Source organism: Pseudophryne corroboree, chromosome 6 (genome assembly GCF_028390025.1).
Source record: "Pseudophryne corroboree isolate aPseCor3 chromosome 6, aPseCor3.hap2, whole genome shotgun sequence".
Taxonomy (NCBI): Eukaryota; Metazoa; Chordata; class Amphibia; order Anura; family Myobatrachidae; genus Pseudophryne; species Pseudophryne corroboree.
In genome coordinates, this window is record NC_086449.1 from 44,833,203 (window position 1) to 44,968,322 (window position 135,120).

The 135,120-nt window shown below is 47.0% G+C and overlaps 1 long non-coding RNA gene across 3 annotated transcripts; it reads left to right on the top strand.

Annotated features, from left to right (window-relative positions):
- Positions 1-44,018: 44,018 nt before the first annotated feature.
- On the top strand, positions 44,019-100,997 carry LOC134934808 (uncharacterized). Of its 3 annotated transcripts, none has more exons than XR_010179812.1 (4): positions 44,019-44,130; positions 95,917-96,055; positions 96,328-96,364; positions 100,763-100,997. It is a non-coding gene; the product is annotated as an uncharacterized LOC134934808 (long non-coding RNA). The 3 variants fall into 3 exon arrangements; XR_010179813.1 differs by lacking the exon at positions 44,019-44,130 and adding an exon at positions 51,259-51,374; XR_010179814.1 differs by lacking the exon at positions 44,019-44,130 and adding an exon at positions 91,992-92,091.
- Positions 100,998-135,120: the final 34,123 nt, after the last annotated feature.

Consider the following 135,120-nt stretch of genomic DNA (forward strand, 5'->3'; position numbering starts at 1 on the left):
GCAGCAATTGCCTCCACAAAGTACACAGGGAGCTGAGATGGTGGATTCCAGTGGGGACGAATTGATAATCTGTGAGGAGGGGGATGTACACGGTGATATATCGGAGGGTGAAGATGAGGTGGACATCTTGCCTCTGTAGAGCCAGTTTGTGCAAGGAGAGATTAATTGCTTCTTTTTTTGGGGGGGTCCAAACCAACCCGTCATATCAGTCACAGTCGTGTGGCAGACCCTGTCACTGAAATGATGGGTTGGTTAAAGTGTGCATGTCCTGTTTTGTTTATACAACATAAGGGTGGGTGGGAGGGCCCAAGGACAATTCCATCTTGCACCTCTTTTTTCTTTTCTTTTTCTTTGCATCATGTGCTGATTGGGGAGGGTTTTTTGGAAGGGACATCCTGCGTGACACTGCAGTGCCACTCCTAGATGGGCCCGGTGTTTGTGTCGGCCACTAGGGTCGCTAATCTTACTCACACAGTCAGCTACCTCATTGCGCCTCTTTTTTTCTTTGCGTCATGTGCTGTTTGGGGAGGGTTTTTTGGAAGGGACATCCTGCGTGACACTGCAGTGCCACTCCTAGATGGGCCCGGTGTTTGTGTCGGCCACTAGGGTCGCTAATCTTACTCACACAGCTACCTCATTGCGCCTCTTTTTTTCTTTGCGTCATGTGCTGTTTGGGGAGGGTTTTTTGGAAGGGACATCCTGCGTGACACTGCAGTGCCACTCCTAGATGGGCCCGGTGTTTGTGTCGGCCACTAGGGTCGCTTATCTTACTCACACAGCGACCTCGGTGCAAATTTTAGGACTAAAAATAATATTGTGAGGTGTGAGGTATTCAGAATAGACTGAAAATGAGTGTAAATTATGGTTTTTGAGGTTAATAATACTTTGGGATCAAAATGACCCCCAAATTCTATGATTTAAGCTGTTTTTTAGTGTTTTTTGAAAAAAACACCCGAATCCAAAACACACCCGAATCCGACAAAAAAAATTCGGTGAGGTTTTGCCAAAACGCGTTCGAACCCAAAACACGGCCGCGGAACCGAACCCAAAACCAAAACACAAAACCCGAAAAATTTCAGGCGCTCATCTCTAGTGTTTTTATGAATCCGTTAACCCGGGGCCAACCACAGGTGTAGGTGCTGGTGGGAAATGGAAGCAGGGAGGACGAAGAAAGTTCAGTTTCATATATTTATTAAAAATAACAATTCAGTAAAGTGTTAAACGACAAGTTGTTAATCATCATATTATACTGAAGTATTGCAGGAATGGCAGAAATAATATGCAGGAAAAAACTCAAAGACAAATAAAAGAAATGTTCATGGAACTGTATGCAAAACAAGCTGATGAATAAATGTTGAATTGTCCAAATATAAACAAGCTTTGATGCTGAACTGTAGAATGTGTTTAACTGGTTAATGCAGACATGAAGAAATAACTGTAAGGATTTGCAATGAAGTTTTGAGAGTTAACTGAGAGGCTGTGAAGAATTATCCTTGTTATGGCAACATAGAAAAATAAAAGTACTGAATTGGGTTACTTGCGGGTTCCGGAGATCACTGTGAAACTGTAGCAGATGACAAGGTGATGAACGGGTTAAATGCAGAGTAGAACAAATGAACAGCTGAGGGTAGTGGAATCCTCCAAACTTTGTATGGTTGAAAACAGGCAGACAAGGTAACCTCATGCAAGACTCTGGGAATCCATCTGTTTCCAGTAGGTGTGCAATTAACTGACAGCACAGCGGAGAGCCGGTGGATCTTTTAGCAGTGAAGGCTGCAGACGGACCTCTTGGAACGAAGGCGATATCTGGACCACGGGAATCGCACAGGAATGCACGGAGGGAGCTCAGAGCTAGGGCATAGCGTTGATACAACAAAGCACTGGCCCAGAGTAACGTAATCGCAGCCTACTTAAAGGCAGCACAAGCACGGGATTGGCTTACACCTGCCCACAGGTGTTTTCACAAGTGCTCTGTATTACCTATTTGGTCGCCAACATGGCCACCTCCTATACAGCAGACACGCCGCAGTGCCTTAGGCCATTTGGTCCCCGCACTCCCAGTTCCCAGACTCAGCATTACCTGTGCCACTGATCACGCCGCGTCCCCACACGGGCGCACAGCACCGCGAGCAACCACACTGGCAACGGATGAACCCCAGAGGTGAGAGACCGGTTCGTGACAATGCTGCAATATCCGGACTGCTGGCAATGCGGGCCACCCGCATCATTTGGGACTTGGGTAGGCCCCTTTTTAATGGTTTCGGGTGGTGGCTAGATGCCAACAGTAATGTGTTGCGGTCCGTGGGTTTAGAAAATACTTCAGTCCTTAATTTTGGTACTTCCTTTGACACTAAAACATCCAGATAATGTATAGATGTTTTTCTATGTTGAAATGTGACTCTGATGGTCAACACTCGACACTCGAGTATTAATATACTCAATCATTTGTAAAAATGATGCCTCATCACCCGTCCACAGCAGGAATAGGTCATCTATATAGCGCATATAGATTTTGATGCATGGTGTATATATAGGATGTTGAAAGAACATGAGGTCTCCTTCCATGACCATGAAAATGTTCGCATAGCTGGGCGCAACGTTGCTACCCATAGCGCAACCCGCTAGCTGTTTGTAGAATTCGCCATTGTACATGAAGTAGTTCCGGGTTACAGTCAGTTCCAACAACTTCATAAATAGCTCTATATTGAGGTCTGTAATCCCTTGTTGGATATAAAACATACGTACGGCAAATAGACCTTGTTGATGTGGTATCGAAGTATAGAGACTGTTTATGTCTAATGTACACAGAAATGTATCTTCAGAAATGTCCTTTATGGTTGTAAGGCGAGTTAGAAAACTTGTAGTGTCCTTAATATACCTTGGGTGCATAGTGATGTATGGTTGTAGGATGCTATCCAGATACATGGCAATTGGCTGGTAAAGTGAGTCACGTGCTGATATGATGGGGCGTCCGTGGGGGGCAGGTCGAGTTCTTGTGAATCTTCGGACCGTGTATAATATAGGGCTCATGGGATATGGTTGTTGAAGGGCCACCCATAGTTTTTCATCCAGGGTGCCCTCAAATTTTGCTTGTTGTAAGATGTCTGTTAATTCCTGCTGATGTTGTATAGTCGGATCATGTCCCAATTTCTGATAAACACTGGCATCCGCAAGTTGACGATCAATCTCCGCCATGTAGTCCGTGAGGTTCTGGACTGCAATGGCACCCCCTTTGTCCGCTGGATGGATTACAATGTCTTTGTATCCTGATACATTTTTTAGCGCTATAGATTCCTGTCGACTAAGATTGTGATGCTGGATACATCTTTTGAACACAGTCTGGCCATCAGGACTAAACGAACGTCACAATTGGAATGCTTTCCTGTAAAAGTCAAGAGGACTTTTCCATAGATATCATTTCTTTGTTATTTATCTTAGTTTGTCTCCTCATGCTTCCCCAACCATGCTGACTTGTCTCCACTTATTTGTTTTTTTCCATGCTTTTTTCTTACACTGTCTATTATTTTCTTCGGGTCACTGCACAGTCACATCATTTCTACTGCCCTCCATTCTATTCTCCTCTTGTTTCTGCCCTTTTCCCTTGTTTTCCTTCTTTTCCCATTCACACCACATTCAAGTTCACCTTCATTTTCATCTTTATATCCACGTTCACACTTATCATTTACTTCATTTTCATCCTTCATCTTTATTTCTTTATCATATTTTTTTTTTTTACTTTTCAATATTTTTTTCATTTTTACTTTTCAATTTTTTATTCTTTATTTTTTATTCTTTATATTTTTTTATTTTTTATTTTTTGGTTTTCATTTTTTCACTTTTTTTTTCATTTATTTTCTCATTTTCTTCCATTAATTTTTTCTTCTTTATTTTTCATTTTTTAGTTTTTATTTCCCATTTTATTTCGCTTTCATGTTTCATTCTTTTCTCAACACTTACATTTATTCCTTATTTTGATTTATTATTATTCATTTTCTTTTCTTTTTCACTATTTTACATCATTCACTATTTTTCGTTTATTCTTCACCCACTTTCCACTTTTATCTTTTCTCATTTTACTACGTTTTCACATGTTCTCCCCAGCGTATAGCATTCATGCCTATGAATTATTATTCTACATGTTTATAGTATATATTTAACATAGTGCATCCCCAGAGAGGTTGTGTCTGTACCAGGGCTCCTATGTTGGGTACCACTTGCATTGGATACCATATGTGGCAGGTTATTGTTCTATATGATTGTGTGCACAGTTATTGTAATTTATGATTGTCACTAGCATCCACTGCCAATGTTTGTGTTTTCCAGGCCTGCGGAGGGAGCCGGTAAGGCGAATCAGCGCCTGGCTTTTGGTTTCCGGGCAACCAGTACATGTTACCATGGATGATGCGTGAGGGAGCGCCGAGAGCGACAGGCAACTGGGGGATCGGTGTCACAGCTCTCCGCCTGCAAGGTAACATAGGACGCGTTGCCAGGGGTGTGTCCGGATCCAGGTGGCTGACGTCACCGGAAGTGGATGCCGCGCACGAAGGATGCGCGGGTGCTGACCGGAACCGGCTCTCTCCGTGGGTGGGCGTTCTCTCCTATTTAGGTGAGTGCTTTTCATTTACTGCATTTTGTTCTGCTAACTACCAGGTTCTGAGGACGGTGCCCGTGTAGCACCAAAACGTCAACATCTTATGTAGTTTTGTCGCAGCTTTTCAACCGCATGTTTTATCACTAAATTATTTTTCAACACTTGGAGTGCCGCAGTCTCTGCTTTCTAATACCATGACTATTTACTGAAGGCACCCTTTCTATAAGAAATATCCAGCGACAAGTGCGGATTCTACACCAGGCCTATATATATATATATATATATATATATATATATAGACAAACAATGGCAGTTGCTCGGTCATTCCTGGAGATAATTATATATCAGGTCCCCTTTTGGCATATCCCCAGCACACTAAAAATTACCTGTAACCATACCTGAACCTATCTGGTAATAGAAATACGGAGAATTGGTCACACATGTTTGCAAATGCATGTTTAGCTGCTGAGCCACTTCACGGCTTCTCCGATATCAGCAGTCCTAACACTACATAATAGCAGTGCCCACATAGGGCCATGTAATTTGTCTACAGTAGGCCTCATGATAAAGGCTATCACTAAAACACATTCAGACAGAGAGCTAACTTACCCGGGAGCCACCCCCAGGATCTCCCATTGGCACTACAAGGAACAGCAGCCCTAACACTACATAATAGCATATATATATATATATATACTAGGTGCTTCATCGTGCCCTACGGGCGCTCTTCACACCGTCGCAAGGGGCTACGCCCCCCTTAACCCTTGCATGCCTTTCTGGGGTTCAATATTTGTATTATATGGAGTATTACCTGCATTCCTTTGTTAGTGGTTAAATATTGCACAATGAAAGGGCGTGCGATGGTGAAGGAGGCGCAGCCCCTTGCGACGGTATAAACAGCACCTGCAGGGTACAATGTACAGAATGTAGCAGGTGCGGGGGGGACTGTGGATGGGGGAGGGTGTCTGTAGATGCTGCGGGTAGAGGGGGGGTGGAAGCGGGGGGCCCGGATGGGGAAGGGTCAGGAGATGCTGTGGGTGGGGGAGGGGCAGAGGAGTGGGGGCTGCAGATGGGGGATGGGGTCCGGAGGCACTACCGGTGGGGGAAGGGCAGGAGTGCCAAGGGTGGGAGAGGGGCAGGTGCGGGGATGTTGCGGATGGTTGAAGGGTTCCGGAGGTGCTGTGGGATGGGAAGGGGCGGGGGTGGGGTAGGGGGTCCGGAGGTGCCGTGAGTAGGGGAGGGGCAGGTACAGGTGGTGCGGCGGATGGGGAAGGGGGTCCGGAGGTGCTGCAGGTGGTGGAGGGGCAGGTGGGGGAGGGGTGGATGAGGGGGGCACCGCGGATGGAGGAGGGTGTCTGCAGATGCTGCGGGTGGAGGGGGGGCAGGTGTGGGGGGGAGACACATATGGGGGGTGGATGGTGGAGGGGGTCTGGAGGTGCTGTGGATGGTGGAGGGGCGGAGGAGTGGAAGCCGCGGGTGGTGTAGGGGGTCTGGAGGCACAGCGTGTGGGGGAGGGGTGGGGTGCCGCATGTGGTAGAGGGGAAGGTGCGAAGGTGTGGTGCATTGGGGAGGGGTCTGGAGGCGCTACGGGTACTGTACCTGCCAAAAAGGTAGTATGCAGTAACAGGGCCAGGACAGGGGTGACAGGGCCAGGACAGGGGTGACGGGGCCAGAACAGGGGCGACGGGGCCAGGACAGGGGTGACAGGGCCAGGACAGGGGTGACAGGGCCAGGACAGGGGCGACGGGGCCAGGACAGAAATTACAGGGACAGGATAGGGGTGACATGGCCATGGTAGGGGCGGCAGGACCAGGACAGGGATGACAGGGCCAGTATAGGGTTGACAGGGTACGCACAGGGGTGACAGAGCCAGGATAACGGTGACAGGGCCAGGATAATGGTGACAGGGAAATGACAGAACACAGGGCACGGGAGAGATTGGTATTAGGGACAGAACAGTGGTAACAGACAGTTGTGTCTTACCGAAGTCACTGCTGCTGGCTGCTGCTGTTACACTCCAACCTGTTGGGATCTGCTGCTGGTGGAGACTTGGCATGGCTGACTCTCTCAGGCTGGAGTCCTGCTTCCTCTGCCCGTCCGCATCCCTCCCCCCCTCCTCAGTCACACACCGCAGACCTCGCACAGCTGCCGGGCACTGTGGTAAGGGAAGACTGGGAGTGACTGGTTAGCCCCCAGGAGACACTGTGGCTGGAGGGAGGAGGGGGTCGGAGCCTGCAAGCAGCACGGACTTCTGCAGCGCTACCCGCCAGCTAAAGTGTGTGAAGGAGCTGGGCGCACCTCACTGCGGGTGGCAGCGCTGCAGCTAGCGGTGGGGTTGCCGGTGCTGGAGATAATTGAGGCAGTATGAAACCTGTACAGCGGCAGGTGCCCCACAAAACTGCAGCTAAGAAGCGTGGAGTGTGCCAGAAAGTGACGCTCCTCCGCGCCAGTGAGACCCTGCTGAGTATGCTGATGTGGGGGGTCAAGTACACAGTGAGCCGGTGCCCACCTGTCTGTACGGCATACCCCCTCACACACCCCCATACCTCCCAACTGTCCCGATTTTCGCGGGACAGTCCTATTTTTTAGGGTCTGTCCCGCTGTCCCACCTGCGGGCCGCAGTGTCCCCCGGTGGTGGTGGTGTTGGGGGGGGGCATTTGGGAAGCTCCTGTACTCGCTGTTTTGCTTAGTAGAGCAGCGGTGAATTTAGTGGAGACAGAGGGAGAGGGGGCATCAGGGGGTACGGATTAAGGCGGGGTTCCAGCAGCAGAGCCGGATTAAGGGGGGGCAGGGGGTACGTACCATGGGCACCACAGTTTTAGGGGGCCCCCCAGCTGGAGTAGCTCTGTCCCAGCTCTGAAGCTCCCCCGTCCTGCCAGCAACAGCGGCAGCATTGTCCTACAGTCAGCAGACGCTGCTGCGTGTTGGCATGTCTGTGGTGGTGCAGGGAGGCAGCAGTCTCCCTGCTTTCTTCTGCCTGTGCGGGTGTGTAGGGGGGAGCAACCACCCCCTCTGGATTTACCTCTAGCTGAGGGGCCAAAATTCCATTAAAAAAATATTCCTGGAATTTGCATAAGGGGGCGTGGCTTCGCGGGCGCGATTAGGCCACGCCCCCAATCCCACAGCAGGCACAGCAATGAGATAGGGCCCCTTGTCTTAAGTGCCCTGGGCCCCCCGGACTCATAATCAGCCCCTGGGGGCATGCCAGCAGCTTACAGAGCGCTGGGCATGCCCCGTTGCTGACGAAAACGGGTGCCCTCCCGTGAAGCCACGCCCCCTTTCGTTGGCCACACCCCTTTTCGCTGTGTGGTTCTTTTGTGTGTGTGTGTGTGTCCCTCCTCCTGCCTGAAGAAAGCTGGGAGGTATGCACCCCTGCCTATGCCATGCCCATACCATCTGCTTCTGCTGCTGTTCTCCTATAGATTTGCCCAGTTCTGTGACTCATTTGAATAACTCCACCCACCACTGTAACTCCGCCCAGCGTTACGGCCAGCACAGAGTCACAGACTTGGGCTAATATATAGGATATATATATATATATATATATATATATATATATATATATATATATTAGATCTTAGCGAGCGCTAGCTGACCACATCCAATAATTGTATATCTATCAGTGGATTGTTAGGATATATAAATTCCTATACTTGAATTACATATAGTAACCAATAAAAACGTTAAAACCTTTTCATTAAAACCTATTATGTATTGCTTCTTTTGCTTGAATTATTAATCTCTTAATGATATTTAGTTGTTCCAATAGGTTTACCCACTCACCAATTTCCGCGACACAAAGTGGGCTCGCATTAATAGGAATCCAGTTTAATTTTTTTCCAATTTTTAATGAGTTATAAAAATGATCAATACATAAAATATACATAAAAATTATTTTGTGGCTTCCGTCTATAATATGATGTCTATGAAACCGCCAGTAACAGGGATGTCACTTTCTACTAAGAGCAGAGGATGCTTCATTCTTCCAGGCAGCAGAAGATGCTGGTTCCCCGCACAGTGCGAGAAGTTGGGTAATTGTGTTGTCCCTGTACCCGATGATCCTGTCCCACACTGCGCTGCATTTATCCATCTCATTCAGTCCTCAGTTTAGATAGTTGGGTGGTGGAAGCCATTAATGATTAATGACCTCTGGGTGTTCATTTCTTACCTGGACAAGAGAAGGGAGCAGATATATAAATGGTTAATTGCAATGTACAGATGTGTGATTTGGACTCCCTGAAATATGAACACAACTGAAATGAGGGGTTCTGAGGCCAAATTGAGTCCCTGTTAGGAATCACTTTGAAGTCCTGGCTCTCCAGGGTGACGCAGCGACACAGACAGAAGGGAGCTATGAGCCTGTCCCTCCTCCTGCAGGGTGACGCAGCGACACAGACAGAAGGGAGCTATGAGCCTGTCCCTCCTCCTGCAGGGTGACGCAATGACACAGACAGAAGGGAGCTATGAGCCTGTCCCTCCTCCTGCAGGGTGACGCAATGACACAGACAGAAGGGAGCTATGAGCCTGTCCCTCCCCCTGCAGGGTGACACAATGACACAGACAGAAGGGAGCTATGAGCCTGTCCCTCCCCCTGCAAGGTGACACAGTGACAGACAGAAGGGAGCTATGAGCCTGTCCCTCCCCCTGCAGGGTGACACAGACAGAAGGGAGCTATGAGCCTGTCCCTCATCCTGCAGGGTGACACAGCGACACAGACAGAAGGGAGCTATGAGCCTGTCCCTCCTCCTACAGGGTGACACAGTGACACAGACAGAAGGGAGCTATGAGCCTGTCCCTCCCTCTGCAGGGTGACACTGTGACAGAGACAGAAGGGAGCTGTGAGCCTGTCCCTCCCCCTGCAGGGTAACACAGTGACACAGACAGAAGGGAGCTGTGAGCCTGCCCCTCCTCTTGCAGGGTGACACAGTGACACAGACAGAAGGGAGCTATGAGCCTGACCCTCCCCCTGCAGGGTGACACAGACAGGAGGTAGATATGAGCCTGTCCCTCCCCCTGCAGGGTGACACAGTGACACAGACAGAAGGGAGCTATGAGCCTGTCCCTCCTCCTGCAGGGTGACACAGTGACACAGACAGAAGGGAGCTATGAGCCTGTACCTCCCCCTGCAGGGTGAGACAGTGACACAGATAGAAGGGAGCTATGAGCCTGTCCCTCCCCCTGCAGGGTGAGGCAGTGACACAGATATAAGGGAGCTATGAGCCTGTCCCTCCCCCTGCAGGGTGACACAGTGACACAGACAGAAGGGAGATATGAGCCTGTCCCTCCCTCTGGAGGGTGACACAGACACAAAGAAGCTATGAGTCCTCCCAATCATCCTAGTTTCAGTGGGTTGGTCCCGCTTTTTGAACCTTGTCCTGCTGTCCCACCCGTGTGCTGCAGTGTTCCGCGGTCGATTGGATGGTTGGGCGACACTCTGCAGTACATTCAGCTGGGGCTGCATCTGTCCAGTCACAACCACTGTACTGGACAGATGCAGCACAAGACACGGACACTGAGGACACTGAGTACGTAGACACGTCCTCTCTCTACACTTTCCAATGCTGGAGTGAAAATGGCGGCGACGTGCGGCTGTTTATATGGAATCCAAATCTCATGAGAATACGACAGTGGGATTATGACGTTTTACCTCGTTTTGGTTTCCAAGTCAGGCGGGAAAACCCGAACCTGACTCAGATCCGGGCTTGTGACATGAAGTCCGGTAGGGTTGGGTTCCCTGAGAACTGAACCCGCTCATCTCTACTATTTGACAGTCTGATATTAGCGATCACAGCGTTTACTAGTGTGAATCAGATCACAGCGCAGATGCAGATGTTTTATCTACATGTTATGAACATATTATGCACTGTTTGATATTTCAGTTTATATTGTAATTTTGATCAATTTATCATGTGGGCTCAGTAAAAACCATATTGATAATATTCACGGCGTACTGCACACCATTCCATATATACAATTGATATCAACTAATTGAACACACAACATTGTTTAGGTTTAGGTTGCACGCTGCATCACCCCAATCTAATCTGTATCCAGTTTTAGCTTGATCATCAGAACAGAGATTCCTGAGAGAGGAAATACTGACACAGTCAAGACAACATTTACTAAACACTTTTACAACACCCATGTCACAATAGCACATTATTACACAATGGCCCTCATTCCGAGCAGCTTTGCACACGCTAAGCCGCCGCCTACTGGGAGTGAATCTTAGCTTCTCAAAATTGCGACCGACAGATTCGCAATTTTGCGAATAGACCTTTCTTAGCAGTTTCTGAGTAGCTCCGGACTTACTCTGCCACTGCGATCAGTTCAGTCAGTTTCGTTCCTTTCCGTCACAAACACACCTAGCATTCGCCCAGACACTCCCCCGTTTCTCCAGCCACTCCCGCGTTTTTCCCAGAAACAGTAGCGTTTTTTCACACACTCCCATAAAACGGCCAGTTTCCGCCCAGAAACACCTACTTCCTGTCAATCACATTACGATCACCAGAACGAAGAAAAACCCTCGTAATGCCGTGAGTAAAATACCTAACTGCATAGCAAATTTACTTGGCGCAGTCGCACTGCGGACATTGCGCATGCGCAGTAAGCGGAAAATCGCAATATAGCGAAAATCGTTAACGAGCGAACAACTCGGAATGACCCCCAATGCACAAAGACCAGGGCCCTCATTCCGAGTTGATCGTTCACTAGCTGTTTTTAGCAGCCGTGCAAACGCTAGGCCGCCGCCCACTGGGAGTGTATCTTAGCTTAGCAGAAGTGCGAACGAAAGGATCGCAGGGCGGCTACAAACTAATTTTGTGCAGCTTCAGAGTGGCTCCAGACCTACTCCTAGCTTGCGATCACTTCAGACTATTCAGGTCCTGTTTTGACGTCATGATCACGCCCTGCGTTCGGCCAACCACGCTTCCCCAGCCACGCCTGCGTTTTTATCTGGCACGCCTGCATTTTCCGCACACTCCCTGAAAACGGTCAGTTGACACCCAGAAACACCCACTTCCTGTCAATCACTCTGCGGACGGCAGTGCGACTGAAAAGCTTCGCTAGACCTTGTGTGAAACTACATTGTTCATTGTATTAGTACGACGCGCATGCGCATTGGGCCGCATACGCATGCGCAGAAGTGCCTTATTGTTTGCCTGATCGCTGCACAGCGAACCAAAGCAGCTAGCGAACAAAGCAGCTAGCTTGTATTACAAGACCCCCCATGTCTTGTAATACAAGCACTATAACATAAACATAAACATGGCTGCCATATCCTAACCACGGGATTCTTTACAAGCGCTATTAATAAACACGCTGGGAACTTACCATGTGTAGAACGTTTTTTTCTGTGTAAAAAATACGCCAATGTGAGGATGATAATGAGCAGTAAACCAATGGCCGCTCCCACACCGCCATACACGCCGGCCTTTAGCACCATGCCCTGACATTGAGCAAACGTGTACAGGTAGACGTCTGTGTCCGGACATCTATGGAGTGATATGGAAATAACGTTATTTCACAGTCAAACCTTATTATAATGTTACTACATTGAACACTGTGAATTCAGAGGAGGTTGTGTACATAGAGATGGTTCCTCATACGTCTAGCATCAGTACGCCATGCAGCGCCCGATGCCTGGCCTGAGTGAGCCAAGAAACTCTGCTATCATCGGGCATCTTTTCTTTCCAAAAATGTATCTTATTTGTGATACAATGTGACTAGGACACACAAGGAGACTGTGCTGATTAATTTGATATATGACACTTGTATACTGTGTGACTGAGTCTGTATACAGATCAGAACAGAACTTGTATTGGAAAAAAGCTGCGGAGGCTACATTGTAGCACTTTGTCTACAGATTCAGGGACTCAGTCACACACAGATGTACAAGTCAGTCACCTCGTAGGTCCTAGACTTATTGCATCGCGGCTTAGATGCATCTTCAGCAAAAAAAGAAGAAGAAGATAAGTTGCCTTCTTACGGTACATTAGTATCCCAGGACCTGATGGGAAAATAAGAATTTACTCACCAGTAATTCTATTTCTCGTAGTCCGTAGTGGATGCTGGGAACTCCGTAAGGACCATGGGGAATAGCGGGCTCCGAAGGAGGCTGGGCACTCTAGAAAGATCTTAGACTACCTGGTGTGCACTGGCTCCTCCCACTATGACCCTCCTCCAAGCCTCAGTTAGGTACTGTGCCCGGACGAGCGTACACAATAAGGAAGGATTTTGAATCCCGGGTAAGACTCATACCAGCCACACCAATCACACCGTACAACTCGTGATATGAAACACAGTTAACAGTATGAAACAATAGAGCCTCTCAACAGATGGCTCAACAATAACCCGATTTAGTTAACAATAACTATGTACAAGTATTGCAGATAAACCGCACTTGGGATGGGCGCCCAGCATCCACTACGGACTACGAGAAATAGAATTACCGGTGAGTAAATTCTTATTTTCTCTGACGTCCTAGTGGATGCTGGGAACTCCGTAAGGACCATGGGGATTATACCAAAGCTCCCAAACGGGCGGGAGAGTGCGGATGACTCTGCAGCACCGAATGAGAGAACTCCAGGTCCTCCTCAGCCAGGGTATCAAATTTATAGAATTTTGCAAACGTGTTTGCCCCTGACCAAGTAGCAGCTCGGCAAAGTTGTAAAGCCGAGACCCCTCGGGCAGCCGCCCAAGATGAGCCCACCTTCCTTGTGGAATGGGCATTGACAGATTTTGGCTGTGGCAGGCCTGCCACAGTATGTGCAAGCTGAATTGTACTACAAATCCAACGAGCAATAGTCTGCTTAGAAGCAGGAGCACCCAGCTTGTTGGGTGCATACAGGATAAACAGCGAGTCAGATTTTCTGACTCTAGCCGTTCTGGAAACATATATTTTCAGTGCCCTGACAACGTCTAGCAACTTGGAGTCCTCCAAGTCCCTAGTAGCCGCAGGCACCACAATAGGCTGGTTCAGGTGAAACGCTGACACCACCTTTGGGAGAAACTGGGGACGAGTCCTCAATTCTGCCCTATCCATATGGAAAATCAAACAAGGGCTTTTACAAGACAAAGCCGCCAATTCTGATACTCGCCTGGCAGAAGCCAAGGCCAATAACATAACCACCTTCCACGTGAGATATTTCAGATCCACGGTTTTTAGTGGTTCAAACCAATGTGATTTTAAGAAACTCAACACCACGTTGAGATCCCAAGGTGCCACGGGGGGCACAAACGGGGGCTGAATATGCAGCACTCCTTTAACAAATGTCTGAACTTCAGGTACTGAAGCTAGTTCTTTTTGAAAGAAAATCGACAGAGCCGAGATCTGTACCTTAATGGAGCCCAGTTTTAGGCCCATATTCACTCCTGCTTGCAGGAAATGCAGAAATCGACCTAGTTGAAATTCCTCCGTTGGGGCCTTTTCGGCCTCACACCATGCAACATACCTCCGCCATATGCGGTGATAATGAGTTGCTGTGACCTCTTTCCTGGCTTTAATAAGCGTAGGAATGACTTCCTCCGGAATGCCCTTTTCCTTCAGGATCCGGTGTTCAACCGCCATGCCGTCAAACGCAGCCGCGGTAAGTCTTGGAACAGACAGGGGCCCTGCTTCAGCAGGTCTTGTCTGAGCGGCAGAGACCACGGGTCCTCTGAGATCATCTCTTGAAGTTCCGGGTACCACGCTCTTCTCGGCCAATCCGGAACCACGAGAATTGTGTTTACTCCTCGCTTTCTTATTATTCTCAATACCTTTGGTATGAGAGGTAGAGGAGGGAACACATAAACTGACCGGTACACCCACGGTGTCACTAGAGCGTCCACAGCTATCGCCTGAGGGTCTCTTGACCTGGCGCAATACTTCTCTAGTTTTTTGTTTAGGCGGGACGCCATCATGTCCACCTGTGGACGACCCCATTGATTTACAATCATTTGGAAGACTTCTGGATGAAGTCCCCACTCTCCCGGGTGGAGGTCGTGCCTGCTGAGAAAGTCTGCTTCCCAGTTGTCCACTCCCGGGATGAACACTGCTGACAGTGCTAGTACATGATTCTCCGCCCATCGGAGAATTTTTGTGGCTTCTGCCATCGCCGTCCTGCTTCTTGTGCCGCCCTGTCGATTCACATGGGCGACTGCCGTGATGTTGTCTGACTGGATCAGCACCGGCTGGTGTAGGAGCAGGGATTTTGCTTGACTTAGGGCATTGTAAATGGCCCTTAGTTCCAGAATATTTATGTGAAGGGCAGTCTCCTGACTTGACCATAGTCCTTGGAAATTTCTTCCCTTTGTGACTGCCCCCCAGCCTCGTAGGCTGGCATCCGTGGTCACCAGGACCCAGTCCTGTATGCCGAATCTGCGGCCCTTCAGAAGATGAGCACTGTGCAGCCACCACAGAAGAGACACCCTGGTTCGTGGAGACAGGGTTATTAAACGATGCATCTGAAGATGCGATCCGGACCACTTGTCCAACAGGTCCCACTGAAAAATTCTGGCATGGAACCTGCCGAATGGAATTGCTTCGTAAGAAGCTACCATCTTTCCCAGGACCCGCGTGCAGTGATGCACCGATACCTGTTTTGGTTTTAGGAGGTCTCTGACTAGAGAAGACAACTCCCTGGCTTTCTCCTCCGGGAGAAACACTTTTTTCTGGGCCGTGTCCAGAATCATTCCCAGGAACATTAGACGTGTCGTTGGGACCAGCTGTGACTTTGGGATATTCAGAATCCAGCCGTGCTGGCTCAGCACTTCCTGAGATAGTGCTACTCCCACTAACAACTGTTCCTTGGATCGTGCCTTTATTAGGAGATCGTCCAAGTATGGGATAATTAAAACTCCCTTTTTTCGAAGGAGTATCATCATTTCCGCCATAACCTTGGTAAATACCCTTGGTGCCGTGGAGAGTCCAAACGGCAGCGTCTGGAATTGGTAATGGCAATCCTGTACCACAAATCTGAGGTACTCCTGGTGAGAATTGTAAATGGGGACATGCAGGTAAGCATCCTTGATGTCCAGGGATACCATGTAATCCCCCTCGTCCAAGCTTGCAATAACCGCCCTGAGCGATTCCATCTTGAACTTGAATTTTTTTATGTATGTGTTCAAGGATTTCAAATTTAAAATGGGTCTCACCGAACCGTCCGGTTTCGGCACCACAAATAGTGTGGAATAGTAACCCCGGCCTTGTTGAAGTAGGGGTACCTTGATTATCACCTGCTGGGAATACAGCTTGTGAATCGCTGCTAGCACCGCCTCCCTGTCTGAGGGAGCAATCGGCAAAGCGGATTTTCGGAAACGGCGGGGTGGAGTCGCCTCGAATTCCAGCCTGTATCCCTGAGATACTATTTGTGTAAACTGTTTTTATTAGTCAAAGCAGTATTCAAAAAACATTACAGAAACATTTTCAAAAAAAAAACAAAAGAAGGGCATACAAAAATATCACATAGCATATATCCATCAGTACACCACACATAGAGCGCCCTTAGCCGAAAAATATCTGTCTGAATTTCTGTCATCATTAAAGCTTATAGGGGATGAACATAATATCAAAACAGCATCAGTGAGTGGGAAAGAGAGAGAGAGAAAAAAAAAAAAGGAAAGAGAGAGGAAAAGAGGGTAAGCAAGGGAAGGTTAGGGTGGGCAGGGTCAGGTGTGGTGATCTGCGTGGTGCGGGCAGACTATTTGGGGGGCGTATGGGCGGTCTCCACCGATCCTGAGTCTGGGCCACTATGCTGAGACAACATTATCGAAATATGGGTATAGGTATAGATAATGATATGATTATGATTATGGGCCAGTTTACCAATATGAGGGGGGTTATGTCGCAATATAGGACCTATACTGCGATGTGTCTTTAAAGTCGTACCAGGGAAACCAAATAGCTATGAAGTTAACTGTTTTCCCGGATGAGAAGGAAACCAGGTCTTCCATGTTCAAGAAGTGATCAATCTTTGTGAACCACATTTTAATTGAGGGTGGGGAGGTAGATCTCCAAAGAACTGGGATCACCGCTTTAGCGGCGTTGCTAAGGTGTCTTAACAGGGAATGTTTGTAGGAGTGTGATCCTACGGGGGTGTGATTAAGGAGCCAGAAATCTGGGTCTCTCGGCATTTCGTCACCTATTATCATTTCGGTGCATTTAAATACTTCTGCCCAGAATGAGGTTATAAGAGGGCAATCCCACCAAATATGTATAAAACTCCCTGGGGCATTTTTGCATCTCCAACACATATTCGAAAGAGAGGGAAACATTCTGTTGAGAACACGGGGGGTCCTATACCACCTATATATAAGTTTATAAAGGGTCTCTAGTGTCGAGATGCATAAAGAACTCGCCTGAGCGTTTTTAAACACGGATTCCCAGTTAATTTGAGTAGGTAGCCCCGACAATTCCCTTTCCCAGGAAGCCAAGAAGGTAGGAGGTTGTGGGAAGAAATTTTCCATAATCAACGTATAAATTTGTGAAATAGTATGTGTGGGTGAGCTGGGGGAGATACATAGTCTCTCAAATCCAGTGAGGTCCCTAGTTACGTCAGAGAAGTTCTTGGGAGATGATATGAAATGGTGGACCTGCAGGAACCTCCAAAACTCCGCATTGTGTAGGTTCCAAGAGGATTGAACATCTGAAAAGGAGCGCACCCTACCCGAGCTCACCAGCTGACCGACCCTGAAGATCCCGGCTTCCGCCCATGGGGCGAAAGCAGTCCCCTGAAGGCCAGGGGCAAATTCGGAGTTATAGAGAAAAGAGGTTAAGGGGGACCGTTTGGAAGATATATAACTCTGGGATCTCAGCTTGGCCCATAATCTGAGTGTGGGAGAGACTGTGGGGTGTGACACCTTCGGGAGGATAGGAAGCCAAGGTGCAATTTCTATATAGTATGGGAGACAGCCCTCCTCTAGGAGGACCCATTGTTTGCGATCCTTGGCACGTGTCCACTCCAGAATCCTATTCAGGTGTACTGCGTGGTAATAGTTAGGGATATGTGGGAGTTGTTGCCCCCCTTGGTGTTTTCTCCTGAACAAAATATCGTGTTTAAATCTAGGTGTATTCCCACCCCATACAAATGTACGGATAAGCCTCTGGACATCTCTGAGATACTATTTGAAGGATCCAGGGATCCACCTGTGAGCGAGCCCACTGATCGCTGAAATTCCTGAGGCGGGCCCCCACCGTACCTGGCTCCGCCTGTGGAGCCCCACCGTCATGCGGCGGACTTGGAAGAGGAAGCGGGGGAGGATTTTTGTTCCTGGGAACCTGCTGTTTGCTGCAGCCTTTTTCCCCTGCCTCTGCCTCTTGACAGAAAAGACCCTCCTTTTCCCCGCTTGTTTTTCTGGGACCGAAAGGACTGAACCTGATAAAATGGCGCCTTCTTAGGCTGTGAGGGGACATGGGGTAAAAATGCTGACTTCCAGACGTTGCTGTGGAAACTAGGTCGGAGAGACCATCCCCAAATAATTCCTCCCCCTTATAAGGCAAAACTTCCATGTGCCTTTTAGAATCTGCATCTCCTGTCCACTGGCGAGTCCATAAGCATCTCCTAGCAGAGATGGATAATGCACTTACTTTAGATGCCAGTCGGCAGATTTCCCTCTGTGCATCTCTCATGTATAAGACTGAGTCTTTGATATGGTCAATTGTTAGCAGGATCGTGTCTCTGTCTAACGTGTCAATATTTTCTGACAGTTTATCTGACCACGCAGCGGCAGCACTGCACATCCATGCTGACGCAATAGCTGGTCTGAGGATAATGCCTGAGTGTGTATATACAGACTTCAGGATCGCCTCCTGCTTTCTATCAGCAGGTTCCTTAAGGTCGGCCGTATCCTGGGACGGTAGTGCCACCTTTTTAGACAAACGTGTGAGCGCTTTATCCACCCTCGGGGGTGTTTCCCAACGTAACCTATCCTCTGGCGGGAAAGGGAACGCCATTAGTAGCTTCTTAGGAATTACCAATTTCTTATCAGGGGAAGCCCACGCTTCTTCACACACTTCATTTAATTCATCTGACGGGGGAAAAACTACAGGTAGTTTTTTCTCCCCAAACATAATACCCTTTTTTGTGGTACCTGGATGTAAATCAGAAATATTTAACACCTCTTTCATTGCCTCAATCATGCAGTGAATGGCCTTAACGGGCATTAAATTTGACTCATCGTCGTCGACACTGGTGTCAGTATCCGTGTCGACATCTACTTGTGCCACCTGAGATAGCGGGCGTTTCAGAGCCCCTGATGACTTTTGAGACACCTGGACAGGCATGAGCTGAAGAGTCGGCTGTCCCACAGTCGGCATGTCGTCAAATTTTTTATGTAAGGAGTCTATACGTGCACTCATTTCCTGCCATAATACCATCCACTCAGGTGTCTGACCCCCAGGGGGTGACATCCCTGCTAAAGGCATCTGCTCCCCCTCCACATCATTATCCTCCTCAAACATGTCGACACAGCCGTTCCGACACACTCCACACACACAGGGAATGCTCAAACAGAGGACAGGACCCACAAAAGCCCTTTGGGGGGACAGAGTAAGAGTATGCCAGCACACACCAGAGCGCTATATATATACAGGGACTAACTGAGTTATGTCCCTAATAGCTGCTTTTTAATATAATATACTGTATACAGTGCCAATTTTAATGCCCCCCCTCTCTTTTCCCTCTTACTGTACTGTAGAATTGCAGGGAAGAGCCAGGGAGCTTCCTTCCAGCGGAGCTGTGAGGGAAAAATGGCGCCAGTGTGCTGAGGAGATAGGCTCCGCCCTTTTTTCGCGGCGTATTCTCCCGCTTTTTATGGGATTCTGGCAGGGGTATTTACCTCATATATAGCCCCAGGGGCTATATATTGAGGTATTTTAGCCAGCCAAGGTGTTTTTATTGCTGCCTCAGGGCGCCCCCCCCAGCGCCCTGCACCCTCAGTGACCGGAGTGTGAAGTGTGTATGAGGAGCAATGGCGCACAGCTGCAGTGCTGTGCGCTACCTTGGTGAAGACAGGATGTCTTCATGCCGCCGATTTTCCGGACCATCTTCTTGCTTCTGGCTCTGTAAGGGGGACGGCGGCGCGGCTCCGGGACCGAACATCAAGGCTGGGCCTGCGGTCGATCCCTCTGGAGCTAATGGTGTCCAGTAGCCTAAGAAGCCCAATCCGGCTGCAAGCAGGCGAGTTCGCTTCTTCTCCCCTTAGTCCCTCGCTGCAGTGAGCCTGTTGCCAGCAGGTCTCACTGAAAATAACAAATTCTAAGACTATAACTTTCTAAGAGCTCAGGAGAGCCCCTAGTGTGCATCCAACCTCGGCCGGGCACGAAATCTAACTGAGGCTTGGAGGAGGGTCATAGTGGGAGGAGCCAGTGCACACCAGGTAGTCTAAGATCTTTCTAGAGTGCCCAGCCTCCTTCGGAGCCCGCTATTCCACATGGTCCTTACGGAGTTCCCAGCATCCACTAGGACGTCAGAGAAATACTGCTTCTTACACTATTTAAATCTACCTAGTTGTTTTCTTTCCCAGCAAATAATGTTACTCCCGCTGTCGCATGTAATTCTGTCGAAATGAACACATCACTCATATTCTGTACATTGTGTTCCTGGGGACCCTGCTCCTTTCACTATTTAACGTCGTCTGTGACTTCTTGCTCCTACCATTCCCCTCCTCACATCATCTCAGTGTCCCTGTCACATGTACAGTAGTCCTGTCCACATCACTCATCTCCTGATATACTCTGTGCTGCTGGGGACCCTGCTCCTTCCACTCTATAACTCTGTGACTTCCAGCTACCTCTGTTTCCTATGGATTTATATCAGGTTGCTACCTGATGTTAGAACAGCTGCAATTCTGGAATGTGTGTGTGTGTGTGTGTGTGTGTGTGTGTGTGTGTGTGTGTGTGTGTGTGTGTATTATATATATATATATATATATATATATATATTCCGACTATATTTTTATCACATTATTCTATAAACTCAATTTATAGTGAATCTGGATAGCACACCCTTGTCACATGCAGCCCTGTCCTCACTGCCAAATCTTTTATCTCTTGATATTCTCTGTGCTGCCCAGGACCCTGATTCTCCCACATATAATGCTCAGCCTGTGGATTTCTGCAGCCTCCATTCCCCTCTTCACATCTTGTCACTGCCCCTGTCACATGCAGCCCTGTCCTCACTAGCACATCACTAATCTTATGATATACTACTGGGAGACCCTGCACTTTTCACTATTTAACTCTCAGTCTATGTCTTCCTGTTGCCTCTATTCCCCTCCTCACATCATGTACATGTCTGTCACATGCAGCCCTGTCTGCACTAACACATCACTCATCCCCTGATATACTCTGCACTTCTGTGGGACCCTAGTCTTTCCACTATATAATTCTCGGTCTATGTCTTCTTGCTGCCTCCATTCCCCTCATCACATCATGTCATTGCCTCTCATATGCTCTCACTAACACATCACTCATCTTCTGATACACTCTGTAAATCTGGAGGACACTGCTACTTCCTGTTGCCTCATACCCCTCTTCTCATTATGTCAATGTCTCTGTCACATGCAGCCCTGTACTCACTAACACATCACTAAACTGTTATATTCCGTGCTGCTGGGGATCTTGCGCCTTCCATTATATAACTCTCAGTATGTGGTTTACTGCTGCCCCCATTCCCCTCCTCACATCATGTCACAGCCCCTGTCACATGCAGCCCTGATCCATCTAACACACTTGCAGTTGTGAATAGGTAATTGCATCCCATGTGTTCATTACACTCAATGAAATAAACATGCTGCCCAGGCACTCACTGCATAAGAGTTCCACTGGAAGTTGTTACTAAGGGACTCAGGGGCAGATTTATTAAGTCTGGTGAAGTGATAAAGTGGAAGGTGATAAAGCACCAGCCAGTCAGCTCCCAACTGTCATTTTTCAAACCCAGCCTGTGACATGATAGTTAAGACCTGATAGGCTGGTACTTCATCAACTTCCACTTTATCACTTCACCAGGCTTAATAAATCTGCCCCTCAGTTTGAGGGAGAGGTACGGTGCTTCAAACTATCTGGAACAAGTTCAGGGTATATCTCGTTCACACCACTCCATACCATCCCTAGACCAATGGACTGTGTGAGCGATTGAATGGGACCCTTAAGTGGTTGCTGTTTGGGTACTGTATATCGACTTGAAGAGGGGAGACAGGGAAAAATCACTACAGCAGCTGTTTACATATCGTGAATTGCCACTGGACTCCACCAAGTTCTCTCCCTTTGAAAGCTGGGAGGGTACATTCCAGGAGCTTGAATTTCTTTTGCCAGAGTTATGTGAAAGACTACTGCTCTTGATGCAGTTGATTTATGACTACATGGAAAGGGCCCAGATCAGGCAAAGATGGTATTACAATCTACTGGCCCATGTTCAAGAGCTGGCTATTGGACAAAAAGTGATTTTGGTAGTCCCAGCATGAAAACAAAAGTTCCAATCCACAAGTTCCAATCCTCTTGGATAAGTCCTTGTACAGAAACTGAATGGCGTGGTATGATAAATTATGCGGTAGCACTGGACATTTCCATCATGAGGTTACGTACTGTATATACCACATACACAGACTGAAGACTTACATAACTAGAGAGGTAAGTGTGGTAGCCATAGGCTGTCCACCTATGGATGACACAGAGACTATCCTTATCCCAGACATACAGGCCATCACTAAAATAAGATTAATAGTAGAGGTAGTCCCTATCAGAAGCCAACTATCAGCAAGAACAGATGCGAAAGGTGTTGGATGACCCAAAGGATCCATTTCACCGCCAGTTGCTTATCTTGTGGGTACCACAGAATCCAAGCTGATTAAATAGACCTTGTACATGGTTGCCCCTGAAGTGTCACCTATGACCAAACAGGAGGCCAGTGATATTTTGGAAATGGGAGTCATTGTGCCCTTTAACAGATGGTGGCAGATGGTTTAATAATAGTGCACAATAGTGCACATGTATAGCAATATGTACTTCTGTGTGGATTTTAATGGAACAAGGTCATGGTTATAGATGTTCACACCATGCTTCGCATAGAAGAACACCTGCTTTGTGTCTACCTTGGCCCTCAGTAAGGAGTACTAGCATATACAAGAGTGCTCCACATTCATCACCAAGTTAACTTCCATGGCCTTAGGGATGAAGAATTCCCCAGCCACATTCCAGCATACAGTTGATGAAGCCAACAGTACAGCCCGGTGCACTAGGACAATATAGCCATCTTTAGTTAGATACGGGAGAGCACCTGTCACACGTGACTGAGGTTTTAAACAGAATTACACAGGGTTGACTATGCAACAGGAAAAATGTCAGATACTCTAGGGATAGTGGATGTGTTGTATTTGGGGCATCATTCTGGTGGAGTGGAGACAAGCCTCAGCCGGCTAAAATTGATCACATCATTCAAATACCTAAACTCACCAATCAAAAGCAAATCAGGGCCCGATATTACCAAAAATGTATGCCCCGTAGCAGCACCCTTGCCAGACCCTTGACCAATTTGGTCAACTTAACATCCGAAAAGTAAAGTTGACAAATAAACTGGACAGACAAACTGCGAGCAAGCATTTAATAGACTGAAATGTCAACTTTATAGCCACCCAATGCTAGCAGCCCCAGACTTCTGGAGAGAGTTCATTGTGTAGACCGATGCCCCAGGTCATGGACTGCTTGCTGTGCTGAGCAAGATGGGGTAGACTGACCCAGCAGATGGCATATGACACCGTGATAAAGAAATGATTTGTCATATTGTCGTGTGGGCAGTCCTATCTGTATTGCAGGGAGTTTTCCATTGTGACCGACCATAACCCCCTTTACTGGCTACAGTAGACTGCAGGGGAGAATAGGATGTTACTGTAGAGGAGCCGAGCCATGCAAATACTGTATATAATGTTGGTATTTATCATTGCGAGGACAAGGACCATAGGAAAGCATACAGACTGTCTTGACAGGAAGAACAGGACTCACCATCGGGTAGTTCAGTTTCCTCCCACAATCCAAAAATATACTGGTAGGTCAACTTGTTCCTGACAAACTAACCCTAGTGTTTAAGTGTGTGCATGTCTTCAGGCCAAACTAGATGGTCCAAGTGGTTCTTATCTACCTTGGAGAGTAGAACCAGCCCAAATTTATCATCACAGCGCATACAAATTTGAGGACCTTGAATCTACCCATTATAAAGGAGTTTCTAACCAGCATCTCCAACAATGGGGTAAATGTAATAGGAGGTGCAGGAGTTTGTGTGAGAATACCTGTATTTTTAAAGTGGCGATCATTTACAAGACAAAACCAGGTTGGTTTTGCCTTTAAATGATTGCCACTTACAGTAAAAATACAGACATTCTTGCAGAAACTCTCATCCCCTATTTCATTCACCCCCATGTCTATAGTTCTGTGGTTCTGAAAATGTCAAATCTTGTGGTTTACTCGCTCTTTGCTAAAGATATTGGTGGCCATTCCGAGTTGATCACACGCTAGCAGTTTTTAGCAGCCGTGCAAAACGCTATGCTGCCTCCCACTGGGAGTGTATTTTAGCTTAGCAGAAGTGCGAATGAAAGGATCGCAGAGCGGCAGCATAATTTTTTTGTGCAGTTTTAGAGTAGCTCAATACCTACTCAGCGCTTGCGATGACTGCAGACTGTTCAGTTCCTGTTTTGACGTCACAAACACACCCTGCGTTCACCCAGCCACGCCTGCGTTTTTCCTGGCACACCTGCGTTTTTTCAAACACTCCCTGAAAATGGTCAGTTGACACCCAGAAACGCCCACTTCCTGTCAATCACTCTGCGGCCAGCAGTGCGACTGAAAAGCGTCGCTAGACCTTGTGTGAAACTACATCGTTCTTTCTAATATTACTTTGTGCGTGCGCATTGCGCCGCATACGCATGCGCAGAAGTGCCATTTTTTTGCCTCATCGCTGCACAGCAAACAAATGCAGCTAGCGATCAACTCGGAATGACCCCCATAAACACATGCAGTAACACAAGGTTGATTCATACTTACAAGCACCTAGGACCAGTATTGTACTGTATGTGACAGCTACCACTGTAGCAATTCAGGTATTTAGTGGACTGCCGGTCACAGTGAGACATACAGATCAGACCCCCGTTTATTGAGTACGGGGTGAAGTATTTCTGGAGACCAACTGGAACACTCATCATGCATATTTCTGAAGCAAAAGACCATAATCTTAATCACTGTGTACAAATAAATTTGCAAATCTTTCACATACTGTATAGCTGCCTGTAATTTATGTGTAACATATACATGTTGACCATATGCGTGACAGCCTATTAACTGTCAACCTATCAGCCGGATACAATAAGCCAAACCTAATTGTTTATAGCACGCATGTGAGAGACATTGGGGTATATTTACTAAGGTCCCGATTTTGACCGAGATGGTGTTTTTTCTTCAAAGTGTCATCTCGGGAATTTACTAAACTCAAATCACGGCAGTGATGAGGGTATTCGTACTTTTTTGGAAGTCAAAGGAAAAAATTACGAATGAATACACCATCGGTCAAATACGACTGTTATTTGATACAAATCGGTAATTTACTAAAAAGTGTATTTCACGAACACTGCCGGCAATAGGCAAACACTGCCGTGAAAAAATACAAATAGTAAAAAGAAGCTGATTTAAAACAGACCTGCTTTTTTTACCGTGTTCTGATAGGCATGCACGGATCCATGAGATCCGTGCATGTTTATCAGTGGGAAGGGATTGGAAAGTGTTACATTTTCAGGGGAAAAAATGCGTGGGGTCCCCCCTCCTAAGCAAAACCAGCCTTGGGCTCTTTGAGCCGGACCTGTTTAAAAAAATATGAGGAAAAAAATGACAGGGGTTCCCCCATATTTAATCAACCAGCACCGAGCTCTGCACCTGGTCCTGGTTCCAAAAATACGGGGGACAAAAAGCGTAGGGGTCCCCCGTATTTTTGAAACCAGCATGGGCTCCACTAGCCAGGTACATAATGCCACAGCCGGGGGACACTTTTATCTAGGTCCTGCGGCCCTGGCATTACATACCCAACTAGTCACCGCTGGCAGGGGTACCCTGGAGGAGTAGGAACCCCTTAAATCAAGGGGTCCCCCCCTCCAGTCACCCAAGGGCCAGGGGTGAAGCCCGAGGCTGCCCCCCCCCCATCCAAGGGCGGCGGATGGGGGGCTGATAGCCTTTTGGTAAAAATGTGAATATTGTTTTTAGTATCAGTACTACAAGTCCCAGCAAGCCTCCCCGCAAGCTGGTACTTGGAGAACCACAAGTACCAGCATGCGGTGGAAAACCGGGTCCGCTGGTACCTGTAGTACTACTACTAAAAAAATACCCCAATAAAAACAGGAGACACACACCTTGAAAGTATAAGTTTATTACATACATGCACACCTCCAAACATACATACTTACCTATGTTCATACGAGGGTCGGTCCTCTTCTCCATGTACAATCCATGGGGTACCTGTGGAAAAAATTCTACTCACATAATCCAGTGTAGATCGGTCCTCTTCTGTTCTTTGTATAATCCACGTACTTGGCAAAATAAAAAAACGGAAACCCGACCACGCACTGAAAGGGGCCCCATGTTTTCACATGGGACCCCTTTCCCCGACTGCCAGGACCCCCCCTGACTCCTGTCTAAGAGGGTCCCTTCAGCCAATCAGGGAGCGCCACGTCGTGGCACCCTCCTGATTGGCTGTGTGCTCCTGTAGTGTCTGTCAGGCAGCACACGGCAGAGATACAATGTTGCACCTATGCGCTCCATTGTATCCAATGGTGGGAACTTTGCGGTCAGCGGTGAGGTCACTCGCGGTCAACCGCTGACCGCAAAGTTCCCACCATTGTATACAATGGAGCGCATAGGCGCAACATTGTATCTCTGCCGTGTGCTGCCTGACAGACACTACAGGAGCACACAGCCAATCAGGAGGGTGCCACGACGTGGCGTTCCCTGATTGGCTGAAGGGACCCTCTTAGACAGGAGTCAGGGGGAGTGCTGGCAGTCGGGGAAAGGAGTCCCATGTGTAAACATGGGACCCCTTTCAGTGCGTGGTCGGGTTTCCGTTTTTATATTTTGCCAAGCACGGATCTCACAGATCCGGCCGAGATTCATTGTGTTAATGTCGGCAGTGTTTTACTATTCACTCCCGTAAAACACTGCCAAAAAATACGAATGACATCGACATCGGAAAACACGAAAATGCAGAATATGACAGCTTAGTACATTAGTCGTAATATATTCAAAAAGTTGCAAATTTACACTTTCGATGTCATTCGTGATAAATCTCCCTCCAAATCGGTACAAATACGAATTTTAGTAAATATAACCCATTGTTGCAGGTGTAACAATGTAACATTTGTACATAATGTTGATTTACAGCTTAGTAAGACGAATCTTGTAGCTTATTTCATGGGGGAAAAAAAGTTGCTACCTTCATCAGATGGTAGAGGCTGACCAGTGACAACGGGGTCTTCTTCTATACACAATCCTGCAGGAAGAAAAAGCCAAGAAGTAAAAAATAAATTTCAGCATACGGCAGTAACAATATTCTCATCAGCAGCCAATCAGAGCATTGGAATGTATTGTGTGACACAACAGTGTTTGGCAGAGATCCCAACGATATAATATTCCAGCTCTGTTTTCCTTTCCCAATCGCTGCAGTACATTTGTTCATTCACATTATATAACATTTATAGCAGATACTTAGAGCTGAGGAGGGGGTGGTCAATTTATTCTGTTCTACAGATGTGTCCCCATAAATGTAGCCTCAATAGACCACGCGGCACGAGACACCGGTCACGAGTGAGCCGCCAGGTCCTGTCCAACTCTGTTAGAGCCAGACATCTTTTTGTGTCTAGGACGCACCAGGAGTATATCTGTGTGCGACTGAGTCTGCATACGGAGTAGAACAAACCTTGTATTGGAAACAAACTGCGGCTGCTATATTATAGCACTTTGTATAGGATATTGGGGGTCATTCTGGGTCGCTCGCTCGCTGACAATTTTCGCAGCGCAGCAGTCAGATTTCTACTGCGCATTCATATGCACCGCAAAGCACATGCGTGTCATACGGGTACAAAGCGGATCGTTGCTGAGCGATGTATTTAACTTAGAATCCGTTCGCACAGCCGATCGCAAGGAGATTGACCGGAAGAGGGCGTTTATGGGTGTCAACTGACCGTTTTCTGGGAGTGGTAGGGAAAACGCAGGCATGTCCGGGCGTTTGGAGGGCGGGTGTGTGACGTCAATTCCGGCACCAAAAAGACTGACGTGATCTCAAGGGCTGAGTAAGTCCAGCGCTACTCAGAAACTTCACAAAATGTTTTTGCTGATCTCGGCTGCACAGGCGTTCGCACACTTACAAAGCGAAAATACACTCCCCCGTGGGCGGGTACTATGCATTTGCATGGCTGCTAAAAGTAGCTAGCGAGCGATCAACTCAGAATGACCCCCATTGAGCGAGAGAACCGTTCCCACCAGAACTTACCCAATCTGAGTGAATCCAGGCCGAGACTCGGATCTCAATGCCTTGTTCAGATCCGAAAACGAAACAAAACGTCATCCTCCCAGCGTCGGATCTTGGGGGTTTTATATGGGCTTACCACTGATTGGCTGAGAGAATCATCAGCACGGCTCTCATCCAATAAGCGGTCCCCCAGAGACTTCCCTCTAGTCCTAACACAGCATTGAGGATTGCGTCCTCCTTCGGGATCCCGTCCGGTGGGAATCCCTTGGGGATCCATTGTTTATGCCCTCCTTAGTTGCTGTTGCCAGTCTTGGTGTCAGCAGTAGTGAGTACAGATTGCTGCAGGTGTGCTTTCACCACTCCTGCAGCCATTTATACAGATACAGCATAGCCAGCAAATATCAGGCTATATCCTGGAAAGCAAAGATCGGGACACAGTGCGGATAAGAAGTGACGGGACTATATCGCAGGGGATGGAGTCCGGGGACAAGGTATGGAGTCACCGCTAATGGTGGGGAGCAATGGCGGCTCCAGATGTGGGGCTGCAGTGTCCAAAATTCAAATAGAGGAGTCACTCCAACTGCCTGTGTGTTCCGGCCAGCGATGTTTGGCAGTGTTTGGAGTGGCAGTTGGAGTGACTCCTCTATTTGAATTGTGGACTGTGCTGCAGCCCCACCTTTGCAACTGCCACTGGTGTCCTCATTGTTGCTTTTAGTTCTCACCCCCCGGGCAGTATCTACCCCTTGGCCAGGATGACACTCTTGCTGTCTGAGGGGAGGGGGTTCCGGCTGGTGGTGCCGTCTGAGACCAGGGGATAGAATCACTACCACAGTAATCAGATAACAGGGCGCTGGTTTTCTGAGTACCAGTAATAATGATTGGGTAAGTTCCTGCTAAGCCAATCAGGAATAGAGTTCCATTCCCGCGCAGCCCCGGTCAGGATTAAGAACTGTTGGGATGCCAGGGTCAGTATTACGATCACCAGCATTTTACTTGCCGGTCTCCCGAACCCAACCTGTAGCCAGGACAGTCACGGACTGCAACTGACTGCATCAGTGCCTAACTTTGCCAGGGTCACTCGTAGTGCTAGATTAATACCTGCTCACCACCAGGGGCAATAGATCCCACAACATTACCTCAGCATTGAACTTCTACCAAACCCCAGCGATCAGCACAATAGCACTCAGAGGGGAATTGAAGTTCCCCTTTTACCACTTCTGTTACGCATGCATGCGCTCCAATCCCTTGGCATTGGGCCAAAATGGGCATGTGATGTCAGTGGCCACAGACCATGATGTCACAGCTAGAGGTGGACATCACATGTGCATAACCGATTTTCTTTTCTAAACACGGGGTGATGGTGTAGGAGGCCATGACTGTATGGGATGTGACCTTGTCTGAGAATGGGCCACTGGCCGCCATCACGAATCATGGGTGGTCTTTTTGGATCTGAGTGTTATTTGTTTGGATCTGATTAGGGTATGGATGGATCTGGGAATGATTTGGTTGCTATCAGAAGGCATGGAGTGGGACACAGGGGAGTTGGGAAATTCCCTGGTGGTCCCGCCAATTTCAGGCCATGTCCCCTTTGGAGAGGGGTGGGGCTTAGCGTTGGGGGTGGGTAGGTTGCAGCCCAGCGCGCATGTGTCTGTCCTCCTGCCCCTTCCCTCCCAGGCAGTCAGAGCAGTGGTGGATTCAGAACCAATTCCTGTCATGGCGGAAGAGGCAGCGAGGGGATTGACCTTCTGGGCCCACAAGCAGCAGAAGGAGTCAGAATGCAGGGCAGGAGCCATCCAGCAGCGCTATGGCTGTCCTTCTGGGGTTCAACACAAATGGAATACTGTAGGAGGAAGCCTCTGGAGTGAGCTCTCCCGCCTCCAGCCCTCCCACCCTCTGCTTCACGGGGATCCTTTCAGCTCCCAGCACTGCAGTGACCATTGTAGTAGCACAGGAAAAGTAAGGGGTCAGATCTTTGAGGCTTCTCCTGTCTGTGTTCCATATCCTATGTGTCTGCCTGTCCTGTCTGTGTTCCATATCCTATGTGTCTTCCTGTCCTGTCTGTGTTCCATATCCTATGTGTCTTCCTGTCCTGTCTGTGTTCCATATCCTATGTCTGCCTGTCCTGTCTGTGTTCCATATCCTATGTGTCTGCCTGTTCTGTCCGTGTTCCATATCCTATGTGTCTGCCTGTTCTGTCCGTGTTCCATATCCTATGTCTGCCTGTCCTGTCTGTGTTCCATATCCTATGTGTCTGCCTGTCCTGTCTGTGTTCCATATCCTATGTGTCTGCCTGTCCTGTCTGTGTTCCATATCCTGTGTGTGCATGTTCTGTCTGTGTTCCATATCCTATGTGTCTTCCTGTCCTGTCTGTGTTCCATATCCTATGTCTGCCTGTCCTGTCTGTGTTCCATATCCTATGTCTGCCTGTCCTGTCTGTGTTCCATATCCTATGTGTGCATGTTCTGTCTGTGTTCCATATCCTATGTGTCTTCCTGTCCTGTCTGTGTTCCATATCCTATGTCTGCCTGTCCTGTCTGTGTTCCATATCCTATGTCTGCTTGTCCTGTCTGTCTTCCATATCCTATGTGTCTGCCTGTCCTGTCCGTGTTCCATATCCTATATGTCTGCCTGTCCTGTCTGTCTTCCATATCCTATGTGTCTGCCTGTCCTGTCCGTGTTCCATATCCTATATGTCTGCCTGTCCTGTCTGTCTTCCATATCCTATGTCTGCCGGTCCTGTCTGTGTTCCATATCCTATATCTGCCTGTCCTGTCTGTGTTCCATATCCTATGTGTCTGCCTGTTCTGTCTGTGTTCCATATCCTATGTGTCTGCCTGTTCTGTCTGTGTTCCATATCCTATGTGTCTGCCTGTTTTGTCTGTGTTCCATATCCTATGTATGCCTCTTCTGTCTGTGTTCCATATCCTATGTGTCTGCCTGTTCTGTCTGTGTTCCATATCCTATGTGTCTGCTTGTTCTGTCTGTGTTCCATATCCTATATGTCGGCCTGTCCTGTCTGTCTTCCATATTCTATGTCTGCCTGTCCTGTCTGTCTTCCATATCCTATGTCTGCCTGTCCTGTCTGTGTTCCATATCCTATGTGTCTGCCTGTTCTGTCTGTGTTCCATATCCTATATCTGCCTGTCCTGTCTGTGTTCCATATCCTATGTGTCTGCCTGTTCTGTCCGTGTTCCATATCCTATGTCTGCCTGTTCTGTCTGTGTTCCATATCCTATGTGTCTGCCTGTTCTGTCTGTGTTCCATATCCTATGTCTGGCTGTTCTGTCTGTGTTCCATATCCTATGTGTCTGCCTGTTCTGTCTGTGTTCCATATCCTATGTGTCTGCCTGTTCTGTCTGTGTTCCATATCCTGTGTGTCTGCCTGTTCTGTCTGTGTTCCATATCCTATGTGTCTGCCTGTTCTGTCTGTGTTCCATATCCTATGTGTCTGCCTGTTCTGTCTGTGTTCCATATCCTATGTGTCTGCCTGTTCTGTCTGTGTTCCATATCCTATGTGTCTGCCTGTCCTGTCTGTCTTCCATATCCTATGTCTGCCTGTCCTGTCTGTCTTCCATATCCTATGTCTGCCTGTTCTGTCTGTGTTCCATATCCTATGTGTCTGCCTGTTCTGTCTGTGTTCCATATCCTATGTCTGGCTGTTCTGTCTGTGTTCCATATCCTATGTGTCTGCCTGTTCTGTCTGTGTTCCATATCCTATGTGTCTGCCTGTTCTGTCTGTGTTCCATATCCTGTGTGTCTGCCTGTTCTGTCTGTGTTCCATATCCTATGTGTCTGCCTGTTCTGTCTGTGTTCCATATCCTATGTGTCTGCCTGTTCTGTCTGTGTTCCATATCCTATGTGTCTGCCTGTTCTGTCTGTGTTCCATATCCTATGTGTCTGCCTGTCCTGTCTGTCTTCCATATCCTATGTCTGCCTGTCCTGTCTGTCTTCCATATCCTATGTCTGCCTGTCCTGTCTGTGTTCCATATCCTATGTGTCTGCCTGTTCTGTCCGTGTTCCATATCCTATGTCTGCCATTTGTAGTTTCTATCAAGGTCCTCAATCAAGGTACATGTAAGAAAAATAAGGTGGAATCATAGTGCAGACTTATACAAATTTATTCTTACAGTGATATTTTTCCAAATAAAATGCGTACCCAAAATGACCTTCCAGGAAGGCACAGTAAATAGCATACAGGGGTATTTATGAAGCCCCCCCTATTGAGCTGTACCTTCACCAAATCCTGGGCAGCAGACAGCACCAACGCGTTTCAACCACTATGGTCTTTGTCAAGGTGTGAATGATACTAGGAGGACCAGATATTTATAGGTAAAAATAGGACACACCCACTTCCTGCTTCAGTGGGCGTGATTTCACAATAAAAACCTGTACATACATATTACAGTGATGGACAAGCATATGTTCACTATAAATGATTTAACTAAACAATATACATTAAATCCAAGGCATATATTAGGCTTTAAATTACGAAATATTAGATTATCTTAACATGCGTTCCAACCCTTGGAACGCATGTCCTCGCTTCCGGTTCCGCCGGACATTTCGTTATACTATACAAATTGTGTTCGGGGAGTAGTGGAAAGGTCACACCTTGTTCTTCTTTCCGCCGGATGTGACATCTATTCCCCGCCTAACTGAGCGTGTGTTACGTACACTAGTGCGTTCCAGTTAAGTGGAACGCATATTGCAACTTCCGGTTCCACCGGAAATAGTTTTGCGGATGACGGAAGGAGTAGATTATTAAACTTTTAGTGGATTTTACACAAAACGTTTTAGTTAACTGATAAAAATAAAAATTATGCAGTGCATAAAAATTCTCTTAAAAAACTAAGTAAAAATGAACATGCATTCCAAATTTAGATAATTCATATTTATACTTCCGCTTCCGCCACCCCTCTACAGGATGCTTTTAATGATAAAAATCTAATGATGTCCATCGGACATAAACCAATTTTAAAAGAATATTAAAAATATGTTTGAACAAGGTGTCTTTTTCAACTCCCAAAATTCTGTTTACACTACCGTGCCCACTGGGGGTTAACACAATAAAGAATTTGTACATCATAAAAACAAAATAAAAATTACATAATAGTACCTTTGAGTTTATCGAAACTAAAAATGGCATAAACCTAGTGATAGGGTACTTAAACAGATGTCATAGTGAGGTTATGAAAGTGTCCCCTTAATAATCTATAAGAACCATTTAAGTTCGAAATCAGCATTGAGGCCCCATGGTTCAAGTGTTTTAACCTCATGAATGGCTTTCATCTCAGCTTTGGCCAAAAAGGTTTCTGTGCCTTTAGTTCTCCAATGACCTTCTATTTTTTTGATTCCTATAATGCTTTTAATATGTGAAAAAGAACAATTATGTTTTAACGAGAAGTGTTGAGAGAGGGAGTGATTAGGGAACCCTTTTTTAATATTTCTCAGATGTTCAGCCCATCTTTCCCTAAGTTTTCTTGAAGTCTTACCTATATATTGCAAACCACAACTGCATTCTATAAGATAGATACAGTTGGGGCTATTGCAAGTAATGAACTCATTGATCTTGAACACTTTGTTGGTGGAGTTTGATGTGAATTCCACTATTTTGGTGGATTGTTTAGTGTGCGATGTACACACAATGCAAGAACCGCACCTGTGGAAGCCTTTGGTTTTAATTCTTCCGGTTCTTTTCTCTGGTATAGCACTTTTAACCAATCTATTCTTCAGATTGGGTGCCCTTCTATATACGAATTTTGGTTTGGGAGGTAAGATATCTTTTAAGATGGGGTCTTGCTGTAATATATACCAATTTTTCCTGATAATGTGCTCAATAGTTTTATATTCATTATTGAAAGTGGTGATGAACGGGATAATAGGTTTTCCTTCAGGCTGTGATTTTTCCTTATATTTCAAAAGGGACTCTTGTGGTGTTTCTTTGAAGTCTTCTATAGCTTTTTCAATGGCAGTTTTTTCATACCCCTTAACTAAAAGTTTCTCTTTCATTTCTTTTATTTGATGAGTGAAGACTTCCCTCTTGGTACAGTTTCTACGTACTCTTTGAATTTGTCCCTTAGGGATGTTCCTTAGCCATTTGGGATGATGGTGACTGGTTACAGGGATGTACGAGTTGCTGTCAGTAGGTTTCGAAAAGTTTCGTGTGATTAGCAAGTTCCCTTCTTTGTATATAATGAGATCAAGGAAATTTACTTCTATGGGGCTGATGTTAAAGGTTAGTTGAATGTTGTAAGAATTGGTGTTTAACTTTATACAAAATTCCTCTAGACCTTCTCTGCTTCCCGTCCATACAAATAGGATATCATCAATGAAACGAATCCATAGAGAGATGTTCTCTCTCTGGGGGTTATTTTGCCATATAACTTGGTCTTCCCACCACCCCATAAAAAGGTTGGCGTAGGCCGGGGCAAATTTCGTGCCCATTGCTGTCCCCCTTTTTTGTATATAATACTGATTGTTGTACCAGAAAAAATTATTTTCCAAAATGAAAGCAACGGATTCCTTAATAAAATCCAATTTATTTTCATTAATGATCTCATTGTTTTTTCTAAAGGAGTATTCAATAGCATTAATACCTAATTGATGATCTATAATGGTGTATAAAGAAGAGACATCTGCTGTTACTAATAGATGTTGATCAGTCACTTTCAGTTTTTTAAGGTGATTAATGGTATCTATGGTATCTTTAATATACGACGGGATCTTTAATACTTCAGGCTGGAGTTGAGCATCTATGAAATGTGATAAGTTGGATGATATAGAGTCTGTGCTTGCAATGATGGGACGTCCTGGGGGGTTTATCGGATCTTTATGTATTTTGGGCAGAACGTATATAACTGGTAAAACAGGATGTTCTCTAATGAGGTATTTTCTCTCTGATTCTGTAATAGTTCCCTTTTCTTCATATTTTTTTACAAGCGAGATGAAATTCTTCTCAATCCGATCCGTAGGATTTCCTCTCAAGAGGCCATAAATGGTACGATCTTCCAGTTGTTTAAGGATTTCCTGATTGTATTTACAGGTGTCCATAATTACAACCCCTCCCCCCTTGTCGGCTGGTTTAATTGTGATGCTTTCATTCTTTTCCAGGCTAATTATAGCCTCATGTTCTTCTTTAGTAATATTGTAGTTAGATCGCTTCTTCTCATTGATGTTTTCCACTTCAGCACAGACAATTTTACTAAAGGACTCCACAAAACAACCCCGTTTAAAGATGGGATTGAAGGTGGATTTTGGGCGGAAGGTCTTAATTTCTTCATTAATGGCTACTTTTTGATCGATAAAATATTTTTTTAAAGTTAGATTCCTAACGAATTTCTGGATATCCACATATGTGTCAAACTTGTTCAGTTTGTTGACCGGGGCAAATTTAAGCCGATGGAGATGAAGGAATATCGGAAAAGAACACATAGAGGGAAAAGAGGGAATGGAAAAATCAAAAAAACTAAAAGAACAGTTAAAGAAAAAAACACAGCATTGAAACCTTTGGAAGATCCCTCTATAAAGATCTTTAATCTAAGCAAACATGAGCTCAAGGAGAATGAAAAGATCATTCTACAAAAAGGGCTTAAATTTGCCCCGGTCAACAAACTGAACAAGTTTGACACATATGTGGATATCCAGAAATTCGTTAGGAATCTAACTTTAAAAAAATATTTTATCGATCAAAAAGTAGCCATTAATGAAGAAATTAAGACCTTCCGCCCAAAATCCACCTTCAATCCCATCTTTAAACGGGGTTGTTTTGTGGAGTCCTTTAGTAAAATTGTCTGTGCTGAAGTGGAAAACATCAATGAGAAGAAGCGATCTAACTACAATATTACTAAAGAAGAACATGAGGCTATAATTAGCCTGGAAAAGAATGAAAGCATCACAATTAAACCAGCCGACAAGGGGGGAGGGGTTGTAATTATGGACACCTGTAAATACAATCAGGAAATCCTTAAACAACTGGAAGATCGTACCATTTATGGCCTCTTGAGAGGAAATCCTACGGATCGGATTGAGAAGAATTTCATCTCGCTTGTAAAAAAATATGAAGAAAAGGGAACTATTACAGAATCAGAGAGAAAATACCTCATTAGAGAACATCCTGTTTTACCAGTTATATACGTTCTGCCCAAAATACATAAAGATCCGATAAACCCCCCAGGACGTCCCATCATTGCAAGCACAGACTCTATATCATCCAACTTATCACATTTCATAGATGCTCAACTCCAGCCTGAAGTATTAAAGATCCCGTCGTATATTAAAGATACCATAGATACCATTAATCACCTTAAAAAACTGAAAGTGACTGATCAACATCTATTAGTAACAGCAGATGTCTCTTCTTTATACACCATTATAGATCATCAATTAGGTATTAATGCTATTGAATACTCCTTTAGAAAAAACAATGAGATCATTAATGAAAATAAATTGGATTTTATTAAGGAATCCGTTGCTTTCATTTTGGAAAATAATTTTTTCTGGTACAACAATCAGTATTATATACAAAAAAGGGGGACAGCAATGGGCACGAAATTTGCCCCGGCCTACGCCAACCTTTTTATGGGGTGGTGGGAAGACCAAGTTATATGGCAAAATAACCCCCAGAGAGAGAACATCTCTCTATGGATTCGTTTCATTGATGATATCCTATTTGTATGGACGGGAAGCAGAGAAGGTCTAGAGGAATTTTGTATAAAGTTAAACACCAATTCTTACAACATTCAACTAACCTTTAACATCAGCCCCATAGAAGTAAATTTCCTTGATCTCATTATATACAAAGAAGGGAACTTGCTAATCACACGAAACTTTTCGAAACCTACTGACAGCAACTCGTACATCCCTGTAACCAGTCACCATCATCCCAAATGGCTAAGGAACATCCCTAAGGGACAAATTCAAAGAGTACGTAGAAACTGTACCAAGAGGGAAGTCTTCACTCATCAAATAGAAGAAATGAAAGAGAAACTTTTAGTTAAGGGGTATGAAAAAACTGCCATTGAAAAAGCTATAGAAGACTTCAAAGAAACACCACAAGAGTCCCTTTTGAAATATAAGGAAAAATCACAGCCTGAAGGAAAACCTATTATCCCGTTCATCACCACTTTCAATAATGAATATAAAACTATTGAGCACATTATCAGGAAAAATTGGTATAAATTACAGCAAGACCCCATCTTAAAAGATATCTTACCTCCCAAACCAAAATTCGTATATAGAAGGGCACCCAATCTGAAGAATAGATTGGTTAAAAGTGCTATACCAGAGAAAAGAACCGGAAGAATTAAAACCAAAGGCTTCCACAGGTGCGGTTCTTGCATTGTGTGTACATCGCACACTAAACAATCCACCAAAATAGTGGAATTCACATCAAACTCCACCAACAAAGTGTTCAAGATCAATGAGTTCATTACTTGCAATAGCCCCAACTGTATCTATCTTATAGAATGCAGTTGTGGTTTGCAATATATAGGTAAGACTTCAAGAAAACTTAGGGAAAGATGGGCTGAACATCTGAGAAATATTAAAAAAGGGTTCCCTAATCACTCCCTCTCTCAACACTTCTCGTTAAAACATAATTGTTCCTTTTCACATATTAAAAGCATTATAGGAATCAAAAAAATAGAAGGTCATTGGAGAACTAAAGGCACAGAAACCTTTTTGGCCAAAGCTGAGATGAAAGCCATTCATGAGGTTAAAACACTTGAACCATGGGGCCTCAATGCTGATTTCGAACTTAAATGGTTCTTATAGATTATTAAGGGGACACTTTCATAACCTCACTATGACATCTGTTTAAGTACCCTATCACTAGGTTTATGCCATTTTTAGTTTCCATAAACTCAAAGGTACTATTATGTAATTTTTATTTTGTTTTTATGATGTACAAATTCTTTATTGTGTTAACCCCCAGTGGGCACGGTAGTGTAAACAGAATTTTGGGAGTTGAAAAAGACACCTTGTTCAAACATATTTTTAATATTCTTTTAAAATTGGTTTATGTCCGATGGACATCATTAGATTTTTATCATTAAAAGCATCCTGTAGAGGGGTGGCGGAAGCGGAAGTATAAATATGAATTATCTAAATTTGGAATGCATGTTCATTTTTACTTAGTTTTTTAAGAGAATTTTTATGCACTGCATAATTTTTATTTTTATCAGTTAACTAAAACGTTTTGTGTAAAATCCACTAAAAGTTTAATAATCTACTCCTTCCGTCATCCGCAAAACTATTTCCGGTGGAACCGGAAGTTGCAATATGCGTTCCACTTAACTGGAACGCACTAGTGTACGTAACACACGCTCAGTTAGGCGGGGAATAGATGTCACATCCGGCGGAAAGAAGAACAAGGTGTGACCTTTCCACTACTCCCCGAACACAATTTGTATAGTATAACGAAATGTCCGGCGGAACCGGAAGCGAGGACATGCGTTCCAAGGGTTGGAACGCATGTTAAGATAATCTAATATTTCGTAATTTAAAGCCTAATATATGCCTTGGATTTAATGTATATTGTTTAGTTAAATCATTTATAGCGAACATATGCTTGTCCATCACTGTAATATGTATGTACAGGTTTTTATTGTGAAATCACGCCCACTGAAGCAGGAAGTGGGTGTGTCCTATTTTTACCTATAAATATCTGGTCCTCCTAGTATCATTCACACCTTGACAAAGACCATAGTGGTTGAAACGCGTTGGTGCTGTCTGCTGCCCAGGATTTGGTGAAGGTACAGCTCAATAGGGGGGGCTTCATAAATACCCCTGTATGCTATTTACTGTGCCTTCCTGGAAGGTCATTTTGGGTACGCATTTTATTTGGAAAAATATCACTGTAAGAATAAATTTGTATAAGTCTGCACTATGATTCCACCTTATTTTTCTTACATGTACCTTGATTGAGGACCTTGATAGAAACTACAAATGGTGGGGACGACTTATTACAAGGATTTTTCCAGTGTTTAAAACTTTCGGGAGGAGACCAGATAAGAAATTCATCACATTTTTGACTGTTTGATTCATAGACTCTATATTGGACAATCCAGGCCCAAACTAAGAGATTTCTGTTTGGGAAAAAGTGTTGGGAAGAATATATCCCCCATAAGACTTTATCCTTTAAAATTAGAAGGATTTATTTGTAGTTTTATTTACGAGACATCGAATAAGGAGTGTCATATACTTTCTTCAGTGCGCAGGAACAGTCTATTTATTTGTATTATTATTCTGTGATTGGTGTAGTCACCCTTAGTTCCAGCAGCCAGTTCACCAGCAAGGAGCGCAGGTGGTAATCTTGTTTTTTCTTTTTTCCATATCCTATGTGTCTGCCTGTTCTGTCCGTGTTCCATATCCTATGTATGCCTCTTCTGTCTGTGTTCCATATCCTATGTGTCTGCCTGTTCTGTCTGTGTTCCATATCCTATGTGTCTGCCTGTTCTGTCCGTGTTCCATATCCTATGTGTCTGCCTGTTCTGTCTGTGTTCCATATCCTATGTGTCTGCCTGTTCTGTCCGTGTTCCATATCCTATGTCTGCCTGTCCTGTCTGTGTTCCATATCCTATGTGTCTGCCTGTTCTGTCTGTGTTCCATATCCTATGTGTCTGCCTGTTCTGTCTGTGTTCCATATCCTATGTGTCTGCCTGATCTGTCTGTGTTCCATATCCTATGTATGCCTGTCCGTGTTCCATACCGTGACTGTACTAACTATATTGTCCAAGTCCCTGGTTCATGCAGCTGGTACTTAGCAGTCGCTTTGAGGGAACAATAAAATGTGTCCTGCAGGAGGAGAGTGGGGGGGGGGGTCAGCAGTTTTTCCCCATTACATTGGATTCCCTTCATGTTTCGGTCCAATACTGGCTATCAGTGGTGTCTGGGTGAAGCAAAGTTGTATCTTGGACGGGATGTGGAGTTATCTATTCCCCTTTGTCCTTACCATCTGGTTGTGTGCAGTTCTGTTCCTGCAGCTCACGCAAATGTGTCCTCACATCCAGGATTATCTCCGCAAACCTCTGTGGAATATTTACATCTTCCCAGATAACTATCTCCACAATCACCTCATGATCCACAACGACACTACCATTCCTATCAGAAGCAAACACAGATTATGTAGTGTTCTGCACAAAAGAACTAATTACATGTAAACTAAGGTGCGATGATGCAATCACTTCTCCATGCCCCCTGTTGAGCCGACCTGGCTGCTCCATCCTGGAGGGAACAGCCAGAAAGTCAGCATTGCAATTCCCTCAACAGATCCTTTCTGAGCTTAGCACCCCATTATGGAGATATGGAGATTAACTTAACTTGACCCTATCCCCTCCCGCCTCCTCCATTACCTCTCTCCTTCTGCTTCCTCCCATCTTGCCCACCTTCTCAATCTCTCCCTCTCATCAGTCACTGTCCCCTCTGCCTTAAAGCATGCACTCATCTCCCCTATCCTTAAAAAAACCTACCATTGATCCAAACACACTCTCCAACTACTGACCCATCTCTCTCCTCCCTTTTGCCTCCAAAGTCCTTGAGTGTATTGTCTACAACCACCTTACTGCCTTTCTTTCCTCCAACTCACTGTTTGACCCATTTCAATCTGGTTTCCGTTCTCTCCACTCCACTGAAACTGCTCTCACAAAAGTCTGCAATGACCTCCATGCTGCCAAATCTAAGGGCCACTACTCTCTACTTATTCTCCTTGACCTCTCTGCCGCTTTTGACACTGTGGACCACCACCTCCTTCTGCAAATCCTTCACTACCTTTGTCTGCATGATACTGCCCTCTCCTGGCTGTCCTCCTAACACTCTGGTCATTCCTTCTCTGTCTCCTCTCATGATGCAACCTCCCGCCCCCCCCCCCCCCTCCCCACACACACACACACTTTCACTAACTGTGGGTGTCCCTCAAGGTTCTGTTCTTGGTCCTCTCCTTTTCTCTCTCTATACGTCCTCTTTAGTAGAACTCATTAGCTCTTTTAACTTCCAAATCTATCTTTCCTCCCCTGACCTCTCCCCGACTCTCCTCACTCGTATCTCTGCTATCTCTTCTTGGATATCTCAGCGCTTTCATAAACTCAACATTTCTAAGACTGAGCTGATCATCTTCCCTCCCTCCCACATAACCTCACCTCCCAAAATCTCATTATCTATAAATGGCACTACTATCTCCTCTAGCCCCCAAGTGCGCTGTCTTGGAGTAATCCTTGACTCCTCCCTCTCATTCACACCACACATTCAGCACCTCTCACAAATCTGCCACGTTTATCTCAAAAAATTTCCAGGATTAGACCCTCTCTCACCCAGGGTGGTATGTATTAAAGGAAAAATGCGGTAAACCCCCCGAAAACTGGAGTTTTACCGCATTTTCAAATGTACTAGGACCCTACCACCGCGTTTTCGCCATCCAGGGTATCGCCATCTCTGGATGGCGATACCCTATAGAAGCCTATGGTCTTCTTATCGCCGACCGCCGCAACCCACCGCCTACGCCGCCCCTGCCTCAGACGCCGAACCCCCTCCCCGCCGGCTTACATTCCTCCAGGCAGCCCTGGTACCGGAAGGCAGTCTCCTCCTCTCCCTATCAACGCAGCCGGAGGTCCTTCTGCTTCCAGCCTGCTGCTGCTTCCTGGCGTCTAGGCAGTGTGAAGACCCCGGGGAGGTGACGGAGACCCCCTGCAGAGCACCTCACAGGTATTGCGGGGGGTCTCTGTCACTGCATTGCGATATTGATGGCATATGTTAGTACTGCGATAAACGGCGAGAGGCGGCGATGTATCTTAATACATCCCGCTCCAGGAAGCCACCAAGACCATTATCCACTCACTGGTCATTTCCAGACTGGACTACTGTAATCTCCTCCTATCTGGCATCCCTGACAAATACCTCTCTCCACTCCAGTTTGTCCTCAACACTGCAGCCCAGCTCATCTTCCTTGCCAAACGCACTATGGCCCTCATTCCGAGTTGATCGCACGCTAGATGCTTTTAGCAGCAGTGCACATGCTAGGCCGCCGCCCTCTGGGAGTGTATCTTAGCTTAGCAGAACTGCGACCGAAAGATTAACAGAATTGCTCGAAAATATTTTCATGCAGTTTCTGAGTAGCTCCAGACCTACTCTTAGATTGCGATCACTGCAGACTGTTTAGTTCCTGGTTTGATGTCACAAACACGCCCTGCGTTCGCCCAGCCACTCCCCCGTTTCTCCTGCGTTTTAGCCTGACACGCCTGCGTTTTTTAGCACACTCCCGGAAAACGTCCGGCTTCCGCCCAGAAACACCCACTTCCTGTCAATCACTCACCGATCAACAGAGCGACAGAAAAGCGTTGCTCGCCCCTGTGTAAAATTGCTTAGTTTTGTGTGAAATTACTTGGCGCGTGCGCCCTGCGACCTATACGCATGCGCAGAACAGCCGTTTTTTAGCCTGATCGCTATGCTGTGAAAAACTGCAGCGAGCGATCAACTTGGAATGACCCCCTATGTCCACCTCCCCTCTTCTACTAGCCCTTCACTGGCTTTCCTTCCCTTTCAGAATCCAATTCAAACTTCTCACACTCACTTATAAAGCCCTCACCCACTCCTCTCCTATTTACATCTCTGACCTTATCTCCATTTACACTCCCACCCGTCCTCTTCGCTCTGCTAATGCTCGCCAACTCTCCTGCCTACGGATTACTTTCTTGCACTCCTACTTTCAAGATTTCTCACGTGCTGCTCCATTTCTCTGGAATTCTGTACCTTTCCCCCTCAGACTCTCAACCTCTCTACAAAATTTCAAACGGGCTCTCAAGACACACTTCTTCACCAAACCCAGCCATCTCTCATCCTAGCCCTCTGTTCCACACTCTCTGTGTACCCCGTCTGTGTCACCTCTGTCTGTCTGCCCGTCCCCTTTAGAATGTAAGCTCTCACGAGCAGGGCCCTTAACCCTCATGTGCTTATCCTTCTCTTACTTAAACATCCTCAACGGCAGTTAATCCCATGGTTTCTGCCACCCTGATACTTATGTCAGTGTCATCTGCTGATGCAACTATATTTATTTATCCTGTACTTGTCCTATATTGTCTTCAACTGTAAGTCATTATTGTCCCGTTTTGATTTTTCATTTATGTAAAACATCTGTAACTGGGTGCTGTGGATCCCTTGTGGTGCAATAAAAATAAAGGATAATAATAAATAATAACTGGGATATGGCTGAATTACATACAACAGCATCGCAGAAGTTCAGCTCTGAAGTATGCATTGTGCGGCCATTCACGATGACCTCCCTCGTCTGTACATGTTCAGATAAGGGAGGGGGTCGTTAACGATGCGTGGGAGCGTGCATTGTTAGCAACATTAAGGGCCTAATTCATACCTGGTGGCAGCAGCAAATTTGTTAGCTAATGGGCAAAACCATGAGCACTGCAGGTGGGGCAGATGTCACATGTGCAGAGAGAGTTAGATTTGGGTGGGGTGTGTTCAAACTGAAATCTAAATTGCAGTGTAAAAATAAAGCAGCCAGTATTTACCCTGCACAGAAACAATATAACCCACCCAAAACTAACTCTCTCTCTGCACATGTGTCACGATCCTGACTGTAGTTCTCGTATTTGGTGACTTACCCCTGCCATCTGTCCTGGATCCTGTGCCTTTTTGCTCACTGAGATAAACAGCTTGTCAGCACTATGAGTTTTCCTGAGTTCTCTGCCTGGAAGGTAATAGTTAACGAGCTCAACCTGTGGTGATCTTCTGTGTGAGTCTGAATTCAGCAATCTGAAGTTTAGGCATAAAAGCCAGCATCCTCTGTTTGTTTGCAAGAAGTTCAGGCTTCAATGTTCTCTCGGCCTGCTAGGCCTCACTCCACTTCACAGCCTAGTCTAGAGTACTCACATGACAGTGGTGACTGTTCACCTGACCCAGAGCTGTCCAATCCTGTGCCAGCCTGAGACTCTCTGAATCACCTGACACTGCTCACCAATCACCAAGGACCAGGAAGTATAAGTCTGAAGACTGGAGTTGCAAACTCTGCCTGTTCCTCGTGTCACACACAGCTCTGTGTGACCTTTGAAGCTGAGCTCCCTAAAGGTAACCCTTGTACTTCAGTTCCTATGTAAACTCTGTTCCTTTGCTACCCAGTTTGGATTACATTTGTGTTACCGTTGATATCCAGTATTTCTACAGTTCATCTTAAAGGCATAGTTGCAGTATTCTATAGTTTCATCTTGAAGGCACAGTCACAGTATTCCACAGTCTCAATTTAAAGGCACAGTTGCAGTGTTTCATCTTAAAGGCACAGTCACAGTATTCCACAGTCTCAACTTAAAGGCACAGTAGCAGTGTTTCATCTTAAAGGCACAGTCGCAGTATTCCACAGTCTCAACTTAAAACCACAGCTGCAGTATTCTACCGTCACAGCCGCAGGGTTCTTCAGCCTCGTCCTAAAGTTACAGCCACAGTCATCATTCTACTTTCAGTTGCGTTTCCAGTTATATCCAGTACCAGCCCGCATTACAGTTGCATCCCAGTCTCACCGGTAACCAGCCCGGTTATCAGTTTCACCAGTAACTATCTTGCCAGTAACCTTGAGTACATAAGCACCTACTCCTATGACAGTATATCCAGAACAGTCTCACCTATACATTCACCATCCTGCTATCAACACCAAGTCCCTGTTGATCCAGTGGTCAGGATATGGCTTCCTCTGCCGAGGCCCGGGTTCGATCCCCGGTCAGGGATTGTTCCTTCTTCTCACTGATTCCCACAGAGCAGCCTAATATTCACATAGTCCTCCAGTTGGCCGCACAGACTTCACTAACACCGAGTTCACAAAACCACAGTCATGACAACATGTTACATCTGCCCCCCACCTCTGCAGTGCACATGGTTTTGTCCAACTGCTAACAAATTTGCTGCTACGATCAGGTCTGAATTAGGCCCTGAGTGTACACACTGGACGAGATTGTAATAGATCTCGCTCAGATCGGCCCTCCTGAGCGAGATCTAGGGATGGCCATCGACCATTGATGAGTCCAAATCATTGATGGTTTATGGCCGATGTCGAATGTTTTTGCCATCGATGGTAGAGAACCAAATGGTTGTATATTCTAATGTGCCATAGAGGCATGATAGGCCATAATGTACTGTAGTAGAAGAAAGGATGGACATCAACATCAGACCAGCAGGAGAAAAATTGCAAAGGGACAATTCAGGCGAGAGTGACTGAGAGGGCTCAGAAGAAAAGGAGGGGAGGTATGTGATGAGTATTAGATATATGTAGAAATTGAGATGTTTTAGGTGAATATAATGGAAAGGCCCCAGCAGAAAGGTAAAGTACAAATAAAGGGCATCAAACATTAAAGAGTACTCGGGAGATAAGAAGTTCTACAATAAGTGAGTGCCACTTTAGTTTGTACAGGTGCAGAGCCGTGATGTTGGCAGGCAGAGGCGTAACTAAGGGGGGTCGAGCAGGGCACGTGCCATGGGTGCCTTGGCAGGCCCAGCAGACTGGGGCGGCAGCCAAGGCAATATGCCCACTCGCCCCCGAGAAATGTTGCTCTGCCCCTGTGCCGTCCCCCATCCCTCTGCTATGTGAGGGGAGAAGAGCGAAGCACCTATCCTGCCCCTCAATGTGCCCAGTGTCTGGTCTCCGGTGGCAGATCAGCGAGTTTCATTGGTTTGGTTTGTTAGCCAATCAGAGCTCGCAGACCTGCTTCTGATTGGCTGCTGGTCTGCAAGCTCTGATTGGCTAACGATTGGGGTAATGTGTATCTGGCACTGTGGGGTAATATGTATCTGGCACTGTGGGGTAATGTGTATCTGGCACTGTGGGGTAATGTGTATCTGGCACTGTGGGGTAATGTGTATCTGGCACTGTGGGGTAATGTGTATCTGGCACTGTGTGTATGTAATGTGTAAAAAGGGGACTCTGCCTGCGTCCTGTGTAAAAAGGGGACTCTGCCTGCGTACTGTGTAAAAAGGGGACTCTGCCTGTGTACTGTGTAAAAAGGGGACTCTGCCTGCGTACTGTGTAAAAAGGGGACTCTGCCTGCGTACTGTGTAAAAAGGGGACTCTGCCTGCGTACTGTGTAAATAGGGAACTGTACTGCCATAATGTGCAAAAATTTAACGAAGGTGTGCTGAGAGACGACACAAGGGGTAGGTGATAGTGTGCTGAGAGGAGACACAGGGGGTAGGTGATGGTCATGTTGGCCCGCCCCATTTTCAGTGGCCATGCCTCTTCTGGTATGTGACCACGCCCCTTCTGGTGCATTGCCATGCCCATAGTTGCTGTTATGAGTTTATTTTTTTTTTGGGGGGGGGGGTGCGCTACTCTTCATCTTGCCCAGGGCTCCGAAAATCCTAGTTACACCTCTGTTGGCAGGGCAATCTAAAAGTTGGGCTTGGACAAAGCAAGTACTGCCATAACCCCCATCCCTCCCAGAGAGTACAAATTGGGCACTGTCTTCCCATAATGTAACTGACTCAAAATGTAGGGCTGATACCTTGAGTAAAGTAGGGATAAACTGTCACAAATCGGTCATGAACCACTGCGTGTTATGGGGTCTGTTCGCTGCTGGTGCGGTTGCTCGCGGTGCTGTGCGGCCATGTGGGGATGCGGCGGGGTCGGTGGCGGAGGTGATGCAGGTTCTTGGTGTCGGGAGTGCGGGGACCTATTGACCGTAGGCACCTCAGTGTGTCTGCAGTATAGGAGGTGTCCATGTTGGAGACCAAACGCAGCATCTGTGAGCACCTGAGGGTGTTAGCTAATCAGATGCTTGTGCTGCCTATAAGTAGGCTGGGATTATTTCACTCTTGGCCAGTGCTTTGTTGTATCTACTCTACCCTAGCTCTGTGCTCTCCCTGTGAATTTCTGTGTGATTCCAGTGGTACTGATATTGCCTCCACTCCCAGGGGTCTGCCAGCTTCACCACAAGTGATCCACCGGCTCCCTGCTGTGCTGTCAGTCAATCGCCCTCCAAGTGGCAACAAGTGGATTCCAGTAGTCCTGTGAGGGGTTACCCTGTTCGTTCAGTGATTATATGCTGTAATCACACAGCCTGTGGAAGTTTCTACTTAATCCTGGTCCTCGTTTACTCATCTCAGTTAACCCATTCCTCACCGTTGTCTTCTGCTGCAGCTCTTCACAGTGTCTCAAGTATAATCTTAACAACCTGCAAGTACTCCTTTCAGTATTTTATCTACGTTTTTGCATCATTCAAAGACAATTCTTCACAGATCTTCAGTTCAGCCATTAAGCCTCAGTGACAAGTCTACACAGTTATTCATCTTTGTCTACAATATCCAGTTAACACTTCTTTACAGTTTGGCACCAATCATTGCTTCATATTGGACAATTCTTCACTAATCTACAGGCACGTTTTATCTTATTCATATGAACATTTCTTCAATGCATCTTTAATACAGATTCTGCTTATCGTTATGCCATTCATTGCAGTACGTCAGTTTATATATGGTGTCTTATGAGTGTCATTTAACTCCTTACTGGAATTGTAGCTTTCTAATAAATATATGAAACAGAACTTTCTTTGTCCTCCCTGTTTCCACCATACTCCGGCACCAACACCTTCGGTTGGTCCAAGGTTAACAGATTCACAAAATCAGTCGGTCCTGACATAAACGAGTTATAAAAAGTCTGCCCCAAAACAGCAAGACGAGGAGCGGGAGGTAATAGTATAACTGACGCAGCTGGGCAAACTCAAAAACCCGACCAGCTGGGGATCCTGACCGAGGTATCGAACTTCTGATCAGTAAGTGTGTACGCTTTACCTTCATTGGCTGCTTGGTCAGCGGGGCGGTGGGTCCACTGACGTTTTGGTCAGGTGTGTACCCAGCCTTAGATAGCAGGGCTGGAGATCACTAGCCATACACCAGAAGGTCTGAGGAAAGTGGAGTAGGGAAACCGCAACAGACCCAGACAGCAGTGTGATCAGCAGTTCTAGCAACACAGGAGATGCACTGGTTAGTCTACGGTGCGGGTTTGGATGTTGCCACAGACTGTTACACTTGTCGGCCACAGCTGTGGGGAAGCAGGGACAGATGGTAAGTGAACTGACTGCGTAGGGGACACCAGCAAGACACAGTGATGCCGAAGGGAAGGGGGGGGGGGTAGAAATTACCCAGTCCTGGACTGCTGGAGTAGCTCTGAGAGGGCAATACCTCCTTCTCCAGTATAGCTGTGCTGTTGCCGGTGTCGGCGATGTCATTCTCCCGGTGATATCTTCCAAGTAGATGATGCCGCACATACTGTAGAAAGCAAAGACTCTATCACTCTTTGCTCTCTAGTGGCCAGCATCATTTTCCCAAACATCACTGGGAAGATTGCGCTGGCTGTAGAAGAAGGACCCACTTCCTGCCTAGTGAAGTGGAACCTAGATGGGATTTGGTACCGGGGACACAATTCCTCCATCAATTCTATAAGTCCCACTGAACTAATGGCGGATACCGGATGCACGTCTAACACCAACATAGCTGTCAAGGCCTCAGTTATCCGCTTTGCAACAGGATGACTGCTGTCATATTTCATCTTCCTCTCAAAGGACTGTTGGACAGTCAATTGCTTACTGGAAGCAGTACAAGTGGTCTTCCAATTTCCCCTCTGGGATGACAATCGACCCCCAGCAGCAACAACAGCAGCTGCAGCAGCAGTAGGCGTACCACTCAAGGATACTCCGGAGGAATCCCGGTTAGGAGAGGACTCCTCAGTCTTGCCAGTGACATGGCCTGCAGGACTACTGACGTTCCTGAGGAAGTTGACGTTGAGAGGGTTGGTGGTGTGGCTTGCAAGAGGAAGAAGGGATTTAGGTGTCGGTGGACTGCTTACGCTCTTAGCCAAATTTTCTGAACTTGACACTGACTTCTGATGAATGCGCAGCAGGTGATGTATAAGGAAGGATGTTCCTAGATGGTTAACGTCCTTACCCCTACTTATTACGTATTGACATTGGCAACACACGGCTTGACACCTGTTGTCCGGATTTGTGGAGAAATAATTCCACACTGAAGAGGTGGCTTTTTTGGTATTTTGCCCAGGCATCACAATGGGCTTATTCATCCCAAAGACAACAGGTGTCTCCCCCGGTGCCTTATTTAAACAAACCACATCACCATCAGAATCCTGCTTGTCAACTTCCTCCTCAGCGCCAGCAACATCCATATTCTCATCCTGGTGTACTTCAACAGTGACATCTTCAATTTGAATATCAGAAACTGGATTGTGGGTGCTACTTCCAGCACTTGCAGGGGGCGTGCAAATGGGGGAAGGAGCCACTTCTTCCCGTCCAGTGTTGGGAAGGTCAGGAATCGCAACCGCAGACACACTTGGTCTCTAGGTTGGGATTTGTGATACCATCTTAGAACGTACAGTTCTTTGCTGATATTTTTCCAGCTTAACTCATAATTTTTCTAGCTGAACATAGGCCAGGGCCTCAGCCGTTCATTGCTACTCCATGTCGTAAATGGCATATTGGCAAGTTTACATTTCTCCTCAGACCAATTAAATTTCTATTTTGGGGTCTTTTTACTGAACTTTGGCTTTTTGGATTTTACATACCCTCTACTATCACATTGGGCATCGGCCTTGGCAGACGACGTTGATGAGATTTCATCATCTGTCATAACTACTGGCAGCAGCTTCAGCACTAGGAGGAAGTGGTTCTTGATCTTTCCCTATTTTAGCCTCAAAATTTTTGTTTTCCATTATTTTTCTGGAGTCAGAGGCGTAACTAGCACAGGGTGAGCAGGGTGCATGCCCTGGGCGCCGTGGCAGGCCCAGCAGAGGGGGGCGCCACCGGCCCCTGCACGCCCCGCTCGCCCCAGCGCACCACCAGAGCACTGAGCATGACCGCGATGTGTCATGGCTCATGCTCCCCTGTCTACACAGCCCGCTGGCTCCCGGCTCCCACTACAAGGTAAGGGGAGGGGGTGATCAGAGGTGAAAGTATGGCGGACGCTGGTTGGCTGAGAATTGCTGTCTCTCAGCCAACCAGCGGCCTGTTACCATGGTAACGGCCACTGACGAGGCGGGGAGCTGTCCCCGGCTCTTCCTGTCTTCCGCGCTCGGCGTGTAGCCTCCTTCCCCTGTTGTGAAGTGAAGTTCCCGGCTCCTCCCCCCCTGGTGATAGCGCTGCTGAGGCTGCTGGGTCCCTTGTGTGATCCTTCTGCCTCCGGAGTGCAGGGGACCAGTCTGCAGGGATGTTGATGCTGCTCTCCACGGTGCACGGCCAGTGTTCATGGTGAGTGCCTGAACTTGGCCCCACTCTGCTCCCTGTGCCCCTTTCTCTCCCCTATGTGGCCCCACTCTCCCCTCTGTGGCCCCACTCTCCCCCCCCCCGGGGTCTCCCCCCCATCATGGCCCCCCTCTCCCTACTGTGGCTCCTACTTTAGCCCCTGCAGCCTCACTCTACCCTCTGTAACCCCACTCTGCTCCCTGTAGCCCCACTCTCCCCATTGTGACCCCAGTGGCCCCACTCCCACCCCCCTTTGGCCCCACTTGCACCACTGTGGCCCCATTCTCCCCACTGTGGCCTCATTCTCCCCCCTGTGTCCCCATCCCCCCTCTGTGTCCCCTACTCTGCTCCCTGTGCCCCCCACTCTCCCCACTGATGGTGTGCTGAGTGACAACACAGTGTAGGTGATGGTGTGCTGAGTGACGACACAGGGGGTAGGTGATGGTGTGCTGAGTGACAACACAGGGGGTAGGTGATGGTATGCTGAGTGACAACACAGTGTAGGTGATGGTGTGCTGAGTGACGACACAGGGTGTAGGTGATGGTGTGCTGAGTGACGACACAGGGGGTAGATGATGGTGTGCTGAGTGACAACACAGGGGGTAGGTGATGGTATGCTGAGTGAAGACACGGTGTAGGTGATGGTGTGCTGAGTGACGACACAGGGGGTAGGTGATGGTGTGCTGAGTGATGACACAGGGGGTAGATGATGGTGTGCTGAGTGACAACACAGGGGGTAGGTGATGGTATGCTGAGTGAAGACACGGGGTAGGTGATGTTGTGCTGAGTGACTATACATGGGATAGGTGATGGTGTGCTGAGATACGACACAAGTGGTAGGTGATGGTTGCTGAGAGACGACACGGGGGTAGGTGATTGTGTGCAGAGAGATGTAGGGGGCAGAATGTAAGTCTGGTTGAATTGCTGATGAATGTTCCCTACCTTGTTACTATTCCTACACAGACAGGCATCTTCTGGATGATGTGATCTCCTACATGACTAGTGAATACCGACTGAAGACACTGTCTGCCTCAGAGGATACATTTCTCCAGAGGTTCCACATTGTGAGAAACCATCATACAGGTAAGATGCGTGTGCAACTGAAAAGAATGACTCCATTGTGACGTGTCATGTCGGCAAGCCCTAATTTCAGTGACCATGCCCCCTCTGGTGTGTGACCATGCACACTTTTTTGCGCATGCGCACATAGCTTATATTATGAATCTTGGGGGGGGGGGGGGGGCATTTATAATCTTGCTCTGGGCTCCAAACAAGGCATAACCCTTGCTACGCCTCTGAATTCCCAACAGTCACTCAATCGAGATCCCGTCTGTCAGTATGCAAATTCCGGCATTCTAATCAGTGTTGGGCTCATTAGGGATCCTGACTGGGTCACATTTATTTATTTATTAACAGATAGCTGTAATGGAGTCCGAGTTCACCTGTCGTGTTGGATGCTGGCGAACTCTGAGGTGTTTTTTTAAAGAGCCGCTCATCTACAAGGCATAACCATGCCCTGTAAATTGCCCCATTAAAAAAAATTCCAAGTTCGGCCGGAATCCCGCACATCGGGTGAACTCGTACTGCATTACGTACCAGCCAATATATCCAAACTGCCTCCCACTCCCCTATTTCAAATGATATAGCGTGTCCAGGTACCTTTCCTACTTTCCTATAACATTTGTGTAATGTGCAAGATCAGACGGCACTCAGGAACCCCCAATTAAAAGAGGTCACACTCTTGTTCCCTAATTGGGATTTTCGTTGTAGTAAATGATAATGTTATTATGTTAATTTTAGACTTTAGGGCCCCCTGACTTAAGTACACCGGGCCCCCCAAAGCCTTAATCCAGCTCTGCCGCGGCACTCTCCCTGTCTCCCCGGCCCCGGCTGCTGTACCTGTCACACTGTACAGGCAGCGGCACCTACGAACCTCCCCCTACTCCCCCCCTGCAGAGTCTCCATATCGCGTGCGCGACCTCGGAGTTGCGCGGCCTCGGAGGTGCAGGTGAGCAGGCCGCAGCAGTTTAAACTTTCCTGTCGGGAGAGGGGGGGGGTGCGGGACAGTGTGAGTGAGTATGTGTTAATTGTGTGTGTGTGGGACAGTGTGAGTGTGTGTACATTTTTACAGTCCAGTGTGTGTGGGGCAGGGGAAAGTATGAGAATTTGTGTGTAGTCTGAGTGGGTGTTTGTGGGCTTTGGGGGTGGCCAGTCTGTGTGTGTGTGTAATCTACAATGTGTGTGTGTGTAAGTAAGAGGGTGGGGCAGTCTGTGTGTGTGGGCGGGATGTACTAATGCTTACCGCCACGGTAAGCATTAGTACCATTTACCACAGAGGCCATTTACTGAAGAGGGATATGTATTAAACCACGGTCACTGAGATGCCCATCTCACTCACCATCCAGCTGGGTGGCCGAGCCGGGCGGGTGGAAAGTCAGCAGCAGGGGCAGCATGCCGGATATCAGCAGCCGAGGGTGCGGGCTGTAAAGCACGTGCGGAGCGGTGCGGAGCCCAAAGCCGGAGATCGGCAGCATGTTAACCGGCAACAAGCGGCTTCTGCTTCTGCTTTCGACATGCTGCTGATCTCCGACTTTGGGCTACGCAGGGTTCGGGGGATGGGTGTCCTCTGCCGGTGTACCGCAGCTCTGGAGGTGCGGGCTCCGGAGGCTTTCAGCACTGTTGAATATCCAGTTGCCTCAAGTATGTACAGCCCGCACCCTCTGCTGCTGATATCCGGCATGCTGCTGGCTGTCCCCCCGCCCGGCTCAGCCACACAGCTGTACGGTGAGAAGAGCATCTCAGCTCCCGAGGTTTAATACATATGCCTCAGTAAATGGCCTCTGCAGTAAACGATACTAATGCTTACCGTGCAAGTAACAGCGGGGAGGACGGCGCACATCGGGATCCTGCAGCTGGAGTGAAGATCCCCCTTCGGAGCGCAGCAGACCACACTGAAAAGGGTGCATCCCCGGTGCGGTGCTCTGCATCCCGGGTGGCGCCGAAGACGTGGAGTGTCGGAGGTGGCAGAAGCGCCGCAGCTTGGGGTGAGAAACCGCTGCAAACCTTCCGCTGCTAAACTCTGCAATTAGTCAATTAAGGGGGTGGGCTCCCCTCACCACAGTGCCCACAGGCCTTGCTAATTAAGGGGGTAAGATCCCCTCACTCTATAATGTGAATTTCGTCTCATTCAGTGTGCTATAATGTGAATTTCGGTTCATACCATGTGCTATAATGTAAATTTCGGCTCATACCGTGTGCTATAATGTGAATTTCGGCTCATACCGTGTGCTATAATGTGAATTTCGGCTCATACCATGTGCTATAATGTGAATTTCGGCTCATACCGTGTGCTATAATGTGAATTTTGTCTCACACCGTGTGCTATAATGTGAATTTCGGCTCATACCGTGTGGGTTAATGTGAATTTCGGCTCATACTGTGTGCTATGTGAAAGCGGCACCAGTACTAGATAGTATAAGGGGTTCTACTACACTGAAGGACACGCCCCTTTTGAGTGACCACGTCCCCTTTTCCAGAGCGCGCGCCATAATTGCTATCTATACTTTTTCATTCCCCCTTCAAAAATTCCACTCTAACCACTGCACCTACATCTATACATACACACCCTGACATCTTTATATACAGCGACACCAGTGGCGTGTGCACATACTTTCCTTTTGTAGTTTTTTTTTTTGGGGGGGGGGCATTATTGATCTTGCCCTGGTCTCCAAAAACCCTAGTTACGCCTCTGTCTGCAGTTATATGTGGTACAAGAGAGCGTACCCCTACACCTCACAGGGCAAACCCTGTGAAAATAAATAATTTGGATTAAATATTAATAACCCCTTTATTTGGAGTAAATAATATACAGCACAGGACAGCACCAATGAACTTATATGGCAGCACCACTGGACTGGATTTGTACGGAATTATATGGATTTATATGGAATTATACGGCAGGATCACTGGACTTATATGCCAGTACCACTGGAAATATATGGGAGGATCACTGGACTTATACGGCAGGATCACTGGATTTATACGGCAGTACCGCTGGACATATACGGCAGTATCAATGGACATATACGGCAGTATCACTGGACTGGATTTATATGCCAGTACCACTGTAATTATACAGCAGGATCACTGGATTTATACACCAATACCACTGGATTTATACAGCAGGATCACTGCAATTATATGGCAGGATCACTGGATTTATACTGCAGGATCACTGGATTTATACTGCAGTACCGCTGGACATATACAGCAGTATCAATGGACAGTTACGGCAGTATCTCTGGACTGGATTTATATGCCAGTACCACTGTAAATAAACGGCAGGATCACTGGACTTATACGCCAGTACGCTTGGAATTATACGGCAGGATCACTGGAATTATATGGCAGGATCACTGGATTTATACGGCAGTACCGCTGGACATATACGGGAGTACCGCTGGACATGTACAGCAGTATCGCTGGATTTATACGGCAGGATCACTGGATTTATACGTCAGGATCACTGGATTTATACGGCAGGATCACTGGATTTATACGGCAGGATCACTGGATTTATACGGCAGTACCGCTGGACATATACGGCAGTATCACTGGAATTATATGGCAGGATCACTGGATTTACACGGCAGTATTAATGGACATATACGGCAGGATCGCTGGAATTATACGGCAGGATCGCTAAAATTATACGGCAGGATCCCTGGAATTATATTGCAGGATCACTCGATTTATACGGCAGTACCGCTGGACATATATGGCAGCATCACTGGACATATACAGCAGTACCACTGGACATATACAGCAGCACAAGGACACCACCACTGGACTGATGCAGGACAACACAGAACCACTGCAATGGACTGGACTTATACAGCAGCACTGGACATATGGCAGCAGAGGACACCACCACTGTGATTGGACAGATGCAGCACAAGACACAGACACTGAAGACACGGAGAGAATGGAGACACGTCCTCTCTCTACGTTCTCCAATGCCAGAGTGAAAATGGCGACGACACGCGCCTCCTTATATGGAATCCAAAACCTGCGAGAATCCGACAGCGGGATGATGACGTTTTGCCTCGTTCTGGTTTCCGAGTCAGGCGGGAATCTGGTGGTGAAGTTCGATAGGGTTTGGTTCTCTGAGAACTGAGCCCGCTCATCTCTAATGAAAAACCAGAATGCTCGTCAAAGTGATGGACATTAGACATTTAATTTGTAGTCTCGCCTGTCACATGACTTACAGTACTTCCCTTCCACATGCAGTCGCTCAGATTTGAGCTGATTCTTGCAGTAGCATTAAGAAGTAGACTCAGGGGCATAACTAGAGAGGAGGGGCCTCATGCAGTCTCCGGGTGTGTCCCTCCTCTCCCGTCCCGTAACCGGAGCAGCACTGTTAGTGCTCTGTCTGAGTGCTAGAGACTCTGGCAATGTGCTTGAGTCTACAGCGCATGCGCAAGTCTCCAAAAAATGGTGCAGCCAGTGGCGCACCCAGGGGGGGTTTCCGAGCACCCAGAAACCCCCCTCCACTAAAAAAATAAAAAAATAAAAAAAAATATATATATATTATTTTTTTTAGCTGCATGAGTATTATTAATGGCTATCTAGCATCCTCTGCAGCCTGCTGTCTTCCTGGTGGCACTTTTAAGTGCAATAAAAGTTTACTTTATTTTAATTAAAGTACATATATATCCATGTGCATACATATATACTACTGGGGGGCCGGGGGCACTACTAATGAGGGCATTGAATAGGAGGAACTTAATAAGTGCAATGTGCATAAGGGTCTACCTGGTGCAATGTGTATATGGGACTACCTGTCACAGTGTGTATAAGTGTCTACCTGGTGCAATGTGTGTAAGGGCCTACCTGGCGTAACGTGTATAAGTGTTTACATGGTGCAATGTGTGTAAGGGCCTACCTGGCGTAACGTGTATAAGTGTCTACCTGGTGCAATGTGTGTAAGGGCCTACCTGGCGTAACGTGTATAAGTGTCTACCTGGTGCAATGTGTGTAAAGGACTACCTGCCGTAATGTGTATAAGGGGCTCTGCTCTACAGTAGTGTAATGTGTGTAAGGGGCTCAAACATGGTATAAGGTGTTCTACTGTGTGGTGTAATGTGACTGACAGACACTACTGTGTGGTGTAATGTGACTTATGGACACTACTGTGTGGTGTAATGTGAATTGGTACTATTATGTGGCCACGCCTCTTCCCTATGAAGCCACGCCCCTATTTTTCATGCGTGCCTTTGGCACGCACTAGTGCTGTTTTATCCCTCGGGGGGACTCCAAAGGAAACTTTCACCTTGGCGCCACAAGGTCTAGAACCGGCCTTGCATGCGATCACAGTATAGAAAACGTAGGAATTTACCTTAAAGAGCGGATCATCACGCCTCTGTAATCTGGGATGGATGAATAGATTGGTCTCATCTGGGTAAAAGACAAAGAAGTGACAACAAATGATGACGATGCAAGAGCCGATGTAGCAGCACCGTATAATGGCCCTCATTCCGAGTTGATCGGTCGCAAGGCGATTTTAGCAGAGTTACACACGCTAAGCCGCCGCCTACTGGGAGTGAATCTTAGCTTCTTAAAATTGCGACCGATGTATTCGCAATATTGCGATTACTAACTACTTAGCAGTTTCTGAGTAGCTCCAGACTTACTCTGCCTGTGCGATCAGTTCAGTGCTTGTCGTTCCTGGTTGACGTCACAAACACACCCAGCGTTCGCCCAGGCACTCCCACCGTTTCTCCGGCCACTCCTGCGTTTTTTCCGGAAACGGTAGCGTTTTCAGCCACACGCCCCTGAAACGCCGTGTTTCCGCCCAGTAACACCCATTTCCTGTCAATCACATTACGATCGCCGGAGCGAAGAAAAAGCCGTGAGTAAAAATACTTTCTTCATAGTAAAGTTACTTGGCGCAGTCGCAGTGCGAACATTGCGCATGCGTACTAAGCGGATTTTCACTGCGATGCGATGAAAAATACCGAGCGAACAACTCGGAATGAGGGCCAATGTGATAACAGCCAGAAACATTTCTGTGTCCGCTCACCTCTCGCTGAAACTCCGCCTCAAACGCTTTATACTCCTCTGATGTGTCATCGCTCAGAGCCTCTGTGAAGAGCCTGTTACTGATCACCAGGCTCACGTCCACTTTAGCCTCTACAACTATTGGGAAAACAAAAAATAAATAAATATATATCTTGTGACAAACCAGGTAGTAATTGAATGTTCATGATGAACCAGCACAGAGAGCATCAACATTTGTTCCAGCATCACACCAGCAAAAGTATTCCTGTCACCCTGTCACTGACTAGGCACAGTGGTTTCCTCACCAGTCACCGGCCGGCTAACTGGCGTCGGTTGCCCAACCCCTAACACTAGACAATAAACGTATATATCTCTTCTCAGGCACCCACTACTTAATTAATCACACCCATGTGTTCCACCTGTGTAGCAGTGTTGTATGTGAGGAATTAATCCTATCTTTAACATGAGGCTGCAGACTCCCACAGAAAGCATTAGACTGAGACGGGGTGTGGTATAACAGATAGACAGTGTCTAGTTAGACAGTCAATAGATAGACACCACATGTTAGACAGTCAAAAGGTCAGCAGGGTAAAAAGGTCAACAAGAAAATGGTCGACATAAAAAAGGTAGACAACTTTTTCTCTCTCGCATTTTTGGGGTTTGTGTGGATAGTTTTGTCATCGGGGACCCCCGTTTGTAGAAAGGAATCCCCTCGCGGGTCTTGCTTCGCTCGCCGACATGGATAGAGGAGGTATGAAAAAGTCAGAAAACATGTAAAATTGGAAAAAACCTGTGTCTACCTTTTTTGTCAACCGTTTTCATGTAGACCTTTTGACACTGTCAACCTAATGACTGTCTAACATATGGTGTCTATCTATTGACTGTCTAACTAGACACTGTCTATCTATCATCCGGAAACCGACTAGGACAAACTACCCTGTCACCCCAATTAGACAGTTCAATACACAAATCCATATTCGCCCTTGTCCTGCATGGCATGGTGTGGAGAATATAGAACATATGGCGATGACAAGTCAGACATCACTTAATTAAACATGTTTGTTATAAATAATAATAACTCCTTAATTTGGATTTAAAACCCCCAAAGCACTAAATAATTAATTCTCTGATGTTGCCAATTTGCCACAATTTGCCAGTGGTATGAATTTGCTATCAAAATTGCATTTTATTTAATTTTGTCCTATCTGTAATTATGTCATGTTTTATTAATTTCAGTCTTTTCCTCCCATGCTTTTCAGTCATGTATTTCTATCATCAGCAAAATGTGGATGCCCTAGCATGCAAAAATCCAGAAAGCAAAATCACTGTATTTACAGACAATAAAGACAGAAAAAAACACTATAATGAGAGTGAAATGCAAGGCTGAGAAGCACAGAAGGAGGTTGGAAAGAGGTGCCATTTTTATAACTGCATTACTGATTACTGGAAATATGGCCCAGATTTATCAAGCCCAGGAGAGTGGTAAATAGCAGGGTGATAAAGTAGCAACCAATCACCTCCTAAAATCTCCAGCTGTGACAGAAGGGGCTTAACTGGGCTATAACAGGGTGTTCTGTCAATGACAATGGCCCTCATTCCGAGTTGATCGCTCGCTAGCTGCTTTTGGTGGTCATTCCGAGTCGATCGCTCGCTGCAGATTTTCACTGCACAGCGATCAGGCTAAAATCGGCATTTCTGCGCATGCGCATGAGCCGCAGTTCGCACGCGCAAAGTACTTTCACAACAAACTTTGCAGTTTTACACAGGGCCGAGTGACGCTTTTCAGTCACTCTGCTGACCGTAGAGTGATTGACATGAATGGGGCGTTTCTGGGTGGTAACTCACCGTTTTCCGGGAGTGTGCTAAAAAACGCAGGCGTGTCAGGTAAAAATGCAGGCGTGCCTGGGGAAAAGGGGGAGTGGCTGGGGAAAAGGGGGAGTGGCTGGGCGAACGCAGGGCGTGTTTGTGACGTTACAGCAGGAACCAAACTGACTGCAGTGATCGCAAGTTAGGAGTAGGTCTGGAGCTACTCAGAAACGGCATGAAATTATTTAACAGCAAAACTGCTAACCTTTCGATCGCTATTCTGCTAAACTAAGATTCACTCCCAGAGGGCGACGGCCTAGCGTGTGCAATGCTGCTAAAAGCAGCTAGCGAGCGATCAACTCGGAATAAGGGCCCTTAGCAGCAATGCAAACACTAAGCCGCCGCCCTCTGGGAGTGTATCTTAGCTTAGCAGACACCTATCTGTACACACATATACACCTGTCTGCGCACACAGCTACACCTGTCTGCGCACACAGCTACACCTGTCTGCGCACACAGCTACACCTGTCTGCACACACAGCTACACCTGTCTGCACACAGCTACACCTGTCTGTACACACAGCTACACCTGTCTGTACACACAGCTACACCTGTCTGTACACACAGCTACACCTGTCTGCACACACATCTACACCTGTCTGCACACACATCTACACCTGTCTGTACACACATCTATATCTGTCTGTCTGTACACACAGCTATATCTGTCTGTCTGCACACACAGCTACACCTGTCTGCACACACAGCTACACCTGTCTGGACACACATCTACACCTGTCTGCACACACAGCTACACCTGTCTGCACACACAGCTACACCTGTCTGTACACACATCTACACCTGTCTGTACACACAGCTACACCTGTCTGTACACACAGCTACACCTGTCTGTACACACAGCTACACCTATCTGTACACACAGCTACACCTATCTGTACACACAGTTACACCTGTCTGTACACAAAGCTACACCTGTCTGTACACACAGCTACACCTGTCTGCACACACATCTACACCTGTCTGCACACACATCTACACCTGTCTGTACACACATCTACACCTGTCTGTACACACATCTACACCTGTCTGTACACACATCTACACCTGTCTGTACACACATCTACACCTGTCTGTACACACATCTATATCTGTCTGTCTGTACACACAGCTACACCTGTCTGCACACACAGCTACACCTGTCTGCACACACAGCTACACCTGTCTGCACACACAGCTACACCTGTATGCACACACAGCTACACCTGTCTGCACACACAGCTACACCTGTCTGCACACACAGCTACACCTGTCTGTACACACAGCTACACCTGTCTGTACACACAGCTACACCTGTCTGTACACACAGCTACACCTGTCTGCACACACTGCTACACCTGTCTGCACACACTGCTACACCTGTCTGCACACACTGCTACACCTGTCTGGACACACAGCTACACCTGTCTGGACACACAGCTACACCTGTCTGGACACACAGCTACACCTGTCTGGACACACAGCTACACCTGTCTGGACACACATCTACACCTGTCTGCACACACAGCTACACCTGTCTGCACACACAGCTACACCTGTCTGTACACACAGCTACACCTGTCTGTACACACAGCTACACCTGTCTGTACACACAGTTACATCTGTCTGTACACACAGCTACACCTGTCTGCACACACTGCTACACCTGTCTACACACACAGCTACACCTGTCTGGACACACAGCTACACCTGTCTGGACACACAGCTACACCTGTCTGCACACACAGCTACACCTGTCTGCACACACAGCTACACCTGTCTGTACACACAGCTACACCTGTCTGTACACACAGTTACATCTGTCTGTACACACAGCTACACCTGTCTGCACACACTGCTACACCTGTCTACACACACAGCTACACCTGTCTGGACACACAGCTACACCTGTCTGGACACACAGCTACACCTGTCTGGACACACAGCTACACCTGTCTGGACACACAGCTACACCTGTCTGGACACACAGCTACACTTGTCTGTACACACAGCTACACTTGTCTGTACACACAGCTACACCTGTCTGTACACACAGCTACACCTGTCTGTACACACAGCTACACCTGTCTGTACACACAGCTACACCTGTCTGTACACACAGCTACACCTGTCTGTACACACAGCTACACCTGCCTGTACACACAGCTACACCTGTCTGTGCACACAGCTACACCTGTCTGTACACACAGTTACACCTGTCTGTACACACAGCTACACCTGTCTGCACACACATCTACACCTGTCTGTACACACATCTACACCTGTCTGTACACACATCTATATCTGTCTGTCTGTACACACAGCTATATCTGTCTGTCTGTACACACAGCTACACCTGTCTGCACACACATCTACACCTGTCTGTACACACAGCTACACCTGTCTGCACACACAGCTACACCTGTCTGTACACACAGCTACACCTGTCTGCACACACAGCTACACCTGTCTGTACACAACTACACCTGTCTGTACACAACTACACCTGTCTGTACACAACTACACCTGTCTGTACACACAACTACACCTGTCTGTACACACAACTACACCTGTCTGCACACACAGCTACACCTGTCTGCACACACAGCTACACCTGTCTGTACACACAGCTACACCTGTCTGCGCACACAGCTACACCTGTCTGCGCACACAGCTACACCTGTCTGCGCACACAGCTACACCTGTCTGCGCACACAGCTACACCTGTCTGCGCACACAGCTACACCTGTCTGCACACACAGCTACACCTGTCTGTACACACAGTTACACCTGTCTGTACACACAGCTACACCTGTCTGTACACACAGCTACACCTGTCTGTACACACATCTACACCTGTCTGTACACACATCTACACCTGTCTGTACACACATCTACACCTGTCTGTACACACATCTATATCTGTCTGTCTGTACACACAGCTATATCTGTCTGTCTGTACACACAGCTACACCTGTCTGCACACACATCTACACCTGTCTGCACACACAGCTACACCTGTCTGGACACACATCTACACCTGTCTGCACACACAGCTACACCTGTCTGCACACACAGCTACACCTGTCTGTACACACAGCTACACCTGTCTGTACACACAGCTACACCTGTCTGTACACACAGTTACATCTGTCTGTACACACAGCTACACCTGTCTGCACACACTGCTACACCTGTCTACACACACAGCTACACCTGTCTGGACACACAGCTACACCTGTCTGCACACACAGCTACACCTGTCTGCACACACAGCTACACCTGTCTGTACACACAGCTACACCTGTCTGTACACACAGCTACACCTGTCTGTACACACAGTTACATCTGTCTGTACACACAGCTACACCTGTCTGCACACACTGCTACACCTGTCTACACACACAGCTACACCTGTCTGGACACACAGCTACACCTGTCTGGACACACAGCTACACCTGTCTGGACACACAGCTACACCTGTCTGGACACACAGCTACACCTGTCTGGACACACAGCTACACTTGTCTGTACACACAGCTACACCTGTCTGTACACACAGCTACACCTGTCTGTACACACAGCTACACCTGTCTGTACACACAGCTACACCTGCCTGTGCACACATCTACACCTGTCTGTGCACACAGCTACACCTGTCTGTACACACAGTTACACCTGTCTGTACACACAGCTACACCTGTCTGCACACACATCTACACCTGTCTGTACACACATCTACACCTGTCTGTACACACATCTATATCTGTCTGTCTGTACACACAGCTATATCTGTCTGTCTGTACACACAGCTACACCTGTCTGCACACACATCTACACCTGTCTGTACACACAGCTACACCTGTCTGCACACACAGCTACACCTGTCTGTACACACAGCTACACCTGTCTGCACACACAGCTACACCTGTCTGTACACAACTACACCTGTCTGTACACAACTACACCTGTCTGTACACACAACTACACCTGTCTGCACACACAGCTACACCTGTCTGCACACACAGCTACACCTGTCTGTACACACAGCTACACCTGTCTGCACACACAGCTACACCTGTCTGCACACACAGCTACACCTGTCTGCACACACAGCTACACCTGTCTGTACACACAGCTACACCTGTCTGCACACACAGCTACACCTGTCTGTACACAACTACACCTGTCTGTACACACAACTACACCTGTCTGTACACACAGCTACACCTGTCTGTACACACAGCTACACCTGTCTGCACACACAGCTACACCTGTCTGCACACACAGCTACACCTGTCTGCACACACAGCTACACCTGTCTGCACACACAGCTACACCTGTCTGTACACACAGCTACACCTGTCTGTACACACAGCTACACCTGTCTGTACACACAGCTACACCTGTCTGCACACACAGCTACACCTGTCTGCACACACAGTTACACCTGTCTGCACACACAGCTACACCTGTCTGCACACACTGCTACACCTGTCTGCACACACAGCTACTGCACACACAGTTACACCTGTCTGCACACACAGCTACACCTGTCTGCACACACTGCTACACCTGTCTGCACACACAGCTACTGCACACACAGCTACACCTGTCTGCACACACAGCTACACCTGTCTGGACACACAGCTACACCTGTCTACACACACAGCTACACCTGTCTACACACACAGCTACTCCTGTCTGGACACACAGCTACACCTGTCTGGACACACAGCTACACTTGTCTGTACACACAGCTACACTTGTCTGTACACACTGCTACACCTGTCTGTACACACAGCTACACCTGTCTGTACACACAGCTACACCTGTCTGTGCACACAGCTACACCTGTCTGCGCACACAGCTACACCTGTCTGCACACACAGCTACACCTGTCTGCACACACAGTTACACCTGTCTGTACACACAGCTACACCTGTCTGTACACACAGCTACACCTGTCTGTACACACAGCTACACCTGTCTGTACACACAGCTACACCTGTCTGCACACACATCTACACCTGTCTGTACACACATCTATATCTGTCTGTCTGTACACACAGCTATATCTGTCTGTCTGTACACACAGCTACACCTGTCTGCACACACATCTACACCTGTCTGCACACACAGCTACACCTGTCTGTACACACAGCTACACCTGTCTGTACACACAGCTACACCTGTCTGTACACACAGCTACACCTGTCTGTACACACAGCTACACCTGTCTGCACACACAGCTACACCTGTCTGCACACACAGCTACACCTGTCTGCACACACAGCTACACCTGTCTGCACACACTGCTACACCTGTCTGCACACACTGCTACACCTGTCTGCACACACTGCTACACCTGTCTGGACACACAGCTACACCTGTCTGGACACACAGCTACACCTGTCTGCACACACAGCTACACCTGTCTGTACACACAGCTACACCTGTCTGCACACACAGCTACACCTGTCTGTAAACACAACTACACCTGTCTGTAAACACAACTACACCTGTCTGTACCACAGCTACACCTGTCTGCACACACAGCTACACCTGTCTGTACACACAGCTACACCTGTCTGTACACACAGCTACACCTGTCTGCACACACAGCTACACCTGTCTGCACACACATCTACACCTGTCTGCACACACAGCTACACCTGTCTGCACACACAGCTACACCTGTCTGTACACACAGCTACACCTGTCTGTGCACACAGCTACACCTGTCTGTGCACACAGCTACACCTGTCTGTGCACACAGCTACACCTGTCTGTACACACAGCTACACCTGTCTGTACACACATCTACACCTGTCTGTACACACATCTATATCTGTCTGTCTGTACACACAGCTATATCTGTCTGTCTGTACACACAGCTACACCTGTCTGCACACACATCTACACCTGTCTGCACACACATCTACACCTGTCTGCACACACAGCTACACCTGTCTGTACACACAGCTACACCTGTCTGTACACACAGCTACACCTGTCTGCACACCCAGCTACACCTGTCTGCACACACAGTTACACCTGTCTGTACACACAGTTACACCTGTCTGTACACACAGCTACACCTGTCTGCACACACTGCTACACCTGTCTACACACACAGCTACACCTGTCTGGACACACAGCTACACCTGTCTGCACACACAGCTACACCTGTCTGCACACAGCTACACCTGTCTGTACACACAGCTACACCTGTCTGGACACACAGCTACACCTGTCTGCACACACAGCTACACCTGTCTGCACACAAAGCTACACCTGTCTGTACACACAGCTACACCTGTCTGCACACACAGCTACACCTGTCTGTACACAGCTACACCTGTCTGTACACACAACTACACCTGTCTGTACACACAGCTACACCTGTCTGCACACACAGCTACACCTGTCTGTACACACAGCTACACCTGTCTGTACACACAACTTTCCTGATTCTTATGTTGCCCATACACTTGTGCAATGCCCCGCGACATCGTACCGGCAGTTCAGGTGCGATGAAATCGCACCTGAACTGCCAAAGTGATTACCATGCGATCATGCGATAGATCGCATGGTAATCACATGATGGGAACGTCACCGCCGAGTGGGAGCAGCCTCCGGCCGCTCCCGGCGGGTGCCCATCGCACATCGCAGTGCGATATATCTCATGTGGGTTTAAAACCACATGCGATCGCACTGCGATGCGAGAAATATCAAGTGCAGCACATAATATTTTGAGACGTGATATTCGACCGGCGTGCCCGCGCATCGCGTCTCAAGGTACATAAAATGTGCATACAATCCTTCCATTTCTCTCGCAGATGTGGTCGAAATCGAAGGATAGCACCGATATCTCACAAGTGTATGGGCACCATTAGTCTCATGAAACATCAAATGTGGCTGCAGCTAGGGAATTTTTCACATACTGCGCAATGTGTTGTGGGCTGCAAATGCATCTTTGAGACCAATCACATGATTCAGGGTGGTACGCAGCTCACCCATTTCTCTGTGGTCACTAAATGGGCATTTCTGGATGGCAAGTGAGCTGCAAAAATTCATTCTGCAGAGCATTTGTGAGGTCGGGCACTGATGTCGGATGAGAAGGCATGGCTGGCAATCTCCGTTCCAGTTCATCCCAAAGGTGCTCCATGGGGTTCAGGTCAGAGCTCTGCACAGGCCAGTCAAGTTCTTCCACATCAGTCTCATCAAACCATGGGCCTATTTCCGACTGGATTGCTGCAGCGGCAGTGATCGCAGTCTGAAGCCCTTGCTGGAGTGTGCACTCCAGGAGCCCAGTGAGATGCTAAACAACATTTTTGGGCTGCGATCGCCTCTACCTGATTGAGGCAGTCAAAGGTGGGAGGGGGCTGGGTGCCGTTGGCGCGGCACGGTCCGGACAAAGCAGGCGTGTCCGGACCACTGCGGGGGCGGGCCACGGTGGCTGCGTGACATCACACACAGCAACTGCGACCCAGGATGCGTCTTGTAGCGGCCTGCCATCGCACAGGAGCTGCGCTGGCAGGGAGCTACTCAGCGGGTGCATATGCATCGTGTAGGGCCTGACATGTGGGGCAGACTCACCCCCCCCCCCCCCCCGCATGTCAGAGAAACTGATCGTAGATGTGCAAATTTAGCACATCTATGATTAGATCTGAATTAGGCCCATGACTTTATAGTCCTTGCTTTGTGCAATGGGCCAGTGCCGTAACTACGTGTGTGCCCGGTGTGCCTGGCACACAGCGCAGTCACACTGAGGGCGCAACAGTCCCCATTCCCTAAAGTCAGCGGCTTGTAATGAGTCAATTTGAGTCATTACAAGCCGCCTGTGCCGGAGTAGGAGAGGGAGCAGCGGAGAAGGAGGAGGAGGGAGGGGGAGGATTGAGCCGCTGCAGCGCTATGTAATTGGTGGCGCCGCCGCATGCAGCAGTCCCTCTCCTTCCGCATTGGTTGCCCGGCGCTGCTGTGACAGCTGCATGCGGCGGCGCCAGCAATTACAATGCGCTGCTGCAGTTCCCTCCTCTTCCTTCTCCCCTGCCCCCGGAGCTGCCAGCACCGAGGAGCCTGACTGCCTGAGCCAGCGGAGAGATGGTAAGTATCATCTATTCTGTCTATCTATCTATCTATCTATCTATCTATCTATCTATCTGTCCACCTAATGTGTAAAAAAGGGACGCTGACTGCCGTAATGTGTAAAAAGGGGACGCTGACTGCCGTAATGTGTAAAAAGGGGACGCTGACTGCCGCAATGTGTAATAAGGGGACGTTGTCTGCCATAATGTTTAAAAAGGGCGACACTGTCTGCCGTAATGTGTAAAAAGGGGGACTGGCTGCCGTAATGTGTAAAAAGGGGACACTGTGTGCCGTAATGTGTAAAAATGGTGACGCTGTCTGCCGTAATGTGTAAAAGGGGACGCTGACTGCCGTAATGTGTAAAAAGGGGGACTGGCTGCCGTAATATGTAAAAAGGGGGACGCTGACTGACGTAATGTGTAAAAAGGGGACGCTGTCTGCCGTAATGTTTAAAAAAGGGGACACTGTCTGCCGTAATGTGTAAAAAGGGAGACGCTGTCTGCCGTAATGTGTAAAAGGGGACGCTGTCTGCCGTAATGTGTAAAAAGGGGGACGCTGTCTGCCATAATGTGTAAGAAGGGCTGTACCTGGTGTAGTGGCGCTACTGTGTGGCGTAATTTGAATAATGGAGACTACTATAATATGTAATATGAATTGGTTTTATATTGTGGCCACACCCCTTCCCCATAAACCCACACCCCTATATTTTTTGCACGCGCCTACGTTGCGCACTGCCCCTTTTTTTGCATAGGGGGGGCGCCGATGCCCTATCTTGCACACAGCGCTTAAAATGTCTAGTTACGGCACTGAATGGGGCACAGTCATGTCAGAATAGAAAAGGGCCTTTCCCAAACTGAGATCAAACACGGTGCTTTTTTTAAACTAAAACACAGGAATTTACTATGCTCTCGTGTTTTAGTTAATCGTGTGTTCCGATGGTATACAGTATGTGGTCGTGTTTGGCTGCCATGTTTGCCTGCACAGATGTGTAGTGCGTCTCTGTTTAAAAGTGTAAGGGTTGAAAAATAGAAAACCAAAAAATGCGTATTGTCCCCTCCCCCCACTAAGCATAACCAGCGCCAGGCTGAACCAGTCCTGGCCATAAAAATACAGGGGGAAAATGACTGAGGTCCCCCTGAATTTAAAGAACCAGCACCAGGCCCTTGGAGCAGTCCTAGTTCCGAAAATATGGGGGGAAAAGAAATAGGGGTCCCCTGTATTTTTGAAAGTAGCACTGGGCTCCACTAGCTAAGGAGCTAATGCCGCAGCTGGAGAACACATGTTATATTGGTCACTACAGTCGTAGCATTACCCCCCAACTAGTCAGCCCCGGCTGGGGATTCCTGTGGGAGTGGGGATCCATGCAATAACCCCCCCCCCCCCCCCCCTCCAGGGCTGTGGGTGCAGAGTTCATAGCTTTTACGTGTAAAAAAATAGATTTAATATTGTCTATTACAGGTTGAATTATAGGTTCCCAGCAGCCTCCCCCACATGCTGGTACTCGGAGAACCGCAAGCACCAGCATGTGGAGCATTAAGGGTCCACTGGTACCTATAGTCTCTCTGTACATAAATATTGCAATAAAAACAGTGGCCCTCATTCCGAGTTGTTCGCTCGCAAGCTGCTTTTAGCAGATTTACTCACGCTAAGCCGCCGCCTACTGGGAGTCAATCTTAGCTTCTTAAAATTGCGAACGAAAGATTCTCAAAATAGCGATCACACACCTCTTAGCAGTTTCAGAGTAGCTCCACACTTACTCGGCATCTGCGATCCTTTCAGTGCTTGTCGTTCCTGGTTTGACGTCACAAACACACCCAGCGTTCGCCCAGACACTCCACCGTTTCTTCAGCCACTCCCGCGTTTTTCCCAGAAACGGTAGCGTTTTTTCACACACACCCATAAAACGGCCTGTTTCCGCCCAGAAACACCCACTTCCTGTCAATCACATAACGATCACCAGACCGAAGAAAAAACCGTGAGTAAAATACCTAACTGCATAGCAAATTTACTTGGCGCAGTCGCAGTGCGGCCATTGCGCATGCGCACTAAGCGGAAAATCGCTGCGATACGAAAAAATTTACAGAGCGAACAACTCGGAATGACCCCCTATGCACACACCAAACTAAGTACAACTTTAATTAAGGAAAGTCACATGCATACTCACACTCACACATACTTACCTACATCCGCCGTTGCCTTCACGTCCTCTTCTCCAGTAGAATTCCACATCACAAGGTCGGAGGGGTGTGTACAAAAATAAAGGGGATTCTTACAGGGGTTGGGGGGGGGGTTTATAAAACATGGATTTTTTACTAACAAAGGGGTGTGAGGGGTACCATTATTATGATTTAAGACCATGGGGGGGGGGTGTCTATTGACGATGGGGGATGGGAAGTTCATTTACAATAGGGTCTACGGACATGGCGGAATATGTAGGTGCAAAAGATACCTTTTTTTAAAATATAATATTTAAATGTATTATTACAAATATTTTTTAAACTTTATTAAATCATTTTTACAAAAACATTCTGAGAGGTTTTATGGGAAACAAATGCCAGTTAAGTGGGGGTGCCACCCGTGTACTGGCCGGACTATGATCTGTGTGCTCGTTAGACACTTAATATAGACTCAATTAGTAATCAGAGATAGGGGGCAATGTATCAAGCCTTGGGGAATGATAAGGTGGAAATTTTATTTATTTATTTATTTATTAACAGTTTCTTATATAGCGCAGCATATTCCGTTGCAATGTTCCCGTTGAAATGTTCCCCATAGAAACCAAATCAATTTTGAACTGTCATTTAACAGATTTAGATGCTTATTGGCTGTTTTGGGTAATAACTGCTTCATTTTATCTCTCTCCAAGACTTGAAACATCTCCCCTATAGTGTGAGATCTCCATCCCAGCAGCCACGCTAGGGTCAGAGGGGGGAAGGGTGGAGTTATATGGCCCATTATGTCTGACCCAGCAGTAATGATGACATGAAATATATACAGTATACAGTAGATGAGAGGAGACATTTACTCACTAGGTATGATACTGTCTATAACGTTCTCACAGTGCGGCCCATAGAACATGTCCTGGCAGATGCATTTTATTCCATCATAGATGCCTCCGTTACCACACTGGATGTCTGAGAGACACAAAAAAGGTTAAATTATTTCGGTAAGATGTTCCAGGCAATGACCGTGCCCAGGGGCAGATTGGGACGCTGGATTAGTTTCCGGTTAGCCGGTCCCGACGTTCCCTCAGTGGCCTTCACTCACCCGTGTCAGGCCGGCTGCCGTGATTGGCAGTGTTGGGAGACCACGCATGCGCAGGAGCTTAAGTCTCCGATGTGCCGCGCTACCTCCCGGCTCCCGTACCCCTGCACTCACAGGTGAGGAGGTCCCCACTGCCAACGCTCTCCCTGTGTCATGGGACCGGGCTGCGGCATCTCACTGCAGCTCAGGCTTAGTGTCTGCCTGCGCTGCATGTAGGAAAATAGAGGAGGGCCCCAGGGAGAGAGGCGCAGCCGGTGCCTGCCTCAGCCCACCCACCATGCTGAACAAGTGCCGCCGAATTGCCATCTCTGTCTCCTGCAACCACTTTTAAAAGGAACCGGCCACCATGGAGGAACCGCCCCCAGCCACAGCCTAAAGGTAAATACACAAATACACAGCTCTACCACCCCCCACAGCTCTCCCCCTCACTCAGATCCCCACACACAGCCCTACCCTCCTTAAACAGAGCCCCCCATAGCTCTACCTCCACCACTCAGATCCCCACACATAGCTCTACCCTCCTCACACAGCCCCCCCCACAGCCATACCCTCCTCACACAGAACCCCCCACAGCTCCCCCCCCCCACTCAGATCCCCACACTTATCCCTACCCTCCTCAAACAGCCCTCCCACAGCCCTACCCTTCTCACACAGAACCCCCACTCAGATCCCCACACATAGCCCTACCCTCCTCACACAGAACCCCCCCCCCCACAGCTCCCCCCCCCACTCAGATCACCACACACAGCCCTACCCTCCTCAAACAGAGCCCCCCACAGCTCGCCCCCCCCCACACTCAGATCCCCACGCACAACTTTCCCCCCTCCCACAGCTCTGCATCTTTCCACTCAGATCCCCCCAACACACCTCTCTCCCTCTTACACCATTAGATTCTCCCCCTCATAGAGCTCTCCCCTTCTCACACAGACCATCCCCCTCCCCCCCCCCCCCCCCACGCAGAAAATGCTCCGTTCCTGGACTTTCCTGGTAATGTATGATTGCCATCACCTGTGGTGAGCTAGGTAATTGATAAGAAAGGTGTTTCACCACAGGTGATGGCAATCATACATTACCAGGAAAGTCCAGGAACGGAGCATTTTCTCCCTATGGAGAGGGTCAGGTAGGCAAGTATGCTACAGGAATAGATACAAACTTCAGTTTAAAAGTTACATTTTAAAGATTGCAAGATTTACATTTCTACCAGTTACTGCTGAGACTTTGTAACATTTAAAAGAAACCTAGTAAACAGACTTCATAATACATAAACTCGGAATTTAGGAGAACAAATTCTATAGGGCAGTGGTTCTGAAACTCGGTCCTCAGGACCCCATACAGTGCATGTTTTGCAGGTAACCCAGCAAGTGCACAGGTGTATTCATTACAGGGACGGATCTAGACTTTTCTTTAGGGGGGGTGGGGAGGGGGGAGGTTTACTGTTTAATCTTGACTCCTCCCTTTACAGTCCCAACTCCTCCCATCTGCAATCCTAACTCCTCCTCTCTCAATTCTGACTGAACTTTTTGAGTGAGACTGAGATAGAGCTTTGTGATTGTTCTGTGTACATGTGACTGTGCTATGGGATAATTGTATTTATTAGCCCTAGTACCCTCACACCAGCAAGTGAGGGGTAAATGCTCTGAAACCCTTGCTCTCCTGGCTCCTCTGTGCTGCTGTGGTATAAGCTGCAGCACATCGTTCTGCTTCAGGCTCCCCCCGGAGAGCACTCTTTTGCTCAAAAGTGGGCGTGGCTATGACTGTGTTAGGGGGGGCGGTCGCCCCCTCCCCCCCCCCTAGATCCGGCCCCGATTCATTACTCATAGACACATTTTAAAAGGTCCACAGGTGGAGCTAATTATTTCACTTGCGATTCTGTGAGGAGACCTGCAAAACATGCACTGTGTGGGGTCCTGAGGACCGAGTTTGAGAACCTGTGCTATAGGGTAATACAGGACAGAGGAACGGTAAAAACCCAGCATAACTGAAATAGCTAAATACTAATAATACCGTCAGTGGAAACTGTAAAACTGCTATTACACATATACAGTGGTGATTTTTACCTATGGGCTGCAAGACTGCAGCCCCTCCAGGTAAAATCTCCCACCAAGCTCACTGACTTGTGTTTTGTGCGTGTCTAGGGAGGGGGAAAGGAGAATTTCTAGGCCAGAGGAAGGGCAGGGAGAGAGTGAGGTAGAGGAGGTGGCTTGTCAAAAGCCACAAGATACAACTGATGTGGACAGTGCAGAATTTAAAGTGAGCTGAAATGGAGCGGAACTGCGTTCCGTCAGTTCCAATTGGAGACGGAACGCAGTTCCGCCTTCTCCAGCTCACCTAACCGAGAAAGTGAGCCGCATGCCGTATGGGTATGTCGGGCGTCCGCTGAGGTTCTGTTACCAGTGGGCGCCGGCACCTTCCCCTCAACGGCAGCCGGAGCTCACTCTTGAGCTCCGGCTTCTGTTGTGTGCGGCGCTATGGAAGAGACATCATGACGTCTCTCCCATAGATCAGAGGAGCGGGCGCCAGGCGGAAGTCAGCAGTCTGGAAGCAGGAGCGGGGCTGGTGAGTATTGTGTGTGGGTTTTTTTGGGGTTGTGTGAAGCGGCGCTACAAGGGGGCATCTTCTACTGGGGGCATCTTCTACTGGGGTCAACTTCTACTGGGGGCATCTATACTAGGACATAACTACTGGGGGCAGCTTCTACTGGGGGCATCTATACTTGGGCATAACTATTGGGGGCATCTGTACTGGGGGCATAACTACAAGGGGCATCTGTACTGGGGGCATCTATACTGGGGGCAGCTCTACTGGGGCATAACTACTGGGGGCATCTGTACTGGGGACATAACTACAGGGGGCATCTGTACTGGGGCATACCTACAGGGGGCATCTGTACTGGGGGCATAACTACAGCGGGCATCTGTATTGGGGGCATCTGTACAGGAGGCATCTGTATTGGGGGCATCACTACACCGAGCATCTGTACTGGGGCATCTGTATGGGTGGCATCTGTACTGGGGGCACAACTACAAAGGGCATCTGTTCTGGGGACATAACTACAGGGGGCATCTGTACTGAGGGCAGCTCTACAGGGGGCCATAACTACAGGAGGCATCTGTACTGGGTGCATAACTATAGGGGGCAGCTGTATTGGGGGCATAACTACAGGGGGCATCTGTACTGGGTGCATAACTATAGGGGGCAGCTGTATTGGGGGCATAACTACAGGGGGCATCTGTACTGGAGGCATGACTACAGGGGGCATAACTACGGGGGGCAATACTACATAGGGCATTAACACTGGGGGAATATCTACTGGGGGCACTACTAATGAGGGCATTGCATAGAGGGCACTTAATAAGGGGCATCACTCCTGGGGACATAAAGGACACTACTACTAGGGGCACTGTATAATGGGCACCAATACTATGGGTTTTACATAAGGGGCACTACAACTGTGGGCACTACCACTACAGTGGGAATTGCATAGGGGGCACTACTACTGAGGGCATTGTATAAGGCGTGCTACTGCTGTGGTCATGTTGGGTGACCACACCCCTTTCTGTTTTGAGACCACGCCTCTTTTTTGTGGTGCGCGCCTACTGCGCGCACAATGCCTTTAGACCTGGGGCGAGGGTGAGTTACACCACCTCTCCAGGGGTGGCATTCTGTATGCCGGCGGTCGGGCTCCCGGCGCTCAGTATACCGGCGCCGGGAGCCCGACCGCCGGCATACCGACACTTATTTTCCCTCGTGGGGGTCCACGACCCCCATAGAGGGAGAATAAAATAGTGTGGCGCGCGTAGCGCGCCACCGTGCCCGTAGCGTGGCGAGCGCAGCGAGCCCGCAAGGGGCTCATTTGCGCTCGCCACACTGTCGGTCAGCCGGCGGTCGGGCTCCCGGCGCCGGTATGCTGGGCGCCGGGAGTCCGACCGCCGGCCAGCCGTAGTGAACCCCTCTCCAGGACCACTTTAAGCACTGGGACAGTGACAAGGTTTCTATACAGAGGGGCAAGACCAAAATGTATTATAGACACTGTGCTGATTAATTGATATATGACACTTGTATATCTGTGTGCGACTGAGTCTCTGAATCTGTACACGAAGTGCTACTGTACAAAGTCGCAGCCGCAGCTTTTATCCAATACAAGTGGATACAATACATTATCTGCCCCGTATAGACGGTATCCAGTCTCTAGGTTGACAGTGTCTAGGTCGACCACAATTGGTCGACAGTTACTAGGTCGACAGGGTTTTGAGGTCGACAGGGTCTCTAGGTCGACATGTTCTAGGTCAAGAGGTCGACATGAGTTTTTTGTTTTTTAAAATATTTTTTGGAGGTTTTTCATACTTTACGATCCACGTGGACTACGATTGGGAATGGTAACCTGTGCTGAGCTCAGCAGGAGCGGAGCGAGGCACCTTGCCCGAAGCATGGCGAGCAAAGCGGTGCACTAATTGGGGTTCCTGGTCACGGTACGGCGAAAACGACACCAAAAAAGATTTAAAAAACTCATGTCGACTTTATGACCTGTCAACCATGTCGACCTAGAGACCCTGTCGACCTAGAATCCCTGTCGACCTAGTTACTGTCGATCAATAGTGGCCGACCTAGACACTGTCCACCCAAGTGTGGTCGATCTTTAATACCACACCCATACAGATTCAGTCATGCACAGATATACAAGTGTCATATATAAATTAATCAGCACAGCCTCCTCGATCAGTTTTGGTCTTGGCCCTCTGTGTAGAAACCTCATTATGACATAACTCTCCTCTTGCATCCTTGTTGCATTGCTCTGTGATTAAGATGCATTTTCGTCAGAAGAAGACGCCCAGCATTAGCGGAGCTGCATGGTACCTGGCGGCTCACTAACACCCGGCACGTCACGTTGCACGGCGTATTGAGGCTAGACGTATGAGGATCCATCTGTTCTAGGGCTGAGATGGAACTGTCTCCCTCCTACTGTGGCTCTGGTCAGGTCGGAAATTCAACCCTACTGTTCAGGGGCGTCAGAATGGGGGGGGGGGGGGGGGCAGTGGGGCAGCTCGCTCCCTCCAAAACATGAGAGAGGCGCCGATACTGGAGGAGCAGGGGAGTGACGGGCGGTCAGGTGAAATGTCGCTGCCGCTCTTTACACCTCCTCCTCCTCCGCAGGTCAGGGGTCGTGCAGCGGGAGCCTATTCCTATAATGCATAGCCTCCTGCTTCCCGATGTTCCCAGTGGCCGGACAGCGGACTCACCTCTGCTCTCACATGGTGCGCCGGTGCCTGTGCTTTGCTACGGTACCATTGCACAGGGCCGTAACTACGTGTGTGCCAAGTGGGCCTGGCACACAGCGCAGTTGCCCTGAGGGCGCACGGCCAGCGGCATGTAATGAGTCAAATTGACTTACCAATTATATTACATAGGAATATTTTTTCCAAAGTTACAAAGTTTCCTTGTTCTGACGCAGGATGATGGGAGGTTACAAAGGTCATAGAATGCATACAATATATATATTAGGAGCCCTTGGAAAGGCTGTAAACAAATAAGGAACTTACAGCATGTGACAAAAGTCTTTCAACTATAAGCATTTACACAGGTGAATAATTAGCTTCAAGCTATATACTTTACTTGTATATATTTGTTATCATTTACAAGCACATACTGTATATACAGTGCTGTACTCATTATAGTTCTGTAGATTTGTATGGCAGATTAGTAGTACTGTGTACTTACCCGGCAGTTTGATTGTAGTTTCAGTCGCGTCTGATACTTTGAATGCTATAAAGAAATAGGAAGAATCATTTCAGTAGAGCGAATGATTTCAGTTTTTCTAATGACTTATAATTACAGTAAACTATCAAAATATAATATACTGTAATGCTAACATAAAGCTACTGGACGGGATGTACTAAGCTTGTACCTAATAGGCAATGGTAGGGGGTGAGGACGGTGCACAGCACATAGCACATTTGCCCTGTGGATACAACTGACTGCATCCACCCTCAGTGGGATCCGGTATGAATATCGACAGTGTCTTAGTTGACAATGTATAGGTCGACCACTATAGGTCGACAGTCACTAGGTCGACATGTTTTCAAGGTGAACAGGCTTTCTCGGTCGACATGTTCAAGATCAAAAGGTCAACATGAGTTTTTCAAAAAAATGTTTTGTTTTTTTTACTTTTTCATACTTAAGGATCCACGCGGACTACGATTGGGAATAGTAACCTGTGCCGAGCACAGCGAGGGGACACGGTGCACTAATTGGGCTTCCCGGTTACTGTACGGAGAAAACGACACCAAAAAAACATGAAAAACTAATGTCGACCTTTTGACCTGTCGACCTAGAACATGTCAACCTAGAAACCCTGTCGGCATTCAAACCATGTCGACCTAGTGACTGTCAACCTATAGTGGTCGACCTAAACATTGTCGACCCAGACACTGTCGATCTAATGATCCACACACCCCTCAGTCTGGTGCATGATGGAGAAGAGAACAATGCCCCACTTTAAAGCTCCCCCCCCGTGAATGATGCACTCCCTGTGACCCCTGTGAGAGCTGACCACCAGCTGCTGCTGCTATGTTGTCCCACTCTCCGTCACCTGTTGCAGTGAGCCGCCTCTGAACACACAAAGTCACCGCCGCTGTCCAGCCTGGCAGGTGCTGATGGTAAGCAGGCCCGAGCAGTAGAGGCAGGCAGAGAGTTCCGCCGGCTGCCAGAGCCCGCTGCTGACTTTTATTCATGTTTGTATCTCCAGCTGTCAGAGCCACGGATGCAACCTCTCCTGGTCGATAGACGGGGAGAGAGAGAATGGGGTGTTAGGACTGCAGGTTCCCCACTCTCTCCCCAGTCCCTGCTAACCCTCCCCGCTCAGGGCGGTGCCAGAACTTTGTGGGGCCCACAGCAACATTTTGAAGGGGCCCCAATCCCAATGCTTCTAGAGAGACTCTGCAATATATATATTCTCTGCCCTATAATAGTGCCCTAGTTCATTTTCTGAACCATAGTAGCCTTAATTAATGTTACACCCCATAGTAGTGCCCTAGTTTCTTTTATGAATCGTAGTAGTGATTAAGTTCCCCCTATGTCACATTTCAGAGCTACCAGTACACATTATGCCACACAGTACCCCCAATTCACATTATGTTATATAGTGCTCCCCGTTCATATTGTGCCTCATCACAGTGCCCCGGGTCATATTACGTAATGTTGAAATGCCCTCCAGTTAATTTTATACCACACTACAATGAGCAGGTCCAGGGGCATACCTAGGTATATTGCAGTATATATTGTAGGACCCCTACGTACCACCAAATGGCGAAAAATGTATATAATACATGTAACTTTAACAGGGAAGGTGGCCCCTCTCAACTCTGGGCCCCACAGCAGCTGCACTCCCTGCACCTATGGTAGCTACACCCCTTCCCCCTTCTAAGTACTGTTTTATTGAAGTATTTTGTGTTTGTTATAAGTCCCTGTGCATGCATTAAAGTATACTGTATGTTGCTGTAATATGACATGTCTGCAGGTAACAAGATGTGTTCCTCTTGCTGAAATGTGACACCAAATGATTGCACCTAAACTGTCACCTGGAAGCGCTGTTTGTACCTTAACATATTGGGGATGGTTTGCAAGTTATATTTCTTTTGTGTGTAAGCAGCTAGTGGGATTATTATTATTGGCAGAATTAAAATTTTGATGTAAAACATTGTACAAATATTTTATTTTATCTGTACTATACCTAATATTACCAAGCATGCACAGTGACTTTACTGTTTTATAAAAAAAACAACTTCATCTGAGTGATTTCTCCTTGTATATGTTTTATCTATCTATCTATCTATCTATCTATCTATCTATCTATCTATCTATCTATCTATCATGGGCTCTGCTGTCTGGCGTAACATGTATAAAGGGCTTTGCTGAGTGACCTAATGTTTATAAGAGGCTGTACTGTTGCGCAATGTGAATAAGAGGCTCTGCTGCCTGGTGGAATGTGTATAAGGGGCTCTGCTGCCTGGCGGAATGTGTATAAGGGGCTCTGCTGTCTGGCGGAATGTGTATAAGGGGCTCTGCTGCCTGGCGGAATGTGTGTAAGGGGCTCTGCTGTCTGGCGGAATGTGTATAAGGGGCTCTGCTGCCTGGTGGAATGTGTATAAGGGGCTCTGCTGTCTGGCGGAATGTGTATAAGGGGCTCTGCTGCCTGGCAGAATGTGTATAAGGGGCTCTGCTGCCTGGCGGAATGTGTATAAGGGGCTCTGCTGCCTGGCGGAATGTGTATAAGGGGACTACTGTGTGGTATAATGTAAATAATAGACGCTACTGTGTGGTCAGGTGTAATGTGTATAAGAGGCACTTATGTGTGGCGTAACGTGTATAAGGAGCTCTACTGTGCTGTGTCATGTGGATAATGGACACTACTGTGCAGTGTAATGTGAATTGGTATAATTCTGTAGCCATGTCATTTCTCCACAACGTCACTCTACTTTATTTCTAGTGCGCCCTATCCCTATTTTAAATATGGGGGGGGGGGGCACCATTTTTCTTTCTGGCACATGGCTGGCTTGACTATGGAAGCCTATAGGCTTTTTCATGGTGAATTCCCCTTAGAGTAGGCATTCCCAACCGTGGTCCTCAAGGCACACCAACAGTGCAGGTTTTAGTGATATCCAGGCTTCAGCACAGATGGTTAAATCAAAATAACTGAGGTACTAATTAAGTCACCTGTGCTCAAGCCTAGATATCACTAAAACCAGGACTGTTAGTGTGCCTTGAGGACCGAGGTTGGGAAACACTGATCTAGAGGGTTCCAAAGGATCCCTCTCGGGCCCTCATTCCGAGTTGATCGCTCGCTAGCTACTTTTAGCAGCCGTGCAAATGCACAGTCGCCGCCCATGGGTGAGTGTATTTTCGCTTTGCAGGAGTGCGAACACCTGTGCAGCCGAGCGGCTACAAACACATTTTGTGCAGAACAAGACCAGCCCTGTAGTTACTTATTCTGTGCGATGATTGCTGCGACGAAGGTCCCGGAATTGATGTCAGACACCCGCCCTGCAAACGCCTGGCCACGCCTGCGTTTTTCAAAACACTCCCAGAAAACGGTCAGTTGACACCCAGAAACTCCCACTTCCTGTCAATCTCCTTGCTTTCGGCTGTGCGAATGGAATCGTCTCTAGAACCTGTGTAAAACAACGATGCTCTTTGTACCCGTACGCCGCGCATGCGCATTGAGGCCCATATGCATGCGAATATTTGCCATTTTTTTTAAAGATCGCAATGGCAGCTAGCGATCAACTCGGAATGAGGGCCTCTGTCCCCCCCCCCTGCTGCTTGCATATGTGCAGACCAATGGCCACGAAAGCAATAAATGGCAAAATATATCACATGCAATATGTAGCACATGGTACATCCCATCCTCAGTATTCCTATGTAGGAACGGTCAAAATTCCAATGTAACAAAAAGTTACATCAAAGTCCTCTAGGGATTAGAAAATGAAACCATAACTTTAATTGTATTTAAGTTTTAATTTTTGAATCCTTAGAGTCCGTGAGTTCCCTACGTAGGAATCCTGTGTCCTTATGTACGTAGGGGGTAATTCCGACTCTCGCGGTCTGAAGTCCTTAGTGGGCTTGTGCACCCCGGGAGGCCCAGTGAGATGCTAACAGCATCTCAGGGCTGCGATCGTCTCTGCCTGATTGGACGCCATTGGTGGGGCGTGGTCAGGACAACGTAGGCCTGTCCGAACCTTTGCAGGGGTGGGCCGCAGCGGCTGCGTGACATCACACGTTACCGCCTGCCAGTACAGCTAGGCTGCGCAGGCAGGGAGCTACTCGCAGGGCTTTTTGCACCCTTGCGGGGGTGGGGTTGGAGGGCAGGGCCTGACATGCGGGGCGGACTCACCCTGTGCTGGGCGTCCCCCCGCATGTCTGAGAAACTGATCGTAGATGTGCTAAATTTAGCACTTCTACGATCAGATCTGAATCCCCCCCATAGTAACTACTATTGTGATGAGATATGGGGATGGGACAATCTAATTACATTTTGCGTGGGTGTGTGTTACTTTTTATGTGTGATTTACAGTATAATAACAGCTATAACATTATTAACCCTTATTACAGAGTACTGACATACAGTGTTATACAGTGCTGTACATTAAATAGCTGAACTATGGGGGTCATTCCGAGTTGATCGCTCGCTAGCTGTTTTTAGCAGCCATGCAAACGCTATGCCGCCGCCCTCTGGGAGTGTATCTTAGCTTAGCAGAAGTGCGAACGAAAGGATCGCAGAGCGACTACAAAAAAAAATTGTGTAGTTTCAGAGTAGCTCCAGACCTACTCAGCGCTTGCGATCACTTCAGACTGTTTAGTTCCGGATTTGACGTCACAAACACGCCCTGCGTTCGGCCAGCCACGCCTGCATTTTTCCAGGCACGCCTGCGTTTTTTCGATCACTCCCTGAAAACGGTCAGTTGACACCCAGAAACGCCCACTTCCTGTCAATCACTCTGCGGCCAGTAGTGCGACTGAAAAGCTTCGCTAGACCTTGTGTGAAACTACTTCGGCCGTTGTGAAAGTACGTCGCGCCTGCGCATTGCGCCGCATACGCATGCGCAGAAGTGCCATTTTTTTTGCCTCATCGCTGCGCAGCGAACATTTTCAGCTAGCGATGAACTCGGAATGACCCCCTATATGCTGGCCATTTCACAGATATAAAGACCTCTTATAAATACCGTCACATACAGCTCACAGCGTACAGAGACACACAGCCGCTGCTGTCCAATAAAGCATAACCCAATCTACAGCTATGTCCACATACACTGTTGCACAAGTTGCGCCAAACAGTCCCTCTGGGCGCACAAGGTCCCGCGTGACTCGGCTGCATCGCGCATCTTTCCCACTCAAGATGTGCATCTTATTACTCAGCATCAATAAAACAACTGGGACTGACAGACCTTCTCTGCTGGGTTGCACCGATCAATCTGAGGTGCGACATTCTACATATGCATGAATGACTGAGTCTGTATCTGCGTAAGAAGGGCTACAGGATGCCGCTGCTGCAGCTTTTTCACATGCCAGGTTCCATTGTGCTATTTCTGTGACTTTGGGCCTAATTCAGCATGGAACACGGCTGCTGCAGCGTTCGCATGATGATGACCTTTGAAGTGTGTACATGCGCAAAAACCGCACTGCGCGTTTGCAGACTGTGAAATGCGACACCATCTCACTTGTGCAAACGCCTCTTCCTTACTGGGAGGTAAAGGCATTTGCGGGATGGGAGGGGGCGTCGCGGCGGCTTTTAAGGGGCATTGAGGCGGCGTTGGGTGGGACGCGGTTTGGACAACACAGGCATGTCCAGACCGCTTGCGGTGTGGGCTGCGGCGGCTGCTTGACATCACACGCAGCTGCTGCGACCCAAATTTACATCTGCCTTAACAGCTAGGCTGCGGAGGCAGAGAGCAACCCTAAACTGCGCCGTGCGATGCTTTCGCATGTGTGCGGGTGGGGCTCGATCCGGCATGTGGTGCGGACTTGCTCTTTGCTGGGCATCCCCCCCCCCCCCACATGTCAAAGTACTGGATCGTAGATGTGCGATTTTTCGCACATCTACGATCCATGCTGAATTAGTACGTGTGTAAAACTAAAGGGGTCATTCCGAGTTGATCACACGCTGTCGATTTCCGCTGCGCTGCGATCAGGTTTCTACTGCACATGCGTATGCACCGCAATGCGCAGGTGCGTGGTACGGGTACAATGATTACCGTTGCTGGACGGTGGATTTAACGAAGAATCCATACGCACAGCCAATAGCAAGAAGATTGACAGGAAGAAGGCGTTTATGGGTGTCAACTGACCGTTTTTTGGGAGTAGTAGGGAAAACGCAGGCGTGTCCGGGCGTTTGCAGTGCGGGTGTCTGACGTCGATTCCGGCACCAAAAAGAATGAAGTGATTGCAAGGGCTGAGTAAGTCCAGAGCTACTCAGAAACTGCACAAAATGTTTTTGCAGAGATCGGCTGCACAGGTGTTCGCACACTTGCAAAGCGAAAATGCACTCCCAGTGGGCGGCGACTATGCGTTTGCACGGCTGCAAATAACAGCTAGTGAGCGATCAACTCGGAATTAGGGCCTAATTCCTATGTGGCTACAATGACAGCCAGGCATCTCTAGGGCACTGTGGGTGGTGTTTCGCTGCATCTGCCATGCAAATAAGATGCAAGACTAAAAGAAAAATTGGCACGCTATCAGTCTCAGCCTCACGCTGTATGGCGTATAGACGCTAGGGTGATAAAGCTTCTAAAAACTAAAAGCGATGGTACTGCCCAAAGCGACCAATCAGATTCTGTCTATCATTGTCTAGGATTCAATAGAGCAATGAAACCTAGAATATGATTGGTTGCTATAGGCAACTGCGCCACTTTTCATTTTTAGAAACTTCAGTAAATCTACCGCTTAGTTTATGAAGACACTTCTGTGTTCATCTTAATTTTGCTAATCTTCTGAACTTCAGCTCCCGGAGTGATTTAAGGGTTTTATGCATTCATTATTTTATGCTAATTAATGCCCCAATGATATTCATATATCTTGTTAGAAAAATGCTAAATATGTATTCTTGCTATATGCAGGTAGTAACGTGTTCCGCTGTGTAGCCAGTTTTCTGGTGGAGTCCTATACGGGGCTTATTCTATCTATCCTTAGGAGACACTTGCCTTGTAGAAGGGCCACAAGAGCCAGGAGTATGGCGGTCACTGCAGCTGTCATCTCCAAGGTCTGTGGTGTCCCTGCGAACAGTTCCCAGTAACACGTAGCGATCCTCTCACCGACAGATCAGTGCAACAACTGACGGGACAGTGACTAGACTGCTTATCTTATATGAGTTTATTGCAGGACCATCCCACTTTTACATCTTCTCTCTGCTTTGTGTGCATCAGAGGTCAAAGTTTGGATGTTTATCATGAGTAGATTCATCTTGCAATTCCGCACTATCCATGTGCCCAGGTCTTTATTTTCTAAAGCTACGTGTATCCTGGAAAAAAAAAATGTCCCCCATGAGACACGCCTGTGTGGCAATCGCTAGAGAAGAGCTAAATGAAAGCTTAGTGGTCAGGCGAACGCTGATACGATTCACCTACATTTGCATACTCTCCTGGACTGTCTGAGATGCTTCTGAATTTCAGGAAGCCCTGAAGCACATCAGGGGAAGTAGATCAGCCTCTTGGGTTCTGCCCACTATACCAGTCAAGGGACTTGAAGATGGAATCCAGTCAAGTGGTTGACATGTACCATGTCAACATAATATTGCCATGTGAAATGCCGACATACCCAGAATGCTGACGGTTAGGGTTAGGTTGCAGGGGGAGGGAGGTTAAGGTTAGGCATTAGAGGGAGTGTTAGGGATTATGATTAGGTATAGGGCAGGTACACTTGCCAGAACGCTGGCACATCAGATTACTCTGCCGAAACTGATGGTCACATGACCATTGGGACCCAGAGGTGACAAATGAGCCACCAGGGACGTTAGCTTGACATTCTGTCATGTCGACATGTCATCCAAATATACGTGATGAATACTGACATTGTCATTGTCGATATACTGTATGTCAATACATATTTTGAACATGTCATCATTCTCACGTTGAACTAATGCATGCTGACATGAAAGCCGTCAATTTAATTGTCACGAACCTCGGGCAGCGGCGACCGCGCTTGTCCCTGCGGGTGGCCTGGTCTGCCCGGCGCCTCTCTTCCCCTGTCAGTCTCCGGCTTCAGCGGCGGGTCGGCGCTGCTCTCCGGCGGCTTCCCGGAAGCAAGGGCGCCGCCATCACAAGCAAGGGCAAGGAGGCGGAGCAGGTCTGACGTCACCTGCCTGCTCCGCCAATCAGGCTAGGGCGGGGAATTTAAAATCAGATACCAGGCAGAGATCCGATGCCTGAGTATCTTCGTTTCTCCTGTGGAAGCTATGATCCAGAGCTCCCTCGTCCCTGCAAGCATCCTGTGCTTCCAAGCATCCTGTCCCTGCAAGCATCCTGTGCCTACAAGCAACCTGTGCTTCCAAGCATCCTGTGCCTACAAGCACCTCCGTGCCTCCAGTTACCTCCGTGTCTCCAAGCACCTCGTGCCTCCAAGCACCTCCGTGCCTCCAAGCACCTCCGTGCCTCCAAGCACCTCGTGCCTCCAAGCACCTCGTGCCTCCAAGCACCTCCGCGCCTCAAGCACCTCCGTGCCTCCAGTTACCTCCGTGCCTCCAGTTACCTCCGTGCCTCCAGTTACCTCCGTGCCTCCAGTTACCTCCGTGCCTCCAAGCACCTCCGTGCCTCCAAGCACCTCGTGCCTCCAAGCACCCCGTGCCTCCAAGCACCTCCGCGCCTCAAAGCACCTCCGTGCCTCCAGTTACCTCCGTGTCTCCAAGCACCTCGTGCCTCCAAGCACCTCGTCCCTCCAAACACCTCGGTGTCTCCAAACACCTCCGTGCCTCCAAGCACCTCCGTGCCTCCAAACACCTCCGTGCCTCCAAGGGTCTCCCAGCACTCCCTGTACTCCCAGTACCTCAGTGCCTTCAATACCACAGTGTCTCCAATATCTCAGTACCCCAGCCTTCATTATTTCTACAAGTCTTGTCTTACAGGAGACCTACAAGAATTCCTCTGGGCCTCCCGCCTGCCGTCTTAGTTCTGCATGAGGAAGACCTACATCCGGCCATCTCTACTACGACCCAGTGGCGGTTCCTCTTCCCGGTCATCGGAAGAAGCCCCGAGTCCACAACACTCCCAAACCAGGTCAGTGATAGTATACTCAGGCCACATGGACTCGGGGGATCGGAACACGGACTCTAGTGCCATCCAGAACCTGGCTTCTCGAGTGCAAAGTCAGGAAGCAGCACAAGGTCAGGTGATGCAGTACCTCCAGCAGTTGTCCGGGCGTCTGGATCAGATTCAGGCGTCTCTGGCCTCAGTAATTCCGGCTCCTGTTCCAGCAGTCGCACCAGTTGCCGTTGCCAGCAATGTTCAACCATCGGCCGGTGTCACTCCACGCCTTCAGTTGCCTACTCCGTCCCGCTATAATGGGAATCCCAAAAATTGTCGTGGTTTCTTGAACCAGTGCGAGGTACATTTCGAGCTACTTGCACACAACTTTCCTACAGACCGGTCCAAGGTAGCATATATTATTTCTCTGTTGGAAGGTTCTGCTTTGGATTGGGTGTCTCCATTATGGGAACGATCTGATCCCATGGTTTCCAACTACACCAACTTCATCTCGTCCTTTCGAAGGATTTTCGACGAGCCCGGCAGAATGACCACTGCTTCTTCCGATTTGCTCCGTGTTCGGCAGGGCGCCCGTTCCGTGGGCCAGTACGTGGTTCATTTCCAGACCATTGCTTCCGAACTACGCTGGAATAATGATGCCCTGAGAGCTGCCTTCTGGAACGGTCTTTCCGACCGGCTGAAAGACGAGCTGGTTACTAGAGATCTGCCGGATCCATTAGAAGATTTGATTTCCCTTTGCGTCAAGGTGGATCTTCGGATGCAGGAGCGTGGAAGAGAACGTAACCGTTCGGATCGTTCCAGGTTCCGGAATCCTACTCCTAGGCCGGTGGCCTCACCTAGCTCAGATGAGCCCATGCAAATTAACCGCTCCCGACTGTCTCCGGAAGAACGACAGCGTCGTCGTGAGGGTAAACTCTGCCTTTACTGTGGAGCCGCAGATCATTTTCTTAAATCTTGTAAAGTCCGTCCGGGAAACGGGCAGACCTAGCTTGTTCCGGAGGAGTCAAGCTGGGAGTTACGACAAAAGCTTCTCCAACTTCGGACTGCTTGCTTCCAGTAACTCTAGTCTCCAATTCAGTCTCCAGGTCTTGTGAAGCCCTATTGGATTCCGGAGCTGCAGGGAACTTCGTTTCTTCCTTCTGTGCCCAAAGTTTGGGTTTAAAGTTACGGCCTATCGAGCGGCCAATTTCACTGACGGCTATCAACGGGACTAGAATTTCCAAAGGTCTCATAATGTGGCGCACGGGGCCAGTTAAGCTGCGGGTCGGGGCTCTACATCAGGAAGATTTGGAACTCTTGGTAATCCCAGAAATGCCCCATGATCTGGTTCTTGGAATGCCTTGGCTGAAAAGTCATAACCCCCACATCGATTGGAAGTCGTCACAAATTCTGTCCTGGAGTTCCTTTTGTCACACTAATTGTCTTACTCCTGTTTGTCCGCTCCGTGTTACCTCCAAAACGGATGAAGAGCACATTCCGGAGGCATATCAAGGGTACAAGGACGTATTTTCGGAACAAGCTGCTGACCTGTTACCACCTCACAGGCCTTGGGACTGCCCTATTGACCTTGTCCCAGGGAAGACGCCACCTCGTGGTCGCACATATCCTCTGTCTCTTCCCGAGACTCAAGCCATGTCGGAGTATATTAAGTCCAATATGCTCAAGGGATTCATTCGCCCCTCTTCCTCCCCTGCTGGTGCAGGCTTCTTTTTCGTGAAGAAAAAGGACGGGGGGTTGAGACCATGCATCGACTACCGCGGCCTAAACGACATTACTATTAAGAATAAATACCCCTTGCCACTAATCACAGAGTTATTTGATAGGGTTCGTGGTGCCCGCATTTTTTCAAAACTCGACTTGAGAGGAGCTTATAATCTTATACGCATCCGAGAGGGGGATGAATGGAAGACTGCCTTTAATACCCGAGATGGGCATTACGAATACTTGGTGATGCCGTTTGGTCTTAGTAATGCTCCCGCGGTTTTCCAGGGATTCGTCAACGAAATCTTTCGTGATATGCTGTATCAGAGCGTTGTGGTATATCTGGACGACATACTGATTTTTTCCAAGAATCTTGTCGAACACAGGACTCAAGTCAAAGAGGTGCTACACCGTTTACAAGAGAATCATCTCTACGCCAAGCTTTCCAAATGTACCTTTGAAGTAACATCTATTCCGTTCCTCGGTTATGTCATCTCGGGGACGGAGCTTCGCATGGATCCGGAAAAGTTGTCGGCCATTCGTGATTGGACTCAGCCTCTTTCCCTGAAAGCAATACAAAGGTTCCTGGGCTTTGCGAACTACTACAGGAAATTCATTAAAGGTTTCTCCACCATTGTTGCACCCATTACTGCCCTGACGAGAAAGGGTTCTAATCCTAGTTTGTGGCCTCCGGAAGCCATTGTAGCTTTTTCTCGCTTAAAGTTAGCTTTCACGACGGCTCCAGTTCTCCAACAACCAAATTTCGAGGAACCCTTCTTCTTAGAAGTTGATGCATCTTCAGTCGGGGTGGGGGCTGTCCTCTCCCAGCATTCCTCTGATAAGAAATTACATCCGTGTGGCTTCCACTCTCGTAAATTCTCTCCAGCCGAACGAAATTACTCTATTGGAGACCAGGAACTCTTGGCAATCAAATCTGCCTTGGAAGAATGGAGATATCTTCTAGAAGGGGCTAAACATGTGTTTACCATCTACACGGATCACAAGAATTTACTGTACATCAAATCCGCACAATGTTTGAATCCTCGCCAGGCGAGATGGGCACTTTTCTTTTCCCGATTCTCGTTCATTATCAAGTACCGTGCCGGGACTCTCAATATTAAAGCAGATGCGCTTTCCCGTTCACAGGTTCCCACAGACGAGGATGAACCTCCGGAGCGGGGTTTAATTCTGAATCCAGTTTCTGTCTCTGCTGCTTTAACTACTCCAGCTCCTCCTCCTGGAAGAATGTCCGTACCAGCTAGATTCCGCCCAGGAATACTACGGTGGGTCCATAACTCCAAGTTTTCCGGTCATCCCGGCGCTCAGAAGATGTACAAGTTTCTGCAAAGGTCTTACTGGTGGAACACCATGAGGAAGGATGTACAAGATTGCGTTAATTCATGTCCCCAATGTACACAACATAAATCTCCTCGTCTGCCTCCTGCAGGGTTACTTCGTCCTCTGCCTATCCCTGTGAGACCCTGGACTCACATTTCCATGGACTTCATCACTGACTTGCCCTGTTCCAAGGGTTGCAACACCGTTTGGGTTATCGTTGACCGTTTTTCGAAGATGGCACACTTTGTGCCCTTGACTGGTCTTCCGACAGCACCGAAACTGGCTCTATTGTTTATCCGAGAACATTTTCGTTTGCATGGGTTGCCACAAGAGATTGTTTCTGACCGTGGAGTACAGTTCACCGCCAGGTTTTGGAAAGCCCTTTGTTCAACTCTACACATTAAACTTAAGTTTTCGTCGGCTTATCATCCCCAAACAAATGGACAAACGGAACGAGTCAATCAAGATCTAGAGACTTTTCTTCGGTTGTATCTCTCTCCTTCACAGGACAACTGGGTGGAGTTGTTGCCTTGGGCGGAGTTTGCCCATAACCATTTGTTTCATTCTTCCACTGGGGAATCACCATTTTTCGTCAACTACGGGTTCCATCCCCGTGTTCCGGAATTTCCAAGCCTTCCGATAATAGAGGTTCCTGCTGTAGCGTCCACTCTACGACACTTTGGACAAATTTGGAGAAAGGTTCATGCTAATCTTAAGCAGGTTTCTGTTCGGTACAAGTTCTTTGCAGATAAGAAACGGCAAGCCGCACCTCAATATAAAGTTGGGGACAGGGTATGGCTGTCCACACGGAATCTCCGGTTGAAGGTGCCCACCATGAAATTCGCTCCAAGGTTCATCGGTCCTTACCCTGTGCTACAAGTCTTAAATCCTGTGGTCTGTAAACTGGGTTTGCCTGCCCATCTTCGCATACCTAACGCCTTCCATGTTTCTCTACTCCGTCCCCTCATACTGAATCGATTCCACTCAGCACTCCCAAGGCCAACGTCCGTAGTGGCAGAAGCTGGAGCGGAGTTTGAAATCAAAGCTATTCTGGACTCTCGTTATCTTCATAAAAAATTACAGTACTTGGTGGACTGGAAGGGTTATGGACCTGAGGAGAGAAGTTGGATTGGGGCTACTGAAGTAACGGCTCCTCGTCTGATTCGGATCTTCCACTCCAGACATCCGACTAAGCCCGGGAAGTGTCCAGGGGCCACTCCTGGAGGAGGGGGTACTGTCACGAACCTCGGGCAGCGGCGACCGCGCTTGTCCCTGCGGGTGGCCTGGTCTGCCCGGCGCCTCTCTTCCCCTGTCAGTCTCCGGCTTCAGCGGCGGGTCGGCGCTGCTCTCCGGCGGCTTCCCGGAAGCAAGGGCGCCGCCATCACAAGCAAGGGCAAGGAGGCGGAGCAGGTCTGACGTCACCTGCCTGCTCCGCCAATCAGGCTAGGGCGGGGAATTTAAAATCAGATACCAGGCAGAGATCCGATGCCTGAGTATCTTCGTTTCTCCTGTGGAAGCTATGATCCAGAGCTCCCTCGTCCCTGCAAGCATCCTGTGCTTCCAAGCATCCTGTCCCTGCAAGCATCCTGTGCCTACAAGCAACCTGTGCTTCCAAGCATCCTGTGCCTACAAGCACCTCCGTGCCTCCAGTTACCTCCGTGTCTCCAAGCACCTCGTGCCTCCAAGCACCTCCGTGCCTCCAAGCACCTCCGTGCCTCCAAGCACCTCGTGCCTCCAAGCACCTCGTGCCTCCAAGCACCTCCGCGCCTCAAGCACCTCCGTGCCTCCAGTTACCTCCGTGCCTCCAGTTACCTCCGTGCCTCCAGTTACCTCCGTGCCTCCAGTTACCTCCGTGCCTCCAAGCACCTCCGTGCCTCCAAGCACCTCGTGCCTCCAAGCACCCCGTGCCTCCAAGCACCTCCGCGCCTCAAAGCACCTCCGTGCCTCCAGTTACCTCCGTGTCTCCAAGCACCTCGTGCCTCCAAGCACCTCGTCCCTCCAAACACCTCGGTGTCTCCAAACACCTCCGTGCCTCCAAGCACCTCCGTGCCTCCAAACACCTCCGTGCCTCCAAGGGTCTCCCAGCACTCCCTGTACTCCCAGTACCTCAGTGCCTTCAATACCACAGTGTCTCCAATATCTCAGTACCCCAGCCTTCATTATTTCTACAAGTCTTGTCTTACAGGAGACCTACAAGAATTCCTCTGGGCCTCCCGCCTGCCGTCTTAGTTCTGCATGAGGAAGACCTACATCCGGCCATCTCTACTACGACCCAGTGGCGGTTCCTCTTCCCGGTCATCGGAAGAAGCCCCGAGTCCACAACACTCCCAAACCAGGTCAGTGATATTAATATACCACACCCCTTGAAGACATGTGGCAATCACTAAAAGAACAAATGTTGATCCATTCAGTCAGCGAAACGCGTCAAGCCTTGGTTTGCAATACTGCTGGGACAGTCTCATCACTCTCTAAAAACGCTGACTCATACCCAGGAGGACCAGTATGCCAATTTCCAGCAACCAGCCCCGTTTCTAGGGCTCTGCAAGCCGATTGCACAGGGCACCTGAGGCCAATACCCATGCGGCAGAAATCCATGCAGTCTGGTTGTCCGCATGGGATACTTTTGAAAATGTCCTTCCCAAAATGGCTGCTGCCTCAGAGGAGACAGATGCTAGAGGACCAGTCCTCTAGTAAAAGGGAAAGGTGCAGGCGCAAACAACGGTACCCGGAAGTGCCGAGACTGCTGAACCGCCGGAGGAAGATGCTGCAGCAATCCAGGTGACCATGGGTGCCAAATGGAGTTGTGGCATGAAACCCCTGACAATGAGCAGGAAGTTTAAAAGTAGGTGTTACCTTACTGTGTGGCATAATTTGTAAGGGGCATTACTGTGTGAGACATAATATGGTGCAAGGGGCATCATTGTGTGAGGTATAATCAGGGCCGGCCCGAGCCTATTTTTTTGGTAAGCAAATACATTTTTTGCCGCCTTTTGATGGGATTATCTTCTTGAAGGGACTAAAAAGGGTGTGGTCTCACAAGAATGGGGCATGGTCAGACAATTTCACCACAATCTGCAGTTATCTCCAGATATACACAGGGTGGGGCCAGACAATCTGCAGTGCCAGATACACATATGCCCCCACAGTGCCAGATACACATATGCCCTCAGCACTGAAGTGCCAGATATATATGCACCCCCAGATGTGACAGATATATATATGCCCCCACAGTGCCAGTTATACATATGTCCCCAGCGCCAAATACACATATGTCCCTAGCACCAGATACACATATGTCCCCAGCACCAGATATACATATGTCCCCAGTGCCAGATACACATATGTCCCCAGTGCCAGATACACATATGTCCCAAGTGCCAGATACACATAAGCCCCCAGAGTCAGATACACATAAGTCCCCAGGTGATGGCAATCATACATTACCAGGAAAGTCCAGGAACAGAGCATTTTCTCCCACATGGAGAGGGTCAGGTAGGCAAGTATGCATTAGGTTATGAACCTGTATAAATGTATTTACAGATATATGGTAAAGGGGGTAACTGTGATATATTGTATACATATCTATACCCTTTGTAGGGGAAAATTCGATTTTTTTTCTCACCCTCTCTTGCAGGAAAACAGAACTGGCCACTCAGCTGTTATGCAGGGAATGTGTATTGAGGGGGCGCGTGGCAAGAGACTGTACCAAGCCGCTATAGGGAGGAACTGTGTTTGGACAGGTACTACCCCCCTAAAAGGAGTGAAGAGCAATCAGCGGGATCCGGTCTGAAGATCGACAGTGTTTAGGTCGACCACTATAGGTCAACAGTCACTAGGTCGACAGGGTTTGAAGATCGACAGGGTTTTTATGTCGACATGTTCTAGGTCGACAGGTCAAAAGGTCAACATGCGTTTTTCACATTTTTTTGGAACCTTTTCATACTTAACGGTCCACGTGGACTACGATTGGAACGGTAATCAAGCGAAATGAGCCATGCGAGGGGACACGGTGCACTAATTGGGCTTCCCGGTCACTGTACGGACAAAACGACACCAAAAAAACATGGAAAACTCATGTCAACCTTTTGACCTGTCGACCTAGAACATGTTGACCTAGAAACCCTGTTGACCTTCAAAGCCTGTAGACATAGTGACTGTCGACCTATAGTGGTCGACCTAAACATTGTCGACCTAGATACTGTTGATCTAATGAGCCACACCCCAAACAGCATGGGGGTAGAGCGAGAAACAGGGATTGCTGGGAGTTGGCTGAGGTAGTGGTACGGAGGAGAAAGCTGCGCAGTGTGGCGGAGCGACTTACCTTAGTCCCGGATAAAGAAAAGGCTTTGTTAGAAAACCAAAAAAGTTAGCAATTGGGCAAAAGCATGCTGCACTGCAGGTGGGGCAGATATAACATGTGCAGAGAGAGTTAGATTTGGGTGGGTTACATTTTTTCTGTGCAGAGTAAATACTGGCTGCTTTAATTTTACACTCCAATTTAGTTTTCAGTTTGGACACACCCCACCCAAATCTAAATCTCTCTGCACATGTTACATCTACCCCACCTGCAGTGCACATGGTTTTCCCCAATTGGTAACTTTTTTTGTTTGCCAACAACTCTGAATAGCCCCCATTAGCCCCCATTATTCATAGCTGTCAGTGACTCTCATCTTAAATCTCTTATCTGCTTATTTGCCTAACTATGACTGCAGTGGAATATGAAGCATTCTGCGGAAGATAAAGTATTTCCTTATTGTAGAGAGATTGCATTTCCTTATTGTACTATAGACCTTTTACTGTTTGTAAGCCAGCAGAGGCTTTTATTTAGCTAACTTTGGCATTTTCGGTATTAAGCATCTGCAGACAGTGGGAGTCATTGGATTCGTCTACTAGGAGCTAAAGAATTGCTGATTTTGCTAACCAAAAAGTTATTCTGGAAGGCAGTTTACACATTCAGTTAATACAAACCTAGACAGTATCCACTTCTTGTTGAAGGAGAAATCTCAAAAGTGCACCACCAAAAGAGAGCTCGATTAAACTGAACTGTTATTTAACTCGGGGTATAACTTCCGCAAGTAATAGTATAGAATAGTTAAGGTTGAATTATATTGTTACACTACGGTAAAAGTACATAGTGTTAAGATTACAACATTTTGTCACATCTGTTTACAGTTAATGTGAAAGTATAACTTGAATTTAGGTAATACCTTTAACTTATTTTAGTATTCTAAGACAGAGGAGCCGGTGACCACCAGGACAGTATAATAAAATATATTTCTTTTTGTTGGTGTAACATGCATTAACTGTGAGTGTTAATGATAGGAATATTCTCTGTAATTGTTGAGATGACCCTTATTCATTGATCACCAAATCAATTGTTGACAAGTGTTCTTTAATAAACTACTGTAGTATGGTAAATATATGTTGTTTCTATATTTGTTTGGGCAATACTCATTTACTCACCCAGGGCTCGCCCAAGCTTATTTTTTTTAGTAAGCAAAAATTAAGGTTGGCGCACCTTGTTGGGATAAACTTTCTAAAGGGACAGTGCACGCCGAAGGTGTGTGCCACAAAAAGGGGTGTGGTCTTATGAGAAAGCGGTGTGGCTATACAACTGTACCCTCAGTAGGTAACTGGTGTGGCAGGGGTGACAGGGAGTTAGGGGGTGATTGGTGAGATAGGGGTGGCAAGGAGATAGTGGGTGACTGAGGCAGGGGTGACAGGGAGACAGTGGGTGACTGAGGCAGGGGTGACAGGGAGATAGTGGGTGACTGAGGCAGGGGTGAATGGAGTAGTTAAGGCTATATTACAGTTCATTCACCCTGCGTAACAAGGGACCAATAATAAACTGCGGCAGGGAGCTGCATTAGTTCCATCGGAAAAGAGCCTAATTACCTATATTGCAGCAAAAGGAATTCAGTGATCACCACATAATGCCACATTAACGACAGAGAAATCAACTACTAACAAACCTGGGTTTGCATCGTTCAAGTGCCTGGATGTTGCAGTGTCCACGTTATTATGATCAGGATTCAGTGTCAGTGCAAAGTGTACATTTTAGAGACCATGAATTCACCTTGCTTTAGAGGAAATAGCTATCTACTTAAGTGCACCACCATATCGTACACAATTGAACATTGGGGGTCATTCCGAGTTGTTCGCTCTTTGCCGATTTTCGCAACGGAGCGATTAAGGCAAAAATGCGCATGCGCATGGTGCGCAGCGCACATGCGCTAAGTATTTTAACACAAAACTTAGTAGATTTACGTCAGAACGAAGAATTTTCACGTTGAAGTGATCGGAGTGTGATTGACAGGAAGTGGGTGTTTTTGGGTGGAAACTGACCGTTTCCTGGGAGTGTGCGGAAAAACGCAGGCGTGCCAGGATAAAACACGAGAGTGTCTGGAGAAATGGGGGAGTGGCTGGGCGAACGCAGGGCGTGTTTGTGATGTCAAACCAGGAACGAAATGGGCTGAGCTAATCGCAGTGTAGGAGTAAGTCTCGAGCTACTCAGAAACTGCTAAGAATTTTCTATTCGCAATTCTGCTAATCTTTCGTTCGCAATTCTGCTAAGCGAAGATACACTCCCAGAGGGCGGTGGCCTGGCGTGTGCAATGCTGCTAAAAGTAGCTAGCGAGCGAACAACTCGGAATGAGGGCCAATGTGTGTGTGTGTGTGTGTGTGTGTGTGTGTCAGTGTGCCCTTGCTCCCTATACAAATGTAATACCCCACTAGGTGTGTTCTTGGGTAACCTATTCCTCTTACTTCACCAGTAAGTTTAACACACTTACTGAGTTATTCAAGTCTCCAAGTGCCGCTCTTTTTCTTCTTTGTTTTATATATATATATACTGTAGCTAATGGTTACTCGGCACTCCTGCCGAAGTGTGTTCCCAATGTCGCCCTGTTACGGGTACCTCTTTTTTAGCCAGGAAACCTGGTAACTATAAATGCACAGTTTGCACCACTTGTCTCTATTTGGAGACGGGTGATTATTTAATGCATCCACATTCGGGTCAAAAAATTCAAATTAAACAAGTATTGACCTGCAGCAGCCATTTTGTCATCTACTATATACGTTGCTCCTGTGATTTATATTATATTGGGAAAACAACTTGCCAGTTCAAAAAAACGCATGACTCAACATAGGAGTGCAATTACACAATCCCTAGAAGGTAACTAGTTGATCAACCTGTTGCCAAGCACTTTAAACTTTTTAAACACAATTTGTCTACATTACGTTACACGATGTTGGAGCAGGTCCCCTTATCTAAACGAGGGGGTGATAGATCCAAAATACTTTCGCAAAAGGAGGCTCGTTGGATTCACCGTTTGAATACGGTGGCTCCACAGGACCTCGATGAAACATTATCTTTCTCTTGTTTCCTCTGATCATATTGCTACATGTTGCTTTTGTGTTATATTGAGGTACGTTTTGTTATGTATAGGTAATACATGCTGCTTTGTGTCCCATTCTTTATATCCTAAGTAAGAGTCCTATATTATTTTCTGTAATGTTTTTAAGCTACTTTTAGCGGAGCATGTTTCTTCTTGTTGTATATCCAGTTACCATGGTGATGGGAACACGTCTGCCAGTGAGCCATCGACTGGACTGGGTGGTCCGCAGTTGATGATGTCACCGGAAATAGGTCCCCGGGGCTCCGTGGACGATACACAAGGTGGTGTCTTTTGTAACCGTATAAAGGTAAGATTATGTTTGTGCTTCATTGTTGCTTCTGAAGACGGTTAATAAAACCGAAACGTTAAGTTGAGAACGGGGCGATCACGTTTCTTATTACATTACAAGTCCTGTGAGTGTCGCCTATCATCTATGCTATGTGTGTGTGTGTGTGTTTCCTTCCAAGCTAATGTTATACTTAGGCTTGCTTGGGTTAGTCTTACTAAATATGTATAAATGTAATGCTCTCTTAATACATCCATGTAATCATATACCTGTTCTTTGTTTTTCTTTTCCAGTCTCTGATGGTCAACTTCCAAACGGACAGCGAAGATGGTAAGTATAATAACGTTAATACAACAGTATTATATTTGCATTCAACATTTAAGCAATCGTTCCAACATACAGTATATAGCCCCACTAATACCCCTCCAATAGGCCTGTACAATAAAATTCTGCATGCACTCCAAAAAGAACCTCCTTCAGAATCGCACCATTAAATTATAGAGTGACCCGGGTACTCACAGTCTTTTAGTGCACTGTTGGGGCCCTTAAATATCTTGCGTTGGTCACAATTTATTCAAGTTTAACAATAACTCTCTGGGGAGATGTACTTAAGCTGTGAAAAGAGTGGAGAAGTGAGCCAGTGGAGAAGTTGCTGATGGCAACCACTCAGCTGCTCTGTATAATTTTATAGTATGCAAATTATAAATGTTGCTTCAATGGCGATTGGTTGCCATGGGCAACTTCTCCGCTGGCTCACTTCTCCACTGCTTAGTACATCTCCCCCCCTAAATGCTGTAGCTTCTCCTTAGATGGTGCAAAATGATATTTGAATTTATTGTTTCTGGGCTTACGTCTCTCTCTGCTCTGATTCTTAGAAAATAGCTGCAATGTACCTTCTGTATGAACTCATATAAACCGGGTTTCTTAGATGCTAGACTTTACTTTATAAGCTCTCCACAGATTTCTATCAAGCTACTTTGCAGAGTTGTTTTCCTCCATACTTAGGCTGGGCACACACTTGGCGATATGCACTCAATATATTACCTGAGCCGGCGGATCCAATGATATATCGTTCACATCATCCAGTGTGTATTCACTATATCGTTTACGATGCGCGCTCCCGTGGAAAATCGGCAGCTTGCGATCAACTCGGAATGACCCCCAAAATGTTTTTGTAGAGCTCGGCTGCACAAGCATTCGCACACTCCCCCGTGGGCGGCAACTATGCGTTTGCACGGCTGCTAAATACAGCTAGCGAGCGATCAACTCGGAATGAGGGCCTATATTTGTGCAGTTCCTGAGTAGCCCAGGACTTACTCAGCTGCTGCGGTCACTTCAGCCTGTCCGGGACTGGAATTGACGTCAGGAACCCTCCCTGCAAACGCTTGGACACGCCTGCATTTTTCCAAACACTCCCAGAAAACGGTCAGTTGACACCCGCAAACGCCCTCTTCCTGTCAGTCACCTTGCAATCGCCCGTGTGAATGGATTATTCGCACAAACCCACGGCAAAGCAACAAACCACTTTGTACCTGTGCGACGCACCTGCGCATTGCGGTGTATACGCATACGCAGTTCTGAACTGATTGCAGCTGTGCAAAAAATGCTAGTGAGCGATCAGGTCTGAATTACCCCCTATGTGCACTGCAGGTGGGTCAGATATAACATGTGCAGAGAGAGTTAGATTTGGATGGGTTATTTTGTTTCTGTGCAGGGTAAATACTGCCTGCTTTATTTTTATGCTGCAATTTAGATTTCAGTTTGAACACGCCCCACCCAAATCTAACTCTCTCTGCACATGTTACATCTGCCCCACCTGCAGTGCACATGGGGCCTAATTCTGGCTTGATCGAAGACATGCAAAATATTGCACGGCTACGATCACTTACTCAAACATGTGGGGGTACGCCCAGCACAGGGCTAGTACGCCCCGCATGTCTGGCTCTACCCCGCCGCACACGTACAAAGTTATTTTGTGATTTTTGCAAATGTATTAAAAATGTAAAACTAAGAAATCACGTGTACATAAGTATTCACAGCCTTTGCCATGAAGCTCAAAATTGAGATCTGGTGCATCCTGTTTCCACTGATCATCCTTGAGATGTTCATACAGCTTAATTGGATTCCACCTGTGGTAAATTCAGTTGATTGGACATGGTTTGGAAAGGCACACAGCTGTCTATATAAGGTCCCACACTTGACAGTGCATGTCTGAGCACAAACCAAGCATGAAGTCAAAGGAATTGTCTGTAGACCTCTGAAACAGGATTGTCTTGAGGCACAAATCTGGGGAAGGGTACAGAAAAATATTTGCTGCTTTGAAGGTCCCAATGAGCACAGTTGCCAACATCATCCATAAATGGAAGATGTTCGGAACCACCAGGACTCTTCCTAGAGCTAGCTGGCCAGCCGTCTAAACTGAGTATTCGGGGGAGAAGGGTCCTGTCAGAGCTACAACATTCCTCTGTGGAGAGAGGAGAACCTTCCAGAAGGACAACCATATCTGGAGCAATCCACCAATCAGGCCTGTATGGTAGAGTGGCCAGACAGAAGCCACTCCTAAGTAAAAAGCACATGGCAGGACTCTCAGACCATGCGAAACAAAATTCTCTGGTCTGATGAGACAAAAATGTAACTCTTTGGCGTGAATGCCAGGTGTCATGTTTGGCGGAAACCAGGCACCGCTCATCACCGGGCCAATACCATCCCTACAGTGAAGCATGGTGGTGGCAGCATCATGCTGTGGGGATGTTTTTCAGTGACAGGAACTGGGAGACTAGTCAGGATAAAGGGAAAGATGAATGCAGCAATGTACAGAGACATCCTGGATGAAAACCTGCTCCATAGCACTCCTGACCTCAGAATGGGGCGACGGTTCATCTTTCAGCAGGACAACGACCCTAAGCGCACAGCCAAGATATCAAAGGAGCAGCTTCAGGACAACTCTGTGAAAGTCCTTGAGTGGCCCAGCCAGAGCCCAGACTTGAATCCAATTGAACATCTCTGGAGAGGTCTGAAAATGGCTGTGCACCGACGCTTCCCTGATGGAGCCTGAGAGGTGCTGCAAAGAGGAATGGGCGCAACGGCCCAAAGATAGGTGTGCCAAGGTTGTGGCATCATATTCAAAAATAATTGAGGCTGTAATTGCTGCCGAAGGTGCATCAACAAAGTATTGAGCAAAGGCTGTGAATACTTATGTACATGTGATTTCTTAGCTTTTTATTTTTAATAAATTGTAAAAAATGTAAAAAAAAACTTTTTCACATTGTAATTATGGGGTATTGTGTGTAGAATTTTGAGGGGAAAAAATGAATTTATTCCAGTTTGGAATAAGGCTGTAACATAACAAAATGTGGAAAAAGTGAAGCACTGCGAATACTTTCTGGATGCACTGTATATCAATCCCGTAACATTGGCTTTGCTGCAAATCAACCCAAAGCAACTGCAAAATTAATTTTATTCATGTTCAGTGATTTTTTTATTTTTATGTTCTAGCTTTTCTCCGTCAGGTGCCTGAATCCCCGAATGGTAACTGTCTAGGTAAGGTGTAGGCACTATACCAGCGCTGGCAGCCAGCGTCTGTTTCCCCCTGCTACAGCCTACTCCTAGGGTCACTGGAAGAGGGTCACCACACCCAGGGCTGCCATCAGAAATTTTGGGGCCTGTGACTGACAAAATGGGCACATCCCCCACCACCCCCACCACCACCCACACACTGCTCTACAGCCTTGTTCGTACAGGTGCACAGAGTTTGTCAGTTTTCCCCCTTGAAAATGATACTGGTCACAATAGATGAAAGTGTCCAGGGATAGGCGCAGTGGATCTGGGGTTCTAGATCCAGGGTGTTCGGTTACTGGTAGAGTGGACACTTCCTGTCAATGTATTAGAACAACGGGCAGTCTGGCGTGCTTTGGTTCTGGAACTGCTATTACTCAGGGCCAGGCCAATACAGATCATGTCAGAAAATACATCAATCAACATAGAGGATCTAGGAGTCCTAAAGCTATGTCAGAGACTGTCCAGATAACTACATGGGCAGAAAGGTTTGTGCCAGCTATATTGGCCATTTTGATCCCAACGGGTGGATTACTGGAGAGTCAACTTTCTCAGTCGACGCATAGTTCAACCAGTGGAGTGATCCCTAGATCAGGACATGTTCAGTCAGATTGTGGTGAAATGGTGGCTGCCAGATATAAATCTCATGGCATCCAGGTTGAACACGAAGGCTGAACAAGGTATGGTATGGGGCATGGCTCAGGGAGCCACATGCAACCCTGGTAGATGTCTTAACAACCAAATGGTCCTTCCACTTTGGTATCTCTTTCTTCCCATTTCCATGATCCCACATGTAATCAGATGGACCAAGTAAGAAAAGGTTCATGTCATTCTAATAGCACCAGATTGGCCACAGAGGTCATGGTACGCAAGTTTTCAGTACCTGGTGGTCGATCAGCTGTGGAGACTACCACTAGGAGATGATCTACTATTGCAGTGTATGTTACTTCATTCAGATTTACCTCAGTTGGCTTTAATGGTGTGACACTTGAGAACTGTCTCTTGAGGTCTAAAGGGGTTTCCACAGTCGTTATCCAGACTATGTTACAGGCGCAAAAGTCATCTATTCAATTACTTATCATAGGGAGTGGAGATCTAACATCCAATGGTGCAAAACTAATAAGTTTTCTGCTTCTTATTTTCACTTGTCACTTCTATGTTCTTTTTTTACAGGATGCATTGTCCAAGGGCCTTCGCTTCTCTTCTCCGACTGGTCAACTCTCAGCCTTGTCTATACTTTTTGAGAGGTGTTTGGCATCCTTACCAGATGTCAGAAACAGGTGGTTCTCCGCACTCGGACGTCCTTTATTCCTAAAGTGGTTTAATGTTTCCAATTGAATCAGGAGATTGTTGTTCCAGTTTTACATCCATTGGATCCAAAGAGTCCTCCTCCAATTTATAGAAGCACTACGGATATGTATGGATAAAAATGCTGCTTTGCAAAAGATGGACTCTTAGTGCTATATGAAGCTCATAAGAGAGGTTGGCCAGAGTCAAAGAATTCCATTGCTCATTGGATTACTTCAACCATCATATAGGCTTACACAGTGCTTAAAGTGGTCCTAGAGAGGTGGTGGAACTCACCCCCCTCCCCACGCCGCCCATGAAATAAAGGTATTGCGCGCGCCGTAGGCGCGCGCAGCAGAAAGGGGGTGTGGTCTCAAAAAAGGGGCGTGGTCACACAATAGTAATAATGCCCACAGTAGTAGTACCCAAGTGGAAATTTTGAAGTGGGGGTATGGAAAAGTGAAGGGTGCAATTATGTGCGCGCCGAAGGCGCGTGCACTCCTGACAAGGGGGCGTGGCCACGCAAAAGGGGGCGTGCCCTTCAGTGTAGTTTACCACACCATATACCCCTTATACACATTATGCACCACAATAGTAGGACCCCTTTCACATTATACCTCACAGTATGAGCCGAAATTCACATTTATACCACACAGTATGAACCACATTCATATTACACCACACAGTATGAGCCAAATTCACATTACACCACACAGTATGAGCCAAATTCACATTACACCACACGGTATGAGCCGAAATTCACATTACACCACACAGTATGAGCCAAATTCACATTACACCACACGGTATGAGCCGAAATTCACATTACACCACACAGTATGAGCCGAAATTCACATTACACCACACAGTATGAGCCGAAATTCACATTATAGCACACGGTATGAGCCAAATTCACATTACACCACACGGTATGAGCCGAAATTCACATTATAGCACACAGAATGAGCCAAAATTCACATTATAGCACAGAGAATGAGCCGAAATTCACATTATAGAGTGACAGAGTGACAGGGAGAGTGACAGCAGGGACATGGAAAGTGACAGCAGGGATATGGAAAGTGACAGCAGGGGAATACAGTAGGGACTAGGGAGAGAGAAAGGCAGCAGGTTAGATTACCTGTTTAGCAGCGGCGGTGGTCTGCGGTGCTGTGGATGAGTAGGCTGTGGTAGGCGTGACGTGGAGGCTGTGGGCCTCGGAGATAGTGCGGAGGAGGAGGCTGTGGGTGCGCAGAGGTCCGAGGGCGGGGCGGCAGAAGAGGCTGAGGGCGGCTGCAGTGGATCTGGAACCAGGCTGGCTTTATTATCCCTGCCGCCGCATCGAGCTCCTGTGACCACGGCGCTAATATTTCAAAACTGCTGCGGACCGGCAGCCAATCAGCGACAGATTTGAACTAGTAGTGCCGCGGTCACAGAAGCTCGATGCAGCGGCAGGGATAATAAAGCCGGCCTGGTCCCAGATCCGCTGCAGCTGGGAGTCTGGAACATGGGCTTCCAGTGCGGCGGCGATGGTAGGGGCGGAGCGACGGAGGGCGGACCGGGAACGCAGCTTCTTTGTCGGCCCATACAGTAATGCCCCCAGCAGTAGCATCCCTTATACAATGCCCACAGTAGTAGTGCCCCTTATGCAATGCCCCCAACAGTAGTGCCCCTTATGAAGTGCCCCCTTTACAATGCCCTCATTAGCTGTGCACCCCATCAGTAATGCCCTTAATGGTAATGCCCCTGTGTAGTATTGCCCCTAGTCGTTTAGCCCCTGTAGTTTAGCCCCAGTGGTCATGCCCATACTGGTAATGCCCCTGCAGTTATGACCCCAGCAATTTACTCCCCCCCCCTCTAGTTTAGCCTCTGAGTGGTAATGCCCCCAGTAGTTTTGCCCTCATGTAGTTTGCCCCATGTAGTTTAGCCCCCAGTGGTAACGCCCCCTGCAGTTGTGCCCCCAGTTGTTTAGCCCCTGTAGTTTAGCCCCCATGTAGTTTGCCAAAGTTAGTAATGTCCCCAGTAGTTTGCCCCCTTGTAGTTATACCCCCAGTAGTTTAGCTCCTGTAATTATGCCCCCTTGTAGTTTAGCCCCCAGTAGTAATGCTGCCAGTAGTTTGCCCCTTTGTAGCTTGCCCCCTTGTAGTAATGCCCCCAGTAGTTTGCCCCTTGTAGTTTGCCCCAGCAGTAAAGCCCCCCAGTAGTTTGCCCCCAGTACTAGAGCCCCCCAGTAGTTTGCCCCTCTGTAGTTTGCCCCAGTAGTAAAGGCCCCCAGTAGTTTGCCCCCAGTACTAGAGCCCCCCAGTAGTTTGCCCCTCTGTAGTTTGCCCCCAGTACTAGAGCCCCCCAGTAGTTTGCCCCTTGTAGTTTGCCCCAGCAGTAAAGCCCCCAGTAGTTTGCCCCCAGTACTAGAGCCCCCCAGTAGTTTGCCCCTCTGTAGTTTGCCCCCAGTACTAGAGCCCCCCAGTAGTTTGCCCCTCTGTAGTTTGCCCCAGTAGTAAAGGCCCCCAGTAGAAACGCCTGTAGTACACATATAGGAGGGAGGGAGGGAGAGAGGGAGGGGGGAAATAACTATACTTACCTAGCCCCGCTCCCGCCACAGTCCTCTCTCGCCGCCCGCTCCTCTGCACTATGAGAGAGACGTCATGACGTCTCTCCCATAGCGCGCACTGACAGAGCCGGAAGCCGGAGCTCAGTACTGAGCTCCTGCCTACGGCTGCCGCTGCGGAGAGGGAGACGGGCGCCCGCTGGTAACGCGATCTCAGCGGGCGCCCGGCATCTCCCTGCAGCGCCGCCCGGGACATCGGGTTAGGTGAGCCGGGGGAGGCGGAACTGCGTTCCGTCTCCTGGTGGAACTGACGGAACGCAGTTCCGGCCCGTTCCGGCTCACTTTAACCCCTGGGCTTACAGTATGTAGCCATGGGCGAATCTAATCTTGATTCCATTCGAGCACATTTGACTCAGGCTGTGAGTGCTACTTGGGCAGCTTAGCAGGGTGCCACTATTCAACAACTGTGCAGGGTGGCCACCTGGTCCTTAATACACACGTTGTCCAAATTGTATAATTTCCACACATTGGCAGTTAAGGTTAAGAGTTTTATCTAGCAAGGCTTTCCGTATAGCACTGCCTGTGTGTCATCCTCCCTCCCTCTTGAGGCTTGCTTTGGGAAGTTCCAGCATCAGTGTTCCCCACATTAGAACAGAAGAAGAAATAGGACTTCTTGTTACTCACTGTAAAATCAATTCCTCTGAGTCCAATCTGGGGAACACTGAGTTCCCTCTCTGTTGTGTGTTGTTGATTTATGTTTTTCCCTTTGGCTTTGCTAGTCAAGGTAACTGAGGAGCTAGGGAAAGAGGATGGTATATAAGGGGGAATTCATTAAGATGATTAACGAGAAATTCCTTTTTTTTCTGTGCAAGATGAATACTGGCTGCTTTTGCATGTAGCCAACAAATGTCAGACAGCTGTAGTTGCCAAAGGCACTTTACCCATCTTCTAGGCCACTGTTCATTTTGACAAGGATTTTAAATTTAGTTTTAGTCGCTTACTTAACATTGTACTTGGTTTAAAGTCACATTTTAGTATCTTTTTTATGCTTTAGTCCAGATTTAGTCAGTGGATCTCAGTTTTCATTTTAGTCTAATTTCAGCCAATGTTTTAGTCATAATTTCTGCAAACAGTATAATGCTACTGTAATGGATTTTGCTGAAGAACATTTCGCATAACTTTAACTATGTGTTTTTAGTAATCTAGGCTCAGTAGGCTAAGAATGTGTTACATACTGATTCTGACTTACCGTAGCACTCCCATATATCATTAGTAATCTAGGCTCAGTAGACTGAGAATATATTACATACTGAGTCTGATTTACCGTAGCACTTCCATATATCTTTAGTAATCTAGGCTCAGTAGGCTGAGAATGTGTGTTACATACTGAGTCTGATTTACCGTAGCACTTCCATATATCTTTAGTAATCTAGGCTCAGAAGTCTGATTTACCGTTGTGCTCCCATATTTCATTAGTAATCTCGGCTCAGTAGGCTGAGAATGTGTTACATACTGATTCTGACTTACCGTAGCATTCCCATATATATTTAGTAATCTAGGCTCAGTAGGCTGAGAATGTGTTACATACTGATTCTGATTTACCGTAGCGCTCCCATATAGCATTAGTAATCTAGGCTCAGTAGGCTGAGAGTGTGTTACATACTGAGTCTGACTTACTGTAGCGCTCCCATATATATTTAGCAATCTAGGCTCAGTAGGCTGAGAATGTGAAACATACTGAGTCTGTCTTACCGTTGTGCTTCCATATAGCATTAGTAACCTAGGCTCAGTAGGCTGAGAGTGTGTTACATACTGAGTCTGACTTACCATAGTGCTCCCATATATCATTAGTAATCTAGGCTCAGTAGGCTGAGAATGTGTTACATACAGAATCTGATTTACCATAGTGCTCCCATATATCATTAGTAATCTAGGCTCAGTAGGCTGAGAGTGTGTTACATACTGAGTCGGACTTACTGTACTGCTCCCATATATCATTAGTTATCTAGGATCAGTAGGCTGAGAGTGTGTTACATACTGAGTCTGATTTACTGTAGTGCAGCAATATACAGTATCATTAGTGATCTAGGATTCGTAGGCTGAGTATGTGTTACATACTGAGTGACTTACCGTAGTACTCCCATATATTATTAGTAATCTAGACTCAGTAGGCTGAAAGTGTTTTACAAACTGAATCTGACTTACTGTAGCACTCCCATATATCATAAGTAATCTAGGCTCAGTAGGCTGAGAATGTGTTACATACTGAGTCTGACTTACTATGCTGCTCCTATATATCATTAGTAATCTAGTCTCAGTAGGCTGAGAGTGTTACATACTGAGTCTGGTTTACTGTAGAGCTCCCATGTATCATTAGTAATCTAGGCTCAGTAGGCTGAGAATGTGTTACATACTGAGCCTGACTTACTGTAGTACTCCCATATATCAGGCAGGATGTACTGTGGTGCAATTTTTTATGCGGGACAAACGCGCACCTTCTCGCACATTAGTACGTGCAAGTTTGTCGCAAAACTCGCCCATTGTACAGTGTGCGAGTGTGTATGAGTTTTTTTAGAATGAAAACTTGCACATTGTAATGTGAGTTTCATTTCACTGTGCAGGTTTAACAGAAACATGCACAGATCAGTGAGATCAGTGCATGCTTCTGTCAGGAAAAATGTTTAGATAGCTAAAATAGAAAGAAAAAAAAATACAGCCCCCCCCCCCCCCCCCCCTCCACCAAACCATAACCCAGGGCCATAACTAGGTGGGTGCCAGCGGTGCCTGGCACACTGCACAGATGCACTGTGGGTGCAGAACCGCTGGCAACACCTGAGTTCTGAGTTCCAAAGTGTGTCCGCCGGCCGCCTATGTCAGTGATAATGTCAAATATTACCTTAAAACATAAAACTGTACACTATTACCGTGGAGCCGCTATGGCCGCTAGACTTATTACACACACTACGGACTAAGTACGCTATTTGCGTACTGAGTACCGTATGGATACGCACTTAGCGTATCCGATGCTATGCCGTGGGCGCGACGCACGAGCGGCACGTACGCACACGGATTCACGCTTCGTACTAAGCACGCTGTTAGCGTACTGAGTACCGTACTGATACGCTATTAGCGTATCAGACGCCGTGCCGTGGGTACAACGTACACGCGGCGCGGACGCACACAGAATGATATACAGTAAACCTTAAGTAATGAAACAGTGTAAGGATGTGCTTATACTTTAAACCTTAGCAATCTAGTACTGCAACGATGTGATACCTTAAAAACCGCAACAATGCCTATACACCTTATAGCGATTGAGACGCTAAGAAAGCCCTTTGCAGGAAAGTGAAAACTCAACACCGGTTTGTGTAAACCACTGGGCTCTAACACCGCAGCGGATTATTCAGAGAAAAGGGGTAAACAGGTACAAGTTATACACTACAGGCTAACAAGGAAATCTAACAGAATAACAGAGAATAATGGCTACAGAGAATATACATACGTGGGGAATCGTTCGCAAGCGCGTTCTGGACCAGTCCTCAGCTATCAGGGAGAAAGCCTTCAGAGTCTTTGTGTCTGGCCAGGCAACAGTGGTCTATACACAACATGCATATACAATACAATGGTCCCTGTAATCTCATTGTTCATTGGACACAGGGATGTGTCTCTACATTACAGCAAAGGTCATAGGTGGATTTGAACAGGTAGGCGATGTCCTTCCCCAACTGCTCTGGTGGGAGGTATCCTCTGGATTCCCGCCGCATGTGTAATTTACAGCAAATACAGTTAATGTTCATAATCTACTTTTGTACATAACTATGCGCAGGAGCAAGCGATCTTTTCCTAGCCAACACCGGAATGTTACCCTAAAAATACCCTACAGTTGGATACCAGACATCACCTACCAACCTTTGTCTAACCCTTCCTATCATGCAAAGACGAATCTCTCTGTCCAGGAACTGTTTAAACTAACATTATTCGCTGATATGATCTAAGGGAACTATATCTACAAAATGCACTATTTGGGTTAAATATGCTGCGTTCGAGTCGCACGCTACACGCTCACAAACTCCGCCGTAAATACACATATCATGCGCACGAGTCGCTGGAGCGTCTCTTACGCAACTTGCGGGTATGTGTACGCACGGGGCACCGGGTGCACGAGCAGCGTGCATGTGCATGAGGGGTTAGTACAATGGATATGTATAACAATATTTTTCGACTTTGACAGTCGACCCTTTGGCAGTCAACAATAACTGCCACAATCTAAACATTTAAGCAGAAAAATATACAATACATATGAAATACCTATATATGATTGGGTGGAGGGAGGAGAGGAGTAGGCGGGAAATGTATGGCCTAGTGAGATAGTAAAAGCATGTATGTATGAACTTCATGCTGGGGGGCATGTATCATCGTGCCGTACATGTTCTAGATAAGCTTCGAGGTATTGCGAAGTATACATTAAATCCTTCTTATCCTGTATTAAGGGTCTGTAAGTGGGCTAACAAACACTACCGAGCTCTTTTCGGCTTCTTGTTCCAACAAATGGGGTGCACATTAGTTGATGATACATGGAAGGGGATAAACATGTGAATGCTAATATATGTAACTATATCACCTGTCGACTATGTGTGTCACTACCTGAAGGTTGTAGAGATGAAGATAAGAAACATGTGTCACAAATGCATTCATATGATAATGTGTGTAATTGTCCTTGGGTGTCTGTTGAAGTCTTGTCCGGATAGGTGTATCCTTGCTGTGGGTGATAAGCAAAGTCTTTCAAGTGTCCATAAAAAGTCTTTAAAGTCTCTAAAGGGTATATGCAATAGCGGGCGAATTCGCGGCAATTATCGCCGTTTTTTCAATTCGACCAAATTCGCCAGGTGAATTCCGGAAGGTGGCTTCCGGAATTCACCATATGCAATGAAAAACGGATTCGCCAGAGTCGCGGGCGATAATCGGCCGATTTGGCGGATTTTGCCGCGATTTTAAAAAACGGGAAAAAACGGGGAAAAACCCGAAAAAAAAATGGCGTGGGGTCCCCCCTCCAAAGCATAACCAGCCTCGGGCTCATCGAGCTGGTCCTGGTTCTAAAAATGCAGGGGAAAAATCGGCCAGGGATCCCCCGTATTTTTAAAACCAGCACCGGGCTCTGCGCCTGATGCTGGTGCCAAAAATACGGGGGACAAAAAGAGTAGGGGTCCCCCGTATTTTTAACACCAGCATCGGGCTCCACTAGCTGGACAGATAATGCCACAGCCGGGGGTCACTTTTATGCCGTGCCCTGCGGCCGTGGCATCAAATATCCAACTAGTCACCCCTGGCCGGGGTACCCTGGGGGAGTGGGGACCCCTTCAATCAAGGGGTCCCCCCCCCCCCAGCCACCCAAGGGCCAGGGGTGAAGCCCGAGGCTGTCCCCCCCCATCCAATGGGCTGCGGATGGGAGGGCTGATAGCCTTTGTGTTAAAAAAAAAGATATTGTTTTTTCCATTAGTACTACAAGTCCCAGCAAGCCTCCCCCGCAAGCTGGTACTTGGAGAACCACAAGTACCAGCATGCGGGAGAAAAACGGGCCCGCTGGTACCTGTAGTACTACTGGGAAAAAAATACCCAAATAAAAACAGGACACACACACCTTGATAGTAAAACTTTATTTCATACGCCGACACACACATACTTACCTGTGTTGACACGCCGACTGCAACGATCTCCGACGATCCGAGGGTACCTGTCAAAAAATTATACTCACCTTCCAGCGTCCAGAGGTCCAGGTCCAGAGGTAAATCCACGTACTTTGTAAAAAAACAAACCGAACACCGATCCATACCGGACTAATGAAAGGGGTCCAATGTTTTCACATTAGACTCCTTTCCCCGAATGCCGGGACATCACGTGACTCCTGTCACTGATGTCCCTTCAGCCAATCAGGAAGCGCTACTGCCGTGGCGCTCACCTGATTGGCTGGACGCCGTCTGTACTCTGACAGCGCCTCGCAAAGCCGCTCCATTACTTTCGATGGTGGGAACTTTGCGGCTAGCGGTGGGGTCACCCGCCGGTCAGCCGCTGACCGGCGGGTGACCTCACCGCTAGCCGCTAAGTTCCCACCATTGAATATAATGGAGGGAGCTGTGCGATGCGCTGTCACAGCGATCAGCCAATCAGGTGAGCGCAACGAAGTTGCGCTTCCTGATTGGCTTAGAGACCTGTCAGTGACAGCTGTCACTGACAGGCCTCATTCGTGGAAAGGTGTCCCATGTGTCAGCATGGGACCCCTTTCAGTCCGTTCTGGAGCGGGTATTTGCGTTTTCTTTTTTTGCCAAGTACGTGGATTTATCTCTGGACCCTGAGGTGAGTATATTGAACTTTGCTTTTCAGGTATCCGTGGATTCTACATGGAGAAGAGGACCGATGTCGGCGTGTGAACATAGGTAAGTATGTGTGTGTCGGTAGTGTGAAATAAAGTTTTACTGTCGACGGTGTGTGTGTCCTGTTTTTATTTGGGTATTTTTTTCCCAGTAGTACTACAGGTACCAGCGGGCCCGCTTTTCTCCCGCATGCTGGTACTTGTGGTTCTCCAAGTACCAGCTTGCGGGGGAGGCTTGCTGGGACTTGTAGTACTAATGGAAAAAACAATATCTTTTTTTTATCACAAAGGCTATCAGCCCCCCCATCCGCAGCCCATTGGATGGGGGGGGACAGCCTCGGGCTTCACCCCTGGCCCTTGGGTGGCTGGGGGGGGGGACCCCTTGATTGAAGGGGTCCCCACTCCCCCAGGGTACCCCGGCCAGGGGTGACTAGTTGGATATTTGATGCCACGGCCGCAGGGCACGGCATAAAAGTGACCCCCGGCTGTGGCATTATCTGTCCAGCTAGTGGAGCCCGATGCTGGTGTAAAAAATACGGGGGACCCCTACTCTTTTTGTCCCCCGTATTTTTGGCACCAGCACCAGGCGCAGAGCCCGGTGCTGGTTTTAAAAATACGGGGGATCCCCTGTCAATTTTTCCCCCGCATTTTTAGAACCAGGACCAGCTCAATGAGCCCGAGGCTGGTTATGCTTTGGAGGGGGGACCCCACGCCATTTTTTTTTCTGATTTTACCGTTCCAGCAATAAAAAAAAAAAAAAAAAAAATAATAATATTTTAAAAAATATATAAATAATATTTGTGCCTCCCCCCAAAAAAAAAAAAGTACCTAATCCCTTCTAATGTAAATAGATCTGCTATTCCCAAAAAAAAAACCACCAAAAAAAACATGTTTAAAATTTTTTTATTTGTTTTCACCCTCCAAAGTGTGGCGGATTGAAAATGACGAATTTGCTGTCTAAAAGCACTGCTGTCGAATTTCCAAACTTGAATTGAATATGCTTTGGTCGAATTGCAGCACTTGTATCATTGCAGAAAAGTCGAATTTGCAAAAAGTCGAATTTCAAAAAGTCGAATTTTGAAAGTCCGTTTTTTGGTCGGAAAGCACTGCATTGCATAGGCGAATTATTTTTTTTGGTCGAAAATGACCCGAAATTCGCCAATTTCGGGAATTCGACCACAATTGCATATACCCCTAAGTGTCTCTCAAAGTCTGTAGAAATGTCCATCAAAGGTCTGTAGTCTTCTCCATCAAAGTCTTTAGTCTTCTTCCGAATGGATGTCTTTTCGCTTGGGAGAAAAACAAAGGAGAAACGGCTGAAAGAAACGGACCGTGGAATCACGTCTTATCACAACATTGTCTCAATTGATGGATCATAAATTAAACCAGTTGTTGTAACAATGCCCTCGCTCCTCAAACTCATCACTTTGGTACTGCGCTTGCACTGCATTAAAATCCGAACACATCTAAATATCAAACCAATCATTATGACAACTCCCAGGATACAAAGGAGAAACTTTCCTACATTCACGATAACATTTTGAGCCCATTCTCCTAAACCTGAGAACCAATTGCGTGGGTTCAACCATGAAACCCAGCCGGTCAGTTCATTACTCACAGCAGTCAGGGTAAGGTTGTGTCTCCTTCGGAACTCCCATTACAACTGCAAGATATCGTCCATCTTTTGATCTATGACCTCGGTGGGGTCATCAGTGCTGTTTGTAATATACGTACAGCATTTCACACCATACTGAGTTGCTAGGGTGACACAATACCCGCCTGTCACCGCTGTGATGTAATTAAAAACCATCCTGTGCTGGATCAGTTCCGTTTTGTAAGCTTGCAACTCTCTCCCTGTATACCTGAAGGTGTCATCATACATCTCGGTGATATTGTCTATCAGGTTCGCTAGCGCATGAATATACCTAAAATTTATAATTCCTCTGGCGGTGTGGGTGATATCTAACGCGAGTAGGAATTGAATCCCGGTGGATTCGTGGATCAAATCAGAGGCTGCGTGCTCTGTCCTATCTATAAGGTGTCTTTTAACGATGTGTTCGTAATGAGTGTGAGTGTAAGGAGCTTGAGCATTGCGGTGAACGTCTTTCATCTTATTATGGGTAATGGTCATTACTTCTGGCAACACTCTTCCAATGTAACACAATCCCTCTGAGTTTGGGGCAAGCCACTTATACGCCTTCCTCCCGCATATGAAATATGCATCATCGGGGAGAACATATGGAACAGAATATGACATCACCATATTGCAAACCTTCCAGGTGAAAAATCCTATCCCTAACCCTCTCATTTGTTCAGTACACGTATCAGGCTGTATGATATGCGCACAGTACCCTGGAGATACTTCTCCAACCCGCATGGTCCTACTTCCTAGAGTGTATCTGTACCGAAAATACCTCCCACCGTCGGCTATTTGGCGTATAAGTTCTGGGTCTATGGGAATTCTATCGGCTCTGTGTGAAAATGCCATGGTTTGGTTGTTCCATGTTACTTCCCAATTTCCCGGCTTTCGGGGATTGGAAATGTTAAAACATATTAAGGACCTATCCACATGATATTGGTGGAGCTTCAAACTAGGAGGCCTAGAAATATTAAATTTCTTGTCCACCGGTCTCCCACCCCTTAATTCAAGTACCTCATCTAGTGTTAAAGGGTACGGTACTAATCCTGACTTGCTCTGACCTTGAGGTACTTGTGAGCACACCCAGCATTCCGTTTGGTTTAAAACCTTACCCACTAATGAGTGATAATCACTCAATGGATGACGGTCCATGTTGATATTAAGGCTGGACTGACATCTCTGGATGCACCCGTCCTCAACTATGTTTTCACAATTTCTACAGATACAATTCTCCTCAGCTAACAATCCTTCACAATGTCTCCTAGTGTCATGACTACTAGATCGTTTTCTGATACTCGCCTTTGCTCGGTGACTGTGTTGCTCTTGGAATTCTACTAATCCATCCTTGTCATCAGACCCCATTCCAGATCCTTTCTCGACCTCTCTGGTACTCTCACCGAAATAGACTGTTCTGGTCAACAGGAAAACCCGGAACGCAGTCTTTTGGGGTAAGTCCATCTTGCTGGAGGAGAAAGAAAGAGTGGTAATGGGAGGTAAAGAAAATAATAGAAGGGAAATAAAACTGGTACGATAACCGCCTCTAGTCTTTTTGTTCTCCTTGCTCAGATGCCGTCTCAACAGTGCTGCCTCTCAGTCTTCCCGAAACGGACACTCCAGTAATACGATATTCTTTCCGAGTCAGCGACTTTTCTGTAGGGAGCATAAATCTTGCATTACCATGTGTTTAACTGTTGTGTGAAATACCATCCGTAGAACATGGAAAAACAAAAAGAGAGAGAGAATAGAAAAAATTTGTCAGGTTTCCATTCACCATCAGGCTGTCACACCAACATGTCTATCGGTATCTCTGCACAGTCTCCCCCACCAGTATTTCCACTCTCCACCCTCTGTGCATGGCCAGGCACAATGATGCTGGTGAGATATACCGGGGCTGGGCAGACCCTATGAAAAGACCGAGTAGACATGTGACGTTTGAGCTGTAGTTCTGTCGGTGAACGTCAGAGATGAAGAGGAAACATTTAAAGATAAATCACAGAGTTTTTACCTGGCCGCCCCTGTATCTACAAAGAATGACCTACCAACTATATTCACTGTGACCTCAGGTTTTCACTACCTAGGCTAACAATCAATTTCACTGGCTGCAGACTACAGGTGCGGCCCAAATTTTTTTCTATATGATCCCTGATTCCAATTTCGTGCGTCATACAGTGTGTCATGTTCTGGTCTAGGGGGTCGATATACCTTATGTGGGTCTCTAAAATTACAGTTCCGTGCGTAATGTCCTTCCCTCTGGCAGTTATAACATTTTACCACATACGACTTACCATCAGGGGTCTGGGGTTTAGGCTGATGTGGCTTCGTTGTCAGGACTTTTATACTTACTGTCATCAGCTTATCCCCCTGTGACTCCCTGTGTTTACTGATGTTCCGATCGTGCTTAACAGCAGACTCTCTTAAGGCAGCCACCGAGATACTTCTCCAGTTAGGTTGAGTGGTTTGTACCCTGGTTCTCAACGCTTCCTTTAACCCGTCCATTAACACGGACACAGCTACCTCTCTATGATGCACATTATCCTTAATGTCTTTGATCCCAGTAAATCTAGCCATTACCTGCAGTGCTCGATGGAAATAGTCAGAAGCAGTTTCGCCTTCTTTTTGTCTAATGGAGAAAATTTTATTCCACTTGACAACAGTTGGGAAATATACTCCTAACTGCAGATTGATTTGTCGTACATTCTCCTGATTGTACTCCTCAGTGAGAGGTACTTCTGCGTCTAATTTACAATCAGTAATACATTTTTCAGGGTCAATATTGGAGGGTAGACATACTCGTAGCACTGTTCGCCAATCTTTGTTTGTGGGTTCGGTGGTGTTACCTAATTCTTTAATAAACCTCTGGCATCCGACTAGATCTTTTCTGGGATCAGGAAATTCAGACATAATTGTCCTCAATTCTGCCCGGGACCAGGGACAATGCATAGCAATGTCCTTGACGGGAGTGACTCCCTGAGCGTCAGTCCTCCCATTGGGGACTGCGATCACCCTGACAGGATTTAGTTCAATTACACCATCTTGTGTTGACTCTACAATGTGAGGTGCAATTGTCTGTGCATAATGTACAATACCGTACTTACCTGTGGACATGACCTCACCTGACCCTTTGCTAGGGGGCTTTACTACTGCTCTTACTGATTGTGCCGTGCCCACCTGGGTGTCCTGTATGGTGGCTGTTAGAGAAAGTGCCGACATCATGCTGGGCTCACTTTCTTGCTTGTAATCCTGAGGGAAGTTTAAAATGGGGTGCAACTTATCGTCATTAATACATTTATTAAGTGCACTCTTATCGTCATATATCAGTATGCCATTCTCTGTAGCCATTATCTCTCCTGTAATGTACGGTGGTGGTGCGGTTGCTATCAGTTTCCTGCTAGGGTTAGAACCAGCTGTGTAAGCTAGTTCCCTCTGCATATCACTCTCTCGTTGCCATAAATGTAAACAGTTTGTGTGTCTGATCCTCTGTTTTTTGGATTTTATCAGACAGATCCTAAGTCTTAAATTATGCAATACCTCAAAACTACCTATCCCAGGAAATGGTGCTTTATCCCCCACAGTCATTCGTGTCCATTCATCACAAAAGGTCTCAGTGTGGGGACCATACTTCCCCCACATTACTAATCGAGCTGACCCCCTGGGTCTGAAATCTGCAGTCTGAACCCTGACTGCTGAACGTCCCTGTGTTGTGCACTTGGCTTCTATTGTGGACCTTTTTAACACGGGAAAACTTCCTAAAATGCACCAAACACAGTAGTCTACGGTGGAAATCCTTAAAATTCTTCCACTGAACTTCTTCTGCTCCGAGTACCCCGGATCCGCTTTCTTTAGCAGACACGTGTAGCCGTTGCAGGCCCTACCTCTAGAGATTTTCCTGAGAGACCAGCGAAAATTCCCTAAACCTTTACTTTACACAAATCACGCTTGCATGTGCTTCCTACAACGCGTATGATAACAAGATTTACGCACAAATATGCAAAACCTCATATCACGTTGCGTCACGTGTTGCCCATACAACCGTGCGGTCCAATCGTACCGCTTATAGACACTTGCTATCTATAAGTGGTAGGATCACTGGAGTCTCCCTACTGTGCTCCAAAACAGCCGGAGCGTAATACCACGAAAACTCTATCACACTCCGTCGCACGTGTACACCTGGACCGTACTCACCACGTTTTCACCTAGACCGTGCTTCACCAAGCTTCACCAAGTTTCACCAAGATCACCAAGACCACCAAGCGGGGTTCAATATATTCACACCCTATTCAGCCCACACTAACATTCTATAGTTTTCTGATCAGAAAAATCCTTTCCTGTTAACTGATAGCTTTCCCCAGAGGTAATACAGAAAAAAAGTTTGTTTTTTAACTAAATTTTGGACACTGATCAATTTGTGCTATTATCGCGTGGCTACCGTCTCGCATAAACTGAAACAATGCTATTGTGTGATTTGTATTTAGTGGGCGTATCTGTACGCACGTTGCGTAAAATACGCCACGTGTGTAGGCCTTTGCGTTGCGTACGCAGTCTCGCACGCTGTCCGAGACACGTGTACAAAGGCCGGATACGTCCGCAGTAATACAAATACCACACTGCTATAAATGTAAACGATATTTAACTATAATCGCTTACCAACACCACACAGTATCTCCTGTATAAACCTTTATAACTAGGCCAGGCTGCGTGTGTGTTTTACATGTACTCCCTTAAATATTACTCTATATTTTTAACTAAATAGCAACAAATTTTTCAGCACGGGTCAAAATGGATCTAATAATCAATGCTAATGGCAACAAGCGAATAGATATGCAGAATACACAAATAAAATACAGGTGTGTGCGTGTGTTACGTGTGTTGCGTGTGCAGTTGGCACCAAATAGAAATTTAACAGATTTAAAAAAAACAATAGCTTTACGTTCTTACCTTTCGGATCCCACCAGCATCCCTACAAACCATGCGGAGCAGACGCTTATCTAATCAGCACCAGTGTATCCCCGACCAAGAAAAGGCTAACAGGGGATACTACCTTCCCGCCCTTTGCTGATAGATAAAGTCTGCCTTGTCCTGCTAGGCTGCGGATATGAGGAGGACCGGGCGATGCCACCAATTGATAATGTCAAATATTACCTTAAAACATAAAGCTGTACACTATTACCGTGGAGCCGCTATGGCCGCTAGACTTATTACACACACTACGGACTAAGTACGCTATTTGCGTACTGAGTACCGTATGGATACACACTTAGCGTATCCGACGCTATGCCGTGGGTGCGACGCACGAGCGGTACGTACGCACACGGATTCACGCTTCGTACTAAGCACGCTGTTAGCGTACTGAGTACCGTACTGATACGCTATTAGCGTATCAGACGCCGTGCCGTGGGTACAACGTACACGCGGCGCGGACGCACACAGAATGATATACAGTAAACCTTAAGTAATGAAACAGTGTAAGGATGTGCTTATACTTTAAACCTTAGCAGTCTAGTACTGCAACGATGTGATACCTTAAAAACCGCAACAATGCCTATACACCTTATAGCGATTGAGACGCTAATGCTGCATTCAGACTGCAAATGCCGGATCCTACCCGGTAAGACAAACGTGTACTTACCGGGTGGGATCCGGCATTTGCACTCCGCTGCTGGCTTTCCGACCCGGCAATATACCGGGTCGGTTGCCATAACAACGGAGCGCGCAGCAGCAGCGGGGGTGGAGGCGGCGTCGGGAGATGAGCTCATCTCCAGCGCCGCCTCTCCCTATCTTGTGAATGGGAACCGTGTCGCATCGACACGGCTCCCATTCACACCGCACCTGACCCGGTAATCAACCCGGGTAAAACCCTTCTTTTTTACCGGGTTGATTTACCGGGTCAGGCGACCCGCTAAATCGGCCAGTGTGCTTTCACTTCGCACACTGACCCAGTTCGACACGGCAATATGCCGTGTCGGTACCGGGTTATTTGTGCGATGTGAAAGGGGTTTAAGAAAGCCCTTTGCAGGAAAGTGAAAACTCAACACCGGTTTGTGTAAACCACTGGGCTCTAACACTGCAGCGGATTATTCAGAGAAAAGGGGTAAACAGGTACAAGTTATACACTACAGGCTAACAAGGAAATCTAACAGAATAACAGAGAATAATGGCTACAGAGAATATACATACGTGGGGAATCGTTCGCAAGCGCGTCCTGGACCAGTCCTCAGCTATCAGGGAGAAAGCCTTCAGAGTCTTTGTGTCTGGCCAGGCAACAGTGGTCTTTTTATACACAATATGCATATACAATACAATGGTCCCTGTAATCTCATTGTTCATTGGACACAGGGATGTGTCTCTACATTACAGCAAAGGTCATAGGTGGATTTGAACAGGTAGGCGATGTCCTTCCCCAACTGGTCTGGTGGGAGGTATCCTCTGGATTCCCGCCGCATGTGTAATTTACAGCAAATACAGTTAATGTTCATAATCTACTTTTGTACATAACTATGCGCAGGAGCAAGCGATCTTTTCCTAGCCAACACCGGAATGTTACCCTAAAAATACCCTACAGCTGGATACCAGACATCACCTACCAACCTTTGTCTGACCCTTCCTATCTTGCAAAGACGAATCTCTCTGTCCAGGAACTGTTTAAACTAACATTACTCGCTGACATGATCTAAGGGAACTATATCTACAAAATGCACTATTTGGGTTAAATATGCTGCGTTCGAGTCGCACGCTACACGCTCACAAACTCCGCCGTAAATACACATATCATGCGCACGAGTCGCTAGAGCGTCTCTTACGCAACTTGCGGGTATGTGTACGCACGGGGGACCGGGTGCACGAGCAGCGTGCATGTGCATGAGGGGTTAGTACAATGGATATGTATAACAATATTTTTCGACTTTGACATCAGTCTATGTCACCTGGGCAGCGCTGTAGCGTCTTCCGTCTTCCTGGCAGCGGTGGTTAACATCATGCGCTCTGGTGAGGATGGGCTAGACCACACACAGTGCTGGAAAGACATGGCAGGACAGTTCAGCACCGCACTGTGTGTTCGCCGCCAGCCTGCTTGTGCACAGTACTTGGCTATGGGGTTACCGCTGGTGCTGTATTTTGCGAGAGTTGCGGTTCGGGCGCACACACATACACTCACTCACTCACTCTCTCACTCACACACTCTCTCTCTCTATTTCTCTCTATATATTTCTCTCTCTCTCACACACACACACACACACACACACACACACACACACACACACACACAAACACTCTCACTTAATCTTTTGAGCTTTTCCACAAATTATAATACATGTACTGTTGGGAAGACTGCGTTGCCACATGGACTACTGAGTTAATGTGTAAAAGGGGACTCTGCCTGCCATAATGTGTAAAAGGGGGCTCTGCCTGCCGTAATGTATAAAAGGGGACTCTGCCTGTCGTAATGTGTAGATGGGAACTCTGCCTGCAGTAATGTGAAAAAAGGGGACTCTGCCTGCTATAATGTGTAAAAGGGGAATCTGCCTGCCGTAATGTGTAAAAGGGGACTCTGCCTGCCGTAATGTGTAAAAGGGGACTCTGCCTGCTGTAATGTGTAAAAGGGGGCTCTACCTGGCGTAATGTGTGATAGGGGCTCTACCTGAAATAATGTGTGACAGGGGCTCTATCTGGAGTAATGTGTGACAGGGGCTCTACCTGGTGTAATGTGTGACAGGGGCTCTAACTGGCATAATGTGTAAAAGGGGCTTTACCTGGTGTAATGTGTGCAAGTGATGCTACTGAATAATGGAGACTACTGTGCAGTGTAATATGAATTAGTATTATTTTAGGGCCACGCCCCTTCCCCATAAAGCCACACCCCTATATTTTCTGCCACGTGCCTATGGCGCGCACTGGCCCTATTTTAAATATAGGGGTGGCGCCGATGCTGTTTCTTGCACACAGCGCTAAAATGTCTAGTTACAGCACTGCCATTACATATACTTACCAACCATCCAACGTAGCTCTTCCGTCCCCTTGTCTATTAGAATTCCACAGGGTACTTGTAAAAAAACAAAAACAAATATATATATGTATATATATATATATATATATATATATATATATATATATATATATACATATATACTTAACTAAATCCGGTGTAGATCAGTCCTCTTTGGTCCATGTAGACATCCACAGGGATAAAAGAAAATGCGTAACCGAACCAGCCCAACGTAAGGGATCCATGTGTACACAAGGTTAATTCAGGTCACCCACAAGAGTGTGTCAAAGTCAGAAAAATATCACTATGCACACTGACATATTTGCACCTCATACATGTCCGCGCTGCGCATGCGTGAGCTCTCCCGTGCGTGCGCATACTCGCTGTTGCGTGCACCCGCAGGCGCACGGTATGCGCATTTACGCTAGAGTTTATGTGTTCGTAGCGTGCGACTCAATCGTTACATAATTTAACCATATAATGTATTTTATAAGTTAATATTCCCCTGAGTCCAGCAGGTATCAGTGGGTCTCAAATGGCTCTTTGACCTTAGAGATTCCCCAAACAATAGTTTGCATGTTGGGAGGGCTTCACATGGTGTTATGCATAGTTAAGCACAGGAATAGTAATTGAAGATTAATTGTATTCCAAATCAGTATCTTTCCCGCAGACGGAGTACAATAGCCTTTAATTACACTGAGCTTTGAGACTCAATGAGGAGGGCCAACACCTGTGTTTACGAATGGGTTAGGGTTTGTCTCCAGAAGAATGATTGCTGAGATGTCATTGTCTCAACTGAAAGTGGACATCATGAATATCGAACAAAACCCAGAGACAGGGTTTTGTTTTGTATTCGCCAAACAATAGCTCTCCAGAAGACAGGAATGTGTTAGTCATCACCCAACATTTTGCATAACCAAGCTCACATGCTCAGCTCCCTGATACAAGACAGCCCACATACTGTGAAAGACACACTTCCTGTGGTTGACACACCCCCACAGCTGGAATGCAGGTATGATATTATCCACTGGAGATCACAGGGCTCACTCACTCACACAGCTACCTGGCACCCAGCAGCATGGCGGCTACATCCCCAGGACTGACCTCCAAGCTAAAGGCTAAGTATTGAATTCACATGGCTAGATAAGGAAATATAGACAGATTGCTTTAAGGTCAATGGTGCTGGTTTAAATAGGATATTGTAACTTGTTTGTGTGATAGATCTGGGAATATGTGCTGGTAGCAATGGCAGGCTGATATGTGTGGTTACATTGTGATCTGGTCTTGTGATGAATATGCTCTGGTTATTGAGATACTGAAGTTGTTTGGAATGTGAAATTGAATAAGATGGTTCTAGGAAGTTGTTTGGAATGTGAAATTGAATAAGATGGTTCTAGGAAGTTGGATTGGAATGTGGAATAAGATTAGTTTGTTTGTAAGAAATGGCTGCTGCTGGGTGTCTTCCCCTCCCCCTTTCAACCATGTGTTGCAGTCTTTGGAATCATTGGAGTTTTCCCAAAATGGAATCTAGCTTCTGTCCCATGCGGTATTGTAGGGTTGTGTATATAGGGACAGCCAGTATGGGTAAGCTCAAGTATTTTCTCCACAAAGATTCTCAGCATTGACTAACTGCGCAGCGATTGTTCCTCACATGTGTAAGCTTCTCTGCAACCATATTGTCTTTATAGTTATTGTGAGCCATCTCTCTCTCTCTCTCTCTCTCTCTTCTCCTCTTTCTCCCTCATTTTTTCCCTTAAACGTAATTGTATTGTATTGTATTTCCTGTGTAGTTATCTGGTTAGTTAGTCTATGTTATATTGTAGTGTGTGACTTGTATTGTATTATTCTTTTGCAAGTATAACATTCATATAAGGCGTTAGACCCTAAGCACGGTATTTGTGTATTTCTTATAGTGTTAAGTATTCTCAGAGCGTCGGTGACGCTCGAACAGCTTTTATATTAATAAGGTTACACTGTGTTGCATCTACACTCTACCACTACACAGAGGTTTACAGTATAAGTACATTCCTTAAGGTATAGTTATTCTAGTTTAATTCTGTAAGTATCTGCAATGCCTGTGTTCACACCCTGTGCACAGCGTCTGCGCATACCCTTGCGGTACCTTTTGCGCCAATTGCGTACTGTGTTCTTTAACCTTTAACGTGTTTTTAATAGGACAAATATTATAGACATTGTCAATTGGCGGCTCCTCCGGTCTTCACATATCTGCACTAGGTAATTTTAGCAGACATTATCGATCAGCAAAGGGCGGAGAAGGTAGTATCCCTCGTTAAACCGTTTGGAGGTCGGGGATACTGCAGTGCTGACCAGTTAATTGTCTGCTTCACCTGGTAAGGAGTGCTGAGGGAATTCGGGAACTGGAAGGTAGGAACAGTACGTTATTGTCTTTGAAAATCTGTTTTTTTTTTTATTTCTATTTGGTGCCAACTACACACGCAGATTGGATGGTTTGTCTGTTTAAATAGGTTTAAAATTATTTTTAATCGCCCTGCATAGCATGATAACTTTAGGAGTTTGAATGATGACTTTCTTTGTGACAAGAAGCAGCATGGTCTGTCCACCATTTTGTGTGACCCTCATGGAGGTAAAAGGGGGAGGAGCAGCGGCCATTTTGGGAAGGTCACATTTTTTTTAGTTTTTATTTTTTTCCCCTAAGCGGCTGATTTTCAGTTGACTCAGGAAATAATCAGCCATCCATTGTCAAAAAGAAATCACCATTTAATGAGTTTTTTTTTTATATGCATTTATTTAATCTATATCATAGTCAATCATAAGTAATAGTGATTGGTACTTATATGTAATATCTATGGCCCTCATTCCGAGTCGTTCGCTCTGTATTTTTCATCGCATCGCAGTGAAATTCCGCTTAGTACGCATGCGCAATGTCCGCACTGCGACTGCGCCAAGTAATTTTACAATGGAGATAGTATTTTTACTCACTGCTTTTTCATCGCTCCGGCGATCGTAATGTGATTGAAAGGAAATGGGTGTTACTGGGCGGAAACAGGCCGTTTTATGGGTGTGTGGGAAAAAACGCTACCGTTTCCGGAAAAAACGCAGGAGTGGCCGGGGAAACGGGGGAGTGTCTGGGCGAACGCTGGGTGTGTTTGTGACGTCAAACCAGGAACGACAAGCACTGAACTGAACGCAGATGCCGAGTAAGTCTGAAGCTACTCTGAAACTGCTAAGTAGTTTGTAATCGCAATATTGCGAATACATCGGTCGCAATTTTAAGAAGCTAAGATACACTCCCAGTAGGCGTAGGCTTAGCGTGAGCAACTCTGCTAAATTCGCCTTGCGAGCGATCAACTCGGAATGAGGGCCTATATGCGTGTGCTTACATCAATATATGTTATTAGATTAATTTAGAATTGCATGTTCATTTGTGTAATCTTCACATCTCACTTTCCTGGTTGCCATTTTTATAATTGATAAACGTGCTAAGAGAGATTTGCCGCTATTTCATAGTTAAAGAGTAAAAGTAATACATTAAGGTGTAGACAAACACACACAGCTTTGCCTGAGATACAAGGAGAAGTCAGTGTGGTGCTCGGTAGATGATCGGGGATCATCTACATTGATAAACGTGTACATTGTGTTACGGTGGATATTTGCTTTGCGTGCACGTGTCTCTAACAAAGGGCTGAGACTCGCGTACGCAACTCAAAGGCCGACGCACGCAGCGTATATTACGCAACGGAGCGTCCGGGTACGCCCACGTAACTCAAATCACACGATAGTGTTATTGCAACAGGCGGAAAGGTGGCAACGTGGTAAGTAGCGCAAGTCTATTTTAGTGTCCGAAATTTAGATTAACAGATCCTTCTCCAAATTCACAACACATCTGGTCTAAAGAAAATTTCTGCGCAGAAATAGAAATAGAAACAAAAGTGTACTTGTGATGAGTGAGTGTTTTTAAGTTTATACAATTTTTGAGGTTGAACCACAAGAAGTCGAGTTCTCACAGGAGTACATACATGTAAGTGACGTGCATGGTGGCTAGGGAGGCATCTCTGGTTAAACATAAAATTTGAGCAGTAGAGTATAGTAGACCAGGAGGTCATACTGTAGCACAGACCAGGAGGTCCAGGTACAGCAGACAAAGAAGTCCGCTATAAATAAGAGAAAAAGGCACAACCCAGGGGGTTGGTGCAGAACCCATATAGGCCAATAAAGCTCTGGCTGAAGGAATTCGCAGCCGAAATTTTCGATTCCACTGGTCGCTCTGCACATAAGATTAGTTGCTTATGTGCTGAACGATTGTACCGCACGAAATTGTGTGCATTAGTAATCTGACCAGTACCATTTGTGTACGAAACCGGTCATAAACACTATTTGTACATTCTGACGTGATTTGTGTAATTTTTTATTTTCTGAAGGGAAGTTCGCTGGTCACTCAGGAATTGTCCAACAACCAATAGTTACTGGAAAGAGTAAGTGTTCTGCGGATATCCCTCGCATGTTCCAGTAAATAGAGGTTCATAGGGGCCCTGGGTCGAGTACGCCAGCGCTAAGGCAGTGTGTAGGTCGTATTGGTCGATGTGGGCGAGTGAGTGGGGTACTCTGTAAACCGCCACCGTCAGCCTATCGTGAACATTTTGGTTTTTGTAAGGGTTCGCTGAAGACCCTGATTAAAGGTCAGAGGTGGTGAAAGCAACACCTGCAAGTTATGGGGGCCAATTGTTCAGGAAGGGGGCGATCAACCTCGGTTCGGGTTGATTCAGTGAACCGACCAGTCGGGTCGGCAAGGTACGTAATGTGTGAAAAATATGGTTTACACACAGAGGTTTTATGTGATGAATGGGAGAGAATGACTGTACATGACGGGGAGAAGTTCCCAAAAAAAAAAAAAAAAAAAAGGCAGCTTTAGCCCAGAAGTGTTACAAAATCTAAGGAGGAGGATAGGTCTCATTAAATCAGCAAAGAGACGAATCAAACATTTTGATTATTTACAGTTATGGCAACAGGAAAGTGAATTGCAAAGAGAGTTAACTGACTTATCTGACTCTTATCTTGGGAGGAGAGACATGGCAAGGGAGAAAATTATGGTTGCGGAGAGGGGCACAAGGTTGAACAATAAAAACGCTCTTAGCAACTGTAGTATAGATGATAAGAATAAGTGTCATAAATGTAACAATGATAATTGTAATACTGTTAAATGTACAACTATTAACCTATGCAAGTTGCACCCCATGTCAAACTTCCCTCAGGAATACAAACAAGAAAGTGAGCCCAGAACGATGTCGGCACCTCTTCCAGAAGCCATCCTTCAAGACATCCAGGTGGACGCGACCAAATCGGTAAAGGCAATAATCAAACCCCCTAACGGAGGGTCAGGTGAGGTCGTGTCCACAGGTACGTACAATGTTTTATATCACGCACAAACAAATGTACCCCATATTGTAAGACCAAAACAAGGTGATGTAATTGAGTTTAGTCCTGTCAGGGTGATCACAGTCCCCAATGGGAAGACTGACGATCAGGGAATCATTCCCGTCAAGGACAGTGCAATGCGCCATCCCTGGTACCGGACAGAATTGAGATCAATCATGTCTGATTTCCCAGATCCTAGGAAAGATCTAAGTGTATGATCAAAGATTCACAGAAGGTATATGAACCCCCTAGACAACGACATAATCATGGTATCCAAGGAATCAGGGAGGTACAGGGAAAGCGGTTGATGGTGATGAGCATCCAAGCGTTTGAGGAGGCATCAAATCAACCAAGACCCCATTTCACTGACACTTGGAGGAAGCCCAGGGTTTGTGATCTTTGCAAAAGAGAAGGGCATTATGCCAGTAACTGCAACAGCCCACATAAAGTCAGACCCCCTAGACATGAATATGAGCATGAATATGACACACCAAATTATAAAAGGTGATCATTAGGACTGATGGTAAGCCTGAGGTAACAGTTAATAAATTGTGAAGTCATTCCCTGAAGACACAGGAATGACCGGGTGAAACGTTGTAAATGTATCTGTGAAATGTTTCTTTTCTCTCCCCATCTCTGACGATTATTGATAGGACTCAAACATTGCATATCTGCTTGGTCTTTGCAGAAGTCTACCAAACCCCAGCATGACCTATCCGCATCAATGTATCCTGGCCAGATACAGAGGGTGGAGTATGGAGGTGCTGGTGGGAGGGACTGCGCAAGGAAACCATTGGACATGTAGATATGACAGCCTGATGATCTGACAATGTTTTAAAATGTCTGAAAAATGCTTTTTTTCCTGTTGTTTATTGATGTGTTATGTTATATATATATATATATATATATATATATATATGAATTGTTCTCTCTCTCTTTTGTTTTTTTGTTTTTTTTGGTTTCTCTCTTCTCACTCATGTTTTCATGTTTTAAAGATGGTATGTCACACATCAGTTAGACAAATGGTAATGCAAGATTTTTGCTCCTTACAGAAAGATCGCTGGTTTGGAAGGAATATTGCATCACCGGAATGTACGTTTGGAAGACTGAGAGACAGCACCTTTGAGATGACAGCAGAACGAGAAGAACAACAAGACTAGAGAACTAATTATCGTAACAAGTTTCTCTCCCCCTCAAACTGTTTTCCTATACCCCCATTACAAATTTCTCCTTTTCTCCTCCTGTAAGATGGACTCGCCTCGAGAGACTGTGATCCGTGTTTTCATGTTGACCCTGATGTTGACCAGAGCAGTCTGTTTCGGTGAGAGTACCAGTGAGGTCGAGAAAGGATCCAGAATGGGTTTCTGATGACTGAGACGGAGGTGTAAATTTCCAATAGCAACACAATCACCAAGCAAAGGCGAGTACCGGAAACGATCTAGCAGCCATGTTATTTGTAAACATTGTGAAGGATTGTTAGCTGAAAAGAAAACTGTATCTGTAGGCTCTGTGACAATGTAGTTGAGGATGGGTGCATTAAGAAATGCCAATCCAGTTTTAATATCCACATGGACCGGCATCCATTGAGTGACTATCACTCCTTAGTGGGTAGTGTGTTAAATAAGACAGATTGTTGGGTATGCTCTCAAGTACCTCAAGGTTATAGCAAATCAGGGCTAGTACCATTTCCTTTAACGGTAGGGGAGGTACTTGAGCTAAAGGGTGGGAGACCGGTGGACAGGAGGTTTAATATCTCCAGTCCTCCTAGTTTGAAGCTCCACCAATATCATGTGGATAGATCCCTCGTATGTTTTAACATTTCCAATCCCCGAAAGCCGGGAAATTGGGAAGTGTCATGGAGTAACCAAACCATGACCTTTTCATATAGAGCAGATAGAATGCCAACAGATACAGAGCTTATACACCACATAGCCGGTAGTGGAAAGTCTTTCCGATATAGGTATACCCTAGGAAGTAGGACCATGAAAGTTGGAGAGGTATCACCAGGATACTGTGCACATATCGTACAAACCGATACGTGTATTAAACAGATGGGAGAATTAGGGTTAGGAGATTTCACATGGAAAATGTGTAATATGGTTATGTCCTACTCCGTCCCATATGTCCTCCCCGATGATGCATATTTCATATGCGGGAGGAAGGCGTATAAGTGGCTTGCCCCAAACTCTGAAGGATTGTGTTATATTGGAAAAGTACTGCCTGAAGTAATGACTGTATCGCATAACAAAATGGATTTGATTTACGACCCAACCATTGAAACCACGCTGTGATAAAAGGTGATTCCACGACCTGTTTCTTTCATCTGTTTTTCCGTTTTCTCCAAGGTAAAAAGACCCACTTGGACGAGGAATTTGACGAGCCTGTATACAGACAACTGATGGATTAAAGAAGAAGTTTTGACAACCTTATACACAGATATTTGATGAACTATGCCATAGACCCCCAGTTTCCCTAGAAATTTTAAAATTACGCTAGCCCAACACTTTTGTAAGTCTATGGACATTGACAAAGCTTTTTGCTCGCACCTTATGAGCAAAAGCGCAAAGAAGACTGCATTCAACAGACACCGAACAAGACTTCAACCGACAAATGTTCATTAACCTGACATAGAATACCACTGCATTTACCATAAGTGTTCTTTATCCTCATCTCTACAACCCTCAGGTAATGACACACATAGTCGATAGGGAATACAGGCACAGATATCAGCAATCACATATCCCCCCCATTCATGTATCATCAACTAAAATGTGCTCCCCCATTTTTGTTACAACCACAGCCGAAAAGAGCTCGGTAGAGTTTGACAGCCCATCCACAGACCCTTAATACGGGATAAGAAGGAATTCAAATGTATACTTCGCAATACCTCGAAGCTTGATGTACAACACGTACGGCACGATGATACATGACCCCCCAAACATGGATTCATACACACATGCTTCTGCTATCTCACTAGGTCATACCCTCTTCACACCTTCTCCTCTCTCCTCCCTTACCCAACCATGGAAATGTATTAACCCCTGACATATATTTTTCTCTTTTTGAAATGTTTTAGAAAGTGGCAGTTATTGTTGACTGCCAAAGGGTGGACTGTCAAAGTCAGAAAAATATCACTATGCACACTGACATATTTGCACCTCATACATGTCCGCGCTGCGCATGCGTGAGCTCTCCCGTGCGTGCGCATACTCGCTGTTGCGTGCACCCGCAGGCGCACGGTATGCGCATTTACGCTAGAGTTTATGTGTTCGTAGCGTGCGACTCAATCGTTACATAATTTAAGTTAATATTCCCCTGAGTCCAGCAGGTATCAGTGGGTCTCAAATGGCTCTTTGACCTTAGAGATTCCCCAAACAATAGTTTGCATGTTGGGAGGGCTTCACATGGTGTTATGCATAGTTAAGCACAGGAATAGTAATTGAAGATTAATTGTATTCCAAATCAGTATCTTTCCCGCAGACGGAGTACAATAGCCTTTAATTACACTGAGCTTTGAGACTCAATGAGGAGGGCCAACACCTGTGTTTACGAATGGGTTAGGGTTTGTCTCCAGAAGAATGATTGCTGAGATGTCATTGTCTCAACTGAAAGTGGACATCATGAATATCGAACAAAACCCAGAGACAGGGTTTTGTTTTGTATTCGCCAAACAATAGCTCTCCAGAAGACAGGAATGTGTTAGTCATCACCCAACATTTTGCATAACCAAGCTCACATGCTCAGCTCCCTGATACAAGACAGCCCACATACTGTGAAAGACACACTTCCTGTGGTTGACACACCCCCACAGCTGGAATGCAGGTATGATATTATCCACTGGAGATCACAGGGCTCACTCACTCACACAGCTACCTGGCACCCAGCAGCATGGCGGCTACATCCCCAGGACTGACCTCCAAGCTAAAGGCTAAGTATTGAATTCACATGGCTAGATAAGGAAATATAGACAGATTGCTTTAAGGTCAATGGTGCTGGTTTAAATAGGATATTGTAACTTGTTTGTGTGATAGATCTGGGAATATGTGCTGGTAGCAATGGCAGGCTGATATGTGTGGTTACATTGTGATCTGGTCTTGTGATGAATATGCTCTGGTTATTGAGATACTGAAGTTGTTTGGAATGTGAAATTGAATAAGATGGTTCTAGGAAGTTGTTTGGAATGTGAAATTGAATAAGATGGTTCTAGGAAGTTGGATTGGAATGTGGAATAAGATTAGTTTGTTTGTAAGAAATGGCTGCTGCTGGGTGTCTTCCCCTCCCCCTTTCAACCATGTGTTGCAGTCTTTGGAATCATTGGAGTTTTCCCAAAATGGAGTCTAGCTTCTGTCCCATGCGGTATTGTAGGGTTGTGTATATAGGGACAGCCAGTATGGGTAAGCTCAAGTATTTTCTCCACAAAGATTCTCAGCATTGACTAACTGCGCAGCGATTGTTCCTCACATGTGTAAGCTTCTCTGCAACCATATTGTCTTTATAGTTATTGTGAGCCATATCTCTCTCTCTCTCTCTCTTCTCCTCTTTCTCCCTCATTTTTTCCCTTAAACGTAATTGTATTGTATTGTATTTCCTGTGTAGTTATCTGGTTAGTTAGTCTATGTTATATTGTAGTGTGTGACTTGTATTGTATTATTCTTTTGCAAGTATAACATTCATATAATGCGTTAGACCCTAAGCACGGTATTTGTGTATTTCTTATAGTGTTAAGTATTCTCAGAGCGTCTGTGACGCTCGAACAGCTTTTATATTAATAAGGTTACACTGTGTTGCATCTACACTCTACCACTACACAGAGGTTTACAGTATAAGTACATTCCTTAAGGTATAGTTATTCTAGTTTAATTCTGTAAGTATCTGCAATGCCTGTGTTCACACCCTGTGCACAGCGTCTGCGCATACCCTTGCGGTACCTTTTGCGCCAATTGCGTACTGTGTTCTTTAACCTTTAACGTGTTTTTAATAGGACAAATATTATAGACATTGTCAAGTGATAAGAGTCAGTAGAGGACAGGCTTTCGGGAAAGGGGATCCATGTATGTACATATGGATCCCCTTACGTCCGGCTGGTTCGGTTTCCGTGGTTTGTTTTTAACCCCATGGATGTCTACACATGGAAAGAAGGTACCAGCGGGCCCTTTAATTCCCCACATGCTGGTACTTGTAGTTCTCCACGTACCAGCATGTGGGGGAGGTTTGCTGGTACCTGTAGTTCCACAAGTAAAAGACAATATTTTATCCTTTTTTTTATCAGCCACACAGGGGTGCTGAGGACAGGCCCGGCAACATGGAGGTACAAAGGGTACACCCCTCCCGGGCCCCACGGCTCAGAGGGGCCCCGCCTCCTAATTGTGACGGCTGTTGCTCTGTTGTGGGGAGGAGAGGGGAACACAGCCGCCAATGTCATCTGGGAGGGAGAAAAGAAGATATGCAGCCACTGTATGTGCTGCGGTAAGGGGGGATCAGCAGCTACTACTGTCTGTGTGCTGCGGGGCTGGTAGACAGCTGCCGTATGTCTGCAGGAGGTTAAGAGAGGGGCGGAAGCCGGCCGCTGCTAGTGTAAATGTCTGTGGGGTGGGGGGAGAGGGGGATCGCTGATGTCTGCTGTGTGTGGAACGGGGGAGGGGGTGTCGGATGCCGGCTGCTGTGGAAGGGGGGGGAGGTGTTGAATGCTGGCTGCTGTGTGCGGAGTGGTGGAGGGCGGTGTCGGATGATGGCTGGTGTTTGTGGAGTGGGAGACGGGTGTGTGAAATGCTGTGTACTGGGGTTGTGGAGTGGTCTCTCTGGCCGCAGCTATACTGACAGGGGGTGTCTTTCTGGCCACTGGAGAAAGGATGGACTGGGGTGCCGGATGCTGCCTGCTTTGTGCTGAGGGTGTGTGTGGGCGTGGGTGTCTTGTCGTGCTTGTGACTTGGTGCCGGCCGCTGCTCTGTACTGGAGTGCGAGGGAATGTTGGCCATTGCTGTGAGCTTGGAGGATGAGGGTTGTGTAGGACGGCTGCTGTGTGTGGTGGTGGGGTGTGCTTACCGCTGAGGTTGGGGGTCAAGGGTAAGGAGGGGGACAAGGGGGGCCCCCAGAGATATCAGTGTACTGGGCCCCAATATTTCTGTTGCCGCCCCTGGCCTTCAGTCCTAGTCCTTGGGTGCCTGGAGGGGGGGAACTCCTTAATTGGGGGGTCCCCACTGCCCAAGGGATCCCCGGCCAGGGCTGAATAGTTGGGGGGTGATGCTGTGGCCGCAGGGACCTATATAAACATGTCCCCCCCCTGCGGCATTACTGCCCTGGTTAGGTGAGCCTGATGCTGGTTTACAAAATATGGGGGGGACCCCTATGTCTCCCCCCCCCCCCATATTTATGGAACCAGGACTGGTCCAAGAGCCCGGTTCTGGTTGTTAAAATCCGGGGAACCCCTAGTACATTTTTCCCCTGTATTTTAGCAACCAGGTTGGTTATGCTTTGAGGGGTGGGGGAACTGTTTCAGTTCTTTACAGACAGAAGCATGCATGGATCTCACTGACCTGTGCATGCTTCTGTCAAACTCGCCAGCCAGAAGCTGCTCTATTTGCATGTTCCCGCACCTCATTACATTGGTCAAGTTTGCAAAATGTGTGAGTTTAGCGCTTAACTCACACATTTGTACAAAATCGCACCCCATTACATCGTGCCATTCATATAAGTTTGATAGAACAGACAAGTACAATATGCAATCCTATTTACTTCACAGCATGTCATATTTATTTTTTGCAAATATCTAGAACACATAATTGTTCTTTAAAAATGTAAAACCTTACTCGCAGTGTTAATTTTGAAAAGGATTTTACATTTATTCACTTTTTTTTTTGCTTTGTTTTAGTCAAGATTTAGTCTGTTTTCATTTTAGTCTAATTTAGTCTAATTTTAGGCATGAAGTAAACTGTATTTGACGATTACTTTTAATCAAAATCAGCAAAATTAACAGTGTTCTAAGCTGTATTTCCTGGAGCATCTAATACACATTAGTAAGACATACAACAGTGAGGACTTAGGGGGTAATTCTGAGTTGATCACAGCAGGAACTTTGTTAGCAGATGGGCAAAACCAGGGCCCTCATTCCGAGTTGTTCGCTCGTTAGCTGCTTTTAGCAGCATTGCACACGCTAAGCCGCCGCCCTCTGGGAGTGAATCTTAGCTTAGCAGAATAGCGAACGAAAGATTCGCAAAATAGAGAAAAGAAATTTATTAGCAGTTTCTGAGTAGCTCCGGACCTACTCACAAATAGCGATCAGTTCAGGCCGTTTCGTTCCTGGTTTGACGTCACACACACGCCCAGCGTCTGGCCAACCACTCCCCCGTTTCTCCAGACACTCCCGCGTTTTTGCCTGACACGCCTGCGTTTTTCCGCACACTCCCAGAAAACGGCCAGTTTCCTCCCAGAAACACCCACTTCCTGTCAATCACACTCCGATCACTTCAACGATGAAAATTCTTAATTCGGCCGTGAGTAAATCTACTAAGTTTTGAGCAAATTTACTTAGCGCATGCGCACTGCGTACCATGCGCATGCGCATTTTTGCCTTAATTGCTCCGTAGCGAAAATCGGCAACGAGCGAACAACTCGGAATGACCACCCATGTGCACTGTAGGGGAGGCAGATATAACATGTGCAGAGAGAGTTAGATTTTGGTGGGGTGTGTTCAATCTGCAATCTAAATTGCAGTGTAAATATAAAGCAGCCAGTATTTACCCTGCACAGAAACAAAATAACCCACTCAAATCTAACTCTCTCTCTGCACATGTTATATCTGCCTCCCTGCAGTGCACCTGGGGCAGAGCCGGCCATAGGCATAGGCAAACTAGGCAATTGCCTAGGGCATTTGATATGCCTAGGGGCATCAGCAGCTTCTGCTGATTAAAATGATATGCGGCATGCCTATATTCTGTGTGTAGCATTTCATATGCAGATACAGCCACAGTCTCACACAGTATATAGGCATGCTGCATATCATTTTAATCAGCAGAAGCTGCTTGTGCATCCTAGCCACATAGTAATGCAAATAAGATCCATTTTCATAAAAAAATGTGCCCGACATTAGCATTGAGGCAAGATTTATGAGGACACATCTGTATTCAAGCAGAGGCAGAGGTAACAGTGTTAGTGGCAGTGTGAGTGTTGTGTGTATGTGAGTAGGTTGGTTGTGCAGTAGTGTTCGGAATATGTGTAAGGAGCATTATGTGTGTCATGTAAAAATGCATTAATAATGTGCAACATATGTGTAAGGGGCACTATGTGTGTCATTATGTGTATAAGGGCATTAATAATGTGCTGCATATGTGTAACAGGGTACTACTGTATGTGTGTCATTATGTGTATAGGGGCACTAATATTGTGCAGCAAATGTGTAGGGGGCACTATGTGTGTCATTATGTGTATAAGGGCATTAATAATGTGCGGCATATGTGTAAGGGACATTATGTGTAAAAGGGCATTAATAAAGGTTGTCATAATGTGTAAGGCACATTATGTTTATAAGGACATTAATAATGTGTCTCATATGTGTAAGGGGCATTACTGTGTGGAATTATGTGTATAAGGTGCTCTACTATGTAGCGTTGCGTATAGAAAGGGCACTACTGTGTCGTCTAATGTGAATAAAGAGCAATAGGGTGTGGTGTAATGTGAATAAGGAGCAATTCAGTGTGATGTAATGTGAATAAGAGGCTCTACTGTGAGGAGTAATGTTTATAAGGTAAAGTGATACTACTGTGTGATGTAATATGAATTATGGACACTATCGCATGATCAAATGTGAATAAAGTTGCAGTACTGTGTGGCGTAATTGGAATTGGGGTTACTATTGTGTGGCCATGCCCCTTGCCAGCAAAAACACACCCCTTTTTGGGCTGTGTGCAAACTGTTCCTTTTCAAAATATAGGGGTAACAAACACCAAAATAAGGACTGCTATGGATGAGGGGTGATGGTGCTGGGAAAGAGGTGCAAGGTCTGAGGCGGAACCAGCGGTGGTGCTTGGGGGGCACCAGCCAAAATCTTGCCTAGGGCATCATATTGGCTAGGGCCGGCTCTGACCTGGGGGGTAATTCCAAGTTGATCGCAGCAGGAAATTTTTTAGCAGTTGGGCAAAACCATGTGCACTGCAGGGGGGGGGGGGGGGCAGATGTAACATTTGCAGAGAGAGTTAGATTTGGGTGGGTTATTTTGTTTCTGTGCAGGGTAAATTCTGGCTGCTTTTATTTTTACACTGCAATTTAGATTGCAGATTGAGCACACCACACCCAAATCTAACTCTCTCTGCACATGTTACATCTGCCTCCCCTGCAGTGCACATGGTTTTGCCCAACTGCTAACAAAGTTCCTGCTGCGATCAACTCAGAATTACCCCCTTACTTACTAATGTGTGCTTTGCAGACAACACACACTGGCGTGCACTTGCTCCCTATACCTCCAGATAGGGTTCCGGATATACCTGGGCAGTTGCTGAGGCACTCTGTGAGAATGCTGTTGTACTGGAACCGGTATCAGTAAATCCTTTAGCATCAGGTTCTCAGAGTTGAATGCAGAAACAATGGCGTATTGCTGGCCTCTAGTCCATCTACACAGTCCCAATTACACCTGGCACAAGTCACCAAAAAGGGGTACAAATGATCCCTTTCCAATGTGCAAGCAGTGCAGTGTATAGTATTATTATTATTATTATTATTATTATTATTTTTATAATTCTTAAGGAGGTTGGATGTGACTCCCAGTTTTGGACACAACTCCCAGATTTAGACACGACTCCTAGATTTGGCCATGTTTCCCTAGTTCCTGGGGCCCGCTGATGTCTCAATGGACCTGGACACACTATTGCTGAATTTTGCATAGTTGAGATGCTGCCACTGCTGACAAGCACGAAGAGGGGCGGCGGTGGACCCAGGCCTCTCCAACAAGCCTGGGCCTAGGTAATTAGCACCCACTTACCCCACTCTCTCTGGCCCTGATGATCACAGAGACATCCATTGCAGAAGACTTAGGGGTATATGCAATTAGCGGCGAATCGCGGCAAATTATCGGCCGTTTTTCAATTCGACACAATTCGACAGTCTAATTTCGGCAAGTGGGTGACGAAATTGACCATATGCAATAAAAAACGGATTCGACAGTCCCGCTAACGAAAAACGGCCGATTTGACGGATTTTGTTCCGTTTTTTTTAAAAACGGGTAAAAACAGGAAAAAACACGGAAAAAAATGGCGTGGGGTCCCCCCTCCAAAGCATAACCAGCCTCGGGCTCTTCGAGCTGGTCCTATTTCTAAAAATCCGGGGAGCAAAT